General features: G+C 39.7%; 2 long non-coding RNA genes across 2 annotated transcripts; one reads left to right on the plus strand and one right to left on the minus strand.

Moving 5' to 3' along the window:
- Window positions 1-38704: 38704 nt before the first annotated feature.
- Window positions 38705-81905, minus strand: LOC124158866. The gene is made up of 3 exons (XR_006864880.1): window positions 81126-81905; window positions 62754-63164; window positions 38705-38889 (listed from the first exon to the last, which is right to left on the minus strand). It is a non-coding gene; the product is annotated as an uncharacterized LOC124158866 (long non-coding RNA).
- A 54421-nt stretch (window positions 81906-136326) lies between these two features.
- On the plus strand, window positions 136327-137233 carry LOC124174137. Its single transcript, XR_006868878.1, has 3 exons — window positions 136327-136518; window positions 136638-136744; window positions 136847-137233. It is a non-coding gene; the product is annotated as an uncharacterized LOC124174137 (long non-coding RNA).
- The last annotated feature ends 6946 nt before the right edge of the window (window positions 137234-144179 follow it).

Consider the following 144179-nt stretch of genomic DNA (forward strand, 5'->3'; position numbering starts at 1 on the left):
TTATTTTACACAATTATACTCTACAGAGTATACTAACATATTTTGAGTTTCGTAAATTGCGCCGTGGAAACGTCAGTGGGGAATTGGAGAAACTCAAAATATTATCTCATAAATAAATAAATCAACCCATGAAAATCTTCAGTGACTCGTTGAAATCTTCAGCGAATCCGAAGCTCTACAGCGCACACAAATACAAAGTTTTCGAAGCAATAGAAATCCAATGCGGCACAATCTCAAAGGTTCTCAACTCCGAGATACTAATGCATTTAAGTGCACATAGTGTTCACTCAGGACTGAAGTAACAAATGATATCCACCGCCCGTAAAAAGTATCTAAAGGACAGAACAACACGATCTTATTTAAGCAGATTTTCAGGGTCTAATTACTGCTCATTTTTCAGAGACTGCGAAAATATCATCACCTACTACCGGGCACAATCAAGGTCATTTTCAACGCATCGTCAGATAGCGGAGAAATAAGTGCCGTTAGCGGAGAGCTTACAAAATAACCAATTAGATAAAGAGATAACTGACTGCTGCGTTTAAATGGAAAAGTAGAACGCAATAATTATCACCACTTTTGACAACCTTGAAAAGATTCAATTTGACGCAACATGGGCGGGAAATCTTTGGAAAGGGACTGCTTTTCATCGCCGTCGCGATATCGGAGCGCAACCGTCAATTTGAGACCCGCCCACTCGCCTCACTCCCAACCGAGCATGACCTCATAATGACGGATCAATTAACCCTCGGAGAGAAAACCTTGGAATGGTTACTAAAATCTCCTAACCTACCCTCAGCCAATATTGCTGCTGACGGCCTATGCCAGGGGTCTTCAATCATTTTTTTAATGCAAGGACCAAAAATCTATTTCACATCGTCCGGAGGGCCACAATGTTCCACGCCACTTCACCACCACATCAATAAAATAAAAGAAACATGCAATTTCAAGGTGCAATAATCTGGTTAAAAAGTTCAATCGATCATTGAGATTTTTGACGCTTTATTTTTGACGAGAGTGTCGATATTTGGTTTTATTTTTGTAGCTGCAAATGTTTTCTTTATCCTCTTGGGGCCGCAAGAAATTAGCCGGCGGGCCGCGGCTTGAAGACCCTTGGCCTGAGCAAAAGATCATAATAACTTCGTCTCCATCAAAAGGTATTAGTGGGGGTAAAATAATGAAGGCATTGTTTGGAGGAATTAGAATTCTTCGTTTATCCTTCGGAATTGGATATAAGATTTTTGAAATCTCCCCCAGACCCTAAGATTGATTAAAATAGGTGACGGTTGAGCTCAGACCGGACTAAGCCACAGGCGTGTGAAGATAATTCATTCAGGGTAGGCCAACTCCTTTATTTTATTCCTGTCACGACAAGGATTTCGTTTAGAGAGTCCCTAAATATGAACCGAGGACTCTTCCATCCGTTGCCCAACACCTCATCCACTGGGTTATAGGTGTTAAATTCCAACAATGAAGTATACTTCTGACAAATTTAACTGAAAAAAAGAAGGGCACCCCCGTGCACCGAGATAAACACCCTTCACCTTCTACCACGCTCTCTGATTGAAAGGATGATTTGCCCCTCACCACCTTTTCATTACGACCACAACTACGTAATTACCCATTAATATATCCATAATTAGTGATAATGAACCCGCTATCCTCCGAGTAATCAGAAAACACCTCACTGAAAGGACGCGAATTGTTTGAAGAATTAACTTAGCTGCGACAAAAAATTTAAGGCTATCAACCGCAGATGCATACACCATGGATTCCTACTAACCATGAATCACGGATGCTTGGTTACTATTTAAGAGTAACCTGCACTATGACATTGCAATTTGGTGCACCGCAAAATTACCGTGGCATGTATAAACAGGATAGGTTTTATTCTCTGGTGACATAAGTTTCTTCTTGTGACGATTCATTAAAATTCATGACACCGACACGCCGTGACTGGGCAAGATTGCCGACGACCTCAATTAATATGAGCCACACGACATCCCACCCTTTCGAACGAGATAGTTCCGCCCAAAAACGTTCTCCCACCGAGAAAAAAACCGTGAGAATCATTGAGTGGGAACATGGAGACTTGAAATTCAAAGTTTACATTAAGTCTGTAATTTTTGCACGGATCCTGTAAGGAGTTGAAACCTCGCAAGAAAATTATTTTTCAGGACTCTGAAGTAAACATACAGTTGACAGAGTACAAAGCATTATGACACGTTTAAGAAAAAAACTAGTAGGAGGGATTGGAAACAGGCAGGGTTGCATAATCCCTTCCAACATCCTTTTTACAAATAGACCTATCTCAGTATGTTAACTTCTTGTAATAACTTCAGACTGGCGCGAAAACGGCAGCCACATTAATTACCTAGGAAAGTATTATCTTCGACTGGGAATCTGACACGGACCTTTGGCTTGGAACAAGAAGCTAATTTCCGAGCACAACGGTAACCATAATACCTAAAATCCCCAAGGCATCGGAAATTCAAAGGTTCGCGGTTCTATTCCTGATCCAAAATTTTTTCCCCTGGTAATCAACGATGGCTTGTGATAACAATAGATCCTTTACTCAAAATAGTACCTTCGGAACAGACAAGACCGAATATAGTCGCTCGCTCGCTCAGAGATCCACACTGAAGATGGTTGGGGCCGAGCTCTCCCAGACTGACATGTGATGCTGGCTTGTAATTTTGAGCATTCTAGGAAGGTCGATCTCTTTTCCTGAGCCACCTCGCACTTCGAGGATTATTGTTTGAGGGTATCTGAGGGACCATTGATGACTGCCTTCGGAGTCTCCAGCCGCATTTGTCGTATTCGATTGACTACAGTTCCAAAAGCCATTCTGCTTTCGTCATGAGGTCGAAGGATCACCTCATTCACCTTCGACCTGAAGACTAAAACAGGATGGCTTTTGAAACCGTAGTCAATCAAACACAGCAAATGCGGCTGGAGAGCCCGGAATTTGGCAGTCATCGTGAACATCGCCGCGAAAACCATGCACGAGACTCAACAATGATGTGAACCTGGGGCACTGGGGACCAGTAACCAAAACACTGCATGCAACTAGGAGATTCCGAAGTTCTCCCTGAGAAAATGGCTCTTGGTGGTGTGACTGGCTAACACACCTGACCGGCAATTGGGAGATCCGGATTCGAATCCCGGCTAAGTCAAATATTTTTCGTGGCGAACTTCATCCTTTGGTGCGGTAACCAAAAGCCCTTCTGGGACTGGGGCTTTACGCTCCCCAAAAGGTTGAGGGTACATTCATATTGCAGACAAGGCTTTGGCAACGCCCTTCGCCCCGGCGACACCTCACAACCTTTCGCGGGGATCTCGAAGGAAATCCGCCCAACCTCTCGACGACACGAAGGGACGGGATGAGCGCAGCAGCGGCCAACACGAAACTTTCTAAACTTTCGCTCCGTAGGGAAGAGCGATGACTTCGCGAGAATAAAGAAAAACAAGGGCCGCTTGCGGAAACAAAATGCGAGGAAGGGTAGGGATGATGATGACTGGGAGAAATAAGCAAGCTGCCAAAGACTCGCTTCCTTTATATATCCATAAAGCCGCCTTCCGATTCATCATGGGGACACAATGGGAGAGGAGAGGGCTCTTGATGAGTTTGGTTACACTCATGATAATAGCTTTCACTCTCCGTTCGATATGGCGAGAAATGGCGATTCATTCGGGAAAGAAAACGGATTCGAAGACAAGCAAAAAAAAATTCACAATATAAACCGTTCGCCATTTGCGACTGTGCGAAACGCACTTTCCTTTCTATGATCCGTTCTATCGTTTCGTGTGTATCCCTTCGCTTTTTTTATCTTTTCCTAATTTGAGAAGAATTTTCGAGGTTTCACCGGGAACTATCTTTTAAGACAGATTGAATTCACGGACAGGAGGACGAAAGTATCACTTTTCCGACCCATATAATTGAAACGAGACAAAATGGAAACTTGAAAAGAAATTGAAACGAGAGACTTGCGGTTGGGATGAAAACTTTGTAACCCCGCGCACAATTTATGAGAATCACTACGGCAAAAGACCAACTTAGGAATGACGATGATCTGTTGAACCACATATTTTCTTAGGGCCAACTCGGAAGCCAATGACTCATTAGAGACATCATGAAAAACCTCATGTATAAGAGGAAAATAATGCACATCTTTTTCAGAATTAATTGATATTTATTCATCTATTCAGCAAATAACTGATTTAGGTTGTATCATAATCTTAGACCCGCTAAAAATATAACATTATCAGTTACCCGATCAAAACTCTCATAAAATTAACAGTCAAAGAAGGTAAGATGGCAGGTTAAATGAGAAATGTTATAGCACGTTCTAAATGCTAACGTATGCACCACAATTTTTCATTGAAAGATCGAAGGAATCCATTTATTTAAGCAGCATTTTATAAATACTCAGTAAAAAGATGCAAAAATTTTGTTTTGCAGTATCAAAAAATGTCTCCCATTAAAGCAGTATTTTTAATGCAATAATATGGGACAAAAACATTTTATTCCCCCCCCCCCTTTTAATCGCGGAAGAACGTTAACAACTGGATATTATTAAAATGCTAACTAACACGCATATTGCAGAAAACTCCTTGGAGGTAGTCACAATAGTAACACGCGAAAATATATAAATAATAAATTCATTTATTGTTCTAAGAGTCCGAACTCCTTTATAACATAGTATTTATATTACAAGGTTTTCATGGACAATGGACATAGGAGTAACAGAAGAATCTTAAAGCAACAAAGAAACTGAATTTCTTCTCCTAAAACTAAATAAACATTAACGTATCCATAAAAATAAATAAATTGACTAGGTTGACAATAAAATTAAAGGTAAAAAATATTCACACAACAAAATGAATAAATAAATTTCCTCTTTTGACACTTAATGAACATAAGACGTAACAATAAACAAATCAATCCACTCCACATAAGAGAGAGGGTGGAGGGGGAAGCGATGATTACGGAGGATGTTCACGATACGATCCACTGGCTGCTGATGTGCAATGATTCACTCGCCGTATACGCCCACCCGCGGCCACGTGGTGGAGGCGGGGGACGCGTCGGTCTACACCGGAGGGGACGTCATCGAGCGGGCGGAGGAGGAAGAGGTGGAAGGGGGTCCCATTAGATAAGAGCACGCGACAGATTGGAACACGGAACTATTTGCGCCCGGGCTCTGCCACAGATAAGGCGAGACGTGTATGTAAGGGACACCAACACGCTGAAGCCATAAAGCCAGGCAGCAGCGGAGAGAAGAGCCCTTGCGGGTGTGTGGACAAGGGGGAACAGATTTTCAAAGCGAGAAAAACATAACACACTCGTAAGAGTTGGACGATACATAATCGCACTCACCTCACTCATGTTAACAGAACATCCTAAGTGTGCTCTACGGATATAATGCGTAAAAATATAGGAAAAAAAGGATTGCACGATGTATCATCGCACTCGCCACTCTCATTTAAACAGCACGTCACCGGTGCGCTCTAAGGATATGATGCGTAAACATTTACCAAGGAGCGGTGAAGTATATTCACAGAATATAGCTCCAACGTCGATACAGTAATCGCTGCTCAGGATCGGCTAGATCAAATGGATGCATGGGTTGATTGGTTAAGGATGTCAAGGATAAGAAAAAAGTTCTCATGGAAAGATAAGATGGCGAAGAATAAGTCGGGAGCAGCGTCGAACCAATCCTCAGATTTCTGACGGTTGCTGACGATAACAGAAAGGGTGAAGGATCCCTCGGGTTTCACACCAGCTTGGGTTCTCCACTCTTTCTTTCAACGTTTCGATGAACGACTCGCCCATCGATTCAGAGATCCAAGAATCTGAATGTTGGAAAGAAAATTGGAGGATCTAACGCGGTGTGAAAACAAAGATACTTCACCCATATTGTTTGCCGGGGAAACATCAGAATTTTAATGATAAAAGTAAGTTCATACGGCAATCGAGTACAATTAAGGGAATCTTTCTACGACCCATGGAAGCAAGAGCTTTCGATCGATATGCACGCAATAGACGCTTATCAATAATACGGGAAAATGTGACCAGGAGCCCACGAATAGGTAATTACTATTTCTTGAGTGACCCATTGGAGAAGAATTTGTCATTCAGTAGCCAGAAACAAGCGCTCAGCCAACGAGCGAAAAAAATACGAGGAAATAGCGCGACGCGATAGAGTATAAAATACAGAACAACAAAATACGACACCGAAGGAGCTGCTTGTGTGATGCTGAATCTGGTGCAGAGACTATGCCGCAACATAATGGAAAAGGGAATACTAAGCTAATGAAAATTTCATGGGTATTCGCTTCTTAAAAAATCCATTACCATTGTATTTTATCCCCTTGATTGAACGAAGGGTAGATTTCTGCTCTCCTTGACTTCCCAAAATAACCGAAAAGAGAAATCACGGTTTAATATCGACGGGATCCGGTGATTATCTCGATTAGCCACTAACCCTAGGTCACATAATGGGAGGGAGAATTGGATATGCGAAATGTTTGAGTTCTGAGACGAATAAAAAACTGAAAGAAAATAAATTATCTCAAAATAATTTAAGAAACACGTGCAGCGGGCACGTTCAATTAGTCAAATTTAGCTATATAATACATACTGTGGGAAATTCCTCAAAATGAAGTAGAGAAAAAGTAGAGCCAAGAAACTTTTTAAACAAATATAAACGAGCGATATAATTTGTGGACAATCGGGTAAGGAGACAATAGATTCGGTTCGTTAAGCACACTATTTTCGGCGCGCTCAAAAAATTCAAAAACAAACGAGAAGAAATGAGTCCAAGGCGCAATGCTCTATGAAGTGGAACCGGCCAAATCGCTGGGTAGCAAGGACAACTTTTTAAAAATCAGCCCTCCCACAACGGAGAGAGAACAAAAAATAGCAAGTAGCAATATGACTAGTGGTGTAGCGAAGGTAATAAAATTGATGCTCCAGTATAGCACCGATGCATTAAAATAAGAATTCATGAATACGTTCCTCCCCGAAATGTAGAGGAAACATTTGAATTAATAGCGTCATGTACTAATTGCAATCAGCAGGAAATGAATGAAAACATTTCTTCCAATAAACTTCTAAATTGCCAAATTTACAAACTAAAAATACAATTAAAACAACGATATTTGCGTGTTAACAGGTATCTAAATATACATATTTAATAAAGAACCAGCTTCAATATTTTATCTCCAAATATCTATCTTGATTCTAGCTTTCTGCTCAAATCACCATCGGTATTGTTTCCGCTGTTTTTATTTCATTTGATATTGAGTGCAGAGTGTCATTTGTTCTGATTTTATCCTGGATGCATTCGGGTTGGCCAACAAAACGCGCATAATTCGATGGCTTGATCCATTTAGCTGGGAGACACCGATATAAGACCCATCGGCCAGCGCATGGGAATGTGTCTCCGCCCTTCCCCTTTAATGGTCTCCAGCTTTAAGAGGCGGCGAACCACGCGCCCACGATCCTCCTTTAAACTCTCTACCAATTCCCCGCCTCCCTCACTTCGGGCACGTCCGTTCGTTACGCAATGCAAGCCAGCTCAACTCCACGTATATTGCAGAGTGAGCCCCTCAACCCCAAATTATATAAGGCGAGGTTAGTGCCTCATTGATTCTTATTACCCTGGCGATCGTCAACCCGTTCGATTTACCACTGCGCCGACGAAAAATGCCACACAAGCAAGCGAACGGATGGCACAGCATAGGGGAATCAAACAGTTAGCAACTTATCAGGGTTCAGAAATTTCGAGCGAAAAGAGTTTAAAGCCAAACCACGCTTCCCTTCGAAATATAATTTTAGGTACTTCGATCAATATGGTAAACTCTCTCATGATCTGCACCCGAATGAAATATAATTTTTCCACTTTTTTATAACTATTCAGTTCTCACTCCGCATCTTATCGACCTAATATCTTCCTGCATTTGACCGTAGGAATAAATTTAAGACGGAAACCTTTCATTAAATGTTTTTAAATCATAAATTATTTAACGCTAACAGTAAATTCCAATGGCCTATGACAAATAGCACACATCATCAAATGCACCTATTTGGTGACTCTGATTGACTTAAGTTCCCACTTCCTAGCATAAAATACTCATTGGAGGTTTTTGCCATTTTTTCTGCCCACAGTGCGCCTAATAGGCCATATATAGAACCCCACCGAATCCCCATGAGCTTACAGACATTCGTGACCCCGAGTGATCACGTAACATCCCTCATCAATGCAAAGGCCCTGGTTATTGGCGGCTGTGGGCTCTCGGGAAACTTGACTCAGAGAAAAGAAGAAACGCCTTAACAAAAAACGCAGGTGGTCAAGTAATAGTTTTGATACAGAAAAGGGCCAGGGGTATCGCCAGCCATTTACGTCTAATTAAATAGAGGAGCCTCCAAAATATTTTAAATGACCACGGTTACAATGAGGAAAATCAGTTCAAAAATGGCGTTAGGTTATTTTAAAGCAACGATAACCGTAATAATCCCTTAGTAAATAAAGTATATTAGGCAAATTGAAAATTTCTCAACACTTTTCCCGGTTACCCTATGATTCACATACTGGACAAGTGCAGCATGGGGTCTTATAAAAATTAGGCAGCAAGAGCGATGCACTAGAAACAGCAATAGGGACGTGAAAGGTGTTCATCACAGGATATAGACGCGAGCGATTAGGGAAGTTGGGACGACCGAGCATGATCGGGTACCGGACGATCGCAGGATGCTTAAAAAAGAAAAAAAAACGATCACAGTGCACATCGAGTCGTCGCGGAAATTGCCACGCAGACGTGCCGCTTGGCAGCCGTGACACAAATATCCCGCTGAATTGCACGCGACACTTACCCGAGGGGAAAGAGCCTTTATGGGAACGCTTTTCAAGGCTATATGAATCGCCCACACTCGGCGACTGAGCGAGCGAATCTATACGCGCCGAACGTAACACAGGTCGTACTTCAAAAACATGCGATCCCTACATTAAGAGAGAAATATAGCGTTCTGTGGAAACATAAAAGTATTAGAAATTACGCTTAAAAGTCAGCAAAAGACAGTAGCCCAAAATAACTTATACAAAATTACAAGCAACTCAAAAATATAAATATGGTAGGATCCGATATCCAAGTTATATATATATATACAATTCCTGCAAGTATGGACCGACGTAAAGGCGAGAATAAACTCGGAAGAGAGTTAAAATCTAGATCTCTGTTATTCTTGATAATGACGGTATAAACGTCGGAACTAGTTGACAGTTAAAATAAAATTTTGTGGTATAAAACTGCTTTTTTCACCATGAACATTTCATCGTTCCACCAAGTAACGCCCAAATCAGTTAATTTTATTTAAAATCTAGAGTTGAATGCACTCTTAATCTGCATCAGGGTACCGCAAGCACTGCGAGCACCACTGTCGCGTGGGGTCTCTCAGCAAGACCCTTACGAGATCCACCCTCTCTCCTCGGCCAGCGTGCGATTGATTTAAAACCCACTCCAGAGGCACTTAGCGACGCTTCTTGTCGATCACTCACAATCGAATTACGCTGCCGTGAAAAGGGTTTCGCAAGAGCGGGCGCGCAAGAGGGAAGAGAGGAAACTTCCGGAGAGCTGCCGCTACACCCGGGATTAAGATATTGGGGAATACTTTTTCAACACCGGCGTTGCTTAAGTAACAAAAGACAAAATACAAACTTTCGTTTAAAATTATTACTACCCAGGCTTTTAACATTAAAAAATAAATAAGCTTTTACGAAACTTGAGAAATTAGGACTGAAGAGTCTTTTCTTACTGATGAAAAGTTTAAGAATCACAAACACTTGTGCCCTAGATGGTGAATATTACCAAGGTAAGACTCAATCCGCCGCCTCGGGTTTAGCAAGCGAGGAGGTTACCCCGATGCCGCCGAGGTCAGCACTATTTCAATTGATATAAATTTAATTATTTTTATTTATGTACGCTTGGAGTTTGAGCGGTCTAGTATTATGGGAGATAACCGTAGGAGAATGGAAATGACTTCGAGTACAGAACGCCATACTGCATATTTGATGAATTGTACAATACATCTGTTGTTTGGTAATTACTGAATGCATGGTATTCAAAATAATCCACTTATAAAACGTCCGCTAAAATATTAAAAATTGAAAGCCCACACAACTATTTGTGTAAACTAGAGAAAACTGCTGATACTAATCATTATGTACTTCGCAGCCATAAGCCTTCCCCAACGACGTAAGATGAGCCTCATCTTACCGGCATTCCTCAAGTACCACAGCTGAGAGTCGTTACATAAAGCCACCATATGGTCATAAACACTACGCTACGCACATAAAAACATACATAAAGTCACCATCAAGAGTCAAAAAAATCCGTGCGATCCATGAAAATGGAGGACATTTAAATATTTACATCAAACTTTGAAAAAGGGCATTGGATAAAACATGGCTGGGAGGATAACAGTACTAAGAGCACAGAGATAAGTATGTACTCATTTAGAGGGGCTGAGCAAGAAAAAAATACACAGAATGCTTTACTTCATCCAACCCCAATTCTCCACAACGGATATAAATTTCTCGTTCCCGATGTTTAACACCTACTTTACGAAAATGATTCATTTCACGCAACATGAAATTACTTAAGTTCTCCATTCTCATTGAAATAGAGCAACTTGGGAAACTCTTATAAGCATGTTTCATTAAAAAATCCACCTCGATGAGGGTATACAAATGTTTCTGAGTAAGTAGCTGAAAGAGCTCGTTCAAAGAAAATACTATTTTGATTGCCTTTTCACCTCCAACAAATGATTATCCTCTTTTGTTTTCCCCAAAGGAGAGGTTTGAATTCGAAAGCAAAGTATCAGTTAATTTACTGACATTCATGCTGCTTTATAAAATTAATCACAATGACACACATACAAACATACATAAAATTACCAACGCCAACAAACTCTAAAATCAATGAGGATATAAGCAAAGGATAGTATTGGAATAAAGAACACCAGCACTTGTCTTTATCAATAGTTATTAATGACAGATTCTATTACGAGCTGTCCAAAAAGTTGGAATTCAAGGCACAATTCCGGGTTTCTAAGGCTTATGCTACACAACATTCCAGCTTATATCGGCGTTTTATACACGAATCTATACGACCTTTTAAAATGTTACACCGATTATGCTTTGCTACCGACATAAAAATACATGCATACAGTCATTTCATCATTACCTATAAATGTAATAGAAATATGCAGCGAAGCAGAGAAATAGAATATGTAGTTTCATTAAAGTTTTACGCAGGAGCTTTAATAAGTCTAAACAATATTAAGGTTTAGGCATTCACACTATGTGATGCTCAAATCATATATTCCTAGAGAAGAAATGGGAAGCCCCCCTCCCCCCAAAAAAAAACATGTAGGACATTCTTATGAATGATGAAAAATATTTCTACGGCTGTTCTTCGCCTGACAATTTTTATGACCTTCCATGAAGTTCAGTGAACTGACCCACTGCATTTCACGAGAACTACTATAGCATCACTTGTTTCTGTAGCGATTGGGTCGTTTTTTCCTGGTAGGAACCGCGAATGCATTTCGACTTGTAGCGCTAGACCACAAGCAGGAATTTAAGCGGACACATAAAAGAGTTCCTCATTTCAGACGACTCACCACTTCACCCACCCAGGAGTGCACTCAAACAACAAATCACCGCGCAAGAGGTCTCGTGGGTAACTCTGAGCATGTCGCCGGGAGCATTGACTCGAGGTTTACATAACAGATGGAAGCTCCGGAGTCGGTTTACCAACCTCCCACCGCGATCAGCACTCCCTCAACCCTCTTCGGCCAAGACTGCGTTAACCCGTTACCTAAGGGGGAAGGACGGCCGGGGGACAGTCGAGGAAAAGGTCTTGTTACGGAGCGACAAGAACACGCGGGGCCCGTCATACAAAGCGTATCAAACGACCAGACATCTAGTCATTACACTTCACTTCGCCAGACGACTCGCACACGTTATGCAGGCAGTTCCTCTCGAGAAACCTGACCGTTGAATAACCATGGTTCGAGCGGTGGCCAAAAAATCCTTAAATACATGTCGCATGGCAACAGCAATCGAATTGAGTACCGTTTCCAAGTAATGTAGTAGCCGTAATAGAGTCCTAACCAAATGTTTTAGGGATTATAGAGGCATGTCTGAAATTTTTGTCAGTGATGTGAGGAGATAGCTGATCTTCATATGGCGTTCTGAGATTCATTTGGCGTGGCCTAATAGAAGCTGTTCCGGGCCATCCCGAAAAGTAGCCAGTCTCGCAAGTATTTAGCCCATCAGACAGTCCACAAGATAGCTGAAAAATTATAACCATCAAAATACCAAAGATTTTTCATATTCATCGATTTAACAAGAAAGTGGAGGAGAAAGTCTCCGGTATTTCTCCGTCACTAAGCAAAGAAGAATGCTGTTCATCGAGCACTGCAAACTTTAAGCGCTGATGAACGAGAGGTATTCATGGAAGAACCCATATAACATAGAAACATATGTTTCTCATGACTGAGGTGCGTCGGATACTGAAAAAATAATCAATATTTGCTATAGATTGCCAATTAATCCATGATATTTAGATGATGTTCCAAGAAAATTCTCAGACGAGTTTTTGTTTTCCTCTTAAATGCCTGAACTGACTGACGATTAATATTCCTCATATTGACCCCAATTGCCCACTCATTCGTTTATCTACCTCCTCCTGACTCAACTCGCACTTGAAATTGAAAATTCATTCTTGTTCATATTAACTTCCGTGAGAAAAATTAAGTCTCTTAAACTAGTATCTATCCAAGAAAATCGTAAGACTAAGCATGGATCTTTACAGAACACTGAGTTTTTCCATTCTTAGAGCAGATTCAACAAGAAGAGGCAATTCAAGTCAAAAGGCATCCTGGATAGCGCATCATCGTGATATGCAGAGCTTCGGAAAGTCGTAGGTCCGTCTAATCTTCGTGGTCCAGGATGATTATTCTCATAGGCACTCACCTATCATCTTCGCCGTTCATGTAGAAGGTTCACAATAAACAATGAATTCCGATTTCTCAAGAAGCATTGGATATCGAAGCATTCGTATTCACCCAAGCTTAACAACGATTACCAGGATAATAAAAGGCTATCTTCATGGTCGCCAACCGGCAAGCCACAACTAGTTTCTCGGTGAAAGGGGTTCTTTAAACCATAGAGATATGGATGAAATTAGATACTAAAAGATAAATAACTGCTGATTAGGAAGAGAAAGAAATGGTAGAGGCAGATTTGAAAGTGAGAAGTGAAAGTGGAGAGAGGTTTTATGATCCACCTGAAATCGGCTTTATATATCAGGTGCCTTATTATTTTGAAGAATTTTTATTGTTTCGATTTTCACACTCACTATCCCTAAGATTCAAAATTTCTAACCTCAAACCGTATTTTCTACCTTAATTACCCGCTGATTTTCTCACAACCTCAAGAAATTCAGAGATAATTACAGGCAGGTATTTTAAAATTTCTTCCATATTCTACAGTCTTTCAGTTTCTCATCTTCATGAGAGTTATGAATACGAAACTTTTTACTTTCACTTTTAACCCTGTAATCACAACCTACACGAAAATAAGCACGTGAAAGCGAACTTGCAGACATTCAGACTACGGATTATACGATTGGACGAAACGCATAGATTCGTATGATTTCGAACGAACTGAAATGGATCCAACTCATCGATTAATAATGGATTCCTCGTTAAGTTGCGTTGCAGGTTCTACCAAGCAATGGTTTAGCCATAAACAGGCGGCCTTGAGCTCTGGCCACCTTGCTTCCGAGCGAACTGCACTCATTAAGTGAGAGGATTAGTAGCGATGTAAATCGACACCAACAAACTCCGCTCATTCGCATCACTTCTTTCAGAGAATATTAATTCTACACGATAAAGGTAATGTTGAAACAGAAATATCGCAATGATTTGGGCAGGCGGAGGAAATTTAAACGGTAAGGAAGATGATAAGTCTTACCTACACAAATTATTTCACTACGGAAAGAAATACTAATTCACTACAGTAATAAATATGCACGGTGTTATGAAATCGCTTTCATAGCAGTGGAAAAACCATTCATTAACGTCAAGCATGAACTCGTCAAGGCATTCAACTATACTGACTAAGCGCTTTTCTTTTGCCAAGCGCATTTAGAATTGATAGAATACCAACGACGCTCTTTTAATTTTGTAGAATATCTACTTGTGCACATAGTAATTAATGCTGACTTGAATGATATCTTCAATCGTCTACTCGGATAAGTCATACTCTAATATTAAAGCTACAACCCATATTGCATAAATAAATTATGAGCAGAGCAAATCTTTTGGCTGCATAATTATCCGGTAACGCGAACAAACATCATCCACATTGCCAACAATAACTAATACTTTCTTCAGCCCTGAACTTAAACAAGAAAGTAGTAAAAGACTTACAAACAGGAAACTATGTCCAGCAAATGAAGAGTAATTGAAGAAACTGCGTTACTCACCTAAAATAAAAAAAAACAAAATGGAATTAGTATAAACATTTCATAGACGAACATGAAGCATTGCAATGTAAATCTAATACACATCAACACATTTATTACGCTTCACTTAGAGAAAAAAAGAGGAACTAAGCGAAAAACAGAGGCGGTTAAGCAACAATTAAGTATGTTCGATGTTATCTGGATGTTAACATTTTTGGAGAATTAATGCTAACACTTATGAATAGGACCATTCTCGCGTAAATTAAAACGAAATTATAATTTAGACGAGAGAAGATTGGAGGCATTCGAGATGTGGGTATGGAGAAGAATGGAGAAGGTGAAATGGACGGAGAGGAAGAGGAACGACGAAGTGCTGGATATGGTTGGCGAGGAGAGGAAGCTTTTAGATGAAGTACGGATGAGACAATGTATGGATGGAGCGAATACTTAGCGGGGAGGGGATGTTGAAAATGATGTTAGAGGGTAGAATGTTGGGTAAACGAGGGAGAGGAAGGAAAAGAATAGGATTTTTAGAAAGGATGAAACGGGATAGGCCTTACAGTGAAGTGAAGAAGGCAGCGCTGGAAGGAAAGGGAGGCTCCCAAATCACTTCTTTAGTACTCATGGAAACCTACCTTAATCGGTAGAATACTATAATAATATTGCTACAGACGAAGTATTCTAAAAAATTGCAATTGAAGATTTACTTATAAATTGATAGTGGATATGAAATATAACTATTATGACATTCATATACAATCAACCAGACAGTAAATAATGAATGGTTTGGTCCGTATACACGGATGTTATTTACCAGCTAAAAGACGTTAAATATAAACTTAATGTATTTTTGGCACTGCTTCTCTGCGCATAGAAATCGATCATGCGACATGTAAAAAAAGTGAATAAGTGTGGGATCTTAATAAAAAAGTTTTAATGCTTTTGATCACACACGCATACGTACATGCTCCTTAATTCGCTTTGCCGATCCCAACATCGGCTCAAGCCACTAACGTCACGCTCTTTATATTAGGAACTGAGGACCCATTCATGGCATCGTTTTCGTCCAGTTGATTTAACTTACGCAGCTCGATACAAGAGACTTGTGACGCTAGTGGTCCAGAGTAACCTCCTCACCCCACCACATGAAACACTTTTGACCATGGAACCAACGTTTATCCCAAGCAACGCATACCATGTTTACATCACGGGTGGCTAACCCACAGCCCACGCATGAATTTATTTAAGTTTTCATTTGTTTTAAGTTTTCATTTGAATTTCATAAACATTTTTCCGTCCCACGAGTTTAGTCAAATTTTGACGAAATGTATATATTGAATTCCTTATACTCGCTACGCTTCAATGTACCTCAAGTGCGCCTAAATCTATTCTACATCTACATACTACCCCATACTACCCCGCAAGCCGCCTGAAAAAGCGTGTGGCAGGAGATATTAGGACACCATGCGTTTAAATAAAAGCAAATTCTCAAACAAAATTATAACTAGCATTTATTCAAGTACTTAATGATTCGGGGGAAAAACGAATTCCCATACCCATCCACTCAATATTCTCCATATAGCTCTTACATGGGGAGGCATAATTTTACATGCGGCTCGTGTAATTACGATGCCATTCCCAAGTTGCCCGCAAGATCATTTTGGTTTACATGATCGAAGGCGGCCACACCTCGACCCTACCACCCCCTCACCTACCTACCTCCTGTTACGACCACCTCCCCTCTTAACGCCCCCGCTCCGCCCCATCAACAGAGCAGGGGGAGTGTCCGTCTGACTGAGACGCGGGTGGCCGCCAACCACTTTCACTCGGCGGCCGTGCCCCCCACCCGCGGGGTGAAAGTGGCCGAGGAAGCCCTCCCCACGCATTCCTCCTGAGAGGAGAGGCCTTTCTCTACCACTGGCCCGCCTCCGGCCGCGATTATACTGAGAAGGGGACGCGGGACGCAACACTGAGTCCATCGCATCGAAAAGGCGATCGGCCCGAAATCAACCCTCCCCAAAGTGTTGCTATCATTATTGACGCCCTTCAACTTGTCATCCTTCTTCAGTCCGAGAATAAACCGAGCCGTTGAATCGACCACATTATTTTTATAAAGAGTGAAAGGGGGAGCAATTTAAAAAGGAAGGCATATTCGGAGTTAACCGTGATTGGAACGACAAACTTTCTATAAAATGGTTATTTAAATTACTTCGCCGACTCTTAAATAAGATAATACTTTTAAACTTTTATTTACGAAAATTTTTGTATAATGACCAGCGGAGAGATGAAGAGTGTTGGGAAATATATAAAATTATCGTTTTTTTTGGACCGATCCAGGTTTTTCGAAGCTGTTACTACCATAGGGCAAGGCCTGCGAAGAAAGCGTCTGTTAAATTACACCATTACCTGCACATAGGTCGACTATCGTCAAAAAAATGATTGCTTTTTTTTCACCAAATAGAGAGTGACACATCAATTCAGAGCCACAATCATTAAATATCATACTTGAAAAGGCTAAACGCATTTTTAACCCTAGATATACGGATTACCCGCAACATTTAGCGAGAAGAAGAGAAGTCACAAAAACACGAAATGTATTCACAACAAGAAATCCGCCAACGAGGAGACAGGATTGTTCGCATCAGCAGTGGTTTCGCAAAGAAAACCCAAGACACCATTACGGAAAAATTTCGAGCGATTGCGAGGGGAAAAACTCCCTTCGCATCCATTTACCCTCGAGCCACAGCTTACGGTGAAGGGCACGAAACTGCTTCCCCAAGTTTAATTTTTTCTGCAAAAACTGCTGTGAAGGTCACATTCATAACCGATGCAAAAAACAGCTAACGACGCAAATAAGTAGAGCCATGCTTTCATACCCTCCACGCCATTTCATGCAACTTAGATTCTAACAATATGTCACTCAAATAGTTCACACAATTATTCAATTTACCATTTTTGGATCGTATCACGTTTTGATTACTATTCATTGACTACGGATTGCTAAAATACTTGACAAGGCGGCATAACTAATGAGATTAAAGAAAATCAAAATGAACCAAGATATAGGTTCTGCAGTATGAGAGGATAATATAACACACTTATCCACCTATCTGCGGATCCTAATATTTAAAATCTCTTATTTACATGCATTCAAAGGAAGTTTTAAGTCAAATTCAATTTCGTGCCTTCGTTGCTCCAGTGACAAAGCACGAATTTAGTCTCGAGATATCCTTCCTATAGAGTTTAGGATAATACGCCAGAGGAAGTATATCTCAATTACTTATTAAGTCATCGTATCTACTAACATTCCATTACGGATTTTCCATTTTATTAAACCAATAAAATGGTGAATGGTTTCCGTTTTCAATATTTTTTTCGGATAATTACACATCAATAAAATTCTAAAAAAAACGGAAAAAGTTTTAATAAACACATTTAAAAAATAAGCGAATCCAATACAAAAGACGCAAAAACATATCAATACCTACAAAAATTAAATTCTTATCTAAACTATACACCCTCATTTAAAGTGTAATCTACCTTCAATCCCATAAAAATAATAAAAAAACGAGGACTTCTCACCCACTCTTCCCCGCCGATTTTTGTAAAGTCTCCCTGACCATCCCGGAAATGAAAAAGAAAAATAATTGACAATTCTACGTTTTCCAGAGGGTCCGTGACGACCGCCGATACTACCACTGGTGATGATATTTGGGGCAGGGGTGGGAGGAGGCTGAGGGAAAACGGTGGAGAAGCTTTAAGGTTACGAAGACGGAAGCGATGAAGAAAAGAAATGAAAGCGACGGGAGGGACAGCTGTTTAGTGGATAGAAATGGGCAGCAATACGAGGAGAAAACTTTAACGGCTGGTGTTCATTCATCGTAAGAGGCAAAAACTTTAAAAGTATTGTTACGGGCGCGGTGGCCAGGGGAAGTAACCGAGTTACTATTAACGGTTATATTTAATGAAATATCACTCATAAACATTTACCTATTACTTGTCATCTAGTAATAATAGCCCGAGTGAAAACCATCAGCTTCCTCCTTCAAAAAAGCATGCTTACACCTATGATAATTACGAAATAATAACTTGGGAAAATCAAAAATGTATATTCTTCAATTAATGAAATTGAACAGGGCTTTCAAAGACCGTTATTTCTAAAAACCAGCACACTAATACTAATACCCAGCACAATAATACTATTACATATAAAATAGCAATCCATTACACCAAAGAAAATTAACGAACTAACTGATAGATAAATTAGTGATAAAAATGTATTAACATTTGAGGGGAAAGTAGATTGCTCATCAAAGGAGGATTCCAGCTTTTCCTAAAGTAAAATGAATAGAAATGGGAATAAATCGAAAATTTAAAAAAATATCCCTAATGAGGAACGACTCCGTATCGATAGTACATCTTGCTTGACGAACAGGAAGAGAGCCACGAAGAAGACTGACGAACACTCGGCCTGATTCACCCTAGATGATATGAATTATCATGCAACGAATAAGGAAAAGGAAGTACTGATAAGCAATAATAAAGAGAGCTCCTAAAAAATTATGACCTATCTTCTCCTCCAAAATAATTCACCAAGTTATCATCATCATCTATAAATTTTCTGATTATTTAGAGTGAATCCCTTTGAGGAAGTCTTAAACATGAAAATTTTACGTTTGACAAAATTTGGCCGAAAAGCGTTACATTTTATACACAGACAATTCATATTTTCTGCCTCCGCTATTTACTCTGAAGATTTCAAGATGATTGCTCAAGTTTTAAGCAACCAATACGGAGAGAAAAATGACTGGTCGAGCGATGAGTGATTCGTCTCTTTAAGCAAAAATATTCGGCGAATTGGCACCTCGCAGAATTTCCACTCTTCGACACGAGGCGAAGACATTAAACGCGACAGAATGGAAACATCAACGACAGCATTTTCGCAATCGGCCTCGACGAGGGTAAGACATAAGTGCCAAAGCAATTACAACGACCGTGAAATTTCTCTCGTGGAGAGGGTTTCACGGGCCATTGAGCAGTGACACAGCCACTTCCGGAAGCGAGCCATCTCATGAAGCGCCACCTCTGCGACTAAAACCGATTCGATAAAATTTTTGCACAGAGAGCTCGACAAGTATTGACTGCCAGAGACGAAAGAAAGCACACGATTGTTATGCGCAGAATTAACCCACAGCTAATAAGAAATGTCTTAAAAGATAATAATAACTACCAGTTATCCCATCGTCAAACAGAGGTGCCAAGGGATCGTACGGCCGGCTTGAGGGTAAAAGGAAAGGTAACTCAGCTTAATATACAAGGCCTTCGTTTGAGAAACCCTTTCATTCATTTTGCATACTTCCATTTGCACGTAAAGAAGATAATAAACTCTTTGCGGTACTAATTATTGTTACACTTCAATGAAGAAATATAACGTCTGTCAAAACGCACACCAATCTTTCAACATTACAGAGTTATCAAGATAATACCTAACAATCAGGGTTAGTATAATTTTTTTCCAAAAATATAATCCTCAAATTTGAAATGTGTATAATAACTCTCTTAAACGAATCACTTCCATATCCTCCTTCTAACTAATCAACCATTTTAGGCATTTTCACAACATGGACCCCGACGGCCAAATAATCTTTACGCCTCAACACCTCCCAACCCATTCTGATATCATCACTTCAGCTCGACTCAAAGCACATTTCCCTTCATTATTTCCAGTATCATGTTCTTAAAAAACACTTTTCGGTCTATCGAATATTATTCCACACATTACACTCCCTACTATCAGTGCCTAACGCTAACCTAAACGGTTAATAAGGGCAAATCAAAAATCGCACCAACATATGCTTTAATCATTTCAACTATTTTTTTAGCGCTGAGACGAAAAATTAAGATTATTTGCCTTGTTTGTCTCTCTAGAATGTAAGAAAATGAATAAATTCAATGATTTTTGCGCTCGCTTTAAACATATGGTTAAAATGTAAGCTTACGGTTGCAACATAAGCAATAAGTGAATGACAAGTGATGGAGCAAACGAGGAATCTCGACCGTTGGCGAAAGCGGAGACAGGTGGCAGCTGACACCAAAGTAATTATCCATTAAGACTCGCCTGTTCAGTAAACATCGCCAGTGATTCAGATATTTTAGAATCAAACCAGCGAAACTGAGCAGCTTACCAAAGCGAAACGATTTCGGTGTAATCATCATTTTGTTTTCCTTACTTCCGTTCAAGGATAATCTTACGCTCGCTATCACTTTTTAATTTTAGAGCAAAAACATCAGTTTAGCAAGCAAAACTTTCTCCCAATTTTTCACATTTTCCTTGCGACACCAAACACTTACGATGAAAGTCGGATCAGTTTCCCCAGAATAGGATTTAGTCGGCTCTTTGCGTTGCCAAATAAAAAAAGAGAAAACCGGGGCTCAGTTTCATTTAAACACCATCATAGTCGTTATACGAATAAATCATTTTTCCCATTGCCCATTTAGAAAAGAAGTCAGCCAAAAACTAGGATTGCTTCTATTGAGAATAAATATGAGGGAAGGAGCCTGAAGAAGGCCGCTTAGGACGACAAATAAAAAAAACGCATTTGTTACAGGCAAAATCAGTATCGCTGATTACTCTTCTACATTCTATTCGATATCATTCGCTGAAACACCTCAGGGAGATTCGGATTGGGTGGATTCAAAAACTTTTCCAAGATCAAGAAAGCTTATTAGTTTTTCACATGGATAATAAACAAAAACAAAGAAAAGAGTTAGGAGGTTAAGAGTTACGAGGTAAGTTACAAAGTTAAGAGGTAAGTCAAAATTTTTTGTGTATTCTATTCTGCTCTAATACATATGTGTATATATATATGTGTATACTTTAAATTATATTATTGTATAAAAAACGCGATCGTAACATTTTTATGTAAAAATATTGTATATCGTTGTAATCTTTGCATTTTATATTGTTCTTGATTTTTCTTTCATAGCCCTGAGGATGATTGAAAATAAATCGAAACGTTGGCTATAACTTGTTTTACATAGATCTAAACTCAAAGAAATATTATAAAATGGATAATAAACTAAATTATGGAAAATAAGCCGTAAGAAAATTCTAAGAAGAGGAGAAGGGAATCTTGGATTCCAGAGTCCCTGAAGACGATGGGCGAGTTGCTTTTCGAAACGTTGCGTTGGACTGAACCGGGGCAAAACCCAAGAATTCTTCACTGCTATTGTTCGCCAGTATAGAACCCAACATTAAATCAATCTATTTATATTTTTTTTTAATCACGAGATGTGGGTCAAATGTAAATATTGTTTATTTTGTCAAACTTTGCCTACGTTTCGGACATTATATTTGTCCATCCTCAGGGCTATAAAAATGATAATGTATGATACAAAATTAGTTAAATACAGGCAATTTTACAGTACTGAGGATGGACAAATATAATGTCCGAAACGTAGGCAAAGTTTGACAAAATAAACAATATTTACATTTGACCCACATCTCGTGATTTAAAAAAAAATATAAATATATATAATAAGGGGTCGTGAAGTATAAAGTTTGAATTAAATCAATCTTTAGATTGAAATCGGTTGATGATGATGAAAGAGATTCAATTTCAAGATGGCAATTCCCCATTCTCAATTCATTGGAGCAAGCCTCGTTGAGCTTGTCCCAGGCGAACATAGGCAACCGCGACGGGGCACGTGCCCAACTCCTAACCTAACAACCCATTCCCTCCTTCCATTCACAGAAGCATCCCACATCTTCCACGCGACCTTCCCGCGCAACGGGCTCTCCCGTCCACATCCGGGCTTTCGCTTCCGGTCGTCCGCTCTTGCTGTCCCCGTTTTCCTCTTTGGTCCTCCTCGAAGACGATCACGCGTGCCCGATGGATGTGCCGGCCGCCTTTCGACACCAACGTCACGCCGAGACACGAGAACAATCGGACTGCGGAGGACAGTCTACGCGAACTAGAGTCATTACACTACTTTAAATTCATGAAATAATAGCAACGATAACATCATGCAATTAGTTATCCTAATGATTCGAATGACCAGCGGCAGATCGGCTATACCCCCCCCCCACCTTTTTGTATCCTATTTACAGTAAATAAAATGGTAATTTTATTCGGACCCCCACTACTACCGGAAGATTACCCCCTAGATCCCCGCCTAGCCCCCACTCACCCTTGTCCCAATATTGAATCCGGCGCTGCAACTGACCATACTTGTCTAGCTTCTCGAAAAATGCTCTGATGCCCGTTTTTCAAAAAACCGGCGAAAACCTCAACACTAACAAATGGCAAGGGTGTCGAGTTTTCCTGCCATCGGGTAAGATAATTAAGTCATCAGACTTATGATTCCGACAAAAACAATGCATACTACACTTAAGGAACTATGCATTCGCTGAAACTAAGGATAATGCTATTTTAGTCATCGATTACTGACGTTATTATTTTCTTCAATTTACAGTTATACTGCAAGAGTTGTATTACATTTCCAGCCAATCCAGATCACCCTCCAATAGACCAGCATTCAAAAGAAACAAATCTGCCTCCTTCCCTTCCCAGCAAGAGCGCAAAATGTCGGAATCTCAGTTACGTGCGGCTAGGACTGGGGCGCGCGCGAAGGAATGACAAAGTCCCCCCTCTCCTATCAACGCTCCTTCCTCTTCTTTCACCCCCCCTCACTCTTTCACCACCTTACTCCCATCTCCCTCCCTCCTTCCTTCCCACTGACACGGACGGTCTTCGGTTGTGCAAATAGCGAAGTGGCCCGTGAAGTAGTTTCTCCCACGACCTGAAAGCCGGAGAAAGGTGTTGGGCGAAGGAAAGAAGGCGCGGGCTCGCATGATGTCGCGAGCGACAGTCGCGTTGCGCAACGCTCCCGGAAACCCCGGAGCGAGTCGCGGGCGACAAAAAAGCGTCGAGGGCTACACGACAACGGGGGACGATCGGGGCATTGCACGCCCACCCCCAGATAAGGCAGCAGCAGCAGCGACGCCGGGCGAGATGAAATGCACCGCGAATGCATGAACGAGGAAACGATATCTCTCCTGACTGACTCAGGCTCAAGGGAATTCCAAGGGGCTTCAGACTTTGTGTATCTGTACCTCAGAGGTAAAGGACACTATGCCTGTTTTCCTAATTTTTTTAGGAGAGCAGTTTTTAAATCATTTAAAAATTTAACCAGTAATTACTAGAAGGTTAGATAACAAGTTTACAACATATTTATATCACAATGTTATTCGTATAGTAACCTAACCTTCTTACTGCTTAGAAGGAGAACTGCCTTACATTTGTTCTTTGTGATCGGCACTTCATCTTGAACTGATGATGATATATATGGAGCGGCTCGAAAAATGTGGATTGGTTGCAGACACTTTCCTTGGAATAAAAGGAGAGGAAATTTAATCCGCGAAATACGGCTCGGCTCCCCAGCTGCATGGTTCATAAAACCCTAGACAAAACCTGCAGCCAGGCCAACGTGCCCACGTCACACCGCAACTACGAACCCTGCCGAAGGATGAGGGAAAACTTAAGTCTCGAAATAATTCCTATGGCGTCGGCGGAGGGCAGGGGTAAGATTGATGGGGAGGCATGGCATTTACGCGTTCCCAGAGACCTCAAGCGGGGGAGGAGGAAGATGGCCCCAAATGACGATTCCCGAAAAGGACGGGCAAGAATAAACACGCCGCAAAGGCAATAACTCACGAACTTAATTGTTTTGTAACGCGTTTCAGTCCAGCCGAAGCCGAGACGAGCTCCAACCCCGACCAGCGCCCGTTCCCAGCGGAAATACATGCCACCAAGGGTGGCACACCTAACGGTGGCACGAGGACAACCATCCGCACAGCTTTAGTTTAAGCCCTATAAATAACTTATCTCTTTCGATATTAAGTGAAATTTCTTCGCTCACTTTATTATGGAAGAAAAACCTACAACCGACGCTTAATTAATAACATAGGGCACTTCATAAGATAGGTACTGTAATAATGGCACTAAGGACCGAAATCCGAGACGAATTTAAAAAAAAAGGGTGAAATAGAATATAATTTCATTTGATTTATGCAGACGTCAGAGGGATTAAAGATTAAAGAATTAACGAACTGACAAGGACTGCTTAGTAATTCCTTTTCAAGTTTACGGAACACAGCTTACAATCATTTGCTTGGCCAGTGCCCTACATTTCAGAAAAGAAGATTCAAAAGGAAGAATTACACATCATAAATACTTATTTCAAAATACAAAAATTAAAAAAGCCAGTATATTAAATTGGTGATTCAATATAACACCTGCCTGGCATATTTTGGCGGATGAAAATAACTGACACCGAACAGAAATCTCCGACAGAATCATACGAAAATCTTTACGTTAACTTGGAGAAATGCATGTGAATTTGCATTAGGAAATGCAATTAACAACAGTAAATCCAATTTCGGATAAAATTAAAACATAAGCAATTATTTAACCGAACATAAAGGCCCTTAATTATGAAGGTAATTAATAGTGAAGTTAAAAAAAATCTCTACAAACATTTCTAATATTCTTATTGGTGGGTATTGTATATTTTAATTCACTTTGCAAATCTTTGTAAGTATTAAATATTAGTTTGAATAGGGGTTGGATAGAAGAAGCAACTTCATAGTTTCAAAATCGCCCTAATGAAGGCGTTTTATTATTATTATTGATTGCGTCACATTCTATGTTTATTGTCTGTTTACATTTTCCTGAGCCGCGTTACATGTTAAAATTTTCCATTTTTTTCAAGCAATATGGAATTTCTCTCAGCCAGCTCCGTCATATGTATTTAACCTGATGGATCTTAGATATTCGATTACTTGAAAGTAGGAAAATAAATTGTTACTATTACTTTGAGAGCATGGGGGTCTTTTTAGCAAATCATAATGTAGCTAACGTTCCTCATGCCTTGTAATGACCAATAATCTCCAATTCAGCGTGGAAAAAATACATTGCAAAGAATTGCAAAAATTCACATACCAAGATAAAAAATTATTACTATTTAAACAAGTGATTACCATTTTAAGCTTATTGAGGAGAAATTATGTTCAACAAGGAGAGGGCTCGAAAAATCCAAACGCTGAGCAAGGATCGCTCAGAAGTTTTGATATGAGAACAATGGTCATCATTGTTTCCCTCGTACTAGATTCGCCATTTGAAAACACGATTATGTGACCGATGGCTTGAAAAATTCCTCGAATTCAACAGTAGTTAAGTCATCACAAAGGATTCCCGTTATCATTTTTCCGGTAAAAATTGACTCATCAACTATAAGAAAAGAAAGATAGGCATCGCACAACTCGCGCGAAAGATTCTATCAGATAAAACGGAAATATTGATTTAGAAGTAGCTGACTAACATCGCCATGCAATCTAGTTTCCGGAACACAGGCGAGTACGTACACCGTTTTCGAAATGTGCACCAATTTCTTTTTTCTCCATTTGTGTTCAGTTTCTACACTATATCAGTGACAACGTCAAAAATAATATCTCACTTGGAAGATTTCCCGCTTCTTGAGAACGCACGATAACAGACACCTACCTTCAGCACGAGAAATGTGGGAGCTACACCACTGGAAACAATATCGCTGCGTTATAAGGGAGATAATCAAATGTAGAAAGCATTCGGAGAACGACAAGGAAATACAGTTGGAAACAAACTATCAGGTCCCTTGTTTTACACGTTCACAACACGTCTGTGAATTACTTAATTACAAGGCAAAGAACGTTTATTCGAGCGATTCATAGCTACATTCACCCTCAATTATGTGAATTGTCGCAACTCTTAATGAAAATAATGAACTAACTCTGAGTTCAAACAAAGAAAATTGTAATTATGGTCCGTGGTTTGACTAATTGTCAAGGTAAAATATTTTCCACATTTCGCGTACCCCTTTTTTCTCTCCTTCAATTTGAGTTTATACCAGCTTTGCGCCTAAGCCGACCAAATGTGATAGAAATATACATATGTATATTTTATTACAAAGTGGCTCTCATTTCTAATATGTACGTCCAAAATGAGGTACGCCACAATATTTGAGGGTATGAGAAGCCAAGGGGTGACAGTGATTTCTGTCTTAACGGAGTTAGGAACAGAAATTGATAAAAGAAATATACAAATACTTCGAAGTCAAGGAATACGAGTGATTCCCTGTTCTGTGCTGACATCGAGTGAAAAATCAAAATGCACAGCTAAATATCCAGTTGATCTCGTTTGTATTCTTTACCAAATTTCAATTCCTAACCCTGTTTAGGAATAGAAAGTCGGCCAAGAATACAATTCCTAACCCTTTTTAGGAATAGAAATTTGGTAAAGAAACTCAAACTCTGTTTAGGAAAAAGAATCACTTTTACCCCTTAGCTCCTAACCCCCCATTTGACACAGCCCTTCGATTGTCGTCTCGAAAGCGACTGAAGACTCCCGTTTTTGTTTCCGTAAACAAATGCACGTGAAGATGCGAGAGAGAGCGTGGGTGTGGAGGCTGGGGAGATCCAATTCTGGAAAGACGGGTAGGGGGAGGGAGGGGGGAGAAGAAGGGAATCCGTTTGAGTGGTGGGGCAAGGAAGGGAGGCAGAGAGAACGGAGACGGAAATAGCATATGTGCCATCTCTCCACACCCCCTGCCTCTCCCCGCCGTATTTTTGCTGCACGAAACACTTTATCGGACACTATAGCGAGTGGGACGGAGAGCCTCTAGCGGGCACATATCGCCCCGCTCCCATACGACTAAGCGCCCTCCATCGGCTACATCTCCAAGCACGGGAGTATCGTCGCGTGCAGCAATGGGCTCAGTCGTAAGCTCAGGAATGCGAGCCTTTCTTCCGCGGAGAGTTGTGAAACGAGATCCGACGAAGATCTTAGAATAGTTAAAAAAAAATGAACGCCGAATCCGTCTGCTTGGTGATCGTAATTTGAGATCAACACTGAAACCACGTGACAATGAATAACTCGAAGAAATGATCATCACGAAAAAGTGATCATCCCTGCCGCGGGAAAGTCGGGGATAGAGGGTGGAAGATCACATGACTTTGGAAATTATTTTCTTCGTCAATATTGGTCTCAGAGTTCCTTCTCACATTTAGATTGAGACAAATACGGATGAATATAATAATTGAGTATCCCTTAAGTACCTATTAAGTGCGAAGAAGCACTATGAAGTCAGTTTGGTAGGATTTTTCACAATAAATATACCTATTCAGCCCCACAGAGCATTTAAGAACGTGGTATTCCAGTAGTGATGATCGATGGAGGAAAACATCGAAGTACCTACAAACATCCCTCATCAGGAAAAGCACAAGGAATGTGGACACGAATTCCTTTAATTGAAATACAAGTTTTTACATGAGAAAATAGAGAAGAAAAGGAAAAAAATACAATGGTATGAAAGTAATAAGAGCCATTTTTTTAACTGCCACGAGTTTTTTTTTAGAGCCGTTTCCATCAATTGTTTTTGGCAATGGTTCTAATGCAATGTCATACCGTTTCACGTAAGAATGCATTGGCCCGAAGCGTAGGTTGTACGAATACGTCGATAACGAATCTTAAATTCGAGAAACAGGCATTAATAGATTTTAAATTTGATTTCAAATCGGAATACTTTCACTGAGGAGGATTGATTCAAATCTCCATCATACATTACCGAATTAAAACAAACGGTTTCGCTCTTTGATAAACGAAATTATAAGTAACAATGACCAATTCCGTAAAATTACCCTTCTCTGACAACTCAATCAGCTTCTGAGAAATAATTTCGGAGCAGCAAACTTAACGTAAGTATCATCACATTTTAGATTAAAATTTCAAAACACCTTTCGCATGAATTGGATTCGTTTAAATAATCATGCGATGAGTGAGATAATGACGAGTGTCGCTTCGATTTGCCATTCTTTAAGGGAAATTGCTTTCTTCACAATACTCAGCTTTCCGTATCGTACACAGTACCACTTTCACATTGAAATATTGATCCCGGGACACTAAATCGACATTTTTGCATTGGATTTACTCTGATTAGCGAGATGCGGACTGGACAGGCCTGTATCGCATCCGAGAGGGAAAAGGGTTCGAGGCGTGTGGGGGAAAGAGGAGGAGGTGGAGGCGCCTCTCAAAAAGACGCCACACCCATTTTTAGCCTGGATACAAAAATGCATCGCTCAACAGCTCGCCACGGAAGAAGAGGAAACAAAAGAGTTGAGAGGAAGGAGCTCGGAGAGAAAGAGAAGTGCTTCGGTAGAAAAGTCTGCCTTGAGAGAAAAAAAATGAAACCATGAAGAGAGTTGGAGAGGAACCACGGATCATGCGCCAGTCAAAAAGGCCTACGTGATCAGGAGTGCATCGGCGCTTCCTACTAGACGATGGCCTGCAGGTAGACCGACCACTCTCAAACCCAAAAAAAAAGAAGAAGATAAAAAGACTGGAGCCACCTTCAGCATCTCAATGGAGCGACCGCTCTCACCTTTCTGTTCCCGCCCGAGTGTCCGGGGCATTCATCCGGAGGGCTTCGTTACATAACGGCGAACAATGCACCACTTGTGGGTGACGCGTCAACGGGGGAATTCACGGCGGACTCAATTGAGAATCGATTTGCTCTCGAAAGGGAAAGAAGGGCTGGTTGAAAATCGCTCAGGAAGCACTGTTTCCGCTGAGTAGGCCTCGGCTATTGATCACCGATACAGCCTCTTGAACCCTCCTCCACCGCGGACGAGACGGCGAATCCATCGTCCGAGCGATTCTAGAAATACGTGCTCAATTGGGCGGCGGCATCCTCGCGAGACGAGCAGGAACCTCCGGGATCGATGGAGAAATAGAACCGTGTGCATATAGTAACATTGAAATCTTAGAGCTGCGTAAGAAAGGAGTTTCTAAACGTTCTTCGAAAAGCCGTTCACATAAAAGTTCAACTAAAAGAATAGGTTTAAATGTGAGGTTTGTTCCTGACAGGATGAATGATAAAATACGGCCATTGCTGTATTTAACATCTATTAATAATTGAACTGCACATGTATTCGGTATGCATTACGTATAAATAAACTAAACAATTTTTGGCCTAGCCGTTGATTTTCTGGTTCGCGTATTTCCGCCGAGATTGGCACTCGTGTGCACAAGCACGTTATAGTTTCATCTCAACGAATACACTGATTCTAACCTTATAGAATGATAACCTCTCAATTCAACACTAAGCAATAATCGTCATTTTATTTTTATTATAAAATCAAATAATTTCATTTCTCCCTAGGTTAATCGCTACTTGCCGTAGTTGCTTTTATAGTTTAACATTTTTATGCTGTTTTAAAGGTTTTCAAAATATCGGCACAAAGTTAACTGAGATTTAAAGCAAGTGAATATTACGAATGAAAAATATCTATTACCTTCAGTAATATTGAAATTATTCATCTTAATAATAAAAATGAATTAATGCCGGGAATATTTTATTAAGATGAGTTTTCACATTAGCGGCTCTTAACTGTAAATGAAATAAACTCACACCGAGAGACAGCCCACAAATACGTTTTTTAACGCAAAGGGAGCACATTTATGACAGTGTTCCCTCACAGCCAATGAGAGAAAACATTCTGTTTCCAGTGCAATATTGTAAATCCTTTGCCGAATATTCAAACTGTCTTCCTAGCAACGAAAAAGTTTTTCTTCGTGCGATATTGAACTGAACCCACAAAGTATCAACTTACTTTTGGGGAATAAATTCCTAGTTTCTCCCAATTCACTCCTCGGACTAAGTATTACGCTTCAAAATTTTTTAGATACTTTTGGCAATACCGACATCTCTGGCATTAGATACTCCGCTTAACTCATTTACGTAAAATCAGAAAATGTGACTGGGAGTCCCTCAATCACTAAGATAAACGCCACAAGACTACCAAATCACAACGTAGCCGATTGGAATAATACGACACGCGACAAAAATTTTATCAATATAACCAATTTTTTCTGATATCTTGCCCAATAAGCAAACTCATTTTACAGGCCGATCTATCGATCGCGCATCACGGCAGCAATTCAAAATTTCCGGAACGACAATCCGAAATGTACGCTCCCGGTTATAATTTGTAATTGAGGACGAAACTGGACACGCGAGGGTGCCTTTCAAACTCTTAATGCCCCCGCTATCAATAAACTGTCACGCGAAGGGCCGTCGGAAAGACCACAGACGGCCGGGGCGGGGGAAGAATTGCGGGACCCGTCGGCGCCGATCCTCGCCAGCCATCAAAATTTCACATCTACGGCAATCCATTATGAGAACTTTCCACGCTAAATGGCCAAGGTTCATGTTACTCACGGTCTCTACGTCCTTCCGAAAGTGGCGAGTCAACAAATAATGAATTGTTTCCCTCAGGATATAAATACAGAGTTACGCAGGAAATAACGAATTATCCGGACACAATAGCTTTCATGTGAAATAGATGGCACGCCGAAATAAAAATACAAACATTTAACAATGGGCAAGTTGTAATTGCTGCATGGCAAATACCTACATATATATAGTGAAAATCACATAGATAACTGAGTGGGTCCTTGAATTTAGAGAATATACCATAACCAGAACATTTCACAATGACTTTCGTCATTTTATTCATTACATTTGAAAATTTGAGCATCGAAATGTTGCGAAAATTCATAGAAATCCAAAAGATTTATTACTCGATTGCCGATACAAATTACTCACTTAGAGTAAAAAGTACAAGAAAATTAAAGAAGGATTCATACATATCGGCTTAAAATTTTCGAAACATACCATTTCCTCAAAAAAATCATCACCTTGCTCTAGAGAAATAGACAATCAATTAAAGTTACACCTTCAATGACAGCTTGAAGGGGTGTATTGTGCATGCGTCGTGAAAATCCAAGAAGAAAATGTACGATTCAATTATCCAAACACGAAAGCAGATTGTGTGAAAGAGTAAGAGAGGATCAAATGGAAAATTCAAGAGAGTCGAAAGTTAGCACACCTCGGTAGAAAAGGAATGAGCTCGACTCTGGGCCGGTTTGGGATACTCAAATTCTCCGCATCCCTCGAGCCAAAATGGGTTATTGCAAAACGATTTTTTCAAACGAGATAAATATTGATGTCATTTACTATAAATAATACAAAAATCCATCTCATCATTATCGATTATCCATTTAATAATAAAAACTCTGTTTGGAGCGCTGAGATGATATAAAGAAAACACTTCCAACCCATGAGGTACTCTTGCTACGCTAATGTGTCAATGCTGGAACGTTGACGTAAGGGACAGAATATTACAGACTGCTGAGTGGAGGGAGATAGACTTTCAGCAGCGAATGGATAGGGTTGAAGTTCTGCAGAAATTAATGCCCCTTGAACCCGGACGAATCGACCAGTGCGAGGCGCCAAGCGAACGAGATTAGAGGGAGGGGGGCGTCGATAGCGCCAGAACCTACTTCCACGAATATGTTTCGACACGATGAACGGCTCGAACAGACCGCGGGAGCTTTGGCAAATAAAAAAATACTGAACACTATTTTTTGGGGCGAAGAATGCTTGCATAAAATAAGGTAGCGCATAGAAGTAATTATGAAAGACGAGTAATAATTAATCAAACGCAAAAAGGACATCCATTTTTGTCAAATTATGGGTTGCGCATAATTCACTTTTTCATTCACTAATGATTTTAAAGACTTAATGTCTAAGCTTAGGATAAAATACGAATAAGGCTAAAATAGTTTAAAAAAATGTTTTTATCCGAACAGTGTAAATACAAGATATTCATGATAAAGAAAATTAAAGATTTGCTAGTTTAGTGATGCTCCTTCACAGACAATTAATGAGAACTTCTTTCAAACGGAAATTACTCCTCTTTACCAATTCATGCACATTTTTACAGCCTGAGCTTACAAAAAAAAAACAAATCAAATCATACCAACAGCATGGAAAAAATAAAAAGCAAAATATGGAGGCTACATGCTACGCTAGTTATCTTTGAGAGCGATATGGAGAATATCATCTTCGAACCTCACTACATTTCTATGTCCAATAGAAAAGATAATTTAATAAATATACTGCGCCGAACGGATAGCAGTTGGAGTTTATTTTCTCCCAAACAATAAAGTACTTTAATGAAAGATAGGTGAAACTCAGTTCCGGCATTTCAGTTAATTTTTTTTGTTAACAGCTGGTGACCTAACACACCCTGCCACACGCCTAATGAGGCGGCTACTCGGAGAGTATGTAGATGTACTCAATCCAATATTCATTCGTCTTAGCCACCGCAAGGCGCCATAGAGGGACGTGAGGGAACGCGGTCAGTAGCGGCGGCTGCAAGCCACCAAAAATGCGACTCCCAAGCACTCCCCCAGAACCGCTACACCACACTCCGCCCCTCGCTAATTCGCCCCCGCCAGGGGGGTGGCCGCGGAATCTCCCCTCTTCCCTACCTCCCTGCCCCTCCCGCCCTTGGGACTGCTCAATGGAATACTTGGACGCAACGGTTCCTCCGTCTCTCCACCTTCTCCTCTAGCTTCCTTCCTTCCTCTCCACTCGCTGCGAGCTGCGCGGGGGACCGCGAAGGATACGTGTGTCCGGCGTTCCCACTCGTGCTTTTGCTCCACAAACAGGCGTTGGAACAGTAAGAGGATTAAGGGATGAAGGAAAAGGAGTAGAGAGACGTCCCTAAAATAGCGTTATTTGATGGAGCTATTTTCGACTTTTACGATTTTGTACCAATCGTTTCCGTTCTGCAATGCTGTCAAAACAAAAACTTTGCCATCTCAAGAATAAGGTGTGTGTACATGATAAAAAAAATGCACTGAAAGTTATTGAAGAATTATAATTTTGCAATTATTTCATTGATAGTTAACACTTTTTCTGTACTAGTTTCATTATTATTATTTTTGTACGCAGAGTCGGGTTTACAAATTTTTGTGAAAATATTTTCAAGGGACCGTATGGTTTGAATTCCAGCCTCCTTCAACATCAAATTAGCGTTAATAATACCAGATGGCTTCATAATGATATTAATAAGGTAGGTGATTCAACAAAGGACTTCGACTTCCACTTCTCAAGACCATTGACCGGCACACTTCCACTGGCTATCTTCACATTACGTCATTTATGCGCTCACCCTTGCAAGAAACAATGGAGTTGTGGGGTCATTACCGGAGGAATTAAAGGCCACTAAAGTAAGCTCGCTAAGAGGAGGCACATACAAGTAAAAAAAAGGAGAGAAAGGAAAAGAATTCACGCATGATTGGGAACTAATTCCTCGTTCTTCATGGTAGCTTTCCTAAAAATGGTGACTCACACACAACGAAAATAAGGTTGTTCTGACGATCCGCAACACTAATTATGATTGAAAACTCTAGGGTGGTTGAGTTACGCATGCTAGTATTCATCTTGGCTACTTATTGTCATCGAAACAAATTTGGTAAACAATCCTAGCCAGATTTAAAAAAATTGAAGAATGTTTGAATCGGCTGCATGCGAACTATTGCACTTAGTGATATTCGTTCATCAGGAGCAAAATAATGCAAAAAATAATTTTGACAAAAGGTCACAATGCAGTACGAATTACTCTCAGACATCTTATAATCTGATGGCTGCTTCTACTGATAATGCTTTATTTAGACAAAAGGTTACAAAGGTAGGGGGTGAAGAGCAATAATTAGCTATTCCTTTGCAACAAATTAAATTCATTCCTGCTCGAGGAGAAGAATGCCGTATACGACAACATAATACTTCCTGTCCACTATTTTGAGCCGTTTCCTAAACAAAAAACGTTTAATTTGCCATACTGACTTTATTGGATTTTCCTATGCTCAACTCCTGATCAATTACTAAACACCACGGCACCAAAAAGGCATGGTCAATGACTTGGAAAATTGAAATGAATAACTGATAATCAAAAAAAAAAGACAACTGAGCCAAAAATCTATTCATTCAACTATTGCAACACAGCACAATTATTTTTCAGTTTGGCCTTAACGTTTTCCGGCTGGTTTCACTGGCTGACCGAGCAAAAAAGTAAATACTGGAAAACAAGCCCGATACCGAAAGTCAAACGGCAAATGTCGGCAAACTAGGCCTATTTTACTCGCGGAAGAAACAAGAAAAACGCAAGTTCACAGGTCTCGCCGACAAAATTCCACAGAAACCTTGAATATATTTGGTTCCGTGGAGTTCTTTTCCTCGCCAAATGGCGGTGACAAGATTCCACGCCTCGTGGTGGATACACTCCTCACTTCCGCAAAGATAGGAGAATCGCTTGAATCCACAACCGTAGTGGTGGAATCGAGTCACTAATTGATCTGGAAAACCTCACTCCGCGGACTCCGGTTATGAACCCGATACATGCAGAGAATCATGTCCCTTCATGAAATGATACTCAAGTAACATCATACATATTGTAGCATCTGAAATTCCGCCAAAACGAGTGAATTGAATGAGGGTGCACCCAAAAATCCCTGGACTTGTTCCGATGAGGAAAGACTGTAGCCAAATTGCTTCGGTTGTTCCCCAAACAATATTCTCCTTTGCTCAGCTTCTTCCTTAGACACAGAATTTATTTACTGGGAAAATTTTACCAATATAGTACTTATCCATGAAAAGATACCTAAACCGTGGGACTTTAACCGTTAGTACGGGCACTTTAGGCCATACCTAGAGTTTATTTTTATTCCTCATAAGGTGAATTCAAGATGACGGAATTGAAACCTATTAGACCGCCTCTATCTAACATTCTATTATAATCTCGAAAAAAAAAATATCGCAACCCTAGAAAATAATATTAGAAACGAAAATCGAATATCAATGAAAAACGTGAACAGAGGTAAAAAAAACTACAGCTCACGCGACCAATTCTCTAAAAAAGCGGCAAGGAAAGGATAGCCAGACAACTAGGTGTCATGTACGAGATTTCATCCATGCTAGCATCAAAATTAGCATTCCGTAAACAAGAAATGAAAAAAAAAACGTTTGCCAGACTTGAATCACAATGCCGTCGTAGCATTTAATCTTGTAAATATCTTGCATGTAACCTTTCAAGCTGACAGAGAGTTGTAAAACTAGTGAATGTTGTGACGATACTGATTAAACTTATCAGTGCCGAGTAAAATGAAGGCCTGACTTCGGTTGATAAGTGAATATTGTCCTCTCTTGGATCGCCAGCGCCCTCGGCAAATATTTCGTCAAGGTCGGCGACTTAAAACACCGAGGAAAAAAAAGGTGCGGGGCGAGCGAAGGAAAATATTGCAGCAGCAAAACAAAGGGAGGAATCTAAAACAGCCATTGGCCACACTGTGGTTCACGGAGAATTGGGAGGCCGCGACAAGAATCCAAACATCCGCAATAATTACATTAAAGAAAACTTATCACATGGTCGATAGTGGCAATGAAAATAAATATGTATTATCATAATAATTAGAGGCCTTCGGGTACTAAAAAATCATTCGATTACGTACAGCACTCTTAAAATTGCATATTATCATTAAACTAACTCATTTAATTAAAAAACTTCAGAATTATTGCAGCCTAAGTTTGGTGAATGAAAAATCTCGCGAAAACAGCTTTGGAAATCTTCAAGATTGCAATGACGCTATTTTTCTTATCCCTTTACCAGGAACTTGCACTCCGGAACGAATCGTGTGGTGGGAATCTGGGGAAAATACAAAAGGCTACGAACGGAATGCAGGCGTGGGAAACAAACAAATAAATAAATAAAGTATCTTTATCTGTTCCAGCTACGTCCGCTATTTATGGATCGTGGAGTTATTATTCATCCTATCCAATTTTTTCTTATCCCTTTACCAGGAACTAACCTGAAACAGACCATATGAGTCCATTGCAACGCTGAGATTTCAATTTTATACGATTTCACATCGGGTCAAGTATTCTAACGGTACATCACTATTATACATATTGTTAATTAATATTCACGAGGTGTCTAGGGTGACTTGCCGCATGCTTTGCGGGTCTAGAAAACGAAAAGTTACGGAAACAGTTCAAAAAGGAAAAAAAAAATGAAAAGGGGAAAATCTTCAAGGGAGGATCTCAATTTATATATAATTCGCAGCAGCGTGATGAGCGGAGGGGAAGGGGTTGTGGGGGCAGACGAAGGGGAGAAAGAGCATAACGGAGAAGACGTGAGGAACAGGTGGAGGAACGGGAAGGAGAAGAGAACCAGTCTAGCCAGAAGAGGAGGATATATACCGTTAAAATAAGCCATCACACACACACTCTTCCCTCGCCTCTCTTCCTTCGCTGATAATTAGGTCGTCGGTCTCCCGCTCAATCCGTCCGATTCGGTCAATAAGCGAGGAATCTCGTCTCAAGTCAGTTGCTGCCGACCAGCCGCGGAGTCGTGCACACCGCTGTTCGCCACAATGCAACAGTATCTCCGAACGGTATGCCCAAGGCTCAAAGGTCATGCCTCCACCGGCATTTACACTCCGCGCGCTTTTCACCCAAAGCCGTCTTCCTCTCTCCCATTCTTCCAATGCAAGATTTCACCCCTCGACTGAGCGTAAATTTTAAACACCCGCATCCTGAAACGCCGAACTACTGCCTCTCATGGTGCGACGATCGAAGCTATATTCTTCCATACAATCATAGCAAAATATTACTTCCAAATGTTAAAAAAAAATATTTTTCGCGATAACGTATTTCCTCAAACGCGTGAGTAACAGGATGTTCCATAAAATTAAATAAATATTTCTCAAACATGATAGCAAAATAAAATTGAGTGACGTATTCCGCGACGAAAAATTGGTGTATTTCTCTTTTATTGACCCTTCCGTATTTTTTTTAAATTCTGCACTGTACTTGGCGCAACTACTGCAAGTGGAAAGTGTTTGAAATTAATAAAATTCTAGAGAAACCCACTAAAAGCTGTTTTCGGAACTGTCTAAAATTCCCCATCAATCAGAATACATCATATCATAGGCATAAACTAATCAATCAGACAAATTCTTCAGGCACAAAGAAATCTTTTGTCCAACCAGTAAGATTCATAAATTTATTAGAGAAAAAAGATTGTTACTCGCTTGCTTGCTCCCACTGTGACATAAAGTCGGATAAAGGCCCAGTCAACTTAGGCAAGGGGTGGGGTGCATTGTAAAGGGGGGCGGGACCCTCCCCCTCCTTTCTTTGACGGAATTCCCGCAGTGCTTCAAACACGCCCTCCCTCCTCCCCGACCTTGACCTGCCTTCCTCTCCGTATTTTTTTCCTCTGCGGGGCCGTCTGACCTCCCCTCCAGAAATCTGCCAACACGGCTACCCATGAATTATCTCCTTTCATGCAAGGGAAATAAGGGATCTCGAAATGAAAGCGCCGTGACGGCTAACTTTTCATTCATGGCTCTCTCTCCCCGACACTCGAGAAATATCTCGTGAGACATCCTCCACTCGCTCAACGAGCACCATTGAACGAGCAATGAGGAGGAATTTCGGGAACGATACGTGGTCAGCTGTTCATCATTAACGCCTTTATAAGTCTTTACAAAGGGGTATGAACCCCCAGTATTTGAGAGCATGATGAGGAGTGACGAACTAGAACAAAGATCAGCAACAAATACCTGTTTGCAACATCCAAATTTTATCTACAGAACTAATAAGAAGAAACAAAACGGAGAGCATTTATTTAGTATCCACGTCTATTAAGGGAATATGAATACCATGAGTTATGATTGAGAAGGCTAATTGAGAGGGAAAATAAATTCATCGGAAAGCAAAAGACCACGTATGTCACAAATTCATTCCTAATTACTAAAATGGATATTAATGGAAAATAAAAATGAACAGTCTTAAATGATGAAGATACGACGATGCGAAAATTAAAATCCTGTCTTGAAATTCCTAAATACGACGACGCGATATTGAAAGCAATCAGAATTGTATCCATGAATAATCAGACAAAGGCGCTAAAGAGTGTATTTTCTCGATATTTACAGAAAATGTCGATTTATGAGCACGTAAGTTATTTATTTTAAGTTATTTCATTTCCAATGACAACGTATTCTATATTAAGATGAAAGAAATTTTACATAGGAACCTCTGCCAAGTAGACAGAGGAACTGACATCCACACGTCACTCAAACACATTCGAACGACGACGGATTTGATGACAAACTTTTAAGTATATACGACCCCAAAATCAGTTCCCAATACTCACCTCGTAGAAGAGCCACAGACTGAACACGGTTTGGACGGCGTTGTAAACAATGAGCACGTTGCGCAGGTCAAAAGGTTTCCTGTTCTCCATTAACCTGGGCCCGAGCACCTTGGCGCAGTACGCGTATCCGAGGCAGATGAAGAGAGTTGGGAATGGGGAGCTCATCATGGACCACCCGTTGACACGAGGATCTGCAAAGAAGGGAAGGGGAAGATGATTAACACACAATCCAATCGACGGAAAAAAATCAGAGAGCATACAAATAATCTATACCTATATAAATAAATAAAATGTACATTTAACATGCCTGATTGTAGCACCACTTCAATAAGGTTAATTTGGGAAATGTCTCCTTTCTAACTCCTTTTCTTATACTCGCTCACAATTGTTGCTTTTAGGATCAAGACCTAATACCGGACCTGAATAGAGTAACCCCTGTCACGATGACATACCACCACGTAATTCATCACCCGATGTCCAAGGTAAAGAGGGCTATGCTAGAAGTTTCAGTGGACCAATGAACACACTGATTGATCAGAGATTAATAGTAACTTGCTTAATTGGGACACGGTTACGACTTATAGATTCTTTCTTCCACATAACCTTCAACAGGAAAAAATAATGAGTTTATACGCTCTATTTAGGTTTCTGGGATTCTTGCAAAACTTAAATGCCAGGAGATGCAGGCTTACACAAACTGACAGCTTAATATCCAGCCTTATGATGCTGTGTCGCCGTAGTGTGCGATAGCTGCCGTCGTAAGATTCTTTTAATGCGAAAGTGAATGCCGCTAACTCTTCGTGCAAGGGTGACTGTGACCCTGATTCTGATGCGAAGAAGCATGGAGTGTCAATAGAAAACAATTGAAAATCTTGCAAGGAGGATAATGCTAGGAGATATAAGCTGATAGAAGGGTTTCTTCACTGAAGTTATCCGGGAGCAACTTAAAGCAACGTCATATTTATCCCCATTATCCGACATCAATGTCCTTGATGTGTCATTCTTAAGCAAATAACTGTGATGATGAATTAATTGGTGAATTTTTCCCGAAGAAAACAAACAGAAAGACTTACTTTACCGCAGATATGATTACGAAAGATAATAATACCGTCGAACTGAAACTTAACGGAAGATATGCTCAATATCCTATCTCCATACACCTTCACACTAGAAAAATCTACGCGTCAATACAATTCAATCCGACAAACTAGCAACGAACAAGTGAAAATTGCGTTAAGAAATTAATTCACATTAAAAGTTTTCGTAAGAAAGCTTCACAATCAGCGAAAGAAGGGCCTATGCATTGCCATGGCACAAAAAAGCCATGCACACCAGAATATATGAACGTAAGTGCCACAGCAATTAATTGCTCTCTTTCAATGACGCACGCGACAATATTACGATTTTATCTTCGGATCTAAATCAAATATTCATTGCCATAAATCATATTCATAATTAATGCTTGAGGTGTTTTATATCACTATCTATTACCGCTAATTAATAGTTTTTTATCGACGTTAAACTATACAATTGGTTACTTTCCCCCATAATGAGAACAGCATAGACAACAGGCCTTTCAAGCAAAGGCGCACTAAGTAGCATAGTAAGTAAACTATCTAGGTTTTTCCATCATTTCTTTTGGAAATATGAACTTAAAATGATAAGACTAACTATTATGATGAATTAATCCAATAGTAAGAAGAAATAGGTCAAACAAGCAAGCGCAGTATCTACTCTAAATAGAGATTTCTACAAATAACCTACACTTCTATTCCGTATTGATTGAAGGGAAGTGCATTGTCGAAAGTTAATTTATCTTTTTAAGTAATGGAATTCTACGATAGGAATCTGTTTACATGTTAAATTACGTAGTAAGCAGTGGTTAGGAAGCACTACAGACTAAAAGATTATGAGACTGGTCGCTGTATAGGGTTGGCAATGTTCTAACAGGCACTTAGGTCGATGATAGCGTGAAGTGGCAAAACTTTTATTTGAAACCTACTTATGTAACTAACATACTATTGCATGTAAGTTACTTCTGTAACTGTCAAGCTGGATTTCCCTGAATTTTCGGAGGAAAAAAATGAACGAGTAATCTAATATTACCAAATTTTGCTCATGGGTTTGATAAAACAAAGGCATCCGGTCAAACGAACATTTCTTTAACTAACGTGGTTTCTGTCAGAAACTCATAATAACAATGCAGCATACTAGCATGACATTTTGTTAATACTATAATTTACCTATTGTTTATCTCCTTAAAATAGCCTAATATGAACAACGCCATCTGTAAAGGCAGTATAGTATACGCGTCCACGTTCTCACACGAAGTGGAGAACTACAGAGTCCGAGAAAGAAACCCACCAAATAGCACGGTTAGTCCAACAAACCACCGAAAAACCCCAATACAAAAAATTAAACCATGGAAATCCTCTTTCTGAGCCCATAGAGCTCCCCCCTGTCTGTCCGGCTGGTCGCATTCCTCTGGACACGAGCACCGTCCGTCCCTAACCCCACGCTCCGAAAATACTACAACACACACACGCAACAGCGGCGGTGGAAACCGAGACGAAAGGCTCGGCGTGGACGAGAAGTCGAAATGGAGAAAGGGAAGCCGGACGCAGAGATTCGAGTCCGGACACGAAGGCCCCTGAACGTCCAAAATGAAATTCATGGCCACATGCGTAGCCATCCTCATGAGGTTATCCAGCTTCTGGCATGAATTTGGTTCAATAGTATGTTATAGTCGCATTTCGGCTACGATGAATCAACTACTTCCACTAGCCTACACCTACATACTGCACGTTATATCTGCCTACTTTACGCAACAAGCGAAACGAGGGTGTGAAAATGGCCGGGGGCGGTGGGGTAAAGTCCTCGCCTGCCAAACCGTAGGTCGTGGGTTCGAATCCCGCCTGGGTAGGTGATCCCTATCCAGGGCATGGATGTTTGTGCTGTACTTTGTTAATATTGGGAACCCTCGTTGTAAAAGGCCGTCATGTGCTGTTTACGGGGAATGTGATTAAAAATAAAATAAATAAATTATATAATAGAAGAGCCTACAGCAAAGATATATCTCCGATAGAGATACTGAAAACACATTCTTTGGCCATATTTTCTACGAATAAACGCTACTAGAGGAAGAAAACCTTCCTTCAACTCGAGGAAAACTGTTATCAAAAGTCACACACTCATACATATATAGAAAAATGGGCATTTAATTCATCGCGGAATATTTCTAAGTGGTGGAGACACCAAAAAAATGAACTGGTACCTATTTCAGGGACGTGGAATTCACGCAGTGCTCATGGGACAGTTCATTGATACTTCGGTAGAGAACCGACCCTAGTTCACGGCCGATTTGAGAGGCGAAGGCAAGGGGACTGCATACCTAGAGGGGGCCCAATTCCATCCCATAGAAGGCTGATTTCTTTTGCCACTTCGGTCCCTTTTTAAACTATTTTCAAAACTGCCCACGGTGCAGTGATGAGTGCAATGCGATCCACCTTTTCCAATACCAATACTTTGCAGTATAGTGTCTGTAATTGCGAGGAATAGCATTGAAAAGTTATGAATTTGATAGATTCCAACAGAATTTATATAAATTTCGGTTAATGCCCCTAATTGTTATACCTTACTTCCCCGTGAAACTCGGATCAATTTGTCCGTTAGCGACACGAGTAGCGACTTTTTTTTACATCCATTTAAATACGCGGTGCGTGACAACACATTTAGAGGCCGACTTGAGGATCCCTTTTTATGATGTTCGTGGGCTTGAGTCACAAAATGAGTGTGACACCGTCTAGTCTTGGTCCGCGCTCGATTATCGCATCCCCCAAGGCGGCGGACGCGCGCGGCGCGTGTCTCTTGCCGCCGTCCGCAGCTCGGCGCAGACGGCCCAATATGCTCGACGAGGAGCCAAGTAGCGTGGGCGAGCCGAGAAAGACGCGGGGGTTGAGGCGGGGAGATCGGTTAATGCTGCGGCCGAGATGATGCGGACAAAAAAAATGAGTGCAGGGGCGAGGATTGCCGGGAACGGGGTGACAAGAGTCTCTTAAAGGGTGCACAATTAAAGCAAATGCCTCGGTTTATTTTTTTCTACAAGTTAACGGGATGAGAAATCCTTTAGACGGGCCAGTTTCACAAGTAAGACAATCAAGAGGGGTCTATATTACGTGAGATGCGGTAATAAGGGCGTGGTGCAATAACAGCAGAGTTCCATCAAGACTCGAGGAGAACATCATATCGCAACCCCACTATTTCCAGGACCGATAGAAATTATTAAGTACGTGAGATATTTTTTTCCGAACGGATAGGCGTAGGAATCGCTTTTCCCCCCAATAAGGGATTTTAATAAATTCTAGGCGGAACTTCGTCAGAGCATTTCCTTTTTATTTGTTAACGTTTGGTGTCTTAAAAAAGGACATTTCAGGAAGGGGCAAAGACTGTTGAAGGACCACCCGTCGACTGGAGGGTGAGTGGCATTTTCTTAATCGTTTGATCTGAGGTTTCCGCGGCGTTTCTTCATAAGAGTCTTCGGCTTCTGGGCGTCCCTCCGCGTTGAGTAGTCCATCGGAGACGACAGTTTGTCCAGCCATCCTGCTGGCGTTTTCAAGTCAGAAGATTAAAATTTGGCCGTCTTATATAGGTACTTTGGGGATCAGAGGTCGGTTCTGATTGGTTGGATCTCAGGTGGGCTCTGATTGGTCATTAATTTTGAAAACCCTTTTCCATGTGTTGGCTAATGTGTAGCCGTCTTCCCTGTTGCAGTTCTCAGGATGCTTAGTTATCTCTATAGCTTCTCGGATTAGCCTAGGATAGTAACGGCTTTCATTACACAGGTCTTAAGGCTTATCGAAATCCACAGTGTGGCCAGGTTTCGACCACAGGTGCTCCGAGACGGCCGAAAGGCGGAACTGATTCTTCTCCGTGGCCCGCTCATGTTCCCATATCCTGGTTTTGATAGATTTTCCGGTCTGTCCAATGTAACAATTACCATAGGAGCATTGCACTTGATACACTCCCTCGGATAGTAAGCGTGAGATCTTGTCCCACCTGAGATCCAACCAATCAGAACCGACCTCTGATCCCCAAAGTACCTATATTAGACGGCAAAATGTTTGCATCGCTACTTCAGACCTGAAGATGCCAGCAGGGTGGCTGGAGAAACTGTGGTCACCGATGGACTACTCATCGCGGAGGAACGCCCAGATTCATTTTCTTAGCCATTAATTAGCCATCGTTACAATGTTAACATTGAAGGTGAAGGAGAAAACAAATTGCAAGGGTTGAATACAGTAAAGATGTTATCAGCCAATCACCTGAATTGAATACGTGCACGTAAGAGGAGGCAATCGACGGAGGTGGGGAGGAAAAAAAAAGCCACGGAAGGCTATCACGGCGAGGTGACAGTAAGAGGCAGCGACTCCCCGCACAGTGACCTCCGGCCCACTGATGCACACACGTTGCTCTTTACGGGTTTTATTCCGGACGAAGTTTAGCTTGAGCAGAACTAAAAGAAGAGGAGCCCGATTGCGAGGGAGTCATCGTCCAAAAAATGGAGGACAATTATTACACATTATTTCGTCAAGGATTTGTCTATGTCAAACAGGACGGTCATAATCGGAAATATAATGGAGAACGATCAAAAACCTTCCTGGATTCAAAAATAAATGTAGTGAGAAGAGCCTTTGAAGAGAGATAAGGTAGAGACATTGTGCGTGTTTCGAAAAAATACACAATATGGGGCAGGAGGTTTATGAAACTTAAAGTTGCAAAGGAGTTATGACTCAATGGAATCGGAAAAGAACTTCTATTTCTAAAAAGGGACTACACAGTAAAACAGGACGCGGAATGTTAGGAAGAATGGTAAGGTTAAAAATGAAATGAACAAGAATTTCATCTTAACGATATTAGAACGAACGCAAATCCTAAATCAACTGAAGACACCTCTAGGAATACCTTTATTCCTTCTTTATCTCCAAGAAAACTCTGAGGAAATAACATACATTTGTATTTGGGACCTTGAGCTAAGGTGGATTTCCTTAGAAATTCCATCTTATCGAGAGGGAAAACATTAGCCAAAATCTCTTTTTCACGCCATCAAGAAAGGAAATATCATGAAATTGCCACAATGAGCGGCAAAAATGAACTTCCAAGAACTAGTTCCGCGGAGAGAACAGAGACTTGCAAGACGCAGGAAATGCGTTGGAAGGCTCGCTGATAACGATAGCGGGAGATAGCAAAATGTATGGTGGTCACTCACAACCACGCCTCAAACGCTTGGATTGAGCAGAACGTGCAAGAAATCATGCCTAACGAAGAGCAAATATCAAGCAATTTGCAAAGTATAGGTTAACGTACTTAGGTCACCGCAGTGGAATTGTTCCATCTTCTATTAGTGAATAAAATAAAATATCAACTTTTCGGAAAAATTTTGCAGCTTCAAAGCGTTAACGTGATCGTTGTGTAGAGTGGTATGATTGAAGTAGAAAACTGCATAAAATTTACCACTGCATGAATAATTCCCAAAGACTAACGATCGAAAATGGCACATAAAGTATCGAGCATAAATTTCAGGAGTTTTAGAGACTGGAAGGTTGAAATGCACACCAATGTTAGTAGTTTCACAACAAGCATCTCCAATAACAAGTTAAGAATATAGTGTCGAGAGCATTTACTGAGAGTAATATTTTCAAAAATTGCTCGTGAATTACTTCAAAAATAAAGATTGATTGAGGTTGATTTAGGTACCAAAACTCTTATTGATTGACGGAAGTCATTTTCATACAGACGCAATTAGCATATAAATTATGACCCTTATTTATCAGTATTTTAGCAAGCTTTCGCATCATTATCCATTCATTTCTCATCTCAGAAAATTTTTCTGAAATAAATGATAAGGTTTACACAGTAAAATTTTTTTCTCAGTCTTAGTACCTCTTAGTAGTCTTTCGATTAACACGCATCACGGGCAAGCGCCACATATTTTTACATTTTTATGCAATTTCATTTTATTAAGACAATTTATTCTATAATTCTTTCGCATCACCGCATCTATATTATGAGCTTATTCCTACCACCACAAACTAACCGAGCAGGTAGCTGTTTCCCATTATGGCCTTTTGACGATGCTAGAAATAATCCAAAATGTAGCATAATTGCCAGTAATTTACGTGCAATAAACATTTTTTTAAATTGGATCTTTTTCATTTACATGATCGCCGTCCCATTTCCAGCACAGCATTTAGAGGACAATGCATTATCTAAAATTTGCAATGTGATCATATCTACGCGCATTATCTTCATTATAATTACTGTTTCAATGCCTCACACGATGCGCTGGTCACTGCATTTCTGGGTCGTGTCCTTCCGTATAATGTCTGCCTCGTTGCTCCGGTCGCCACGGAAAGGACAGCGACGATAATTTCCAAATCATTTTGGTCACGCTCCGAGCTCAAAAACTCTATTAGAAGAAAAAAATTCTCGAGACAAAAAAGACGAAGGCATTTGGTTCCGCCAAATTATCGCTTCTGAGCCGAAAAATTGTCTTCCCAAACTAAGCATCACCTATCAAAGGCACCAAATGTTAACGAGTCACAGGCAGTCGACCGCGAGGATTTAGCCACTAATCCAATCCACCTGCTCTGTTCACCTGAAAGCGCTGTACAAGCTAAAAATATGATTTTCGTAGCACGATAACCGGGCCAAAAGGCTGAAAGAAAATACGTCTTTATACTTACGCCCCAGATTCATTCTTCAAAGGGCAAGGGGCAAAGGTGCTTGTTAGAAAACATACGAACGGTTCGCGGAAGAAATCCACTTCAGTACTAGCTACACGATTCCTTTTTCAGAAAACATGCGTTGCATGAAAGAAAACGGTAATTTGCATCATATTGAAATGATAAAGCAAAAAAATTATTTTCAATGAAGAATAAGATATCTTGCAGCAACACTTCGATATCCTGAAAGGATAATAAAGGTAAGAATAGGATTTTTTAATATCTAGTATAGTTGCCAATGAAACAGCCCCGCCAGGGAAATGAATGTGTTTTTCTCCATTTACGACTATACCAACGAATGTATGAATATTAAAAAGAAATTCTCTTGCAGGCACTTGTATACCGAGTATAGGAGTGATTCTTCGCATATTGGTGTGGCACACGAATTAAAAACTCAAAGAATCTTGGTATCAGGGATGAATTAAATCCACCCCTGATTTTCAAGTTCACTCTATTTATTCTCTTCAGTACATTTAAAAAAATTTTGCTCCACAGTTGAAATGAAAATCTTTTGAAGTTACTAATATATTGAATATTTAGTCTTGACACTTAATATTTTCTTGTTCACTCTCCAATATCTCCAATTCTCCGCCATTATTACGGAATAAATATTCACCTCATACCAATATTTTTGTTTTGCGAGAAACCCTGAAATGTTCTTTTAACGTACGAAATTCCAGACTTCAAGAGAGTTAGTGTGACCGCGATTCATATACATATATAGCCAACTTCCAGCATAAATCTTCTGACGCAGAAAAATAATAACTATAATAACCTGAAGTGCTACAACCAAGTTACATTCATTAATATAAAACCGACCAGCTTTTTTATCTGAATACAGTGATAATCATTTTCCTTCGAACCCCACAATGATTTTGAAAAGTCCCAACACACAAGCCACGGAACCCCCCCATCTCGAAGGAATATCATGAAAGTTTCGCCTTGACGCCGTGAATGGGACAGAGGGGTCCACGATTGAAACAAGCTAACGAGGAATACGACCACTTAGGCCCACCTCAATCCCAATTGATAGCTTGTTTCCACGACTCATTTTCAGACCCGTCGTAAACTGAGAATCACGTTTGCTTAGCCTACTTTAGGTTTCCTTTCGGGGACAAAAGAGGCAGTTTACGCGATAAACATTACTGTCGGAAGAGGAAATAGATTACGGCTCCGAGGTTTCACGAACAGCCATACGACGGTTAAGTTCCAACTGAGTTGGAACAGGGAAGGGTGGATATATCTTTGGTTAAGATTTTTCTGGGGTGATACGTCGCGACTAGAATCCTACATAAACACCAGACGACAATATTCCTAATACACCCCAATCACTAACGGCATTTTGTCCACAAACGACGAAACGGAAAGCTCTCTCTGCCGACATAAATTCGAAATTTGCAGCAAATGATTATTTCAGCAAATAGGTATTTACAGTATTTTCTCTTGAATACGGGACGTGATTTTTTTCAGAAAAAAGTTCTTCCGTGGAAATTACGGAACCACATACTCTTACCAATTGGAAATTGAAATAGGGGATAACTTCAAAATATATTTTGAAGACAATTTAAGAAATTTAATTGATTTTCCCCAGATTATCTATTTGAGGCAAGGTTTATCCCGTCTCCGTGCCAAAATTCTCAGTTACTCCGACGGAACTTGATTACGCCGAGGCGCAATCCACCCTTCTCTATCACGCACCCTCGCAGGGCCATATATGCTTTCCCGAGATTGGAAAGTGATCAAGTTTAATATTTGATTGATATAAATGTAAGCCACGTATAAAATATTCTTTAGACAGAAGCACAGATTTACCTTTTGCAAATATTCTATCAAAAATTGGCTGTATAGTCTATTTTTCAGTTTGGACTAATGTAAGACAATAACAGATAGTGTCTGCATCGGTGTCTTCTGGCGGCGCGTCCAACACCCTTAAGTGCCCACCGCTTTCCACTTCCAGAATTATAGAGAGCTGGGGAGGGTTTCCGATCATCCTACAGTTTCAAGCATCCCGAGACGATACTCGGGCATGGCCGAGGGGAGTAAAGACGCCGACTAAAACCGCAATGCGAAAAAAATGACAACGGATAGAGTGGCCAGCTGAGTGCGGCCAGAAGCCAAGGGAAACAGTCTGCTCACCATTCCAAAGGCACGACTAATGAACGCCCCCCTCCGCGCGCCCATGGGAGTCGCGCGGCCTAACGGCATTCTGACGGCCGGCCGATGCCTCAGTGACGGTGGAGGGCACGGCAATTAGCCGTGAGTCAGAAGATTCACTCAGCGAACAGTCTCGAGTTGAGGAAACGACGAAAATGTGAGAACCTTGGCGGAGGGAGGGGGGAAGCCAGGGTGCTAGACGTCTTCAGTTACTAGTAACTTACTAGGCCAAGACTGAGGCTTACCCGAGTTCCCTCCAAGATCACCTCGTTCGCGAGCGACAATAGCAAATATATCAATCTGCAGAATTCGACGCAATAAAAACGGTAATACAATTTCAACTTCAATGAAATGCAACAGAGATTTAAAATGAAAAGACGATATTTACAAGCAAGGACGCACAATTTTTTGCATTTGGCATAAAGAATGGTCAAATCAACTGAAAATTTAGTCTAGCAATCAGAAAACTCCTCAACTTTTCAAATTACGGACTACGGAATTCAAAGAGTCACTGAAGAAATATCATTCCCAATTAATACTGCCTCTGAGTAGTCACATTTTCGATTGATTTGTGACAGGGCATCACATTCCCGCCAAAATATTTTTTACAGAGTTTTCTCTCCAACATAAGGTTAGCGTTTCCATACTTCCAGGTGATTCTTCAGAAAGCATAACGAAATATTTTGGGTAAATTCAAATATATCTATTGGCCAGGTTTTCTGACAAGAGAAATTACTTATCACGGTAGTAGAGAGATATTTTAGGATGATATCGTTTGAAAGAGTTCACTTATGCAGTGTAAATTTCCGCGAGAGATATTATTCCCTACACTCCTGCCGGTAGTGGCTTTGTCAAGTGGTGTCAATTCAATTTCAAACAGAAAACAGTAACAATATTTGTGATTTAGGGAAGCTAACGGGCTTCGAGAGAGTATAGGTGTCTCCTACTGAGAATGTAACAATTTTAATCGCATACCTACATTTGATAGTGTCGGAGTATCCATATATGTACCTCGACAGGAACTCGAGGGTCCACTGATGTGCTTGGAGCACTAGGCAAGGTACTTGAATGCTCTTCATATAAACTATTTAGGTAATGATATCAATAAAAAGAATAATTGTATTGTCCTTGGAATTTTACATCCATTGTTAACCATTCGCATAAATGTTTCAATAAATCGCAGGGTACTCAATTTTCCACACGAATACCTTGGACGCCATAAACCCGAGAAACCGTGCTCCATCCGTCGAGATTAAAGTTCACTAAGTCATACAAGATCAGTAATGGCACGTATCAGGAGTACTCATCTGGTTATTTATGCCGGCCTATTCGAGCAGCAAAACGGATTCATAAGTATTCGATTTCATGGCTGGGTGCTATAAGTACCATCACTGAACTGAATATCTGTACCCTAGTGAATACATTTAGATCATTCATGGATCGTAGTCTCCCAGCATTCGAATCGTATCCAGAGTGACGACGTTACGGCGAGCACGGCCCATCGTCCCCCCCACCTCCTTTAGGGGAACCCAACCATTTGGGTCACCATTACCGCCTTTGGCCCGCCCACCTGGGACATCAGGTTGGACGATTAAATGAGAGGGATTTGGGTGAAGGCTGCCCACGAGAGGGGAGGCTGCTCGAAAAAAATTTTTTGCGAATCAAAAAAAATTACTTGACGGCTATTAGATCATCGAGAGCCTCCCGGCGGATCACGGTCGAGGATACCGACTCGAGGGATTCTCGTTTATCTGCATACAGTCTGGCCAACCTTCTGGAAAACAGATTTTTTTCCATTTTCGCTATGCTAAAAGAGAAAATCTTTGGAATTACACAGTCCATAGATTATGATGCAACATGATGCCGTGAGCAACCTGAGAACTTCCGTAGATGCATAATCATCGAGGCACTTCTGTATCGAGATAAATTCAAACCCGAAAGACAGCACCAGCCCTGCCTACTTCCACAACATTAATGGGACTAATAAAATAGTTATTTATCACTACCATGGTTACAGAAAGACTAGTAAATGAGGATTTTAAACATTTTTGAGGGAATAATTTTTCTCCATGGCAATGTGTCAAGTAGAACATGGGTAGATCGCACATAATGGGAAAGTGTTCCACCCGAAAATTGAAGGAACGAGAATAAGAGGTAAGGTATACGTTTAACAGAGCTAAAAATAAAAGCTAATTTGATCATTGTTGCAGAAAAATTGAGTCCTTAACGTAATTAGTTCCATCGTTCACGCTTGTCTGAGGATTTACGAATGGAAACGGCACTTCAGTAACAGCCGAGCTTCAAGCGAAATTCTTACGGACCTCAGTGTCAGATCTTTACTTCCCCAAATTTCCACTGTCATTTCATACTGCGCACGATAATGGAACAAGTGTGTGCGAATGCCTTATTAGATACGATTCAGAACAAACAACTAGGCGACTATAGAATGGTAAATATCGATAAGGTCCACTTTATTGGCGAAATTTGATATTTGACGTATTTATACTCCCGCATTGAACATGCAGCAAGGGGATTCTATCTCACTTCTGATTATTGACGCAGGCGTTCATTGGAAAGAAATTAATAAATTTTGAATAAGCTGAGATGAATGAGAGAAAAGCACGACATACATTAGAAATATTAAAGTACACAATAAATATTCTTTCAAGATACTTGAAAACAAGAAGCATTAATCCTTATCCAATTAAATTCTATTCGTTGTATTACGAACACACAACAAAAAAGGGCAATTAAGGGGTACGTGTTACCCCCCCGAAGAGTGAGATGATGGTAAAAACTGAATTAAAAATTAATTAGGCAGACCGAAAGAACAAAGACGAACGTAAGAGAGTAAGGGCTGATGAATATACTTACAAAATTTTATTATTTCATTGATTTAAACAATTTTTACATTCGAAACATCTCACATGATGAAACACGAGAATGAAAATTTTCCAAAAAATATACTTTATTATGACGAGGCTTTCAAGCACATCATCACCATCATGCTACTAATTTTTTTCTCTCTACTAATTTTTGGAGGGAAGTAGCCATTTCTGCACTTAATTTACCCGAAGTTCCATTCCATCACGCTCAATTAATAAAAATAGTAAATTTATCATTCCAAATGTCTAAAATTTACAAATTTGGATACAAAAAATTCCGGAGCCGGAAAAAAGTACCTCCTTTAAGTGGTTAACACCACTATGGAATTCACCACCACACATATGTATGGAATAACACCAATTCTTTTCTTCTCGTGCTTAATACGAGTCAATGGGAAATCTCAGGCGCAAATCCCTGGCCACCGACCGGAAGAAGCGGTGGATGAACGCCGAAAGAGGCACCGGTCCTCCTACCTCACTGACCGCGACGAAGGGAACGGTATTGTGCCTACGTGCTGCCCCCCAAAAGAAGGCCCCCCGCCAAACGCAACCCTCCCGCTATCGCCTAATCACGAGGTGCCCCCTTCGATAGCGATGTGCTCACCATGACGCCCGCGGAGGAATCTGCGAAGCGCCAGAAATCGCCAGCCGACGGGTGACCCACACACTGACGCAGAGAGAACACCGCATTCCTGCACACGCTTGATCCCGGCACACGGAAAAAACTCACCAAGAATCCGCTATGAATTTCAATTGTTCGAAGGAGGATTATTTTAAATCCACACACTCAGCGTTTAAAACTGAGGGTTGATTCGGGTAGGTGAGAGTAGAACTTCGTTCCAGACTAAGCGACAGGCGAGTAAATAACGCACATTCATGAAAGGGGGGGGCTCTCATTAGACATTACAGATTTATTCGAATTGACACGACCGCTTTTAAGTCTAATCGCTACGAGAAGAACCATCGGTATAGTCGAGTGTTAAGATCTTCAATCACACTCAGTAATTCATAACGAAGGTTGATATGAATAGGCGACACGTGATCTCATCCCTAATTGAACCACGGACGTGAATATATCAAACATTCAGGTCGGGGAGGTTAGTTTCTTTGCTGAGGACACCACGTGTTGCGAGGATTTTTGTTTAAAAGGAATCGCCCGGATTATAACCCAGGACTCTTCGACCAATATCCCTGCGTCCTACCCTCTGGGACTCTTGACTCTCTCCTGCAAGTTGATTTAATGCCGTTGATATATTTTATAAGTACCGGTACGGGTGGCGGCCACGGTTAGGGGTAGACCTTATTTATTATAATTATAGGGTCACAGGCTCGAAACCCGTCTGAGTCGGTTTTGTCCCATTTATGGTACTTACTGGCATATTTTAAATTCTGTAGCATAAGAGGTTGAAAAAGGGTACGGGTATACGTTCCAAAAATATAGTAGAAATGACAAGTTTAAAAAATCAACCACTAATATCGCCTGCTGATTACTTGAAAACAATCTGATAAGCACATCTCCAAAATTCTGTCCCAATGTATCGATCCATAAAAAAATAATATTATATATCTCACATCAAAGAACTAACAGGATAAGATGATTCAAAGAAATAGACCTCAATTCACTACCTGCACTTGCACAGTACAAACCAAGAAACCTTTACTCGTATTTTCAGGGTACCGAGTGATTTTCAGCTAGCGAGGTCGTTAATCAGCTAATAAAAAAAAACTTCCCTTGATAAGAAAAAATAAAATACGAAAGTCAAACGACCAGCATGAACCAGAGATTATGTTACGTAGAGACAAAAAAACTTGTTTAACTAATACAGATTTTTCTCGAAGGCATTGCTATGAATCATTTCTCTTCGTAAATATATGCACATCAATTTTTTATTTCAAAGATAGGTTGTGCCCAAATGAAAATGCGACACGCGTAAAAAACCAACGTCAGCAGCAAAATAAGCTTGATAACTTCTGCAGTAACTAAGAAATCATTTGAATAGCAAATGTGTAAACAGCGAAGTCAATGCTAAGTGTTGCATTAAAATGTGATCAATTTTCTGATGGCTCAGTTGTTTTGCTTGAAAGGGAATTCTTCAAATACTTACCAAGTCAACTCCATTTAAGACTTTGATTACAACTGCTAGTTAATGAGTGTTTTCACGTTCGAGCTTAAAAAATATCAGGACAAAATCATCATAATTACATACGTTATATGCAACTAATTCTAGTCTTGAAGATGATATGGAAATATAATTTACGCATAAAAATTGAACGCTAACACTTTTTAATTAAAGACGACTGAACGACTTCAGTTTTACAACTTGAGACAATACAAAGAGAATAAGGAATGGAGGGGATGGAGCCTGTAAACACTACTGGAAAAAATAGCTTGGCCAACTACAACTCAAAATCAACTTTTATATAGTTTTATAGAACATGCCATTTTGCCTCCTTCTTTCGATGGCATGTGATACAGATTTTCCACTATCCTCAGTATGAAGGAAATTATAAAAGCAGGAATCCAGGAAGGATACACGTACGTGCTGCAGAATACAAAATCCTTGAAATACTTGCAAGAGCCTTGATTTTATATGCGCAGAATTAATTAATGCTATTTGATAGGTTTTTCAAATTGACAATTTACATAAAAGAGCAATGGAAAAATATACATATAATTTACTCTAAGCCTTCTCACCACTAACTGCTGAATTCGATTCCTTGACTAAAAAACACCTATTTCCCTCAACTCCGCTGTAATTAAATCTAAATCTTAACTTGACCGACATCCAAACAGGAAACTAAAGTTACTCAGGAAAAGCAAGTCGGTAAGTCAACCAGAAATCAAACAGGTGTACAACCACTTTTAAGAAGGCCATTGAATACTGGAAATAAAATAGGAATAAGGAATGCCTACCTCCACAATCGGAGGTTAACTTCTACCGCCACCCTCAAAGAATTAGTGACGAACGAACTTTAATAGACACTCACTAATAAAAATACGATCAATCTTCTCCTCTGGAGGATATTTTAGATTAGCTCAAGGTATCTCAGGCGGCTTTGGTAGACTTTACTTTCCAAATGATTTCTTTTGAAGCGCGCCTTCCCGTTTTTCCCATACCAATAAAAACGATTTCTACGCGAATTAAAGCTACAGAAATTCAGGCCTCCCATAGACACCGTACAAATATTACTACATGACTTCCGTAAGACAGAGTCATTCATAGAAGCCCGACATTTTTCGTCAGCTTAAACTGCTACTGTCTTCAGGAAGAAATATGGGTGAAGTTAAATGGACTTATCATCTATTTTGTGAACACCATGTTGATAGTTGAAAACCAAAACAAAATAATTTATCACTGGTTTCGGTAAACTCAAAACCATTTCTAACACTGATGTGCTATTTTCACGTCATACCAGACCAACGCGAAGATAGCACTTCAGCTTTGCCATTATGCCAAGGTCTTCAGGTAACCAACCAGCTGATAGGTTTCAACAAAAACACCGGCCGTACAAAATAAAATCAGAGACAAATAATTAGCCTGAACCTTCAAATATCATCATGAAGAGATTTCTTAATCTCTGAGTAGTGTAAAATGAGCTATAACTCTCAAAAATAATAATAAAACTCAATACTAAAAAAATCAATAAACAATAATAAAACTAATTCACCACCGAACAAATTAGGTGGACGTGTGAGACTTTCCCAAAGAGCAGCTAGGCAAAATGCGAGCCGCGGAGGAAAAATTAAATATCCCACGGAAAATTCCTTTGTGAATTCAAACGAGGTGACACTCAGATTACACATTGTACCGCATTCATGTCTCCAGTCTCTATTGGCATATCGTACTCCAAAACCATCACAAAACGCAAATACTCCTCTCCGCATTTGAGCTCCTCTAAAATTAGCATCCTTTGTGGAGCATGCTATCCCATACAGATCATGTGGAAATATATGTACATACATTTTCTTTTACGCCCTTAGCATTCATCAGTAGCTCCATTTAAACGATCGGGCTTCAAATATCGGACAGCAAAAATGATATCATCACAGACAGCAGAATTATGGCCACCTAAAAAAACCTTGCGCCCTTAACACTACAAAAAAATTGATACTTTCCAAGAAGTAAGAGAATAATGGAACCACGAATATAATTTTAAGGGTAATGTAGCATGACACGGTAGAAAAAAAACAGCCCATTGCAAGATACGTTTTTTCCACGCAACGATCCATGAGTTCCTCATAGGATTTTATCTCGATAGAATCGAGATTGAAAAAATAGTTTGCTCAGTAACAAAAGGTTCCCCTCATGATGGTCATTTCCAGAGAAGCTATTTTGCAGCGCCAAGGACGACTACTATGAAACTTGTTTCACATTTCTGCGGCTTCCCAGCCAAGAGGTGTAACCGTAAAGGTAGTTTATTCAAGCGAACGAGAGACGGAAATTGTGACTTCCATTAAAGCACATTTCTAAAAAAAATTTGGGTTAAAATGCGTTTCGTGGGGCCATGGATCAGGTACTTCCAGGATGAGCGTGGTGCACCCTACGAAGGGTCGCTAATCCGGAACCCTTTCCCAGAAGAGCTCACCCTCGCTGGCCCGTCTCTTCGACCCTCCGAGCAGGGGGCCTCCCTCCCGAAGTGACCGCTCTGACTACAATTTGAAAATCAACCAATCAATCCGATCATCAAAAAATGATTGTTTGCATCGCACTCCTGCCGATCAAGAAATCAAGTACGTCTTTGAACCGCGTTTCTGCGATGAAAAGTTACGATTTTGTTAACTTTGCTAAAAACGTGGCCGCGGACCACTGGAAAATGGCCATTTTAGCAAAGTTAACAAAATCGTTACTTCTCATCGCAGAAGCCCCAGAAGACCCTTCGGAGGGTGTACCACGCTCATCCTGGAAGTACCCGATCCGTGGCCCTAAATCGAAACGCATCCTAACCCAATTTTGGGATGTATTTTTTCATAAAAATACCTCTATTTAGCATGGAAATTTCCTTTCAGGAGTTCACTTCATACCTCAAAACGATGCAGCAACAGGAAGGCAAAAAGATGTGAGTCACGCACCGTTATAAAAACAATTAAAATCGCACGATTGATAGCAGGCAACTAGCTGTCGCACCACATCACTCTTAGATGTCATCTTGATATGACTACAATTCCGGATAGCACGGAAAATTCATTAAGGGATATAAAACGGTGAGCCATACCACTGTCGAAGTATTTGCATAAAACTGATAAGGCTCTAAAGCAATAAAAAGGTGGTGGGGAAGTGAGCGGTTAGAGCTAGCTTAGTATGAAATACCAGAGATGTGGTATCAAGAAATTTAATGATTATCAATGTCCTTTATAGGAGCATATACGCGAAAATTATTACGCAACATAAAATTAAATGATACATTAATACCACCGATTTAAATTTATCATTAAAAAACAACTCACCATTATTTAACAATATAAGATCCACTTTGACTATGAGGGCTCATCAAAAGCGAAAACTACGGTAACAGCCAACTTTTAGGACTGCTCAAACTTTGACCACGGTAAAAAAATAAGAGTTGAAGTATATTATGAACACGCTCTTTACTCTCCCATGATAGCCTAAAAAAGGCTCGATCAGTCGCCACTACATTTCGAATAATCTCCAAAGACACAAAAAGAAATAGCCATTGATGGGTACTAAATTCAATTGCTTACATGGCATTCAATCGTGTCCGCACAGGAGGAGCCGTAAATTCTGACAAAAAGTGCAAAAAAGTAAAATCATAGACGAAAATAAATTTATCACAATCGTCCACTCGTAACACATCAGCGACAGAATATTTCCAATTACGAGCAAAGCCACATCCCGCGCACCATTTGATAAAGAAAGCTTACTGCATTTCAAAATCGACACTTCCGCCACAGCACCACGACAACCATTTTAGCCCGTCATGATTCCATGAATAACATCATATTTTGTCTACACCGGCCGATTACATCACATATACGAATGAATACAAGACTCTGCAGATAAAGACGCCAGCAAACTTATAGGCATGGCGATCTCCGTCATATCTGATAGGCGAGGAAAGAGGACAACGTTCTTGGCATGCTCACGGGGGGGCCCATGTGTAAGGGGCAAAGTGAAGGTAGGTCACACAGCTTCCTTTCGCAATACTGTTCCCATTCTCCCAAAGAAGGCTCATATGAATAGGTTAAAACTATTTGAACTCGAATTCAACCATAAACCTACTAACTGCACCAACACGAAGAGGAAGCTTGCAACTCATTTCACCCCAACTTGAATTGAACACACTACGATTATCCAAACGGAAAAGAACCTCATAATAGGGTGAGGTGATCAGAATCGCCCCTTCATCGCCCTAGTCTAATGACTCCTTAATCACCTGACAAGACTTATTTTCCGATTCCTTTCCAAGATAGCACTTTCGTCGAGCGGAGACAATGACCGAAGGAAGGCGTGGAAGGGGAGAGAGACGCACGCGGTTTTCGATCGCACGAAAGTAGGCGACAAAAGAATAGGCTTGTGTAAATGGAAGTTGGAACACCTACTGACGAGTGTCTTCAAATTCCTCGACAAATTGCTGCGTAGTCATAACCGGCCACATAGGCTTTGCTTCCATCAGGTATATAACATTGCGAATCGAAACAAATAGGCTTGGAGGCGAATCAAATTAAACTGCTAATATTGCAAAGCGGGAAAATTCCACTTAGGAAAAAAAATTACCAGATCTCCCCTCTACCTGCATTCATAATCTGCTCAAGGCAAACGACTTCCTCTACGGATTTTTCGCACGTCAAGTGAACTAGCACATGATTATAAACAGGTGGCTGCATAGTCCGCTGTTATTCCTTGAATAATGCTAATATTGCGTTTAGAGGGAAATTCAGTTGGAGAATAATTTCTTGCCAGGATTGAAGTTAAAAATAACAAATTAAAAACAGTTCAGGGTGAGACAGTTGACACGATTTCCAGATTCTTCGCGGTAGCCCTATGGCCGAGGTGATACAGTGAACCACGTCATCATAAAAGAGCCTGTCTAACTATTTACCCTCAAATTTATGGTGCGTCGTGACGTTAACGAGTGAAAAAAAAACATTTAGCACTTATCAAATTCCCACTAGGGAAAAAAGAGATAATATGAAGGGTATAAATTTCAATTGATACTCATTGACAGAAACAAACGCTTAAAACTAATGCCACTGCCAATGCCGTCTGATACGCAAATGACACAGAGGGCGACAGCAATAATGCCGCTGCAGCACGGCGATAGAGAGATTCGATGGATGGGGGAATAAACTAGGTTTCGGCGAGCCGGCTTTCCGATCTAGCACGGAAAAAAATGCACTTCCTGCAGTCTTAGCGCACGACACCCGCAATTGCCACCACTTCCTGAAGACGTCAGCGGCAATGACCCCGGGCAGCGAGGGGCGGAAATCGCCAACGGCCGCACCACCTCTCACTTCCTTCCTGCCTCGCACACCTTAGCCCCGCGAAGGCTTGTCATACAACGTAACGAACAAGGCCCACGAGCACCTCGCGATCCGCGCTCAACCCCCCACGGGACATTTGCTCGACCTTCCCACCTCAAACGCCGCGAGTTTCAACTGGGTATTTCTTGCAGTCCACTCCATTCTGACCTGTTTACATTGAACACATGAGCACGATGTTTCACATGATTTTCTTATAATGGCACAACCTTGCTTAGGTTACGGAAAAACTAAGGAAATCATTTCAAATGGCTAATAAATGTTTAGAACCCCATCAGCATAAATCGAAAAAAAATACATTAAACCTGGGAAAGCTCGGGTAGATAACTTGGAATTTATCGAAAATTGATGGATATTTATACGCATTAGATGCTATTCTGTATGACTGCATGATTTTTTTCAAGGAAAAGACCTATGAGAGGAAAGTCTCGAGACACTAGCAAAAGTAAAGCCTTGACAGAGGGAGAAAGAGTGCCATCTTAAGGGAGGACATAGCTTGGGAAAGAGGAAAAATTGATACTAAAAATATTTACACTTTAAGCGAATAATTTAACAATTACTTGCGAATTTATGACGGAGAATCTATTTTTCAACCCTTTCTTCCATTTCATTTATAGGCAGAAATGATCAAAATAATCATTTGAGGAGGAACAGTGAATATGGGTAATTCATCACGAGGCAATAAATATTACTTGACTCACGGGAAAGCTAACACGGATCCTTGGAAATATTTTCCGCTTTTGAAAGGTTTTCCTGCAATTAAAGAGGGAAGGTAAGAAAACCTGAGCAATTATTGGAGGGAAAATGAAGGCTGGTTTAGGCTAACCAATGAAGTCAACGTCGGTAAAACAACATTCTTAATTAATTCCTACTACCTCTGCGGAAAAAGCTCAAATGCCAATTCAGGGAGGAAAGGTTGGAAGGCGATATTTGGTGGAACTTGTTGACAGGAAACATAATGAAGATACACTTTTGTATGTTCCACAAGAGTTTTTAATACCGACCCAGGTTTCGGCAGTACACACTGTCATTATCACCTTGATAATGACAGTGTGTACTCTCGTGGAACATACAAAAGTGTATCTTCATTATGTTTCAGGGAGGAAAGATGAAAAAAGGAAAACGCATTTATTCAATAATTAAGTTAATGCTCACTTCATCGAGTAAATTTTCAGAAATAAAAAAGGACTTAAGTCGTAAAAGAATCCCTGGAACTACGCTTATCGAATACCAGGTTCTATTTTCCCTGAGACATCACACATTTCCCACGACTACCCCAACAAGAAGATAACCGCACCGCAGAGATTTTTTACCCTAAGAGGCTTCAACCGGATATTAACCAGAGACTCTTCGCCAGAAAGCCCACTAGCCGACCCACAGGGCTACCAAGCAGCTCCAAATTGTGTAAAGCTATTTCATCATGTCCTCAAATTGATTAGAGCACCGCCAACACACACTACTTCACGTTACAGTAAATGTTTGCTTTCAATACCTACGCTCCTAAGGGAATGCGTTAAAATAATTGATCTGCGATTGATCAATGTGAGCCAAGATTTTTTTTACTATCCTCAGGAACTATTTTTATAATATGTAGTGCAAAACAGGACCTATATCGAAGCGAATCAGCGCATACAATAAATTAATTTACCATTAAAATATCAAAATTGCTCAGCTTCCCAAAATTAAGACTATCCCGTACTCCAAGAAAAAAAACGGTAAAATGCTGATGAGTACATGAACTGCTTTTTTTCGCGTTAATTACATTGGGCATATTCTGGAAAGCAAGGTTTAAGGTAAGTACCTAAATAATTTCCAGATTTCTTAAGTCGCCGTCAATAGTCGTCTATGCTTTCCCTTTTGCATATTCTAGCAGCAAAAAAATGCAAGTAATACATTTCCTTTGGCAAATAGACCATATTACCAAGTAGGTACCATTAACCCTTTTTGCGGTGTTTCCCCATCCCGTGAAGAATAGACGGCAAAGGCTCGCGCCTGATGCGACAACCCAGGCCGACGGACGAATACGCCCCTCGGCGTTGCAGAGTGCCACTTAAGTGGAACGAAATAAAAAGAGCTGAGACCCCCATCCATCCAATGCTGTGACGGACGAAAGTAAGTTGGCACCGACCCCTCTCTGATCTTTTTATCCTCGCTTTACGCGGGCCCGACATACACGATGACGTCACGCAGATTTTTGACCTTTGCTCCCAAACGATGTGACACACAGAATGGGAGGGATCGATCAATATATCCATGCTGCTTATTTTCCAGCCGCTACACACACATACAATGAGAGGTACTACCAGGATAAGTATCACTGGATTGACGATGCGAAATCCTGGACGAAACTAAATACGTGAGGAAATACTACTAAAATGGGAGAAAGTTTGATTCACTGAAACTCAAATGCATTGCCTTTTCAAAATAATTTAACACAACCAAACGCAACCAACTCCCTGTTCCGTGCTGAAACCTATAGCATAGTCTGGCTAAATGATGGCAGACCTACCAGCGGGTAAAGCTTTAGAGATGTGAACTTCACAGATTCGAGGGGTGGGGTACAGTTACTTTTTCTAAGATATCATGCACCCTAAGGATTTTTATTCCGGAAAGTTTCACCCATCATTGAACTTGAAACCCTTCGATCAGTATCCCTAATCACTAATCACAATATCACCACTATCCCGAAAATAAGTCATCCACGAACGAAATACAGAGACTTCACCACATAACAATAATCGGCCAGTAGTTAATAAAAAAAAACTAGGAAGTTACTAGATAGGAGTCAATTTTTTAACGGCAAAACACACTTCTCGAACTTTCGGCCAAAATCGAAAGGCGATCGAAGTAAAGCAACATATCTTCGATCACCCAAGTACTCAATCGTACCACTCCTTATGACGCCAAGCGAATGAGCGAATATTCGCTGATTCAATGAGGAGAATTACGCTAGACCGACTGCGGAGAACTCCAAGGAAATCGTATACTTTTTCATATTTTTAAAGGCCTCCTTGGTCCCGAAAAAACGTGAATTGATGCCATTTCCATGCCAAAAACAAAGTTAACCTTGCGTCATTGCGAACTATTAAAGCGCGGAAGGCCAAGGTCCTGGGAACCCCTAATTGATGTATCACCACGTCCTTGTCACCCATCATGAGTAAAACATGAGTCCTCGGGTTGAACTCGATCAAGAGAATTGTTTCTAATCGAAAACAGTTCAGATAAGCGATATCACCGTATAACTAAATGAAGTTAATAAATAAAGCACGGTAAGTAGATTATGCATAACACCTTTAAATCCAGAAATGATATTAATTACAATATGTGGATGTGCGCAAGTTCATATACCTGGCGACTTCTCCATTACTATAGGATCTAAAACTATTTTGCACAAATATTCAAGTACTGACTAATCCTTACCCCTGCCTTTTCTTAGCTGTGCAACAACCATTTCTGGCACGAAGAGGGCTGGCATTAAATTGAGTTTAATGTTTTCTTTCAAGTTCTATTTTATTATTGATAGATTTGGCTTCTTTCAGTCATTATCAAAACTGAATAACTCTCGATCCTCCAATGACAACATTTCAGGATTTCAAAGAAATTTTCTCGTTCAGTTTTGAAGTACTTCGTTGCAAGAGAATAAAGAACTAACGCGAAAGTTCTCGAGTTTTCAATCGGCAATTCACGGCAGGCCACCGAGAATGTTTCTCGTGGATGTAGAAATAAGTAAGACTCACCACTTCGGTTGTCCATGAGGTCACGGTATCCGTGGATAATGTCCGCCACTAATCCGGCCATATTTGCGTTTGTGTGTTGCTTCAGCACAGGAAAGAAGAATGGACGCCGAGAGACGCGTGACGGGAAAAAGGACTTGGAATCAGGGAATCCTCGTCTCCAGTTCAGAGATCAGGGCACCGCCACTCTTGCTCCGCCGGGGTGCGGGAATGAATGAGACCGCTCCGCGCCGATACGGATGCCGTCAGGAGAGAATGCTTCCGCTGACCTCGTCCGCTCTCCACCCTTGGGGCTCCCCCCTTGCTGCTCGAGACCTCGGGGCTGGACAGTTCCGCTCGCAGCGAGCAATGCGGCTCCCACGGGAAAAGGTCGACTGGGGGCAATCCACGATCCCAACACACCACGGATGACACCTGTAACGACAAGAAAATACAGGTCTTTTGAGCCACTGATATCCGCGAGAGACGTCCTTCTTCAACCTCCAGGATGATGACATTAACATAACACCACCAAGCAACCACCTCCCATCCTTCACGCAAGATCCGTCCCATTCATGACACAATACATTGCGCGAGGATACGAGAGGATCAGATTTTATAATATCGGGTGGAAATCGATACCGATAAACCCTTTATAGCAGGTAAACCGAGGTTTTTGGGCTATTCCACAGCTTAAACTATGAGACGAAGACATGAGAGGATTTTATCAGCAGGCATAAAGTAAAAAAAACACATCACAGGGAAGAATAAAAGATAGGTTAGGACTTTTCCACAATATCTCAAGAAAAAAATATAGTCCATTTTAAAGTAGTGATTCTACAAAAAGTGTTTCCCGACGAAGCAAAGAAAGATCTACTTACGTTTTGGCGCACGGAATATTTCAAACATTAGTCTCAAGTTCGTCAATGCTATACGACAAGCAGCATTAGAAAATAATAATACAATTGAAATAGAAATATTTCAGAGTTATTGCATAATATTTAAGTCATTAATGGTAATATCATAAAAGTAAACAGTCAGTGGCGACATGCACGCAGACGTGAGAGTTAAAAGATTCAATCTGACAGGACGAAATACACGAGATTATCTTCATGCTCAATTAATACGGGATTCGTAAGGAAATTTTTAACAATCGACGAAACATGATTTATAGCAACCGAATATGTACCCAAAATAAATCAGGTAATGGATCTCCATTAATTGTATTTGTAAAATAAAATCTTGTAGCAGTTAATGCAATTGCGCATTGCTATGTCATGTTGTTTCATCCAGGTATGTTTTTATGACGTAGCGTAAAACCTGAAGTTCATACGTCCGAGTGGCACAAATAAAATTTCAAAATGCTGGCGGAAAAGGTCCATCGCTTTATTAATACAACAGCTTATCTCTCGACACTGAACTACATTTCTAATGCACATTCATATTATAATGAAAAAATACTACATCCAAGTTTAACTTGCGCAATACCTACACAAGGTAACATCTTTGCTTTTTAACCACCGGAAATGCTTTCATCACGCTATGGACTCCAAATCATAAACGTATTTTATAAAAGTAGGCCCCTATAACTTGAAGCAATCAGTAAGTGAAGATAAAAAAATTCCATGATAAACTTTTTCCGATAAAATTGTAGGTGAAAAATAACCAGGTAGCGCGCGAGAAAACCAAGGAAATACTTGAAACTACGAAGTACACTGTGAAGGATGTTGAATGTTTCTCATGCCTCTAACGTGATGTCTGACATGCGTATACTCACCATTAAATTAAATATCACGGTAAAACGTGCTGATATTGACCGAGGATCTACAAAATCTTATACAACAGGCTGGAGGACGGTAATGTTCAGTTTGCCAACACAACTCAAAAGACATGAATTCAGCTGAAATCGCTGAAGTAGTTCAAGTCTTGATATCTAGTTAATGTTGAAGGTTCTATCCAATGACAGAGAAAAATTTTCAAAAAATCTAGAATTCCCCCCTCACACAAATGATGACTTACCCCGGCAAAAAATATCCATTAAAGAAATGAAGTATGACTGACAGAAGCGGAAGTAGCTCGCTCTTTCTAATTCTGCTGTAATGTCAACTAAATCATTGCAATACCGCGAACGTCACCTGAGAAATTAGATGCAAATATTAAAAGTGAATCTTATAAGAAATATTAAAACGATGAAAAAAAAAAAATTGTATATAAGCTTACAGTTGCTTAGGGAAAATTCTACCCAGAGGACTCACGGAAGTTTTTACATTTTCATAAAAATAATAACATATTACCGATTTCCCCAAAATTTCATTTTAAACGTCTCTAAAATGAAGCATAACGTGACGTTATCGAATCAGAGTCGACACCGATCCCACTTGGACCCCACTGACCTACCTTTCAATTTACCATGCAAATTCACCCCCATATGAAATTATTTTTTTTTACTTTACGAAACGATTTGCTCTCAATAAAATATTTTTTCACATCATCTTCTTGATGCATGAAACGGAATGTATATATACATATACATACATTCCGTTCACCTTCGGCGCCGAAGATAGCGGGTCATCCCGCTGAAACGTCTGCTAGTTTTTGTTTCTCTTTTTTATATGTTTCTGTGTTTTTTAATCGTCAATTTTTGTCCGTTCTCTTCGATCGGCCATATACATACATTATCGCTTAGAATATTTCCAAACAGTAAACGTAATTCATTCGCAATTCATGGATGGTTGATCAGAAAAAACATCTAATACCATTTCCCATCGTTCCACTTTTTATTACAACAGGACTATAGAAGTAACACGAATGAAAAAGTAACAAGAAGTATATATATTAGAGATAGGAATTGGCCCTTCTATATAATATCAATCAATGCTTCATAACATACTTTTAGCATCAGCAAATTTGTATATATTTTGGTTTTACTTTATTAACATTTTTGCAACTTGGATGCCATACACAAGAGCCTACATTCTCACCTGAATGGAGGTCTATTGTACATACCTGCACGAAATATATATATATAACGAAGACGAACCTATAGAAGACAATTAGTTAAGCATAGACTAAAACATTTTAGTCATATATATGAATAACGTTGGAGAAGGGTTTATTGATCACTGAAATGTACTTTATAAAAAGAAAACGAATAGTCTAGGGGTCAAGAACAACCTCAACATGCGTAGAGGTTTCGCTGCTAAGGTGTTTATTGCACCAACACAGATCGAAAGATTTTGCAAATTGGAGAATAAATTCTTCATAGGGATGCATACCTTATAACACTGAGTTTATTAGCCCATTCGCATATCTACCAAAAATGATTCTTGCATTAGAAACAAGTGGGGATCGCTAGCAGGAACTAGCCAACATGGAATAAGAGTGGAATCGACTCCGAATGCATCTGATATGCGTGAATCCGACTGCTCTGGGTAATTACGAATGCTCGAAGCTCCAGATCCGTTAACTCCCCGAATGAAAACTAAGGCGCTCATGAAAACATATAATACCCTACATTTGCATTGCTTCCGTCTTAAGGACGGATAATTACCGATGAATAGATAATATACAACTGGTGGCACGTAGATGTTCCATTTCTCTTAATCGCTTCAAATTCAATTAATATTTTTGAATATCGTGCTCCTATCCTCTATTTTTTCAGTGGTTCTTTTTGAATAGAAAGGTAGGTAATGAATTATATTTTTTATTTTGTATTGAACGTGTGCAATTTGTAATGGAAGTGATTATCATTTCATATTGTAAAGTATCTAGAAAAAATACATCGAGAACATAGTTTCGTTACTCGTATAAAATCATTTTATTACTTCCAATGCATTATATTTCAGGAAAAATGATTTCTTTATGAACATTACGGATGTTTTGAGTTGCGGTCAAAATATAAAGCGACCCATCTCGGGATGAACTTCTCCCTTCACTTCTGAGCTGGTTTGAGAGTCAAAGAGTTCTGCATCTCCACCGGTTTGCATCGAGTTATTCCCGAAAGAATCGTCGACGTGCCTGAAGGTGGGGTTGCAGCGGGTTGGGGGGAGTGTATGATGTCTGGGGGGAAGGGCGGAAGTCCTCAAATCCAATGAAACCTGTTTACAAGAATTTCGGGAGTGGATCAGCGGGCGAACCCATCCCGAACAATTTTTCAATCGCTCGCAGCATAACGGGTCTCCGCCCGGTCCGAAGGGAAAAGGAGAGTAGTCGAGAGCAGGATGTGGTAAGAAGAAAGCATGTGCACATTGAAGGGCTACCCAAAGCGAAAAGAATGGGCTAACAGCAAGATGATATTATGAAAGTAATCACTGGATTTATACCACGCATCCAGGCTTTATTCAACAACAAGATACTGGATCTGACGTTTCCGCGGCGTTTCTCCACATTAGAAACGGCGTTCGGGCGTTCTTCCGCGTATTGTTGTCTAAAAGCGACAACGACGGCTGGAGAAACTACGCGGATTAACGCCTGACAACCGTTATTAATATGAACAACAAGATACGCAGGTACGAGCGATTGTAAGTTAACCACGACATTTTTATGTTTAAACTGCTACCAAAATAACTTCGTCGATAGATCTGGAATAAAATTCTGAGGATCTCGTACATAATATTGATAACAATCGCGGCCATCGCAGGATGCATAGCCTATCGGAGACCCTAAGGCCTCCTCCATGGTATTTGAAGAAGTAGAATTTTCTTTAACCAGCGGGATGCTAAATGCAAAATGTTATCAGAAGAATTTTTGAACATAAAGTATTTTCCTCATATAAACCCACATATACGCACAAAAGTTAAATGATCCATGTCAATAGTATTAATATGTATTCCGACCGAACGTGTTTTTCATACTTAAATTGATATTTATTATCATAATAATTCTGACTTAGCCGGAACTTCCTTGCACTCCAGCTTTTCAAGGTCTACCGTGTATGATTATAAAATAAAACAACACCTCAAAGAGAAATCAATCCATGCGCGACGACTCGATACGTCAAGATTCGTTTTCGGAAGGAGATTAAAATTTTCTTTACAACTCAAAGATGAATACTCATTCACCGAAAACACGCGTAACTCACTATTCGCGAAGAATTACCATAAAATGTGAGAAAATATTTGAAGATATCAATCGAAGAGAATGACATCCTAGTAGGTAAAATTGCCTTCCTTCAGTTAGCAGACATAGGGCTGGTTCATTGAAACTCGCCATTCTTCCCTGTTCTACGCCATCCACGTCAGCTGGCTATGTGATGCTCTGTCCATACGTCACAAGATCTGATTGATGTATGCAAGTGTTCTTCCTCTTGTGTTCCTACCTTCTGTGGTCCCTTCAACCACTCTTTGCAGCAGGCTGTTACCTCCGAGAGAATGTACTACCGCATTTGCAATTTTTCTTAGGCTATTTATACAGATTTTCCTCTCACCAGCTCTTCTGAACACTTCCTCATTTGTTACACGATCAACGCATTCTCCTCCAGCATCAAGCCTCAAAAGTCATCAACCTCTCCTCTTCCACCTTTACCATTGTCTATGCTTCACTTCCATATGAAGCCACGCTCCAAATATATGTCTTTTCTAATCTTTTCCTTATGTTAAGGTCTATATATCTAGAAGTGAACATTTTTCTTTCAGTAACAAGCACTGTTTCCCTAAATAATTCTACTACGTATTTCTCCTTTACTTTTTCCGTCGTCCAGGCTTGACCCTTGAGACAAGGCAAATAATATTTCCTGCGGAATTTTGCATTTTTCATTAATGCCGAGAAAATTATTGAGTTTATAATTTTCTTAATATTTTTCACCGAACGACCACAGGTACATATCCATAGGACATACCAGCTGTCTTCGTAGGAAAGATAAGCGAGTATAAATGACGTAAAAGGTCTATGAAATATGCAGGTGACAGATAGGTAAGCATAGCGGTAACAAAAACCGATTTATCGGGGCGAAAGGATTCGTTTACCTCTAATGAAGGCAGTAGCATATATTTGAATCATCTTCAATTTCCAATCCATCCGATTGGGGAAACAAGTCGAATTCAGAATATTCTCGGTTCGGCTCGGAATCGGTTTTCCTTTGGACGCATAAAAAAAAGAAGTCGTTAATAGAAGACAGCCGTGTTGATTTGAATCACGCCTTTCTGAATATTTTTGTAGAAAAGATTCAGTGGTGAGAATTACGAGATGTGCACCGCGTGACTTCTACGAAAATGAAAACACGCGTCGCATATCCCGTAAACCCATCTACCGAATCTTTACCCAACTACGAAAACCCAGAAAAGGATGTTCGTTATAATACAAAAAAAAAGTAATTGGAATACGTTCAACGCGTTAACACGGTAATTTGTCATTTATTACTATATTTAACGAAGAGATAGGCTCCAATTCGGACAAAAAAATCAGCAAAAAGCCACACACCATTCAAACAAATATCCAACCCCCGACTAAAGGGAACTTTATCTTTAAGTCTTCGAGCATATGGATTGAGCCTGTTCGACCCAGTGGGAGCTGAGTGGAATCGTCCCCAAAGGGGTGTTGGCGCGACACGCGAACGATAGAAGACGATTTCTGCGTTTTTAATAAGAGGATGATGATAGCAGGAGATAATAGCACCCGTCTACCCTACGATTACGGATGGAATGGGAAAGGAAGGAGGAGACGAAGGGGAGGCGGTTCGGGGTCCCCGAACGAAATACGGCTTTTGTTAGCCTCACATTTCCGGATCGAACTTGGTGGTGACGTCATCGCGGTGGGCGTGGACCGCATTCAGAAGCAGCCGAACTCGGTCGAGGCAGCCAGTGCCACGGAGCATCGACGCCAGAGCAAAACCGCCCTTTACGTTCGGTCTACTCATCTCTCCTCGCCCTATTGATGTAGTGATCACACAGCGACCCTGGAACCATTCACGTGGCAAGGGAGCTTCATCATTCCCCACCATTTATTAATATATATCATAAAAGTAATTATATATTCCTCCACATTTAACTTTTCTCCTATAAATATTTTTATATGATTCATAGGTGGACGCACTGATATCAACCTGAATTTCCTCGACTCTTTAAAATCCATATCTTAATATTTTCCAGGCAATTTTTAACACTCATTTTACGGAATATTCATCTTTACGCCAGATTAGAAGGAGTTACAGTAAAGTAAAGATTGTCAACAACTATAGTACATTCACGATATAAACATTAACATTTTTAAAAATCAAGGTAAAAAAATGAAATAATAGACCAATGACGACATGTAATTCCTGAATCACCATAAAAATGACGACTACCGCATAGATTATCTCCCACGTGTTCAATAGAATCACATACCAATATGAGGCTGAAGATAAACACGGGTAGAAAGTGAATGTTGAATAAAAATAGATGACTTTGTAAATACAGCTTCTTCAAATGCATGCAATAAAATGTTCACCGTAACTGTAAATCCTACAAGACTAGTTTGAATTTTTTTACAATGCTAGCTAGCTTCCGCAGCTATATGAACATGTTAATAGGTAGTACTATTGATAACTAAAAGAATAATAAATACAGTAAAATTTTCAAAGTACTCGAACATACTGTTCCATGTTAATTATATGAGCCATGAAGGGTCACGTTACCAAGATGACAAAAAAAAACTTCGTCATGAGATCACAAAGGAAAAGAGGGATCACCCCAAGCTATTCAAACTTCTAATCACCACCAGAATTGAGCGAGACTCCTAAATATGTCCAGGCAATGGAGGAATATTACATATGTTCTGATAATTCAACGTCAATCGCGTATGCATGTCAGAGAGGACGAGAAGCACATCCCCTTGCAACTTTCGACGGTCTATGTCGTCAATTCAATCACCGTTATGCACTTCGAAGATAAAAAGGGAATATAATAACCCTTCGAGGGAGAGGTGACTGCCATTACATTTGACGTCAAGACGATTAACGGCACTACAATGAAACCTGGGTGATAACTTTGGCCCAGTAAGCGCCTACCTCAACTCAAGAGCAGCGCATTCAATGACTCGCGAATGATTCATCCAACTATTTTATTCTCATCGATTCCGATTTTAAGTTCTCAAGCGATAATGTATGGAAATGCATGGTAATCGTAATAATAAAAACATAAAATTGATTTACACTTTTTTCAACCGACCATGGTTTCAACAAAATAAAACCATGTTAAAGCCTAGATCACATAATCATTTTCTACGTTCCTCAGCGATAGCTTTTCAGGGACCAAAAAAGTGATCGCTCGACCCATCATTTTCTGAATCACGCCGTCATTCCGCCGTCGCTTTTTCCGTCATTTCTAGAGTCGCTATTCGCGATCACAACTTCGTTCCAACAAATACGAAACTTGATGCTACCATCGTTGTCATGAGTCGTGTGTTCTGATTGGCTGAAATACAAAACCAGCGAAGGTTTCGTCGACGGGAAAAATATAACTACGCACTACGCAAGAGTAATGGAAAAAGGGACGAGATTCCCATCCCTGGAGCCATCGGGGAAAATGATCGCGTGAAACGATCATTTTTTCCCCCTATCACTCTAAAGGGACGGAAAAAATTGAACGTGTGATACAGATTCAATGGCCAATAATTTGCGATAAAGGGAGTCGATTGAATACAATTTCGTTGGAATATAAGCTGAATCTGTGATTATGATCACCTCGACACACAGCAATCGATGATAAAGGACATGGAAAATGTAAATTGAGATTAATGTTGTAACTGAGATGGACCAAAATGCAGTAATCCTAGCGAAACGAAGAGGAAATATCACCACCTGCTTGCTTGAGGAAGACAAAAATCTCAAACTGAATGACAAGGTATCATTGCATTCGAAATTTTTAAAATAGAAGTAATAGGAATGGGCAATAAGTCACACACATATCCAAATGGATATCAAAGAACCAAATCCAAAGTTCATTCAAAGCGATGGAGCTTACGCGGCGGAAGATTCCAGGACGAACGGGAGCCTTATCCAATCTGATTCTGAGGAAATTCTGGAATGGACACAAGCCAGATTGCGCTTATTTCAGAGATGGAGAGCTTTTCCAAGAATTGTACCCCGATATTAACAGAACATCTGATCGACGGAATTTCTTAGGCATAGAGAAACGTCACCACAGCTAAGTCACGATCACTGAATCCAATATTATGTATATCTATGACTATAAAAATGGAGGATCATGAAGAATCCACAATTTTCTGCAACTCAAAGCCAAAATATCGAAAAAAGCATTGAAGTAGTCAGAAAGAGAGCAACCAATGTTTGAAAAAAAAAGTAAAAAAATATTACTACTATATAATTCGAAGTGATATCACAAAACAAAATCAATAGAATACTTCGTACTCTTCGTGAAGAAAAAAATCACAGACCAGGTCTGCGAGTAGCCATTTACGAAGCATGTAGTAGTGTAGTGAATTGATATTCTACTGTAAAAAGACGACAAAACTTTAACGTTACTATTGTAATATCTTCACAATTTAACATGAGGATATAAGGTAAATATGAAGGCGTCAAATTATTCGAATAAAAATAAAGACCAATAACGGCATAGAATGTTTTACTCCTTTCCCCTTCGAGTGATTATGTAAGGAAATGCATTTGGATTCAATGATATGCAGTCGTTATTTACAGTTCCATAAAATATAATTACTACTACAAATCTTAAAGACACATGATGAATACAGGTGGTACATAAACAACTGAAACGGAGGATAACAATTCAATTAACCATGGAATTGTGTTGCCATCGTTTCACGTCCCCTACAGCTACAATTACGATTAAACTAGGTAAAGACGTTTCGTAACGCAGGGTAGCTCAACCTAAGGGAAGCCCGATGACAAATAGCTCAAACGTAATAGCCATGTCCGGATCATATCGAGCATGCGAGTGCTTGCCGCGCAAGTAGTCAAGACAATTGCATTAACAAGCTATAGCGTGGGAAAACAAGCTGCCGTTCATAGTTCTCATCCATGATCACTGATGACGTGTTTGGTAGTGAAAAAAGTGATGTGGGACCTTGATTTGGTATTAATTCGTTTGAGTACCTACGCGAAATAATGATATACCTTCCTTCCGTTTCATGGACCATCTGTCAAGTTTCTATAGTACTTACTCAAGTACCGAAAAATCAGCAACGTTTCAAGAGGTTACTGAAACACCGAATGAATACAACTCGTGCCGTACAATAATATTCAAAGTTGTAAAACGGGTATCAAAGCCTTAAAATTTCAACCAATACGAGTACCAGCGCTGATACGAGGCTAAACATTGTTCAATCTCCAATTGAGACCGAGTGTTTATTACAGCCCTCCAAAATTACGCCAAAGATATGGGATAGCCGAAAGAGATAATAAATAATTAATCTAGGAACTGATTATCTCTATTTAATCGAGAATTCTTAATTCTTGCTAAAACCCTAAAAATTTCAGAAACATAAAAAGGTATTACTAAAAAAATAATGAACATAAACTATAAGGCATACAAGTATTAACAAATAACAAAAAGTCTTTTCTCCAAGAGCACGAAATCATAGCTAATTAATAAAAATTCATGAATGAATTGAAAGTAACAGGCTCAATGGTATGCACAAAGAGAATGACGCACATACAAGCAAATGTGTTAGCGATCCATCGCAAAAATGCACAAAAAAACATCCACCTCATCGGAAAGGGAACTATCATCGCATAAAAAACGAATATCAGCATAATTAAAAGTCACGAAATTAAATCATAGCAATATTACCTCCCAGAATCAATTCATTACTTTCAAGTCAGAAAAAACTCCCAAAATATTAATCAGATTTTTTGCCCAGCAAATAAAGATGTATCTCTCATTTAAGTCACAACAAAGATAGCGCTAAAATGTTAGTCAGAATTACAATGGAATTTTTTCCATACCGAAAAAAACTGAGGCAGAACACGTATAAGGTAAATGGAAAGAAAATTCACTAACTCTTGGTTAACTATGTGGTATTCCATTATTTCCTGGATATAGACAGTTACTTATACCAACTATATACAGATATTCAGATACTTTATAGTTTTGGTATAAGTAACTGTCTATATCCAGGAAATAAATGGAAAGAAATTCAATTATGGAAGCCTCTCCTTTGTCAGGAATACTGGGCTCATTATGCGGGTTGATTTTCATACACAGATAGCTGAAAAACGTCCTAACGCTGGTAATATACCTGCGGAGGAATTCGTAAAAAATACTTAACATTGATTCAAGAGCAAACTTTCAGTAAGTCCAAAGGAAATGAATAATGGAGACGCAATGGTTCGACCCTTTGGCAGCAAAATGAAACACACACGGATGCCGCACACAGCATAGGTGCTATTATTCCTCGGACATAGTGAGATGAAAGGCAAAAAAATAACAAGAAGCGGACTGAACGGGGAACACACCCACCAACATTTTCGATGACGGCCCTCACCTACTGAGATCCAAGCACGCAAACAGAACAAGCTCTGAACAAAAAAAAAGAACGAGTGACGAAGCCTGATTCTGGAGAGGAGTTGATTGGTGCGAAAGATGAGGATTGGTAGACGTGGCTAGTCCACTCAGCTTGAATGTTTGGATAGCGTCGCAGAGAGGTTTTTTTCTGTTTATGTTTTCGTAATCCCGATAATTACGTTACGCTCTCATCCGCAGAGTTACTTTCCGTTTTCTTTATACCTTCCAGTTGTCTATCTACCTTCTAGTCACCATGAGCAATAAATCGCCATAAACGCAGCCTTGAATAGCGTAATGAATGCTTCGAATCTTCACGGGGTTCTTCGAATTATCTGTGGCGTTCACTTTGAAAGAAAAATTTACAAATTATTTTTCGAGGGGGCTAACTTCTACGATACTCGTTAAAAAAAATTGTCCACATTTGCAAGAAAATAGTTAAAAATATATCCTACACCAACAGAACTTCCTATCGTGAGTTCTGTCATAATAGAAAAATATGCAACCATATGAAAATTACAAGTCTAAACGTTGATGAGAACTTGATAACGACCGTTCGGTAAATTTTAGTATCATTAATGCACAATACTAAAATTTCGGCAACTCAACCTCCATCTTCAGCTGTCGTTCCTCATGCACGCACTTTGCTCATTAAATACCGCTATAGAAGAGGTGGACCAGATCGGCACAATAACAGCGAACAACATACTATTCCGTGAGATGGGGATCTTCTCTAACGGCGCAAACCTTATGACACAAATAGCCGCAAAGTACACGCATGCAAAGGTTGTTCCAGGTGGTGCACAGAAACCAAAATCTAGAGGTCAACATTGGAACCCTCAAGTTTGGCATCAGTATGGGACATGGAAAAACTACTGTGCAAATGAAATGCTTGGCGACAGATTCTTTTATAATTCTTATACTTATCCATCTTTTTGAGTGATTCATATATTTAATGAAAATAATATAATAATCAATTAAATAAAACAACATGGAGAGAAGCATTTTCTTCATTGCTTACCATAAAACCTATTACGTAAGTCAGATTTTGCCATTCAAGTCTTCAATAAAGACCGTATAACATTTCCGATGCCATGTAACTTCTCCTGCATAGCAGTTATTAAATGGTCTACGCAAATAAAATTTTGTGGAAACAAAATTTCCAATGGAAATACACAACACAAGTGCAAACACCACCGTCAGAAAAAGCCAATCAGACCCATCACGCGATCTCCAATCTCGGTCGCATGCGCAGAAGCCGATTTTCAACCTAGTCCAAATTTACTCTCAGCAAGCAGACCTTGCGTAACGGTACACATCACGACTGCCGAATCCGAAAAACCCCGAAATTACGTTTTTCGCGTCCCCCGAGAGGCTCCAAATGGTTGTAAGGTGAGGAAGGGGGGTGGTCAATGGGGGGAACATAACTTCGCGCCGCCACAGAATCACACTCATTCCATATTGCATATACCGGTCTGGGGAAGCACATGCGCGGAAAGTGGGGCGGGCAGCATAAGGGGACACAGGTCCCAGCTGAAAATGTAGGTCTTCCGCGGAGCGTCACTAATAAAGCGGCGGTGGCATTGGTCGCAACGGAACAGACTCTGATTGACTGTGCCCTTCTTCCCGTTCTGCGAAAAAGCAGCAGCCGCAGAAAACTATTCTGGCCCTCGGGAGTAAATACTAGGGATGAGTCGTTTTCAAATTCTAGCGTCGATCGCCTAAATTCGATTCCAGGAAGATAAATGCGTATTTTGAAAATAGAGTATAAGCTTGGGGCATAAGGGCCGCTACACACCTCAGCCATTGTGTACTGTAAATTATTAGGTTAATAAATACATGTCTGAAGCTGTTAAAGTGTTTCGCTATTTTTAATAAACATACTTTTTGGGCCACTTAAATTGTCTTGGTCACTTAATTCCATTTAATCCCTAAACGTTAACGACGGCTATGCTACTGGCAAATCAATATCCCACATGCTAGCATTGATAAGAATCTATGGAAATGAAATCGAGAATCGGGATCGATGTGAAAGAATCAGTTTTGGAATTGAAAAAAAATTGAAGCGACTCATCACTAGCAAATACATACGGAAACGCAAGGGATGTCTGCGAATTCCACAATCTTCCGAAGTCCCCAAAAAAATGTAAATCCCGACTCACCATGGCAAACATGGCAATACAAGTACAAATAAATAACGTTAATACATGGAAATCCCTTCAGACGCCCCTAAAATAAAATCCTCGAAGTAAGAGGTGGACTGGCTCCCCAACTACGAGTGATATCACACGCCTGTGCATAAGTCTGGGGTGTTATTTACCCTCACCCATGCAAACCAACCATCCGGTTGGAGAGAGTGGTAGAAATGCGGTGCCAGCTTCGCTTTTTCATGAGAACACCAATGTTTTTTTTTTTCGAAAATTCGTAGTGTTCCTTTTCACCGTGGAAAAACCCATTCATGAGGAAGTTATATTATTCTAGATAATAAAATATGTAGCGACAATCATTTGTGCAACTGACCAATGTCTAATTCACTTGTCGTATTCTTTTTTTTTATTACTACGGTGTGGTTTAAATGGATGTCGAATACGTGTTTGGAGCTCGCTTCAGATGCACATATCTATGTGTTTGAGAATATTTAGTCCCAAAAAAGGATGAAGAACGTAGCACGGCATTAACACCTTTCACTTCTATTTATTTCCTAAATATCGTGCTCCTATCCCCTATATATTTATTCTGTGGTTCTTTTAAAATGGAATGGCAGGTGATAAAATTATATTTTGTATTTTGTAATCAACGTAGAACAGTGAAATAAAAAGTGATTATTATTTCATATAGTTCACCAACGAGCCCTCTTACCATAAGAACATCGAGAACACAGCTAGATAGCGATATCGCTACTCGTATAAAATTATTCTATTACTTCCTATGCATAATATTTCGTGAAATTTGAGTTCTTTTTGTACACAATGGATTTTTTTAACATTGCAATACTTTCAAAATATTAATATTGTTACCCTAAATGGTGTTAAAATTATTATTACTGAGCCACACTCGTCATTGACATTTTAACGATTTGGCATCGGAAGTTCATTTTAGCTCAAGGGGTTAATTATGTGACTATGATATTTTTCTAGATACTAAAATACCTATGACCTATTCCTTTGTTTAGAAATACGATGTGGTTTACTGAGATGACTAAGTGCTCGAGTTCGCTTCAGATGCTCGTATAATAGCCCCCCTGCCATACGCCATCGACATGGCTGGCAAGGCGTTACGCAGCCATGAGCGGGCAGTAGATGGGGGCACGAACGCGGGACGCTAAGATCCGCGGAACCGTCACGGGCGCTGGCCTTCGCCGATAAGAATCCAAAGGCGAGGAGAAAGCCGTTGTTTGCAGAGAGAGGGACCGAGGGAGACCCTTCCTCGCCCGCGGAGAGAAAATAGACTGGGGAAAGGAAATTTCTCCGGCCACTCTCCAGGGTTCTTCACGCGGGAGATTTGGGGGCAAGCTGGTTTGTTCTCGGGGCAATAATAGCCATCGACTGTTAAATTTCATCGGTCCCCCTGGTGACAGTCAGCATCAAACGATAATGATCGATAGTCAAAAAAGATAATATAGCCGCTGATGGTAAATAATGGTGTAAGCAATTGAAAAGGGAGGGTACGCATCCGAACAGGATCTCCCCATATTACGTGACGTAACTTATTCCATCTCTATAACAATCAAAGAAAAAGGTGAAAAAATATACGCAAGAAGTTTAACATAAAAGTTCACAAATATATTCAGATAAAAGTCAAAAATAAAGAGATTGAAAAAGCAAATATTAAAAGGTAAGCTGACACGACAAAGGACTGGGCTGTGCCAATCTTCGGATTGATAACTTATAATGATGAAATTATCATAATAACTTTGCTAAAAATTAAGGGCTACAATTAAGTATGTATTGGCATTGAAAAAATCGTACTCTGCCATTGTTTACGAATACCAATATCAAGCAGACATAATAACTGCATCCATTACAATCTATATAAATACGGATATGATTCCTTCGTCGCTAGCAAGGGTTGGCAATCGAGTGACCACCGACAACCAAATGAAAAACAACAGCTGTCAATCAGACGGACGATCGGTAGTTGGAAAAAACCTGTTGAAGCCTTAAGGCCTGTTTACACGATACATTAACACGTACGAGTTGATGTACGTTTGCGTGAATGCTTTTTGTGGACCGGAACGGGACATGTACGAATGCATGCACCAAATTAGAACTGGTTCTATTTTCCGTGCATGCATTCGCACAAGTTGGGTGGTTACACGGTGCATTTTGGCGTTCATTCTCGCGTTCATACATGTAGACATTAACCGGTGCGTGTTAATGTACCGTGAAAACAGGCCTTGAGACAGATATTGATTTCAACGACTAAAACTATACCAATGATTTCAATGAATCACATAACGTAGGACAACCTAGGCCGCCAAAGATTTTATTCCAAACAAATATTACATACACGTTGACTTTGAGTCTTGTAACCATGAATCGTTAAAAAAAATCTTTCCCCCAAGTTGCATTTTCGTGTCTTGTCTCCATTATAGCTAATTCCCAAATAGGTACCTTCAGGGTTAAATCTTTCACGTCAAGTTCTTAAGAATTGCACAGTACATCCTCAACAGCAAAGCAAACTCTATCCCCGATCACCGAAGAAGACACATGAAAAAAATATCGGAAATGATCATCGTAGAAGGCTATCCATTGGTGTCTCATACGAGTGATGGAAACGGAATCCTAAACACTGCAATGAAGTTACAGAAGTAAAATTATTTCATTCTCTTTCGTAAGTAAGCACATATTTATCAGGAGTGTATGCGTAATAGCTCAACGACATTCCCAAAATAGAGAAAACAGAGAAGCAAATTTCAGGGGTGTACTACAGCTGATGTCTGCAAATTTAGAAACGAAAAATTTCAAATATCACACGCGTGAGATTTGGGGGTAGGTTGAGATAAATATTACAGGAAGTATTCAAGACATACTTCACAATGATATTAAATCAGTTTTTTCAACTACGGGATAAAGCAATGCCGTGGAGTCGTAATCTCACAGCATACCCGATACAGGTTGTATATTAAATTCGTCGTAGCGGCAAGGAACGGTGGAGATAAATATTACGGCTATTGCCCACACAATAATACAGAGACTTAAAAAGATAACTATACTGTTATTTTTAAAGAATATGGTAGTAATCGTAAAAACATGGAAACTTATCTATTCCGAACAGATAAAGCAAGCCATGTGAAATAGGCGGTATACTGTTTGCATTAAAATAAGTATCAACTTAAAGACAAGAGGCAGAGAAGTGGACAACTTTGGACTTGATAGGACAAACAGTCGAAGTATCGAGGGCAGCATGACATTTCGTACAATCCGACAAGAAAACAATAACAGCATGATATGAAAATTCCATAACAACAGACAAAAACCAGTTAAACGGGGTATCATGAGTTCCGGGTGCCTATAAGCATTGAGTGGTAACGGAATAAAGTACAGCCATTTACGATTTCAACATACAGTTTCCCTTTACATCACTCCAAATAGATAATGCACATAGCTCTTAAGACGACGAGTATCTCAATTGGTAATTCGCTTAATATTTGAATATTGATATTATATGAGTTCAGCATTCTTTCGGGTCCCGAAAGAATGCTGAACTCAAGTAATCACCGCGGAAACCTGCGTACGAACATTGATATTATATGCTACCCCATAAAGACGGAATCTCGTGACATACCAAAGACACAAAAGAATAATTCGTCCTTGAAGGAGACTAAGAACGCATGTAATATTTTAAGACTTCTCAAGGCCAATAACCAATTTAAGCGTAGCATACCAGTCCCAACTCATCTTCTTGGAAAAAATAACAAACATATGCATAAAAACTTTAAACTTATAAAAACAATCTTTATTTCTGCAATTATTCTATCGCCATAAGCCACCATAATATTGACTTGGCCAAATGAATATTTTCCTCAATATATTATCCATATAAAATGTGAAATGGTGGCATCTTTAGGGGATGCTTATCATAGTCATATTTCTCGATACGTTAATCAATAAACTAAAAGGCGTATTTATGGTCTGATACCTTAATTCTTACTTGAGTCAATACTCATCAAAAACCTACGCAGACAGGAATTCCTCAACTCCTACGAATGGGGACGAATATTTCAAGAGTTGCGGAGGAACAAACTTCATTTTGAATTTCCGCGCAACAAATGACGAACGAAATACGCTGCCACCACGCGTTCCGTGGTCAATAAAGAATACGTATGATTTTTACCCTTAACTGCGATATTTGAGAGGTTGTGGCGTTAATTACAAACTATATTTGAGCTACGAAGAGTTTTCCGTCGAATTAGAGACAAAATATCTCATCAAAATTCAAGATGAAGCAGCAATATTCAATGGACGGCGACTGCCGGCATCTGAGCAACGGTTAGTCACTCACAAAAATGTACCATGAATCTCACACAGTGCCGTCAGGAGGATATGAGTAAGTTATGGGATAATCCTCGGCGTTTAATCATGGAGTCAAACCAAATATGACGAAAGATTTAGATTCATTAGTGACTATACGGAAGCGTTACAGATATGGTAACAGCATCGATACCCACACCCAGCAAACCAACGTATACCTGGCCGTCATACCCACAATGCAGAAGGAAAGGGAGCAACAAGCAGCCGGCGAACAGGTCGCCGAACCAGAAATGGAGAGGAAATAATACGTTCAAGCGGCGTCTATGGACACGGTTGCAATATTCCCGCCAAAAACTGAAGAAAACCCATCCCAAGCATGAGCTGAGGTGTTTTTCCCAAGGGATGGCTAGTTCTTCACACAGGTGTGAACGTGTTGAATGCAAAATATAATTAAATAAGAAACTCACCTTAATTCAGATAATAGTAATCCCTCGATGCCGACGCCGGTAACAGATGAAAGGGCAGAAGATTCACCTGGAAATTCCTTATTCTTCCCTCAAAAACTCACACCTTAAGATTCCCTCGGATGATATAACACGACTTTCATTCACCTCGAAGTACGGAATGCCGAAGAACTTCTATAACCTGATATCTTTTACACGTGAAGCCAACTCCAGTGGGATAACTGTCCTCTCTCTCAGCAATGAAGTAAACCCTTTCACTGCTAACCTTACTATTCTCCTCTCAAGAGTCCAGGGAGTACTACTACTACCAAAAAGAAAATCTCACCGACCCAACCACTAGGCACGCTCACACGTTTTCCAAGAAAAATCCCAAACCAAACACGTTGGATGGTAAAAAACACTTTCTTTCCCAGGAACGAACCAGAATGCTCGAAATGCTATATGCAGCAGTAGCTATGTGTGCTTGCCTCTTCCCTCGCGAGAGAACTGTCCCGGTTTCTCGCTGGCTGCGGGTTTTACGGCGCCGAAAGAGCGTGTACACCAGAACTCGCCAGAACGACCTCACCCGGCAGCGGAGAGCCACCAACTGACGGATCGCGATCGGTGTCCGAGGGAAGAAAACGAGCGGCCGACCACTTGCACAGAAACTACATTCGTGAGAGAGCTTGGTAAAAGAGGGAGGATGGGAGAGTATTGGCGCAGGGGAGGGGAGGGTGGTGACGTGGAGGGGTGGTAGAAAATAAAGAGGGGGTAAATCTTACCCCATACACACCTCCCTTTCCCCTCACGATTATTTCACCCCTTCCTCGCCTCAGACTGCCCGCAAGGAGGTAGAAAGGGAGAGAAAAAAGTTTATAATAAATAATATTTTCAGAAAAAAAAATCAAGTCCTCTTCCACCACCTTCCCTGCTAATCTCCCTCCGCTATTTCCTCCCCTATCTTCCCGCTTCCCTCATACCAGCGTGCCGTCGTAACCGCACGGACCTCTTCAACCACGGCTCTCTCACACTGGTTTGGAGGGGCAGACAGCCAAACCCCTATCCATCCCGTCACCCCCCTCCGCTTCCCCTCCCACCCCTTCCCTGAAAGGTCCTTCCCCTACACATCCGAAGGGGAAACTCTCGCCTCCCCCTCTTGTTTCCCCTGCCGTCCCTCGAGATATCCTACGCTCCCCTCAAGCACAAGTTTTCTTCCTTCCTCCCATCCTACCTCAGCCTTCCACACACACCTACCTCCGCAACTGCCTTCGTCCACACATTTACGAGGCCGTATCCCCACCTCCTCCTCCTCTCCATCGCCGTCTCCATCAGACTTCATACCTGCTGGCCACCCACGACACCACAAGTCGTGGGTCGGGTATCCGAATATCGGTCATCAGAAAGATTCGGCGAACATCAAGCAGGCATCCCGGCAAATATTACGCAATTGCAGAGGGCTGCACAAATCTATGCAATGAGAATCGATTGAAATAACGAGTGTAAATATATGTGAATTGGGAATGGCTACATACTACTGTCTTCATGCACCTCTTATATCGATGAAAATAAATCATACACGTGGATACAAAAATGTGTAATATTCTCGCTTTTTCTGAAGCTGTGAATTTATTAATTTATTTATTCTATATAATAGGGTATCCAAAAATCCGGTCCATCATCACTAAATTTAAACAACCACGTAATACAGAGAATAGTGATTGGGTATACACATTCACCACCTGACACACACCTTACGCAGTCAGATGCTGATTCATAGTCCACCTCCCCAATTATTTCGTGTAATCAAAGGTCTATTGTACTTCCCACCCACTGTCACGTAACTTATTTTCCCCTCATTCAGGTACTCTCCTTCCCCAGTTGGCATTTTTTCTCGAACAGGTGCTTCCTTTTCCTCTTATTAGCCCACTTAACCAAGTAAGAACACCAAGCGACGTAAGAGTACGCAAAGCGAAGAGGGGCTTTGTAGAAAGACGCCTCACACCCCAACTTGCCTTCACGATAGGCGCTCCTACGATCCCCCCCTCCACTCCCCACCTCCCGTTTCTTTCACACGGGGAGGTAAGAAACTTACTTCCTCTTCCACATAACTAACTTCCCCTCCCGCGCGACGTCCTCAGACCCCCCCTACCTCTACCTTCCCCCCCTCCGTCCAGTTTCCCGGTAAATTTACCCCCTCTCTCTTTCTCCTATACCTAAAAACTTCCCCTCCCGTGTTCCCTTTCCACTCCTTCTCTCTTGCATCGGCCCGACCTCACGTCATCGGGTTTATCCTCCCACTCCTCTCCCTCCCCTCCCGCCCCTGCGTTTTCCTTCCTCCGTCATCTCTTCCGCTCCCCTCACTTCCCGCAGAAATTTTTTTCCCTCCACACTACTCCCCACCCTCCTCGAATTTTTCGCGTCGCGGGGTGGGGTAGCGTAGTGTGGTGTTATTTCGCGTAAAGCGAAGCGCTAACCGCGTAAAGCCTCTCTCTCTCATCCCCTTTGACTCCACACTTGTGCACCTGGGGAGTTAGTTCCCATCCTCACATAATTCTGCAACGTTTTTTTTCATTTCTTTCGCTGGGTCCCCCCTGCCGCGGAGGGAAAACTGTTGCCGGATTTGGATGGGCTGGACCCATAGATCCTCTAAGCGACTTCTTCTCGAGGGTTTAAGGGGTCCCAAGCTGTACCCTGAGGGCCATTTCAGAAGTGCGAGGCCAGGAGAGAATCTTTGTTAAAGCCTGCGCTGTAGCTCCCATAAAATGATAAGCACAATCCTCACAGAAAAATACTTGGAGAAATATTATTTTCATCATAATTAAATACTATTTCAAAATTTTCCATGGCAAATCTAATTCTTGCATTAAACATTTCCCCGGTATTAAGAAAAAACATTAGCATTAACATGGTCTAGAATTAATATCTCTCGATTTCGTACCAAGCACCCTAACCACTTAGGCAATAGACATTAGTCCTCGAGGCTTCCCCATGAGAATATTTATTTACAATTCCATGAGAATATTTATTCCGTGTTCAATCCATTAACACCATGGGGGAGGTATGAGCGTCCGCGAATACTGAATATGCCAGTAAAAAAATTGTGAATATTAATCTGCGAAAAAAATGCGTATACGCCATAGGTTCCCATAAGCTCACTTTTAGATACTTTTTCAGAGCAGCAAATGCACAAACGTACGCTGACTAATGAATGGTCTTTTCATTTCACGAAAAATAATTTTTGTTAGCACTATCATAACATATATCTCATGTTAACAAAGGAAAAAGAGCGAGGTCTGGTACTAAATCTGCACGCCAGAAGTATTTAAAATTAAGTTTAAGAGAGATAAGTAATCCAGTTGTTACTCCTAACTTAATGTTATAACGACCACCTTGAAATTCCTGACTAGTAGCCGTTACTATCGGATTAGCCCATTATGCATCCCTAGAAAAGCGGGCAATCCCTCAAGATGGTGTTTATTCCCCAGCTCCGTAAAATACTTGGCATGATATAAGAAAGCGGGATGTCTATGAAACGCTCCTCCAGATTGGAGCTCTCCGCGGGTTGATGGGCGGGGTTTCCCCCAACAAATCGTATTCCAAATGCGCGTCGGTGAGTCATCGCCCACAGCTGAATGCTGCTCGTGTGACGCAAGGAAGGGAGACCGCAAAATTTACTCCTGGAACTCGGCGGAAATTTCTTTTTAATGCGTGAAAAAGCAAAGATGCTGTAGGAAGGAGTGACGATTATTCCACGCGCAGTAGCTGTATTCACTATTATTCGAATACCTCTAACGAGTGGCTTGAAAGCGGAGCTCTATTGCCAGGTTCAGCCTGAAAGTATGTCAGTACAAATAATTTCCTGCGAGCACCTTTCCAATGTATGTTGGCTAGGGTGAGTTTGGAGAACAGTTTCTTGGTACGTATTAAGAACTGCTTTAGACTTATATTTGCCCTGAGAATCGTGTCACAGAGAGTTCAGTGGATTTTACTAGAGGAATACAATTTTACTCCAATAAGTATTAGTAGTTATTACTTAAACTTGTAAGTGAGTGCCCATGAATACCCCCATATGAGTAAAAGTATACCTTCGAACCTGAAGCGAATCCTGGAATGTCCCTGAAAGCATAAATTTACCGCATAGGAGGTATTTTTTCAATCGACCGTACATTCGTTTCAAAATTTCTAGTTGAATACGTAACTTTGAAATGAGTGATATGTATGGTATAGTATGGTATTTGGACGAGGCGACCGACAGTTGAGGTCATTTGCGACATGAGTGAGGAAAATGTAGTCTTAGAAGGAAGGTAGGAGAGACACCTGGCGTCGGCATTAGCACACTATCAGGGAAAGGTGTCAAGAGGATCACGATGTAACTTCCCATCAAACTTGAAGTACCTTGTTGTAGTTCTGTCAGTAGTCATGTACTGTATTATAGACTGATGTGCTGTGTACTGCTGTGTACTACTGTACTTGAAGTACTCTCCACGAAGCATTCAAGCTGGAAGCGCCTGAAAATTTTCCGCCACCGCCGGGATTTGAAGCAGTGTCCACGGGGTGGGGAGGATGGAAGTAAACTTTAATCCCCATGGATGGTGTTGAGCATGGTGGATGTTGGTAATGGTTCACCCCCTGCCAAAAACCTCTGTAGGTGGCTTGAAGCGTAATATGTAGATGCAGAAGTTTATCTTTTCCGATAGCCTAAACTTTGCATGGATTCACCACTCGGATTACGAATCGTTGGTAGGTTTTGGTTTCTATTTGACCGAATTTGTGCTATGCTGTCGAGTTGCACGGAGTGTTGCACGCTAGGTGGGAGCTAGCACCACTTCCATGAATGCGCGCGTATAATTTTCTAGTAATTATTAGTATTTTAGTATTCTACCATATAGGTAGGTTTTCATGAAGCACTTAATAATCATTCTGGGATAATCCCCTTTCTTCAAGCACCTCCCTCTTCAATTCAGAATAAGGTCTACCCCCTTTCATCCTATCTAAAAATCCTATTCTTTTCCTTCCTCTCCCTCGTTTACCCAACATTCTACCCTCTAACACTGTTTTCAACATACCATCCCCGCTAAGTACTCGCTCCATCCATACCTTCTGTCTCCACCGTATCTCATCTAAAAGCTGCCTCTCCTCACCCACCATCTCCAGCACTCCTTCGTTCCTCTTCCTCTCCGTCCACTTCACCTTCTCAATTCTTCTCCATGCCCACATCTCGAATGCCTCCAGTCTTGTCTCGTCCTTCTTCCTTAGTCTCCTCTCCTTCCTTACCTCTTAGATTCACGTCGTAATCGATTATTTAATTGTGCGAGAAATCCACAGGGAAAAAATCATTCGCCTTGACCGGGATTCGAACCCTTTCGAACCACCGCGGGTGACTCCCGTAAAGATATCACCGTGGCTAGTCCCGGTTTACTTAAATTCGATTACTTAGTTCCCTATACATTCTTTTTCCCTGCTCTGAGTCCACGTTCTTCCACTTTCTCCTCTCCTCCAATTCTTTCACCATTGCCTACGTAACCCAAGGCTTCTTTATTCTTCTGCTGTCAACGTAGCCAATTGACTTCTCCGCCGCTTCGACCATTCCCGTTTTGATATTATCCCACCCTTCCTCTACTTGTGTACTTCCAATCTCCCGTGTACTGATGTCAACTAGTTCCTGATATTCTCTCCTCGTCCCATTCAGCGCCTCTACATTCCATTTCCTCGCCTTTCTCACTTTCATAAGTCTTTTGAATCTTACGTTGCATTAAGTGTTGAACACTAAGTTGTAGACTGAATCCACATCCGCTGCAGGGAAGCTGCGCGAGTTTTTCACATTATTCCCAAACCTCTGTCTTACCATAATACAGTCTATCTGATATATACCCACATCCCCTGGACTTCTCAAGAGGTGGCTCGTAGGGCAGGGATGTAGACAGAGGTATATCCAGGATAGGGACAAGGGGGGGCTAAGTGGGCGTCAACCTACCAGCGTTAGTGGGGGTCCGAACAAAATTACAATTCTATCTAGTGTAAATTGAATGTCCAATATTTGCCACTGGATGTAGATGCCATTGCTCTCAAAAAGGTTGGAGAAAAGAGTATCAGGCAAGCAACGACAGTTTTCCCCTTCCCTCTATTACATGTTCAATTTTACGTGTGCTAAGAATAGTTTAAAATATGTTTTTGAACCTTTTCTTTTTCAAAAAGAAATCGGAACACGACAAAAATTAATACTATTGTCATATATATTCATAGTCAACGCCATGCGTTCGAATCCCTCATCAGTGATTCATTGGACGGCATTTCTATTTGAAAACACTCCCAAGTCATAGATTCCAACTTCAGAGGGGAGTTTGGAGACAGACTATGAGATCAAAGTTGATTTTAGGAAATAACATTTCTTATATGAGGGATCCATTGATCACCACTAGTTGGAAAAAACTTTTTATGCTCCCTTATTTTCCCATTCCGCTTTCTGCAGCCAATAGTGAGCACAGGTCTTACGAAAGTGGGGGCACAGGTTGCTGATGACGACCCTGACTTGCGACACATGGCGAAAATAAATGTAAATTAGAAAAGTTCAAGGGTTTGCGTTTCGCAACTCACCAATGTGTCATTTTTTCAGGCAAAGAGTAAACATCGCGGATTCAGGTAATTTTATTCATATTTGAAATTCTCCTTCCCAGTGAAAGGAAGAAGAACAAACATGTATAATTTAACAACCATGTTTAATTTTTCAAAATAATTTGCATGCACATGCACATTTCCAACGTCACTTTGTAAGAAAACTAAGTACCAAAATGTGTCATTCAAAGTCATTTTCTCCAACAAATATTGCAATCATTTTTCTCACTCGATTGATGGGAAAGGTCAACTATATACACCATGGCTGCCTATTTTTCCTCGCGGGAATGAGAAAAAATAAAATTCTGAGATTCTATTACCGTATCCTATTGATAGGTGTTTTTGTATTTGGAGTATGCGAACGGCAGTTAATGTTATTCGTGCCTTCAGGAAAGTAAAGGCTAATAAAAAAAAGTGGTGTCATTGGTCTGCTCCAGGGAGGTGTGCCAAGTACCAAGCAGTCTAACGTCCCATCCTACGGAAGAAGAATATGAAATAAATCACCTCCCAACATCACCTATGGGATCGATGAACCTCCCCAGCGAAAAATGACCACCACCGCTGGTATTCGAAGTTGGACCCAAGGACAACGCACAAGCTCATATTAACCTTTGCCCATGCTTCCCTAAAGCTAACTTACAATACACTCTCTCTGTCGTCATTTCAATAATTTGACAGAAACATGGTGTGCGATAAAATTTTAACAAGTAATTTAAAAAAAATTCTTCCGAGTGAATTGGCACTTTTGAAAATGATCTTAAATTCAATTGACACTTGAGAGTACAATTTACGCCCCTCCTCCAACTACCCCTTAAAGATTATTACTACGAGATTCGTACTCGGATGCAAAGCACAACCTATGATTTTTGGATTCGCAACCGAAAAGTTACACAAGGATCCGCATGAAAGGAGAGTTTGGCGGGAAGAGGGAGTCACAAAAGGAGGAAAAAAGTTTTTGCCTGACGGGTGCACGGCATTTCGACACCACCTGGTGAGTGAGTTGACCGTCGTGTTCAGCAAACAACCCCTCGGAATTCTTATGCCTACTAGTGAAAAGGCACGTACACTGAAATTTGCTTCAGGCGTGCTTGGATTGTACAGGAGTAACCTATACTGGTACTTACTATGAATTTGCACGCATCGGAGGACCATAAATTTCATTGATTAAGCTATTTATTTCGCTCAAAGGATGCTGAAATTAATATCTATTCATGGTTTTTATTGAGGGACAGTCTGAAATCATTTTACATGCCCGGAAGCCAGAGATTCTGTCTCCCGCTTCTTTTCTTCGCCTCAAAAATAAAGGTGTTAGTATTAAGCGATTCCTCAGTTTCAAGGTCTGAATCTATACGTATCAGTATCACCAATTTTTTTTCTGTTGCGAAGGAGATTGTTACTTTTTTCCACCGCGTAAATCGATGGCAGACATTATGGAATGTAACTACATATTACATAGAAAAATGGAGGGTCAGAGGAGAGGTGCATCTGGGCTGGCGATCTCATCAGCGGGTGTATTGCGAGTGAGGAAGTGTTACTCCTTCACATAAAACTATTAAGTTACAATTTTTTTGCACGGCAACCAATACGATTGGGCAACAGTTTGAAATTGCGAATAGATTCGCCAGTCTGTCAATGACCCCGCTCCTCTTCCGACCAACCGCATCACCTGCCTTTAACCTTTTCCTAACCTCACGCGCACGTTTGCGTCACACCTGCCATGTAACCGACTTATCCCCGGCCCCGAGGTTGGAGAGCGTTCACCAAGTTCCCTCATTGCAGGTCGACTTCACAAAAGGGGTTGAAATTGGGGTAAAGCGCCCCCTCTTATTTCCGCCTCCGTCGACGAAAGGCCCAAAAGTTTTGCTCTTTTCACTCTCTCATCCTTTCATCAACATTATACTCATCCCTTTCCCCCGTTCCCGCGACTCTGAGTGACGGCAAAACAAAAGAAATCCACGGAGGCCCCCTAATGAGCAGGGTGGTACCCTTCGCTTGTTTATTCATCTATCTATTTCGAATTACGGAGTAATGACCATTGAACGGGAATACTAATAGAGGGTGCCTCGCAAAAAAAATTCAAAGGAGATATAATAGGACAAGAAACCCTGAAAGATAACACATTTCAGGTCTTGCATTGGATGAGAATTTATCACCTTCACCACCTAAAGTAGACCGTAAAGTTTAATTATTTCAAATGTGAACTAAATTATTATATATTGCATGCATTTGCTATAGGAATTAATAACCATTGGCAAGTTTTGTCTTCGCATGAATATGCGCGTATATTTTAGCCATTATACGTAATATATCTATGACCGTGCGGTGTGTAAGCGGAGGTCCTCTTGCAGGCCGCATGTAGGTTATTGATCACCTGCTGCGAAACACACTAGAGGTAACTCACAGGATATTGCGAAGATGTACTCTCTGTCCTCACTCAAGGTAGTGCCGATAATATACTTCCATCTATTGTTATAACGGAAAAGAGCAAGCTTCCGTTAATTGCCTATGTGGACCTAGGGAAGGTGTTTGTAACATGAATTGAAATTCATTGCATGGAATCCTGAAAAGAATAGGAGTGTTTTACAAAGACAGGAGAGTATTCTACAGTATGTATAAGGAACAGATAGCGGTGATCAAATAAGGGCCCAACCGTGAAGAAGAAAGAATTAGTACAAGGAGAGAGACGAGGTGCGTAGTCACCTGTTATTTTCACTGTGTACATCGAGGAAACCATTGAGGAAGTCAAAGAAAAAACCTCTCGAGTGATGAATATTTACGGAGAAAAAAATTATAAAGCTACTCTGTTAAATATGAGTACGATAATGAGGAGCATCGTCACAGGTTCAAAAAATTATCAAGAGAATTCATTCAATGCCACCCCTGGGGCTTTTATGTTGCCAGGTGCGGCGATTAAGCTTTTGTTTAAACAGTAAAAAATAGCTAGCGTTCGAAATGTGGTTTTACAGAAGAATGACAAAAATAAAATGTATCAACAGAGTGAGGATTGAAGAAGTCCTTAAAAGAACAGGAGGAAAGAGAAGCCTTTTGAAACCTCGACAAGAAGGCGGATCAACTTAATCCGCCAGATTTTGAGGCATGATGGCCTGATGAAGACAATAGTCGAGTAATGACTGAATGGCAAGAATGGAATAGAATATGGATCAGCTGAGGAAGGATGTGAATGAGAAGAAATACGTTGGCGTAAAAATATAAGCTGACAGGAGCAATGAGTGGGGAGCTCTTTCTCCATCACCACTTTTCCTCTCCTGCCCTCGATATGACACTTCACTCAATTCAAACACGCAATTTTTTGCCGCACAAGATTTCATACATGCTCTTCTTCATGTTGCTGACATCCTAATAGCAGCTTTAAATCCATCACTTCCATTTCTTATTGTGCCCCATCTCGTATTTGGTTTACTAGAATATTTCTCCCGAATTTTTTTTTTTCGTTTCTTAGATCTCCTTCTTTTGTTTGTGGGATACTCAGTTTCAACCACAAGTCATGGCCGCATCGTCTCCGGTCTATTACTTTCGAGGCGCTCCATTGCAACTTCCGAAATCGTAGTTTTTTAGAGCACTCAGTTTTTTCCGCTCTGGTGTCCTTTTTACCTCTCACTTTTTCGTAGATTTCTGAGAACTGATTTTTTTTTCATCTGAGAATCACACGCATTACATTTGAGGTCATTCGTTCATGAACTTGGCTTTGACTTGATCCGGTAAATCTTTTTGCACCTTTGTCTACCAACTATGACGGCTGGGTACATTATGGGACGGCGGGGGACCCTTAAATCTGCGATATTTCTTCATCGTGCTTCGGTCAACCCTCTCAGAGAGATGACAAAGGCAACGTGAAGTAATAATAAAATTGAGAATGATGAATTATCGTGAAGAGGGTCATTATGAAAATATTCATCGACGGAGACAAACAGTCAAACACAACGCAAGGGCTCTAGAAATATATTATTTTTATACATTTATGTTATTAATTTCTATTATATATATATGTACGATTCGTGGTAGCTCTATCTATCCACATTTGTCTACGTGCACGAATTAGCTAAATGTTCTTCTCATCACTGTAGTGTTTAGCGGACCATGGGTTGGTGACCAATAGGGTGCCTCGTTTTGCCACTTTTTTAGGAGTGGATCGTAATACCCGGCAAAATTTGCGTACCCGGGTGGGTATTACAGATATGATTTATTTTTCAAAATTGATTAATACCTTCTGTTCGCCATTTTATCTTGAAATTTTTTACGAAAAACGTTAAAAATGTAAATAATTTAAATTTGGTTTTAGCAAGCACTCATTTTTTCAAGTGGAGTATAAAATTGATCTTTCTTTGATATTTTAGACCAAATACATCAGCTGTATTGCTGTTATTTATCGAGAAAATGACCTTTTATCGTACCACCGAAAGCAGTTTTTCGGGGTAGGCAACCCGCAACACGCCACTTCGTTTTACGCTATACATGCGATAAATGACGTGAAATACAGATTTTTTCAGTCCAAAACGTGTAAATGATGTCAGGATGATAGTATGCTCTTTCATTTCATCGCCGACTATTATGAACATATTTTCGTATAGAAGGCATCACTGAAGTTTCCGTCAATGTATGTTCCATTTGGGAAAAACTTCTATTCCACCAGTTACGCAAACCAGAGTACTTCAACTCATCTTACGCTACATGATGAAAACAATAGGGTAAATTAAATCCTATTGAGGAAAATGGTAGTTCAGAAAACATAGGATGACTTGTTGAGGTCTTTTACTAAGGAGGCGACGAAACTATTTGATACAGCCTTCTGCAAATGTGCCAACTTTCCCAAATGTGTCTGCCATAAGGAAAAAATGTTTCTATCCTAGAGTACTAGTTTCTTGTGGATCAGCGAGGTCCAATAATATTCCGAATTGGAGCTATTGACATTCCTATGTCAAAAAATTCGAGAAAAGGCTGAACGTAATCATATAAATAAGAGGCTTACACTCAAATCATCTGAATCAACAGTTGTCGTTCTTGAATGATAGTGAATACTTCGAGGATAATTAAGTTGATGAGGAAAACCATGACGAGTAGTGCTCTAACGATTGATATTCACCAAACAAAGGGAAAGAAAGTCCAAAGTCAAATAAGACTTGACTGAGACTGCCATAATTTCTCAGAGATAATATAGCGTGAGTGAGAAGGATCCAGCACACATTACATCCACTGTACCTCACGCAGCTTTAAAAGCTGGGATTATGTCTCAAAAGCAATATAGTGACATAACGTCTGCATTGTTAAAAGACAAGAGCAAAATTCGGCGTGCTAAATTAAAAAGTTCTCTATGTCTGAAGCGCTGCTTTAGGGATGATGATCCCATCAAAACCCTGTGCTTTGATGGACTGGACATGGCAAAAACACCCTCAGGTACAGTCAGGGAACAGCATATATCACTTGTGGCAGAACCTAATGCGCAATTGGTATGTCACATCGCATCATCTTCCGGTTTAGCACATAATGAGGGTACAGATCTTTTCGTGTTCATGATCAGTCAACTCTCAATGGTTGATTCGATGCGATTGGTGTTCTTGGTTATAATGGGACGGAACACCAATGCGGGTTGGAAGGGCGGATTCCTGCAAAAAATAGAAGAAATGCCGGGAAAACCTATGCAATGGGCTACTTGCCTTCTCCATTTCATTGTGTTGCCGTTTCGAGTTTTCTCCGCTCATACTGACCGCGGTTTTTCCAGCCCGTATTAATACACAGGGAACATAGTTTCAGAACCGCCAGCATGTGAAAAGCTTCCAGTGGTGTCATTTCATCTCATAAGTTGTGACTTGCCAAACGACAGCCCAGACGAAATCTGAAATCTTAATAAGGAACTGAGATACTTAGTCAAGATATCCCAAATTATTGCGTCTGGAATATGTCCAGAAGGGATAGTCGCTATATTGCATATGAAACTAAATAATAGCACAGAGCTAACAGAGTTCTTCGATTATTTATTTCGACTAAGAAACCCACCAAGAAATTCATCGAAATAGTGAAATTTATATTGAAAGTCTGTATACTGATGCAAATCAGGATCAGGACTCAGTCTTCCATCGCCGATAGTGATCGTCACGTCTTTGAGACCATTCAAAGATATAGGTACTTGCCAAGAAAGCAGATCATTAATTGGCCGCGCCTAAGGCGCGTTCACTTTGCTGTACCGGTGAGAACAAACTCCAAGCAGTAGTTTATTCATACATCCAGACAAAAGTGTTTCCCGCACTCCCAGAAAATATTCTTCTCGCAGTGATAAGTGATCACCAACTGACTGTCCGACAGGAGACACTAATTCTTAGAGCTATAGAACGCGAAGCAGATAATTTAAATCATTGCATCAGATGAAAAGTTATATAAACTTTTTTCGGGATACCGAGCGGGTTAGATTTTGTAAGACGCTCTTACAAAATCCTACCCGCGCGGAATCCCAAGAAAAGTTTATATATTCTGTTTGCCGGGAAATTGTTAAATCATAGATGAAAAATTGATCCCCAATTGAATTTTAATGCCATAGATTATGGAGACATGATTAATTGGGAAAGCACTGATGTTTCTATTACCATGCCACCGGTTGTGAGAAATATATCAAATGAATGATAAAAAAAACTGTATCTTCCTGAAAATATTTCGCCATAATAGACATTCGCAGTATATATCTGTCACACAGTGGTATGGAACGGACAGTAAAGCTAGTCTCCGAAGCGGCTACCAATGTATGCGGCGATAACGCCAGGGATGGCGTCATCAGATCTACTTTGACTTCATTGCAAATTCTGCCAAAATTAATAGAAATCTCAATTGTTCACGACATATCCGGACGGTGACGATTCAGAACAAATAAACTGATCTGCAATACGTTGGTTGGTTGGTTGCGTAGAGGAGGCGACTTTTTTCTGATCGCAGGGGAGGCGAATTTGATCCTTGAGGGACATAAAACCATCATAGTGAATCCCGAATGATAATTTCCATCTTCAGTGATATCTTCTCACACGAAAATATGGTCAATATAGTCGGCGATGAAATAAAAGAGCATACTATCATCCTCACATGATTTACACGTTTTGGACTGAAAACAATCTCTATTTCACGTAATTTATCGCATGCATAGCGTAAAATGAAGTGGCCTGTTGCGGGTTGCATATCCCGAAAAACTTCTTTCGGCGGTACGATAAAAGGTCAATTTCTCGATAATTAAAAACAATACAGCTGATGTATTTGGTCTAAAATATCAAAGAAAGATCAATTATATACCCCACTGGAAAAAATGAGTGCTTGCTAAAACCAAATTAAAATTATTTAGATTTTTAACGAATTTCAAAATTTCAAGACAAAATGGTGAACATAAGATATTAACCGATTTTGAAAAAAAAATCATATCTGTAATACCCACCCGGTTACGCAACTTTTTCCGGGTATTACGATTCGCTTCTAAAAAAAGTGGCAAAATTACTGACAGCCACTAGCCAGCCAATGTCGAGGTAAGATACAACACAGAACACGATGCATACATTTATTCAACCAAAATAAGCATGCACTAAAAAAACAGGCTAAAAACAGAAGCAGTTAAAAAACAATTCTTAAATCGTGGTAGCGTGAACAGCGATTCATTGAAGCGCGGTGTTCATAGTCTGTATCGTTTTGTGGCCCAGAAGAGGGCGCAACAGCATCACCCCCTCCTTAGGGTCTCCTTCTACGCTAGGGAGTAGGTGCAGGAATGTATTATTTAAGTATTCTATCCGTCACAGTGGGTTTACATGGAGAATTTTTCCGATCGGCCAGCTCCATCTCCCCTCCCAACTTGGAGCTCCCTCTTCAATTTACAATGAGGCATACTCCCAACACTGTTTTCAACATCCCTTCCCCGCTCCGTACTCGCTCCATCCAAACCTTGTCTCCTACATATATCATCTAAAAGCTGCCTCTCCTCACCCACCAGATGCAGCACTTCGTCGTCCCTTTATTTACTTATCTATTTATCTCCATTGCCCCCGAAAACAGCACAATGTGGCCTTTACATCGGGAGTTAAAACAATCAACAATAGACGATTACACACACCCATGTCCTGGAAGGAGAAACCTATCCAGGCAGGACTCGAACCCGCAGCCTTCGGTATGGTAGGTGAGGACTTATGCCCGCCGCCACCGAGGCCGACCTTCATCGTCACCTTAAACATTCTTCTCCATACCCTATCCTCGCACGCCTTCAGCCGTTTCTCGTACTCTTGCCTCAGCATACTCGTCTCCTCAGCGTACAGCGCTACACTCCAGATCAGACTTCTGACAAGCGTATTCTTTACAATCTTTCTCCTCTGATCAGCTCATCCCTATTCATAAACGTCTGCATCACATCTCGAAGGTCTTAACACTTTTCTCGTCTACCTTCCTTATTGTCCAAGTTTCCGCACCGTAAAGCGCTACACTCCAGATCAGACTCAGACTCTTCACTGGCCTTTTCTTTACTCTGACGTAATGATCTTCTGAATAGCTCTTTCGTATTCATTATGTCTTACTTTGCCCAAGCAATTTTCTTCCAGATGCCCGTATTGCTGTATCCGTTTTCCTCTTGTGTGCTGCCCAAATATTTGAATTTTTCTACCTGCTCAAGTTTTTGATCACTTAATTCTTTTGCCCACTTAATATCTTGAGCCACACATCGCTCGCAATGCATAAAAATTGAAATTCATTTTCTCTAAGCAATAAAGGGAATTTTGAACATTACTCCACCATCAATTGTTTTAAAGAGCACACAGAAAGCTCCCTTTTACGTTAACGGCTGGTGCCTTCACACCCCAGATCACACGGATATGGCGGCGGGTTGAGGAGTAGTATGTAGATGCAGAGATGATACAAAAGATAGTCTATCAGTTAAGATACGTTGTATGGAGCGTTTTGCGAATCACTTCGCCTATCCCCCATACCAAATTTAACCTCCCTTTTCAATTCCCAGTAACGCCCAATCCCCTTCATTCAATAAACAAATCCTATCATCTACCTCCCTTCCCCGCTTACAATTAGTACTCACTCCATATGAAACCTCTATCTGCTCCGTTCCCAGAGAAATACGTTTTTGGCAACTCAAAAATAAAATCAAATACATTTTACTTGGGTGTATTAATTAATTTAAAAAAATCAACCACTATCATTTATTTCAAACAAATTCCAAATTCCCTTGGCCATCTAGCATCTTTGAGCAGCATGACTTCCTCTGACAAGTTTCAGGAAACACTATCTGCCACTCCGATCTCACCAAGGATGCAGTGACCAAATAAGACTTCATATTGTCTCATACAGTGGCGTAACTACAGAGGGGATGAAGGGGATAGGTCCCCCCCCCCCAAAGCCTCACAGAAACAAAAAAAATACTTAAAGATAGTCTTATTTCGACATATAATAACTGCATCTGCTTAGAGTTTTAAAAGTTAGATTTTAAGTGACAAAATGATGCGAAATGTATTTCCAGGCAAGTCGTTTTTCAAAAATATTCCCGGAAATTGTGTTGCTTTGGGGCGGGGTCGCCACCTCAGGCCATCTCATCCACCCAAAGCATATTCCTAGTTACGCCACTGGTCTCATGGATGATTCACATAGTTAAAAACGGATGAAACGAAATGCTGCTCTGACAACAGAGGCAAAGAGATTGTCATATATATTTCTCAGGAAAATATGTCATCTTTTGTGGCTCCCTGGATTTCCGTTAGAGTATGGCATCGGCAATCTGGAATTATAAAATAAATTTTACTCTCAAAGTACCGAAAATAATGCAATTTTATCGCATCGCCTTATACTTTTTAATAGAGATAAGATAACTTGTACATACCTACCCGGAAGTTCATTGAAACAAAAGGCCGTATTACAAATGACTGACAGAAAATAAGTTACAATTTCTAATGTTACGCCAACAGCATATATTCGTTTGTTATAATTATGAATTTTATTAGAAGGGACTAATTTTTTGCAGTTGTGAGCATATTTGAGTTTAAGGAAATTTATAAATAAACATATAACAAAACTCTCATTATCCAAGAATCAAGAGTTATGAATTAGTAAACCTCTTCCCGAATGCAACGACTGCCAAGATAAATATTATTTTAGAGAATACTAATTGTAAGAATTGATGTAGATCCGATAATTGATGTGACCTTCCGCTTTCCCAGAGTGTTATTATATGGAAAATTGAGAAGTTCCAGTAGAGCAGTGCAAGTTTTCCCTCGAAAGCTTCACAAAAAGTGAGCAACCTTTTTGTCTGATTTTACACAGTGGCTTGACATCAATTACGATTCTAGTCTGAGGGAGAAATGAGCATAACTCGTGTAAAAAGTTATCATTCTATTAATTAATAGTACCTCTAATTTTCCAAGAGAACCATAAAGAACTGCAGGGCAGACGCACTGTCATCATAATCGTTCAAAAATCTTAAAATTTTCTTGAAACAGCTCTCTACTCAAGCCTCTTATCAGCTCGCCTACTGCGTAGGTTTTATCTTTATGTTCTACATCACTTGTCCTATTCATGCATGCCGTTCATCCTCTTCAGCTACCCTTGTACGACTGCTTACATCAGACCTTCGAGAGCCACGTTGTTACGCTACCATTCAGAAAGCTGAAATACTCAAATTCTACTCCGTAAAAGAACCTGAGGAATCCAATCGTGCGTATTTCACTCATTCAGCGTTGTATATTTTTCTGCTCACGGTGGGCTTGAATTTGCATTCGGAACCCGAGCGTGTGTCCTCAGCTGTCGTTCTTCTCCAGACAGCATCAGAGACCCCAATCAACAACAAGGCACATTCTTGCGCACTCATTGTTTTCAAGCAAGACCGCATCCAGGTGAGACATTATTACCCGTCGCTGCCGCGCTCTTGGCCAATTGGAAGGCTAAGCGGCGGCGGCCGCCGAGTGCCTTTTGGCGTTGTAAATGAGCGCAGCCAATGTCACCAGAAGCCACACCACGCGCCGCCGCCGCGCCGCTGTGGCGAAGGCCTGCCCGGGAAGGCGATCGACCTGCCATCGGCCACTTGGGAGCACCTGCGGGAAGCGATGGAATTCCCCCCTGCTGAACGCGCCAAAAGGCCACTGGGGGGTGGGATGATTATGAAAGACAAGCCAATCATCTCGGGTGATAGAATAGAGGGGAAAAAATCCCAGATCCCGTGGAAAAATACATTTACTTGGCAAAGCTCACGGTGCAAAATTTCCCATCCCGTTGAGACTGGAAAAAAATATTATGAAACTATTTCTTGGAAGAGCCAGTTTTATTCAACTGTAAAGATGTATCGGAGGTGGAGCGATTATTCTGCCCGATCTTTAAAATGCAGTATCGATTTTTATCTCGCTAGTGGAGGCACAAAGATGTGTAATGACCATGATAACACTTCATAGTCGTAATGTTAGTTAGTTAAGGGCTCCTCGCCGTAGCATTGAAAAAAGAAATCATCTATTAAAATAGTCTTCAACAAAAGTCACCAAAAAGGTATTTCAATTGCAGTTGCATCAGTGCATTTTCATAATCCTTTCTGCACGTCTAGGAAGAAAGCGATATTTAATTTCTACTCCCCATAAAGCTAATGTTTAATTTCTCATATTTTTTACGGGTCCAGGTGATATAGCAACATCTGTAATTGCTTGATCTTGTGAAAACTTGGCAGTTAAAATATTACATAATTTGAAGAAATTTCCCATTGCGAGAATTTTGCTCAAAATTCATCTGACCTAATGGATGGGTTCAGAGTGAGGGCATCACTTACAACAAAATTTCGTGTAAAGTTTCACATGCTTCGAGAAACGGGTTAGTTTTTTTCCCCCGACATTCAAGCATAAACTTGATTAAGTTCGAACGCAGAGAAAATGACGTCACTATTCCATGAGATGTCTAGAATACTATGCTCCTGAATTCGAACCTGGGATCTTCGGGTCTTTTGTCCATCGCTCTAATCGCAATAAGATCCCGCAGTTCCTCACTCGCTCCACTGGCCATTTATACTTATTTCCCATGCTTACACAAGCGACAACTACGCGAAAATATTCCTGTTTTTTGTTTAAGTGGCTTTGTTCCTGCTATTACAGACACGTTTAGTGAAATTACTTCGAAGAATCAGTGAAAGAGTATTTAGCAATAATTTTCCTGTTATGCACGTTTCGTTCACGCTGCTGCATATCGGCCATTGTTACCTCAAGGAGACCCGCTCCCCCCCCTGCCCCACGATATGAGATGACCTTTGGTGCATAGGTAATTGCATCCATGTGCTCTGGTCCTTACTAAGGCTTATTGAAATAGTGGTTCGAGTCCAAAACGTGTTTATCCACAATCTCTGGTGGTAACGATAATAAGTTACTGCTTCGTTCAATGTCAAAATAATTGTTTCATGGTTACGCACTAAGGTGAGCATAGATGGCCTTGTAACAGCTCCGTATGCTTAACTTATCAGAGAGAGAACTAATAAAAACGAAGCAGAGCACACCTTTAGTGTAAATTTCCTCTAATAAAAAATTGGGAATGAAAACAGCCACATCGATTAAATAACAACGAAAAATTTTATTGTGAAATTAATCGATTACAAAGAGCGTGTCGAACATAACGTATTGGAAGCCTGCACTCGTACAATGTACGGACTCCCTAATAATGTATTACGGCTGGAAATTACCAATTTGGGCCGAATTTAGGACAAATTCATTTAAAAATTTCATGAAAAAAGCGACTTTTTAGTAGGCCAAAAGATTTTTTCATGGCAAATTACCACTCTTGGTACGAGTAGCAAAGTCATTTTGTTTAGAATTTTCAGTCAAATATATAATTCCATAATGTCAAAACCTGATAATGATAAAGCTAAGCCTCATAATATGTACTCCACTAACAATTTTTTACGACGAAGACCGATTTTCCTTGAATATTTTTTCCCGAAAAAATTAATATGTTTTAAAAAATTTCACCACAGACATAATCTTTGGTGGCCCACCAATGACCGAAGAGGCTCATTTCCTTGAATCGACCACATGAACTCATTCTCTTACGGACTAACCTCACGAACAAGATTGAGGGCTGGCTTTTTGAGTGATTCCCTTCATCCTTTTTTCAATCGACCGGAAATGAAAGCGCGTGGTTTCTGAACGGCTCTCCAAGAAGGATGCACAAGTGACTGCGGTGGGTAGGCAACAACGAGATCACATTAATTGGTGCTTTGGAGAGAGCAGGACACGTGAACGGGTGCGAGACCTTATGTCGTAACGCATTACAGGAAATCTCTCTCGGGGATGGTTAATCTCTAATGGAAAGTAGAACCGATATTATGGGAATGAAGGAGCGGTACAAAATACACTAATATTAGGAGGTGGAGTAAAAATAAATGGAAAGACAGGACGCATCACTTCTTCATTTCCTTTCCCGTATAGCATAATTGAGAGAGAAAGAAAAAAAGTATTTTGTAATCCTAATACACAACATTGAACACAAATTTGTCACATACTCGGAGGCCACTCAACCTCATATGAGAATTCCCTAAATTTACCAGCGAATAATCGCCCGTATCGTATTTAGCGAACAGTTTTTTTAAGTAACACAACCAAAACAAGAAAAGATAAAGTAATACAAGCAAATCAACAAGACAATTTATCACAATGTACAAAAATTGTTTACAGTTTATGATAATCTTGAAATTTTTCGCGATGTGAAGGACAGACCTTATCAGCAACTACCTTGTATTTATCTCTAATTTGAAACTATCATTTCAGTATTTTCTAGGAAGTAAAATTTTCAATTTAGTGAGACATGCAAATATTGACAAGAGTCGTCAACTCCACATAACCTTAGAGATGATTGATATACATATTGCGATATGTATATAAAAATTATACATATCGCAAAAAAGCAAAACACAACCTGTCAAGAGGAAAGGATGGAGGCACATTGTTTTTACCACGTATTGCCAAGGAATAAAATGAGATGGATGTCACAAACTTTGAGGGAATGTTCCCAAAAAAAAGATCAAAGATGGATGCTTTGAATTATTTATATAGGTACAGGTACCATTTTTATTCGAAAAAACAGCTGAACATCATAAAGGTTTAACAATGACCGAATTGTTGATGACCGAATTGATGAGCAAAACTGGTGTACTTATATCCCTAGATAGATTAAAAAGGGAACTTTGTTGTATTCCACACATTATTTATTAAAAGAATCAACCAGTTTCAACCTTTTGAGGTCATTATCAAGAGGTGAACCCATCAAACGGTAAAAAAGTTTACTTTTTAAATCTATCATGTCACGATTCCACTGAGTAACCTCGTAAGCCATTGATTGCTTATATTCCTACTCAAATGCCATTAAAAGGATCGTGAGAGAGATGCATATGAAAATGGAATAAAATGGGTTATGAGGCATTTTATCTCCAGGAAAATATTAAAGAAGCATAAACTCAATGCGAAATAATTTTAAACAACGAATATTCTTCATATACCGAGACTTGTATATCATCTAACCATCGGTATTATCCGGTTGGAGCAAAATTAACAGTGTTAATAATTTTTGTCACTCAATCTTACCACTATCCAATGCAAATTATAAATTAATAATCGGAGTAGAAAGTGACTTTATGTTTTAGGAGTCTCAAGCATAACAAAGCTATCAAATTAACTATACCAGCAAAGGAAAAAAAACGCAAACAATCGCAAATACGAAAAAAATCGCACTAGGAATATATTACGCACAGATGAAATTATACTTTTCAAATATTGCGTTACGTTCCGTTAAATTGATTGAATAACTAAAAAATTCCATTTATACCCTAAAACGGTGCAGTGGCCGTGTGTCCAATCAGAAGAAATGTTTTGAATGTGTTCTTCTCGGGTTTCCAACCGACAAAGGTCCATACCACGATGCTCCCTCGATGCCATAAAGAGACATGGTCCGTGCGTAGCAACCTGAATCAAATAAAGAGCGAGTGCTTTGGGCATTGAAACATGTATGTATTATATAGGGTGAGGGTTAGCCCACGGAACAGACCCATCCCTCTACACTGCACGTGTGAAATTTATAAACCTACGTTAAATCTTAGGTGACCTCTGCCCTCGTGTAATCAAATCAGTCTTCGAGCATAATTGCCAAGTGAATGATGATACATTTATTTCATAAGATATGTGAATGTTGCACACAAAATTCTTCGTGCTAGCCATAAGACGCCATTCAGTTCTGAAATTCCGTAAATGACTGGCTAAATATAATTTCCGAGGAAAAAATATTATTCCATATTGACCTATTAAATCGTTAACAGGATACGAAATCTGCTGGAGACTAAAAAAAATGTTACTTCAACAGAAATCTGTTTCATACCAGATACTGAATAACAGGGCATAAAGGAAGCCACCTCAAGCCCACCTCAAGCGATAGTACAGGAGTGGCGATTGACGAAACTCTGATGACTCTTCCTGAGAAAGAACGAAGAACGTTTGCTCTTTCTCAGAAAAGAAGAAAGTTTCACTGCCAATTACTCGAAAGGAAAGACCAAAAAATGGAAAAATATTTTTGTGTTCATAATCCAAAGTGTAACATGATTGATAGTTTAAGATATTTTAAAATTTCCCGTGAGTATTTTCCGTTACTGAAAAATCATGAAAATAACTCACTGGTTGCGACATTTATAGTTTAATCAAATTTTAGAAATATGCATAACCCTAAAGTAGAAACTTTACAGCTATCTGTTGCACCAATTATCAAACTACTCATCCATTTTTTACTTCATGTTTAAGCTATTTTTGAGCATGTATTTACTGTCTGTTTCTATGTCAATTTTTCAATACGTTTTCATTTTATTTTTATTTGGTAACTGCTCAAAACGTCATGTACGTTATGTATTTGTTACTTTTAGGGGTTCGTATCCAGAGCATTCAATAAAATTCTTTTATCTATGTTCTTCTTTTATCTGTATAAACACATGCCCGGAGAAAAATATGCATAATATTTCCTTGAGATCGCCAGAGAGTGATATATAAGTCAGCCGATTTATTTCATGGTAAACTATATTCTTACCGATTATTATTCGATCTAACGCTGTGAGATCAACCTGAATATTTATTTATATATTTCGCATCATATGGAGCGTGCGAGGGGCACCTACCCATCATTGAATGCTGTATGCGGGCACATAGTCACCCCTGCCAAACACCATAGAGGTGGCTATAATGCAGATATAAGTTGATTCCTAATTTGTTCCTCATGCCAACACAGGTCATTAGTACTGCGACATACTGATAGCATTAAACATTTTAATTGTGAGTTTTGAATTTCTAAACCGGATGCGAAAGATAAAAAATTCATCCAATATAACAAATATTTTGAAGCGAGTAATCTATTAGCTTCTAGTTTCTATACGACGCTTATTTTTTTACGCACGTTGGCTCTCTCGCATTCTTGGCATTCTATTTTTTCCAGCATGAAACATTCGTCACCACTCGAAACAGCGCACGCATGACACATTGCGATCATTCATGAACATGGATATCCTTTTCCGTCATATTGCGCGGTAATTTCCGTTTGATCACCTGAATTACGAAGCGTTGCCCCGGGATATATCCGTGATAGATGCAACGTCCGTTCGACCAATCAGATGAAAGGATTTCGGTGTGCGTTGGGTGCGATGCTAATCCCATTCCCAGAGTGGAGGAGCGACCTTGCCTCCATCTCTGCCCACAGCCTCAGCTTTTATGCGTAGCTTGTAACTCCTTTAAGCGCCATTTACTCTCGGTTTTGAGTTTGCAAACACGCGTGAGATTAACATGCAGACGTGAAATTAGAAGCGCTCGCCCGCGAGCCGCGACGCGCCCAAGGCATTTGGTGCACGGAGAATGTCTAATAAGATAAGCAAACGCTTCGGTTTGGACATGCTTGGTGCATTGCGTCAAGAATTCTTATCGTTCCGGTGTGGTGTCAAGCCTTCCTTCCGTCCAGGAGAATGCCATGCAAGAATTCTCCTTGACGGGATATGGAATTTTTTTCAGTGATTGAATGTACTACGGAATCACTGCCGTCTTTTCCGCTTGCATCAAAGACAATAATAATAATTGGTAAATCGGTATTGCTTTTTTGCACTTAGGTATGCAAGGAATTTTATTCTAGTGAATTTCGAGGTAAATATTTTGTCGGAAGCTAAGGTGACGAATCATTCTTCTCCGAAAGGCCGCGTTTGGCCGTATTTTCATGGGGCACCACTTGCTCAAAACCGAGTTAATAATTTTGAAATTTTCAGGGTACATTGTTTTGGCCCTTTGCCACATTTATTTGTAGCCCTTGCTCAAAAATCTTCTTTGCAAAGGTGACGAAGAAAAAATGTTTCATGTTTGAGACTGAGGCAAATTTTGACTTTAGTCTACCCAATACGTTCTTAAAATTTCAGGATACCGACTTAACTCTTAACGAAGGATTTCGTGTCGAAAAAAGACTGGACGAGCAACGCGACCACATAAAATAGCCGAACCAAATTCGAACCCGCTTACCAAAGATTTTAAGAAACTTCTTGCTTACTTTATTTTAACAGGAAGGAATAAATACCGGAGAACAATTCTTTGCTTTATTCCTCAACCTGTCCAACGTTTTGGAACACCGTTCCATTTTCAAGGTTTTTTTTCAGTGAGCTGTAGAAACTGTGTGTGTCCTCTATTTAGCGTAAGTGTGAAGAACTTGCAACGTTTTGCCATGAACTGTACCATTCATTCAAACTTACCTTGAAGACGCAGAGAGGTTACGCATGTTTTCCATTCTTGTCTCAAATCTCTCGTTGAACCAAACCGATCTGGCCGTCAAAATAGTCCTATGATCTATGAAGTTATCCACCGTGCCGATATGCGCTTATTGCGGTATAATTCATGCCAACATTACATTGTATTTTTCATTGTTACTGATATTGCATCGTGCATTATATTCTTACCATACATTGTTCGTTTTCAAATCGTGAATAAAACCTACTTATTGTTTCTAACTTATCCATTGTTCTAATTTTGGTCGTTACCACGACATTGCTATTAAAGTTAAATATTTATTTGTATAAAAAAGGAAAATGTAAACTTATTGAAATTGTACGTATTGTTGCCTAGCTTATCCATTGTTCTATTTTTGGCCATTACCACGTCCTTACAGGTTGATATAAAAGTTAAATGTTTGGTTGTGTAAAAATGAACAGTTCAAGCTTAAGCCATTGATTTCAATTTGGCCTACTATAATGTTCATACGCCAGAGACCACTCGAGAAGAAAAAAGTCAGGTGTGAGATGCTTATGTTTACTGAAAAATATTTATTTTTTTTAATTGCACGCGTTGCAACTGGGTTCGCGGATGGCGTTGAGAAAAGGTCGCGCGGAAAAAGAAGGGAGGGAGGTTCAAATCGGAAATCCCCTTAAGCGCACACCGAGCGCAGCTGTCGAACGGCTGACAGCAACAGGTGCGGTAGTAAGCACTACGGCAGCCGACGACGACCTTATTCCTCTCATCCACGCTAATTCACACACCTTCCTCCCCACCCGACATCCTTGCCTACTTTATACTTCCATTCTTGCATTCTTTCTCTCGACTTCTGCTTACCTTTTTCCGCAGGTAGGTAAGGTTACCGAGGAGTCAAGTCGCGACCTCCACCAGGCGTACAGTGCTCCGAGCGATATTACGATATGTCCCATTTATCGATAGGGTCTTCATTTCAATAGGGAGCCTGGCAAAGTGGAACATTTTGAATGAGAAACTAGCCACAACAATAGGATGAAAATATGAAAAATCCGGACAAGTCTTTGTTTTATTTAAACAAATGGATAAGCAAAATACGTTTACGCCAAAAATTCGCCATTAAACAGTATGTGTGAGAATTATAATAAATTTTGTGGTTAAATTGAACTGTCTCAAGAGAGAAACACATTTTGTTAAGCTCTGATGTTAATGATGAATTATAATGACGAAATCCGACGTCATTGATGCATTATAATGGCTGGGACTGTATAACTACGTGAACGTCTCTATACTCTAAACGCACAGATTGAGTTTTCCCTGTAATCATATAGTTGGGAAAACAATAAAATCAATTAGTAAAAAAAAAATGGCTGAGAAAGATATATTCGGACGAAAAAAATATTCCGTACTCAGCCATTCCCTCTTAAAGCTTATTCATTGTTATTTTTAATTTTAAAACTTTAAATATGAAAGCGCGAATGTTGCCGCCCACTTTTCGTTATTTGGTGAAGTCACTTAAAGTTATGGTTCATTTACTCCTGCAGGGAGAAAACACCATCGAGGAAAGAAATCGCTCACAAGAGTGAGGAACTACAATGAACAACGCGAAAGCTGCGAGTGGCTGAGGTTCGGTGACCCGCTCGGCATGAGCTCGTGGCGTCACAAACTGCGAAAGGGTGCAGGTAGTCGATTTTTTTCTGGATAAGAAGGCGACGATCGAAAAAAACGTCTTATTATATTTTAAACGCCAACAAAAAATCATATCTCTCTATATTTAAACCCATCAAAAATAGTGAACGAGCCCGTTTTAACAATTCCTTGAATGGTAATATATTTTTTTAAAGGAGGGTAATTTAATTTCAGCTCACAATTTCATGGACCAATACATATATCATCATCATCACTGGTCAACAATCCTAGGATTGGTTTGACGCAGCTCTCCACTCAGTTCTCCTATCAGCTAATCTTGTCACACCTACGTATTTCTTCTCTTTCACATCTCTCTTTACTTGTTCCATATATTTTGTTCGGGGTCTTCCTTTTCCATTCTTGCCTTCCACTTGTCCTTCGACGATTGTCTTCATCAGGCCATCATGTCTCAAGATGTGGCCTATGAGGTTGTTCCGTCTTCTTATTAAGGTTTTCATGAGGCTTCTCTTCTCTCCTACCCTTCTTAGGACTTCCTCGTTACTAACTCGGTCGATCCATTTGATTTTCATCATTCTTCTGTAGCACCACATTTCAAAGGCCTCTATCCTTGCTTTATCCGCTGCGGTCATTGTCCATGCCTCACTTCCGTATAGGAGCATACTCCAGATGTAGGTTCTTATAAATTGTTTCTTTACTTCCATATTTAAGTTTCCCGCTGTAAGAAGGTCTCTCTTTTGGTGGAATGCTCTCTTCGCCTGGGCTATTCTGCTGATAATTTCTTTCTTGCTTCTCCCGTCACTAGTTATCTTGCTTCCCAAATAACAGAATTCATCCACCTCTATCAGTTTTTGCCTCCCTGTTTTAATGTTGGTCTTGACTTCTTCTCTTCTATTGCCTAAGAATTTCCTCCCATTGGAGTGATTTCGGTATTGATATTTACAATTCATATTGATTGTTTGGAGCCAAATGGTTGACAGCGGTGAGAACTTAAAATTATCTAAAATAATTTTTATAGATATAGCAGTCAGGTCGTATAATTAGTGATAATAAGTGGACACATGCTGCTTATTTTGCCATCTATAGAAGGAGAACGGGAGAGAATGATCACAAGATATTTGAAAAGTGCCTAATTATACGTTTTCAATGAGAATTGATAACAATAATTCTACCTTTCAAAGATGCGCCTACTATTTAAGGAAATGGTAATTTTTCACTTTCTCACGTTCTGATTTTCGGCTGAAATAAAGGAAGAGGAAAATACTATTTCATTTCCCAGAGGACAATCGAAAAACTCCTCAATCAGCCGATACACTTTGAGCATAATCAAGCATGTATGTGGGTACTTGAATTTCGTAATAAAACGGAAGTAGAGTGGATGACGCTAAGCAGAGTTGATCAATTCCATAGTGTACGAGAATAAATATAGATAGCCAACCTGGCCACCAAAATGACCTCAAAGTAACAGTACGAGTTTCAAAATATAGTATTTGTCAAGATGTCTATGTTATAGCATCAAAATAATCTTCGTAGTGTAAAAGAAAATAGTGAAGGGACACAATATTCTAGATGTAACCAATACAGAGCGTGGTAGAGGCCACGGAATGTGGGATAAAATCAAAGAAAATGACCATAATAAGTAACGTAGTTGGCTGGAAAAGAGTGGATAGAGAAATAAACAAATAATAGATGGGAGTATGCACCTAAATAAGGCTATTACGATGATAATTTCACCCTATAGTAGTGATTCAAAACTACTATCGTCAATAACGGAATGGCCTTCCACTGGCTGTACAAACAAGCCTCAGGCAGCAGATATTCCACAGGCTAAGGGGCACAGTTATGATAACCCTAATTCATGAGAGCTAAACAGTGTAAAATACTTAATTTAGGGATCTAAATATTATCATGAACCTCCCTTTATTGAAATGCTTCTAAGAGGTGAAACTTTGCGCAATTCACTCATTAATTGTTGACTGCGTCAAAGGAAGGAAAAAACAAAGAATTGTGAGTCCTTGGTGAGCTGGGATAATTGAGATTGAAGGAAATGGAAATACCTAGCGCGTATTACGAAATAAGTTAAGATGTGAAAGTCAACGGTAACGCGGAAAAGTAGAGGCCATTGTTTTGTACTGCCGTCTAATGAGAGAAGATACCTTAATCGATTTAATTTAAAACATGACGTTACTATTGTCAGGGAGTTTTACTCGCCTTCAAGATTGACATATTCACTTACAGCAGAAGGTGGAATGAACAACGCGTTCCGACAATACTCAACGTTCATTAAATCACACGCAAATGGTATCCCCAAGGACTCTCTCATTCAATTCACTTTATCTCTACTATTATGGTTTTTAAATTCCACCATCATACATAATTTTGACTGTATCAATATAATATATACCTCAGTTATTCATGATAAATGTTTTAGGCAGAGTGGTGTATTAGGGATAATTTATGACATGATCGCGTCTGGAATCCAAGCTTTTGTGGTATGACCACATCACATCTATACAGTGGGATTTGATGAATCACAAACTGCAGGAAGACATCATACCCAAGTCGAACGATTTATATTTTTATCTTCTTTAAGTTGTTGCTAGGTGCAAGACTCCTCGTTTCCTACTAAAATGACATGGCCGCTCGGAGTTATACGCATGAAATATTTCCTCTTAGTAGTGATCAGCAATAAATTAAAGAAAAAAAGAATAATCGTCCAACTTGGACATGATGCCCGTCTACAGTTAGCGATTCAGATCACACACGAGCATCAGCAGCAATTGCTGTACCTACAGGAATAAAAAATTTCGGTCAAATTCGTCAATTGACTGATTTGAAAAACAAAATGCCAAAAAGGTGTGAAAGTGGGTATTGAAATATTTCTTCGTGCCTGCCGACGATTGATATCATACTGTCAACATACCATTGAGGTGGCTTGCAATAATGCAAGGCATTACTCGAGTGAATGCTAAATGCTTTTGCGGTGAGGGATTTGAGAGGATTAGAAGCAGGCGAAGGAGGTCGCTACATGATAAGGTGAAAGTTAGAGGTTATGGTAGAGAGTTAATTGGGATGTGAATGGAGGTAAAGTCCCATATCTGACGCTGGGTTCTTTCTCTCCGCACCGAAATTTGCTAACTGATGCATAAGGTCGATAGTATTTTACGTTGAAAATTATGCATTGTAGGAGAAAAATTCAGCTAAATCCAATCACTCACCCGTAAATTGTCGACAGGAAAAGTCACCATCTCCTCAAAATGCGCTTGAGGTCATCAGTATTCCTGCGGAGGTCGCATTCTGAAGAGCGACGGAGGGAAACCGCTGGGTTTTCTCCGCGACCCAATAAGCTGGCGAAAAGTAAAAAAATAATCCTATTGAATGCATTTTAAATGTTATTTCTGGGTCAGTAAAATGTAAATTCTTTCCGAACATAGCAATTTAAATGCATGAATTACTTTCAATGCAGCCAGAACTGTCCAAACCTTGCATAATGGATAAAATAGGTTAACTTTTCGAACCGATATTTTTTCATTAATCTGTTTTAACCAATGTACGTCCTCCATCGTCGTGATATTTGGCATTTCACTTTTTGTAGAAATGCTTTAAAATATAATATGTATATATAATGGTTTGAGACATTTATTACAGATATTTGAGCATGAATAGTTGAATCTTTACTGCAAAATCCTTAGTGTTATGATTTGACATTGAGTTTTCAAAGTGATTAGAGCGAACTTGATATTTGGCATTTCACTTGTTATAGAAATGCTTTAAAATACATGATATTAAGATAAAGGCTTGAAACATTTATCACAGATATTTGAGAATCAACAGTTGAAACTTTATTACAAAATGTTTAGTATTATGATATGACGTAGAGTTTCAAAGTGATTAGAATGAATTCGGGCGAAAATATAAACTTATTCTATGGAGATAAACTCTTATTTTTTCAATGAATCAGAGAAATGTTGCTTCTTTTTGCCCCTTCAGTAAAAAGATAAGAATATAGAAACCGGATAGTGAAATATTTAAAAAATATTGAATGCGAGTTGAATCTATGTGCCGAAATTTGAAGTAGCTCTTAATAATTCCAATACGCAGGAACTTCCCTCAAGTTCTAATATTGACAAAAATCAGAAAATCTATAAATTAACTTTCTTTAACTGATAAAGCAAATCTTTTAAAATATCCGCTTTTTTGTAAGTCGATGATTCCATCTAGGAATTTTCGTAGTTCTAGCCGACAGAATTTTATTCCATTTTAACGAAGAAAAGCGTTGCTTTTTTTACGGACGCTTTCTATCTCGCGCTCGACGAAGCATAAAGGGCAAACAAAAACTTCCAATTCTCTCCATCTCGGGGAGAATATTTTTGTAGCCAAAAAATAAATATTTTCTCTTCATATCAGGGTCGGCGGGTTGAGACAAAAAAATTAACGGAGGGATCGGCGCTGACCCTGAAAACCACGAACCCGCAAGAGTAGAGTTTCCTTAGTGTGAGTAAAGAAGAACTATCTCGGATGAGGAGGGGAAGGGCAATGGGTGCTTTCCCATGGAGACATTTCCACGAATATTGCAAAGGAGAATCCTCAAGTCGGCCTATCTGAAAAGAGATTTCTGCAAGAGACAAGGATAATGTGTTGTCAGTCACCGCGTATTTTAAATGGGTTTACAGAAGTCGCCACTCGCGTCGCTGACGCACAAAGTGATCCGAGTTTCACAAGGAAATAAGACAATTAAGGATATAAACCGAAATTTATGTACATGATGACGTGATCTATCAAATTTATAACTTTTCAATGCTATTCGTTGCAATTACGAACAAAACAAATACCAATATATTGGAAAAAAAGTGGATCGCATAGTACTCATCACCGCGCCGCGGGAAATTTTGAAAGCCGATTAAAATGCGATCGAAAAGGAACAGAAATCAGCCTTCTATAGATTGGAATTGAGAAATGGGTTTATAAAATTCGCCACTCGTCGCGTGGCCGCTGACGGACTAAGTGATCAGAGTTTCACGGGGGAATTAGGTACAACTAGGTAACCCATGCGAGAAATTCGCACTTCCACACTATCAGGGATTAAGTATATTTAGGAAAGGGTATGATTGAGTTTAAAAAGAGAAGGCGTTGCATCATAAAGTACTTTCTTTATAATTGTTTTCTTGAAAAATTATACGAAACATATGAATACAATAGAGCCAAGAGAGTTTGGTACCAGTGGGAACAATAATGGCGTCTGTTACTAAATAATGGTAGGCAAAATACAAAAGTGCTTTAAAGACAATATTAGGAGTAGAAATGTTGTCGTCAATAACTTTTCTGTTATTAGATACATCATGATGAGTTTGGAAACTTTTTTTTGAAGTTAAGATTTAAAAAAAAATGTGTGGAGTCGAGACGATACTGGAGCGGGTAATCGACATGGAAAAATCGAAACTTTTAAGTCAAATTAATGGGTAAATAGTGACATTTGAGAATGATATTATATTTTTCCTCCGAATCCGGTGATTCAACGTTTAAAATGATACCTCATTAATCACTGTAGGTGCAGTATCAACGGAGAATGTACGGAGTGACAAAAAATACCTTTGTGTAATAATATATATTAGTAGAGGAGTTTACAGAAATTTATAATCATGATGATGTGATCTATCAAATTCATTCCTTTTCAAAGCTATTCCTCGAAATGACAAACATTTTACAAAAACTTTGAAAAATAAAACTGAATCGTGGGGATCGGGTTGGTGTGGTTGCTAGAGTGTTGGCTTCCCACCCGGTGGGCCCGGGTTCAAATCCCGGCAGCGGCATGGAATTTTCAGAGACTGCCCGATCCGTGCTTGAATGATGTGTGGGGGACATTTCAAGCGCAACACTCCGTCTGTCGGATGGGATGTTAAACCGTGGTCCCCTTGGCGCCTTTCGTAAAGAGGAGGCTAAAGCCGATGCCGGGTTTCTTTCCACCCCTCCTTACCTACCCTTCCCTCATGGCGCAAATGACCTCGGCTGTCGGTCGCCTCCTCCAAATATCATACCAAAACTGAATAGCATTGCAATAATCACCGGGCCGCGGGCATTTATGAAAACCGATTAAAAAGCGACCTTAAGTGGCAACTAAAATCAGCCTTCTACGGGATGGAATTGGGCCTCTTCTATGCAGTCCCCTAGGATATTTCCTTCCAGGAGTCGAGGATTTCCATTCGATAAATCGCGATGTGCTCTCGCGGCCAGTGGAAAGGAAAGAGAAAGGTTTCCCTCGGCTCTTGATCTCTTTGGCTCTTTGACGTAGTCTGGAGAGCGTAAACATAAAACGGCTGCCTTGTGAGACAAGAGTTGCTTTCCCGTCGAAAGCGCTTTTGTTTCCCCGACACACTTGGGAAAATATTGGGACGAGATAAACTTTTGCGTGTTTACAGAGACTTAAAAAAGCGCCATTGACAGTGATCTCCTCTCAAAAAAAAACCGGCGAAGGGGAGATAACATCTTACCTCACTCACTCAGGTAACCCATCCGCTCTTTCCTTTCACTGAGATCTGAATACCCGGATCCGTAGGAGAAACTAAGCTATTGCGTACTACTATTCATTCAGAATTTCACCTCACTTCGTCTTGTTCATTGATTTTACTCAAATAGGCCGATGCGCAGCTCACTCTGAAACTAATATCAGCTAATCGGATGAAATGGATAGTTGCATATAAAAGTATATTTTATCGGCCTAAATATGCAAAGTCTTCTGACTTTCACCATTTGGAAATAGCACTATTCACACAGTAATATCATTTTATTCACTCTTCGTCCGATTTCTGAATGTACAACCCCTTTAGTGACGAATGTAATAAACTGATTTTGGCGTGACTTGGCGGAAAGAGGAGATGTTCATGGTAGAACAAAAAACACATTACATCTCCACAAACTTTATGGCGCCGGCGATATTAGTTACGATGGCTATGGCGTCATTCTCAAGGCAAACAGAAATATCCAGTACAAAATCTTTATGGACCCTAAAAATGTCATTATGATTAAAAACTTTTGGGCTATGTCGCCGCGTCAATTCTTTGGGTGGCCCCAACGTTTCCCGACCGATGTTGGTCGCTTTTTCAAGGGATTAAAAAAATGTCCCTAAAAACGTTATAGAGGAAGAGTTATTACTTTGTAACTCCACATCATGTATTCGACTGACCATTTTTTCGACATAGAACGTCATCAGTAGGGACTAACACAGGCGAAAACGCACACTTTTGCACAGGAAAAGGAAAAATGATTTACAACTTAAGTTTGCTAGTGAGGGGGGCGCGTGACGAAGGGTGGTTGAGCGGGAAAGGAGTTGACTTAGGTACTTGAGGTGCGGGAGAGGTAAGTAACTATTGTAGAAACCTTGAGCTAGGTTAAGGAAGGCTATTCGGACTCCCAGCCGGGTGGTCTCCCTCAATTCTGCCGAGGCTTCGGAGCTCGAGTCGTGTTCCATCCTCAGGGCTGAGGATGCCCTGATCATCCCATCAGCTCCATCAGCCCTGAGGATTGAACACGACTCGAGCTCCGAAATGTGGGCAGAATGGAGAGAGACCACCCGGCTGAAAGCCCGAATAGCCTTCTTTGACTAAATTCGCCGAGAAAGCATCAGATCTAACTTCTTGAAGTAACTGATAACTTCAACCTTGGCTATGTGAAACCTCTCCATGTTGGAAATAAAATAATAAAACTTTGTAAGGTTCACTTGTGTATTTAAATAGGCACGACCCCGGTTTCGTAACGTAGTTACATCTTCAGGTGACTGATATAAATATAGGAATCATCAATCAACATCATAAATATAAGATGCATATGATATCAGTCACCTGAACATGTTACTACGTTACGAAACCCGGGTCGTGCCTAATACACAAGTGAACCTCAAAAAGTTTTATTCTTTTATTTCCAATATTTCTTGAATTAGGTCAACCCCTTTTCGCCCAAAATACTTCTGCTCAAGATTGTGAAGATATTTAGGTGCGTTACTCCTGCGGCCGTCTTTATAAAACCTGTGAAATATTTTGGTGGTACATCAACTCGTTCCTTCATGGTGAATCGTAACCACGTAGCTTCACCGAGTGGTAACTGGGTCGGAACGTAATGTCGTTCGATTTCTAAGAGTGGCCTTGAAAGAAAGGATGAATCTTCATAGGAAACATATTTTTGGATGGAGGAAAGTTAAAATAATCTATGCAATGCCATTTCGTGTTTACTTCTATGAAAATTACGTGTAATTTACCGGCAATAGGTGTCCATGCTGAATTTCCGCGTTTCGCACATCTCTCTTTCTGTCAGTAGGCTTATTTCTACCACCTTTAAAAATAAATGAATCAGTGCATTGGGCCATTGCAAGCTTTTACAACAAACTTGTGACAATTCGACATCAAAAAGGAGTTTAGGTTTCCTTCAATAGCATCACATTCTCGGAATGGCAGGATGTAGCCATATGGTTACGGTGGGTGGATTTGTGTTACATACTGAAATAAAATATATAGTACTATACCAGCAGTCAATTCTAAATTATATACACGGTTATCGCTACAAATAAAATCAGCAATACTAAACCTAAATCTCTCTGTCCAGGCTAAATCCCAACTAATACTACGAACTAATAAGAGACAACCTTTCGACTGCTGGCTCGAAATGACATCCTTGAAATCGGTCACCATCCATTTCAACAACCTATTAAAATTTTCTGTTGACACAATCGGTCTATTACATGTTATCCTAAATAAAAAAAAAACACATTTTCTCAAACAAACAGCAACAATTCGTTGAGATTACCGCACATTCGATAAGTTAGTGACATTATCCTCAATTTGAAGGCACCAGTTGTGATCGGACAGGAGCAGCGCATGACGTCAGGAACTTCTGAATTACGCAAAGAGTAAATAGCACCCATGTTCGAGTGATGGGTAATTATAGAACGTGGAATACCATTTTTTAAACCGATAAATACTAGTAATTACAGTGGCAGAGCTATAATCAAATCAATAGAAAACAAAATTGTGTAAACAAGTCCGTTTCAACATCAGTAATCGCACTGCCCATTTTAAAACTCTTTACATCGAACATACACTTGGAATAATATAATAGAGAAAAAATAATTCGCCTTGACCAGGATTCGAACCCGGATCCCCCCGATTTCCGGTCGAGTGCTTTAGCCAGTTAAGCTACCGAAATTTGCGGGTGCGGCATTGACGGGTGACTCACGTAAAAGTTACCACGTGGCTAGTCCCGGTAAACTTAAAAGATATCAGTCCTGAAGATTTAGACTTGAATTATTTACGCCGACCATGCGGTTTTACTCCAAAAAACTCGAACTTTCTGTCTAAAAAATATATATTTATTACGTACAAGATATTTTCCGTCGATCAGGATATAAAAACAGGAGCATTCTAGCACCTTGTGAGAGAGGAAGGTGATTCAAATACTGAAATACTGAGTTACTTACTCATTATTCACTCCCAACTCCGAATGCACATTTTTTTACATATTAAAGGTGCTTAGAAAACTAGCTGGGAAAAAAACCACTTAAACCTACTGAGATATGAACTACTGCAATAGTCTCTGCAAGGTTAAAGCATCAATTCAAAGTCAACAAAACAAAATGAACGGATTTAAGTGAGCGTAGCTCGTAGAGGGAGCGAATTCTTATGCTACTCCTTGTTTATTCATCTTTGGCAGAAGGTGTGTTTGTTTGGAAAATATCAATAGGAGACATACATTCTACAGCTCCATTTAATGAATTGAATTGATGCATTGATAGAAGTGATAACACCCTTTCACAAAACGGAAGGCTGTTGAATCCATGATTCAGTGAAAAGCAAAACTTAAAATCATCAACAACGTCAATGATTGCGCACGCAAGAAGGACACAGCAAGTCTAAATTAACGCAAATATTGTTACTCAAGACCAAAGACTGAATTCCGAATCGAAAGCCCGCTTAACCTTGATTTTTACGAAAACAAATTTGACTTTATACCTGGAAATCGACAAGGGAAAACATTTTTTTGTAGGATAGAACTACAAAAGTTCTCTGAGACTTGATCAACAAATTTGAATTGATAATTCTCACACCTATTATGCCTCCTAAGCCAATGAACAAACTAACTAATGCCAAAGTTAAAATAATTACAGTGGTAAATACAAATTAATAGGGTTAATTGCATGATAAGTTTCCTACTAATGGTGCTAGGGTATCAAAAAAGGCTTACGCAAATATTCGATTAAAATTTACTTTCACACGTGCGGCTTTCTTACGTAAAGAAGTGAATATTCTGTGACGCATCCGCCAGGACAATGGCGATGAAATTGGGGATAGCATAAGAAGAAGCCACAACCTTGAAATTAGCAGTCAACTTGAATATTAGCAATCACCATACATCATCACAAAGCACTCTTCCGGGGTTTAAAAAAATTGTCATAATCAATACCGTCGCCGCCAAGAGTTATGCATTCCCGCGGAGACGTGAAAATCACGTATACAATTCGGTGAAGAAGAAAACCTCAGTCGGTAGCACAACGGGGAAAAAAGTCAAGAATATTTGCGCAAGAATGTTGAAACTTGTTTTGGAATTTCAACTGAGGGTATTCGTTTTCGGGCATCTGCGCAGAAAAGGGTTTTTGGGTTCCCCACAGCACTGAGAAAGGCCTATTCTTAATATCTTTGCAGTTTTTACGACGGAACAATTATATTTATGAGTAAACACTCGGAGGGGGGGGGGGGAGGATATTTTTTGGAGCAAGGCAAGGCTATTAAAATTAATTTAAACCGTATTATAGAGGATTTGAAGCTTTCGCGGTGAACTAATGCGATGAATCTTTCTCGGGCTTCCTACCGGATCAGGCTCTTCATTTCTGCCGATTTTTCATTGGGATACTTTTTCATTTTCCTCAGGTTTGATTATTCAATAGTCCTCCAAATGATACTTTTGAAACTGCGCTTACTTTTAATTTGTTCCAAAATGAGAACAATTACGTAAATAACTAACCATAAAGATTTTTCCATGATTTACAATGCCAAATAGCCCAAGGCATAGATTGGGAAAGAAATATTTTCAGATAAGACTACTAACGAAATGGGTGATTGCTTTAGAATACGTATAATAATAAAGCACGGAACTAAAGAAATAGCCAAAAAACGGAACATAATTCCTTAAAGCATTAAATTTATTTTACTCGAATCCAAGAGCAGTAAAATAATTCCTAGTATCAAATCAGTAACTGGAAAATAAACACGTTAATATAAGATTTTTACACAAAAAAACAAAGGATTTTTGCATTCAAAAAGTTCCTAACGAGCAGATAAAATTCTTATATGAAAACAGTTTCCCTCCTAGCAGTGGCGGATCTATGGGGGGCTAAGGGGTCTATACCCCCCCCCCCCCGCTTAGGTATCTAAGTTACTCTAGGTAGAATGGTAATTTTTTCCGACTCCCACTACAGCTGCAATTTTAGCCCCCTTGTACCTAAACTGGCTCCTCGCAATTTAGATGTTATTAGTATAGTGATCGAAAAATTTGTTTGCATTGACGCTATCGAGGGGTTAGGTGGAAGAGGCGACTTCTTAGTCTCAACCTCGCCCGAATAAAGACATCTACTTATTATTATTACTATTATTGTTATTAAAAATACCGGTCAAAATCGAATTTTCGAAATAGAACTAAATGTTCCGGATCGAAATTGAAAAATTGCGTTTGATCGAAACTCGAAGATCATGGCTCGATCTCGATTTTCACGATCTTTGACCATCGAAACTCTATTTGCGATTTTAATCAAAATCGATTTTACCATCACAATATGAGTAGGAAAAGTATCACTAAGATATATATTCCAATAAAAAAAGAAAGTTTTATTTTATTGGATTCACAGCAGTAGCACCGAAAAGCACCACATTTCACCAATAGATGAACCTAAAAATATGGCAACTTAGATTGCCTACTTCAAGCGGGACGCAAGATAGAATTTTAGGTTTTGCGGACTTTACTCACCCAAGAATTTTTGGATGATTTCAGGTTTTTGATTTCCATCACACCAGAGGTGCTGGGCGCAAATTCAAACGAAGGAGGAACGAAAAGGTTATTACACTCTGGTAAATGTTTGCGTGCCTCGACCGCGGGAGTTCGTGGAACTATTCCGATACACGTGGACATAAAGGGAAGCGACTCATGTAATGGTCGTGAGAGGACGGAAGGAATGTCAACCTCCGCGGTATTACCTAGTAGGCATCAAAAGACCGCGAAACGAGCAAGGAAGAGATATATGGTAAATGTTGCACGTTCCCTGACGTCATTCCCGCAAAACCAAATACACAAAGACGATTAAGGGCGCAAATGAAAAAGGTTAGGGATTACGTTGGGAACACGCAAAAAATAGCTAAGTTAAACTATTCTTTTCGCGATGGAGAAAAGACCTATTCTGAATCTGTAGAATTAGAATTTCTCGCCTTAAGGCACTATTTGCGAAACACCATTTTATGAGGAAATCCAATACGAAGAAATTTCGAGGATACACAACGCTGGGATCACCGATTCCTGGAAGTGAGACGCAGGCGGCTTACCTCATCGTGACAACCGCAAAAAAAATAATGACGTAGATTGAAACCAGACATGTAGCTCAGCATAACCAAGAAGAGAAATGCGTTAGTAGCTTGAGTAAATTAAACAAGTTTAGTCTTTATAAAAGCCTAGGATCGTAGTAGCAAGAAACCCATTCGAAACTTCGGTCTGAGTCTAAACCAGAATATCCTTTACTCACTTGTCAGCGAATATACGCGCAGGTTGGTTGGGATAGGTGAGGGTGGAGCTCTCATCGGACTAAGCCACAGGCAAATGAATTCCACAACTTTAGAGAAGGTGGTGCCAAAATTTAAATTTTCTTTAAAGAAATCCAAAAGATGAAGATACGTGATAAATAATTCATAAATGTATTTATTTAGAATCTCGCAAAGAATTAGAATGAAGAAAATTGTTTACGCCAACAAGATCATCATGCATGCAAGGTCAGCAAAAGCTATACAAACAAATACATCATTTCAAATTCATTTGTTTTCAACCAAGTAAATACGGAAACAGGCTATATTAATGTGATTCGGTAGATGTACCTACGCTTTGATAAATATCAGAAAATATTAAAACCTTACCGAAAGGGTCAAAAAGGTCCTGGAAACACATAATCATCATTAGTTAACAATCCTAAGATTGATTTGACGCAGCTCTCCATTCCTCTCTCCTATCCGCTAGCATATTCATAAGGCCGTATTCATTCTCTTTTGCATATTTTATAACCTGTCTTATGTAACTCATTCGGAGCCGTCCCTTTCCCTACTTCCCTTCAACTTATCCTTCTAAGACTGTTTTCATCAGGCCATAATGCTTCATAATGTGGAGAAGTAAGTTGTCCCGTCTTCTGCTTAAGGTTTTTAGAAGACTCTCAACTCCCACTCTTCTTAGCACTTCCTCATTACTCACACGATCGATCCCTTCTATCTTCATCATTCTTTGGTAGCACCACATTTCGAATGCTTCCACTCTTGACTTCTCTGCTGCTGTCAACGTCCAAGCCTCACTTCCGTATGTGTCCCATATGTAGCATCCGAATGACATGATGTATTTAGCATGAATGTTTAAATGAATTGTTTCCTTCCGTCCATCCTTGTATTCTCAGCTGTAAGAAGATTCTTCTTCTTGCAGAAAGCCCTCTTCGCCTCAGCTATTCCACTGACTATTTCTTTCTTGTTTCGTCCGTCGCTGGAAATTCGGCTTACAAGAAAAGAAAACTCTTTCACCTCTTCAAGCTTATACTTCCCCAGGTTAATTTTTGTCTTAGCCTCTGTTTTGCTGCATACCAATATCTTAGTCTTTTTTTCGTTGATTTTCAGCCGGTATCAGACCATTGTCTCTTCCATATTTGTCAAGTCTTCTTCAAATCATTCTGTCTCGGCTATGACTGCTATCTCGTCAGTAGATCGCAAAATACTATTTTTTATCCATGGATATTGATACCCAAAACCTTCTTCTTGATTTCATTGATGGCTTTCTCGATATAAACATTAAAAATTGCGGGGGACAGTGCACACCCTTCCCTTACTCCTTTTCCTATTCCTACTTCTGCACAGTTGGGTCCACACTTTATCGCAGCTACTTGGTTTTTATACAAACTACTAACAATTCTACGATCACTGTACAGCACTCAAATTTCTTTCAGGTTCACATTTATGAGAACCAAAATTGCTACTCTTGTGCCCTTGCTTTTCCTAAATCCGAATTGGTCCTCATCCAGGAATTCTTCTGCTCTTCGTTCTATTCTCCTGTGGATGATTCTCGTCTGTACCTTCGACGCATGTGCCGTCAGGCGTATTGTCCGAATATCTTTGCACTTCTCCACTCTCTTCTTTATGGGTATAGGAATGATGATGTTCTTTTCGAAGTCAATAGGTAAATCTCCTATTGAGTAAATATTACAGTTATTTTTGTACAGTTGAGTTAAAGCCTTCTCTCCTGCACATTCGATAAGCTCTGCTGTAATATCATTTATTCCCGGGGCCTCATTCTTTCGTACGTCACTTGTTAAGGCATCAAATTCCGATGAGATTTATGAGTTAAGATGCTAGCTCCCATGTTATCCTTGTCTTGGCTCTCATCTTCGACAATTTTGGAGCTGAGTTTGCTATCCTTTGCATCAGGTATTCTTTCCATCTCTATGTTTTGCCTTCGTTTTCAATCAAAATGTTCCCTTACTTGTCTCTTATTGTATACAACTTATACTCCGTTCCTTGAAATGGTTCATCACCATTCTATAAGCCGCTTCCACATTCCCTTATACGAGGTTATTTTGCATGTCCTCGCATATTTCATCATGCAGGCTTCTCTAGCTTTCCTCACTTTGCGGCAAATCTCGATCCTTATTCTCTAGTATCAAGTCTGCCCTTCCTCAGTTTTCGCACTCTCATAATTTCTCCGTTCTTCAATGAGGATATAGGACTTCAACTATGATCCATTAGTTTTTCTTGACAAAATATCTTCTCCCTAAAATATCTCTAGCGCCCTTCTGATGCCCACTTTTGATGTTTTCCAGCCATTCTCCACTGATTTATCAGTCTATTCTAATTCTATCCAGCTCTCCACTATTTCTTTAAAGGCGTGTTGGTATTTTTGCTCCTTTAGTTTCTCTGATTGCTATGAGTTTTTCGCTGATTTCTTTCATTTCTTGAATTTCAGATGGCATTTTATCATCACTAGATTATGATCATCGTTAATATATGCCCCGGGTAGTTTTTGCAGTCCTTTTTATAGTTCCTGAATCTCTGTATCAGAAAAATATATTCTAGTTGAAATCTTCTTTTGTCTCCTGGCATTTTCCATGTATATCTCATGTAAAATCATCTCATCATATAATCCTCGTCTGTGATTCTTAAACAGCGTGTTGGCTACCTACCACTATTTTGGGTTCTATGCGGAAATCCAGAAGCCTTTCTCCTCTCTAATTTCTGTTTCCTAATCCATATGAAAAAGAGAAGAGGTAACACATGAGATTAAAAATAAGAACTCTCCCAAAAAAGAACTTGAATATCTGATATGAAATCTATTGAAAACTCTTTTATTAAGTTATTAACGCAAAAATGAAGCAGAAAGAAGTTCAATCCACAGATTTAAACACAATTTACACGGAAATATGAGAGGATTTGAATCAAAAGTGAACATAGACACGGATTTAATTTCTTGCGAAATCGACAAAACAAAAGGCGCGTGCAGTAAGCAATGGTTAAAATAAAAAACTTAAAAAAAATGCGGAATCATCGTCACTTACGACTTAGCTACTAAAATGAAAACGCACGAAAAAAACATTTGCGATACAGGTTCAACGTGATAAAGGTCATCGGATGAAAAAACGAAAGAGAGACGCTTATTAGCCGTGATTAGGCCATACATCAAATACGATGCGAGCATTAGGGACACGGGAGAAAAATTTTTTATCCGAGGAACGATTTTTAAAAGACAAAGGAAAGCCGTGGGCTTCGTAAAAAAACTGCTGCTTGCAAACAGAGGCATATAAAGACGCTTTGAAGCTTCTAGTAGGCTTTAATGGAATCTCCTGGATAACAATGTGAAGAATCATCGGAATAAAACTCTTCCGATCTCGCGGTATTAATCTGTTAAGGCCGCGCCTACAAGTTTATGATTTCTTTACCTTGCGTTCCACTATGGGTTGAGAATTTTGGAATGATTTAAGGAAAGCGGTTCTCGCTGTTATATGCACGACGAAATCGAAAGGGTTAGCATAGGAATTCCATCTGCATCAATAGGTCTGCATATCTGGACAAAGAAATAACTATACGATTTAAATGATGGATAATAAGGGCTGCGGGGGATATATAGGGAAAATGAAATAAAATGTAAGCCGAGGAGCTCGCTTTGGTTTGGTGGATAGTGTGCTGAACTCTCATCCCGAGAGCCCGGGTTCTAAGTCCGGAGGTGGCAGAGATTTCTCAGACACTGCCCGATTCCTGGCTTGGATACTCTGTGGAGGGCAGCACACCATTCGTCACATTGTTCGGATGGGACGTGAAGCCTTAGTACCCTTGATGTTGAAGTTGTTTCGGGTTTCCCACCGGAGGAGGTTCTCCATCTCTGCCGACGTTTCGATGGTCGTGTCGTCCATCGTCATCAGGGCTTGCCTTCAATGACGATGGACGACACGACCATCGACACGTCGGCAGAGATAGAGAACCTCATCCGGTGGGAAACCCGAAACAATTTCAACATCATCATACGCTGGGAAAACCTCAGATCTATCCTTAGTACCCTTAATCTCGGCGACTGGTGTCTCCAGTGGCGTAGCGAGGGGGGAGGTCCGGGAGGTCCCAACGCCCCCCCCGAAATGTAAAAACATAATTTCTTTCCTTCGTAAATGCAAACAAAATATTGATAATCATAAATTACAAAAGATTTCTTTTAAAAATGAAATATTTTCGATTATGAAAAGTTTAAAAATTAGTTAAAACCCTCTACTCAAACCCTGTTTTTTTATTTTCCACCCTGTTTTAGGACCCCACAGAAAGAAATTCCTGGCTACGCTACTTGGTGTCTCTCTACCTTTCCTTCCCAAAGACGCGAATGAGTGAATGGTATATTTATATGGTGAACGGCGGAGTTGCGGCCTTGTCTCATAACCTTCAAGTCAGAGTGATTGCAAATTGTACGACAGGTCTCGAAAAATATTAAAAAGATTGAATTTTCTCCATCAGCAACACTGATTAGGTAACTTGAAGAAATTTGCTCACTATATATTCTCAAAGTTAGCCACACCAAGCGTGTAGCCACGCCAATATTCTAATACAATATTAACTGCAACTATCTGTTTTCAGAGTCCACTTTCCTCACCGAGTATACCTAGTTATAGAAAAAATAATATAACAATCTCTCACGCCAAGAAAAATTATGCAAATTACCTACCCTTAAGGAAAACGGGCTCAAGCTCTTCCTTCTGAATCGTCTGAGCTTTTATCCCGAAATTAAGTTAATCAGCGGATATACATTATTGTTAACAGTATTGCAATGCATTAGTTCTAATTAAATTTAAAAATAATAAATGACAGGACTGATTACACTGCCCTATTAAAAATCAAGTCGCAACATATTATATCATCTTGAAAATGCACATTTATTCGTGAACAGAAGTTGGACATCAAATAAACCCATCATTAGTGATTTTTTAAATGTCAAACCGTGTTTATAGCTTTGTACTTTTAATGAAATTAATTCGCAGTAGGTAATATTAAAAAAATGTATTTGGGCATTAATTCAACTTCATTTACGTTGAATATATAATTAATTTCAGTTTTTAAGATGTTCATCATTTCTAACTCACGAGATTAACACGAAAGATCGTGGACGTGAGTACAGATTTGAGAAGAAATTGAAATCAGGCACGTTATGGGTTATATGGTGGTTTTTAAGCCTTAATATTTATGTAATGAATGTGATCAATGAAAATGACTTATTCGTGTTCCCTTTAATTGTTGAGTAAATTTGTTTCAATTTCAAATTTTTCGAAATTGGGAGTGCCAGACTTTTGAGAAAGTTTACATTTTAACAATTTATGTGATATTTCATAGATTAAAGTAATTCACTGCTCAGTTAGACCATAATGTATAACGAAAAAACTAAAGCAAACTTTTAAAATAAAAAATTAACCAAGTGAAAATAATGAATGTTCTGGAAAATGGATTGGAACAATTGATTTTTCACGAACAACGATCATCTGCTCTAATTTCCTCAAAATTGCAGATGGTAAGGCAACTGTTCGTTTCCTGACATGAAATGAACGATACCCTAGTATTCAAATACATGATGCACACCTGCTAGCCGTAAAACCATCCGAGCCGGTAGCTTAGCATCTTGCAGACTCCCGCATAGCTTTTACTCGTTCAGGATTAACGACTTTCACACATGCAAGGAAAATAAACGTAAAAAGATAATGCGTAAATGACGACGGCTTTTTTTTCGTTCAAGAAGTTCCATTGACGTAATGATAGGATATGATATTGCATCAGAGAGTGAGAACAGGTAAGATGAGGTGCGCAGCAAAATGCGATTTCTTCTTACACAAACGGTATTGTTACTTGACGTGAAAATTCTTTGGCAAAATATCAACGCAAGCATACGATGGTGTTTTCTTATCTAGAATTACTTTAACTTTACCGTTCCAGATTCCTTATTATTGTTGCCGACTTATTGCCAGTGCATAAGTTTTTCCTACATTTATGGTGACGTTATCATTATAAATTACTCTTTTTTCAAATTGTTACATTTTGAAAGAATAATTTAATACTTGGAATTTGCAGTTATATATATATTAATTATTATTATTTACAGTGATATTTATTGCTAGAATTTTGTGTACATTTTTTTGCATCAACACAAAGCAATTTATTTCTTGAACTTCCTTCATAAAAAATTTATTTTTATTCAAAGTAAATTTTATTCAGTAAAACGCAACCTGATATTCTCGAGGAGAAGAGTAAATAATGTTCGCGGCGTGACTTAAAGCGGTACCGCCGTGGTAGTTTCTATTTGGAATGTTTTACCCTCGCCAAATACATATTCACGATACACTGAACAATACTGATCATTTGCTGTTATTTTTTTAAAGGACACTCGACAAGTCCTGTCAACAATCGTAAATTGAAGTCACAGGGATCGGGAGGTCACGAGGTTATTTTATGATTGTAAGTTATAAAATGCAAAGAAACGAGAACAATCGAGGAATTTTGAACAATACGAAACGACTTTAATTACTGTTTACAATACTCTTATGAGCCTGATAGTATTCAAAAGTTCTTCCTACCGCCTTGCATCCGTGAAAAATGCAGCGTTCGTCATCTGTTCGTCATCACGTCTGGGTCACCAGTGTGGGAGAGGGTACTTCAAATTACACACTCGCGCCGGGTAACGAAAAGACTTTATTGTTGCGGCACTGTCACGGTACAAAGCAAAACTCGCTCGTCGCTGGCTTCACGGGAACTGGGTTGGTGCTGGCGTCGACGTATATATATATCCCTCGGCCGAACATTCTGGACGGAGGTGCAGACTGTGCAGACCAGTGGCGTTAATCATCCCAGCATCACATTTAATGATCCCGGGTTAATCGAAGTCCACAAAAAATCTGTTGCTTGATGATTTTTTTTGGGATCTTCGTATGATGTGTTAAAATGTTGTGTAATATTTGCAATGTTTACTGGTTGCTTATTAATTTATTTTCTATACAATTCACTATTACTACAGCCGTATTCATCACAATAGGGTAGTTTCCTTCATCAAAGAAAACGAAAGGCATTGATTGCGATTCGTTACCCACCATTAGTGTATTCATAATACACAAATTATTTGGTTTTTGAAATACCGGTTTAGACGAATGGCAAGGGTCAAATTTTATCCTCATTTGAAAAAGGCCAGATTGGCGCCCATGCGATGCCACTCCACGTGACGTCACAGGGACCTAGTTTCTACACGAGAGGATAGGAGTTATACATCGTCTGAGGTTACCAATGCATGCATGAGGCACAGAGCTCAGGGAAACATGTCTTAATAATCACCTATTAAAACTGGCTAAGGTCGGGAAGTTTTCTTCGTTTGATAAGGTATTAATAAACCTTTTTTAAGCCAAGCGCTACCAGCCAGCAAGGTACTCAGCTACCCGCTAGCATCCTGCGTCCTATCAGCGCTCAGAGCCTCGATCAAGGTCACCTCACAAGGCGGGAGGGAGAACCAGAAATGCGTCGCACGGACTTTTTCCCATCATTCCCACTTACGCGTCGCGTTTTCGCGCGCTTGAAATTTTTCACTTTTCATTTAATCGCGAAAAATGGATATCGTCATTCAAAAATCTAAAAGCGTGAAATACGTACTCCAGAAGTAATAATCTTTCGATTTAGGCAATAAAAAATAATAGAAAACCACCCTATTGGTACGTGTTCTATATGTAGGAAAGTCGATTTTAAATGCATTATCTTAGCTTTTACTCAAATGTTTACTGTTATATTCGATGTGCAAGGGTGCCAAAAATGTTCTTGAGATTTCAATGCATGAAAATATCCTTATGTCCAATATTTGATGAGTACCACTGTGGGGCAGTCACTGCCTGTCAACGATCAGGAATATTATTCTTTCAACGTAAGGGGTAGAATGTTGGGTAAACGAGAGAGAGACTAGGATTTTATATAGAATGAAAAGTAGTAGGCCTTGCTGCGAATTGAGGAGAGAGGTCTATGGAGGGAGGGCATGATATTAAGAAATTGATAAATTTGTAACAACATTTTGTATAAAATTTAACAAATAATATATTTTTCGCGAATGACAATGGGATAATATGCGAGAATGCAACGGAAAATAAACCACTTATGATTATTCTCACAGTGAATCCGATATTAAGATGATACCAAGCACGCGTGCCATCTAAGAACCTAATGACCTGTATTTCGCCTCAAGAATACCTCAGCCGCGGTCGCAGTGAAACTGTACAGGCATCCTGTGCCGCGCTACATACAATATATCTCGCATGTCACAACTGTAGAGTTTGAGGCTGGGCTTTTTTAAATGCGTCACTAGCAGAAATAAAATACTCATGCGCATTCCAGGAAAAAAAACCGACGCGACGGCGGGTTATTCGTCGCGTTCAAATTTCAGTTCAGTGAACGCCGCTGAAACCAAGGTCGGTATTTATAAATGGCGCAAAAAATAAATCAATTGTTATCATAAGTACCATAAACAGAAACAATGGATTGGACAGCAGGAATAAATGTGAGTCAGAATAAATGCCATTTTACTAAGCTTAGGCTTATAACCATAGCTAGAAACTTACAATTTACTTGTCCACAGTATTTTCTCTTTGTATTTTCCTACAGTTTTTCCTTCTAATTCATACATCAAACACTGATGAGAGGATAGTAAAATAACAGCCTCTATAAAATGCTAGTGAGGAGTGTAACCTAGATAGTAGCGTTCTAATGTGGATACGAAACGCCGAGGAAAGAGTGAGGGTGGGGAGATGATGTTAAAATCAGTTTCAGAGGAAATAATCTATGATTAATGAGGGAGGGGAAGGTAGCGAAAAGGATTATAAGATTAAATGGAAGGGAGGTGATAGTGTTATTCTTCAGCGAGAAAGACGTCGTAGTGGATTTTCCAAAAGATATCTCTAAAGATATAAATAATAGACGATAATTTTCATTTAAGTCTATTATTTCTTAGACAGAGGCTCAAGTCAATTTCTTAAATGGATGCTCATATATGATGAAAGGCTTGAAACATCACTAAGCGACTTATGCTCATTACATTTATACCGCAAATTACAAGAATTTATTTCCAGCTATTCGGACGATGAGATGGGATTAAAAAGAAACTAAAACTGATATTACTGCACCCGCTAAGAACAAGTTTTTCAGGAGATACCACTCATGCTAAATTAGTTCCAGTTTGTCTCACGTGTCAATACAAGCTACATCGCCTGTCCCCACAACAAAAGGGTGAGAATTGAAAACCTGATAAGATGAAACGCGACATTGATGAGTTGAGCGGTTGGAAATAAAATAATATATCTTTACTCTTATTGGGAAACTTTTTGGCCGAGGTAAATGGGATATGCACATGGTAATTGATTGTGAAAGTAGAAGAGACTTCGATGATAATAACCGTGCGTTAGATACTCATGATCAAGAAAATAATCAATGGAAAATATCTGTATGAGCACATTACATGGGAATGCATTCACTCGATCTCCATTTAAAATCGAAATATGAATCTGACTGTACATGCAAAATACTAAAACTTAGGAAGAGCAATTTCGTTGTCTGTGACTTACGTTTGACTGAATTTTGGTCATTGTAAAAGAAAATTACGTCAGTTTCAACTACCACGTCAACTTTTTTAGTTACAGGACACCCACTGTTTGTCTGATATGCCATTCAAAATTTGCAGATGAAGGAATTTCAAGGGAAATCTCACCTCATATACCGTTCAAACAGAGTGATTTATTTATACAAAGGCACAGATGCGCGTGAATTGAAAAAAATAAATATATAAATTCGTGCAGGCAACCCGCGCAACACCAAAGCCGCCTTAGGCCGTTTTGCACAGGGCACGGAATAGCGTAGGTTAGAACTGCATTAATTTCTAAAATGGCGTGGAATTGCGCGAATGCATGAACGAATTGGAACAGGGGCTATTTTGCCATCTAAAGTCCACGCATTTTCGCACGTGTTCTAGCAATCCACCGCTTTACACCACGCAATTTTGACTGCGCCTTCGTACACATCATCAGATAGTGCAAGTACGTGCCCCGTGTAAAACGGCCTTTACAAAGCCAATATCGGAGTATATGCCTGAGTCTCACTGTAGTATCTCCAGCATAACTAGGCTGCTATGTACCTGTCGCTGGTCCCCAACGGCGCCAGACACCCGGCGCCTGTCGAATTAGGTTAATGTTTGCCAATTGGAGAGAAATGATGCCTCCTCTCATCTTAAACTATCAAGGAGTGGTCACAAATCACATAAGGTGCAGTGAATAAACTTGACGTGGAGAAGAAAACCAGCTACTTCAGCTACAGTCAACAGAAAGTAAGTTAAAAATTGCTCCCCATTGAAATCGATGATTTACAGCAATGGATATACTATCCCACACTTAGGAACACCTGCAACAAAAGTTTTTTATTCCTTGACTACAAGTTCAAAAAACGAAATATTTTTTACGTACTTGCGCTTGAATATATCTAGAATTTTAAAATAAAATCAAATATTATGATAGAAATTTTCCTTTCCATGTAGTGCGCGTGCTAGAAAAGTTATTCCGCAAAGAAGAGGACATGGATTGGCAAATCCGTCAATTACAGGGCAATGTTGTACCTCCAGTTCCTATTATCTCAATACGTAATTTGTCAGTCAAATTGCGAGTTGGAATATTAATTGGCCGGATATGCCGCATGTAATTGCTGCCCAGGGATGAATTGCAGTCATTATGAATATTTTTTGTTCGACAAGGTAATGAAAATTAAAAAGCCTATGCAATTACACATTGTTCTCTATTTACCTAGGAGCAGTTTCAACATCATTTTGCCACAGGCAAAGAAAGCACCATTTTGTCCTTGAATATAATATAATGACACAAATTAGACAAGACAAAAGGTTTACCGATTAAAATCAGCGGAAAATTTTCAGAATTTGAAATCCACCCAGAACGCGCTGTAAAATTGATTCAAAGAGTGATAGAAGGAAGAAATGCCTGGCAACAAATTATCATAGTAATATATATTTTAAAATGAATAGTCATTGCAAATAATTTAAATGTAACGAAGATTGAGCGGAGAAAATGGTGTAATCTCTGCAAAGATTAAGCCAAGTGACTTATCAGGTACTTACCGAGTAAATAATGACGCAAAAGTTTTATAAGAAGCACGAAAACTTTCGGGGACTCTCGAAAAGTAAACATAAATAATAAAAAAAAATCTTTCACCATTTTATCATATCGTATATTGTCTTAAAAAAGTGACTAAAATTTTAATTTTGGCGAAAAAACTACTGTTTTTTGTCATTATTTATTCAGACAACATGGAACGACAAAAGCAGATTCCAAAATTGCTTTACCCATTCTCGGCATTGATATCCTCAAATTAGACGACACAAAGAGAAATTTCATGGGAATATTTGTCCGATGATTGGATATCTCTCGGCAGTCGAATTAGAGCTGTATGTACCACAAAAAGCAGCCAGTATTTGAAACCTGTGGATTTTTGGCTCAATAAATGTTTTAGAATTAATTACCGTAATTAAAAGTGATTCGCACGGTTTTTCGCCACCGAATTCTCTGCGTAGACGAAAACATTTCTCCACTCCTTTACAGATCCAAAAAAAACTGAAAGTAAATTAATTTGTTTCTCCAGTTGATCGCCTCAATGACAAAAAAAACCTATTTAATTAATAGCGACGGCGATATTTTATGAAATTACCTGACAAAAAATAGAAAAGATGTCTAAAAAAGTTTTCCATTGTCTTTTGCTCTATGATTAGGAATTTGTGAGCCAAAACCTGGGTTGGAATAAAAAACTTTCGGAAGCACAAAGGCCACGAACGACAAAGCAGAGAAAAACGTTCTATGTAGGGAGAGAGTTTCTTAGGGAAAAAAATTAACGCCACTAAGTACCACGAGAAACCTGGGGTTACGGGAATTCTAAGAAAATTCAATACGCAAGGCTTATTCAGTAAACTGAGTTGAATGTCATTAACTTTTATTTGAATATAATCACAGTTGTGAGTCGTATTGAACACGGAATAAAGGAAGATCAATCCCACCTTACAACTCTCAACGGCAACAACTGAGGGCATATAAAATTATAGAAGGCATTTCACGTAATTCAAAGTCGGCGTCGAAAAGCGTTAACAATAGCCTGCAGGTAATACCTTCAAACTACAGCAATTCGTTAAAAACTGCTACGCGTGTACAGAAAGCGTTTAACACATGTTTAACGAATTCGGATGGGGATCTCTATAGACTCGGAGGCAGCTAGGCTTAGTTTGCTTGAGCAATAGCGAATAAATATCTTATAAAGCGGAAGGGAGAAGGTCATATTAGAATCTCACAATATTTCCAGGTAATACATTAGCGATAAATTAAGAGAGATATTTTTCCGAACGGATAGATATGGAATAAGTTTTCCCCGAACAATAAAGGATTTTAATAAATGCTACGCGTCATTCCATTTTAGCGTATCCTATTCATTTGTAAACGGCCGGTGTCCCAAAACCCCCAAAACCAACCAAAAAATCCAACCAAAAGTTGGATTACAGAGGATATATAAGCGACAGCGAAGCTTTTCCTTCAGTATACAAAACTTACAGATGCGATCGACGCAATAGGACTGGTGGCGGAGTTTTTCTACCAGGTATTCACATTTACACAGCACTGCCCATGAAATTACCGGCAATGAAATAGAAAGTGTATGGTCTACAATTAAGCAACAAAACAAATGGAGTATACATGTTTGCTCTTTTTATCGACTTCCAAAATTCGAAGTTGATATTATTTACCCATTAGAAAATCAAATATCCGCAATTACTTCGAGAGATAGCAAAGGTGTACTAATTATTAGGGGAAATTTTAATCTCCCATTTCCAAATTGGTATTCTTACACTGCAAACTGAACTCAAAGAGTACGGAAATTACCAAGATCTTACTTAACCCACTAGCAATTCACTCACACAAGTAGTTGACAAGTCTATGGGAGGAAATAAAACATAAGGCCTTTTAGCAGTAAGCCAAAATATGTTAATAAAACAAATCAATGTCATTGACAGTTTAAGTGATCGCAGAGTAATTTTTACAACATTAAAAATTGGAGTACACTCGTTTGTAAAACCAAAATTTATTTATTTGATACATGCAACTTCATTAAATTTGTTGAGAAGCCAAATAATTCGTACACGGACTTCGTAGCTAAAGCGGATAGTAAAAAAACTGACGTATCATGGATATACTTCTTAGAAATTCTACGCCAACAAATCAACTAATATATTCCTTATAAACCTTTATTCCTTATAAAGATTATTCCTTATGAAGTTTGATAGTAAAAAAACCTCGCTGGTACAACAACGATGTTGGGAGGGTCATTAAGAAACAGAGCAAAACTGTGCGCCTTACTCAAAAGGTCCTTTTTATTTATTATTACTAGACTAGACAAGACTTGTTCATTACTTACATATATTATCCATGGCGTTTCATTTCTTGCGGAGGTCGTCCAACTATCCCGATGTATGCACGGTGGATTTTTCCAACATAAAAGCGACAGGTAAAGTGAATACAGAGTTCTGAAGGAGTTAGAATTAGTCAAGCGCACTGTTAGAATATTGTCGGACGAGAAAGTAAAATATGGGTACTGTTTCGCACTCAAAAACTGCTCCGGGCGTACAGAAAGCCTTAGATAGATGTTAAACGACTTAGGTTGGGAGCCACAAAGGACTTGGAGGCTGCGCGTTAGGCTGACTTAGATTGCTTGAGCAATGGAGAATGTATATCTTTATGAGCGACGCGGGGATCATCACGGCCTCACTACGTTTATAGGTACCACACGATAAATGAGAGAGATATTTTGCCGAACGGATAGGAATTCGTATTTCATCCGCACAATAAAGGACCTTAATTAATGATAGGCGTAATTTCGTGAGAGTATTTCTTCTTGTGTATAAACGGCAGGTCTCCTAACACCCCCGCCAAACACCTACTGAGGCTGCTTGCAGGGTAGTATGTACATGTTGATGCATTAAAATGATGATGAAATAATATAAATAATTTTACACTTACGAACGCAATTGATATAACCCATATCTTCAAACTTATTAATGATGCTCACCCCGGAGTTAGCTGTGATATATTTAGGTGGGATGAATGAGCCGACTATGGTGTTTTTCTTAAGTTGCCAAAGGTAAAATAAGAAGAAACCAATTTATTTCCACCTGGTACTTATACTAATAGTGGTACCCACACTCACTGATTGGAAAGCGTGGGTGCTTTTAATCACGTTATTTACCACATTTTTTTGGGACGAAGAACTAAAAATTTAAAAACTATGATAGTCGATCGAATTACAATTATTTTTACTACAGTAGGGCCATCAAATTGATTTCAAATGCTATGATGTATTTGATAATTTTGTGACAATGTTAATGACTATGTGTAGGAATTACACTCAAAGGAAATTTGATAGTAATTAGCCGAAAAGACCAACTTCTCACCTCCCCTGATTATTTCTTAACCGTGAATAAATCTCTTTAGAAATGTGTTAGCGTAGATAAAGTCATCATTTTAATAACTTAAGTCGTTTAAAAAATTCAGTAGTAACTTTTTCTTGAGTCGTCTGTATAGATTATGTTGATGTTCAGGATTTCTCTTTTAAAAAGTGAAAAAAGTATAAAAATTCCGGATTCGAACCCTCCGAGGACTTTACCGGAACTACCGCGCACAGTATAGACCTACTCGGCTACAGAGCGACGTATTAGCAAGAGATAAACGGTGAGTCCAAATATGAATCTAAAGATAGGAAAACCCTGCCACGGAGCCCAAAATAAAACACTCTGGCGGCCCAACGTGAGTGTGGACGTGAGTTACCCCAGTACATTCCATCCGCTAATCTTAAATCTGATTGGGCTCATGCTCCTGCAGTTTGACTCCATCTTCGGTAGCTAGGTCGCGCACTCCTCCGTCCTCGTCGGCTCTTGGTGTCATACGAGTGAGGGATGCAGGTCGCATGTGCCAACCTCATACGTTTTCACGACCCGGCCCCATCAGTTAAGTGTGACTCTGGGGTGTCTACATACTTTTGAAAACGATAGCACATACGAAGGCGTATTCAAAATTGCGTCGTGTAAAGAGGTGAATTGCCAGAACACATGCAAGAATGCATGGATGCGAGACGGCAAAATAGCCCCTGCTCTGATTGAAAGCTCGCATTCTCGCAATTCAAACATGTTTTCAGTGCCAACCTGCGCAATGATGAGCCCCGTGTAAAACGGGCCTACTGCTTGTTCTGCGGGATGCATGCATTTAGGTGTTTTCCGTTACATTCCGTCGCTAATACCTCGAAAAGTATTGGGCGTTGGCGGATGAAGCCGTAACTAAAACTTATAGGTATCCATTTCCTATCACCCAGCGAAATTTGAACGAGATGTGGTGGTGACACTTGAGGGACTTCCCATGGGGCCGTTGCAACCAACCAACGCGTTGGTACTTTCGACGGGACACGCGTGATCGTGGAGCCGTGCGCGTGGTGCCCCATCGCAGTCGGGAGGGAAATGGCTCAAGGTCAATTTACTTTTCTGCGAAACGAGAAATTTCTCTCGCCCGCGAAGAGGAGCGTTTCCTCCCCCCCCCCACATTCACATATCGCCCCCTCTGTTCCCTCCCAAGGGGGCCTTTCCCCACACGCACAACCAGCAGGGCTATTCAGTAACTCTTTACGCGGTCGCGAAGACGAAAGATTCCGTTTACGTGGTTACGCCGCGTAAACATTCGAAGACGCGTAATTTGCTATTCAGTAGGCTTCACGAAAACATTTTCGTGCCTTCCCCTCCGCGGTAGTGGGGGAAGACGAAGATACCCGAAGTTTTCCTGCAATACGTCACTGCGAGCCAATCAGAGAAAATCGGCATGCAATTGTCCTCGACAAACAAAAATAGAGCGAGATTCGGCTGGTAAGTGCAATGTTATTGCGAATTATAACATTGATTAATGAAAAGTATGTTGTACACTTTTAAATGTAAGTGAGAGCTCAAGGTGTATATTAATGTTGAAGGTGAGTGCGTTGGAAATGTGTATGCGATTGAAACCAAAGATTACAGTGAGTAATTGGGATAAAAACTTGTAAATGAGAGGAATCTGGCGTTATTATGCCTTTGCTCATGCCAGATTTGCTTATGCCTTTGCTTTGATGGACCTATTTTAATGATAATACAAGTGTTTGAATTGATGTAGTCAGTTTCGTCATATCGTTTCTCGCAGAATTGGCCAGATAATTAGTTATAGGCAATGAAAATAGTAATGTAAACGGTCCTCGTGAGTGTGGTAAAATGTTTTGAAAATTATTATCAACAGCCAGCGATGTCCTAAGAATAGTTTGCTTAATTATTGGAAGACTGTAGATAAGAAAGGATAATTTACGGGATAAGAGCTGGTAACAGGGTGCTAAGAAGACGGAAAATAAGGTGAAGAACTAAACCCCTCAAAAAGATAAAAATAAGAATCTATTTACAACGGACTGCCTATCATTACGTTGCAGCCCTGACTTCAATGTTCACAATGACTATAGTGATGAGTCTTCTACTTTTACCCTGAAGTACCTCACAATCAAGAAGGTTAAGAGACCCAAACAGTAAGGGAAATTTCTACCAAGTGGAAGAAATTATATGTCTTATGCAAGTAACAGAAAAAGGCATAAAAAAATAATGGATGAAACATGACCTATTCGTAATATTTCTTTTCTCATTTTAGACCATTCTGATGAGGTTGGTGGCAAATACCGGGCATGCCTTCCATGAAGGATCCCATGATTAATTTTAAGGCGGAAAACCGTAGTTTGACCACCAACAAAAGCAATGGTAGTGTATCTATTTGTAATTTACCAATGCATTAGGTAACCTGTTAATAATCGCTTGTCTAATAGTTCTGGCCTTGTTTAATATGCCTCTTCCATTAATTAGGGACTCTGCAAGAGCTGGGATCTCCATAATAATCAGCCTCATCTGGGAAGGGAAAACCAGCCCCTACACACATATTATGAAGTACAACACAAGAATTAACTATCAATCCTGATTTTATTGGTGTACACTCCAGCACTCAATGTCTCAGCAATCATCTGAACCTAGAGTTAAGAACCCCCATGCACCTCTCAATAGACTTCATAACCCGCACATGGGCTTCAGTTTAATAAGTTTCAGGGGTACTTGGCCTGCCACATAGTATTCCAGTCAGGGGTCAGTGGTGGTGTGGGTTACCTAAGCCTCCTATCATTCATTACACTGTTTTTAATATATTCAGTGCATAAGCATACATATATGATATAAATATTCTTTCTTTTCGATGCAAGGAGCTTACCTTTAAAAAATGAAGGTCATTTCTTCCAATATATTATTAATATCATATAATGTATGCTAATTATGTACCAGATGATTATTTTCCCAAATTTATTCCAAACAAAAAACACTGATATCCAATCTCCCAAGAACCTTTCATTTCCCCATGCATGGCTGATTGATTCCATATATGTATCGACATAACTGATAATCTGGAAAAAATTATGCTTGCAAATTACTATTTAATAAAATAGGAATGACTTAGAAATGATACTCTCTTACTTAATTTCCTTTGAGCTCACCTGTAATTATTTAGTAACTATAAAGAATAACGAAATGCAACCATAGTTCTGGAGGTGGTATTAGTTACCAACACATTTCAAATTGATTAAGAGCTTGTGCTCACAAGCATGTTATTAATATGCTTCTGAGTGGGTTTACATAGCATATGGGATGAGAGTAGTTACAAGAGACTTGAGCTGTGGATGTAGAATGGGTTTCATGATATAGCGAATATGAATCATTTAATTACAGGGGGTGGGGAGCTGTAAATTGGTAAAAGTTTGTAATATGAATAGAAGAGTGGCATTATCACCAAATTTTTTGGAATGCTACGTTTCTGATCCCATGCTAATGGAAACAATCTAGGTAAAGTTCATGAACATCTGGAGCAACATCTCCATTAATCGGTTACTTACATCATGCCATATTATAATGCAGGAAATTTAATGAAAGGAACTGGATCCCTTATTGTGAATGCATTAATACCCATTATCTGTGTTAGGCCTATTTGTAGGAATACTTCAATTATCACCAATTAATTTGAAAAGGACTGGCATATAAAGCAATCATGATTTTAAAACACTCAAGTGAATAATTTTCAGAATCAAGGTCTAATCCATGACAAATTATTAAAATAAATTATAATGTTGGTTTGATTATTCTCCAACAGTATAAAGTTGTTGGAAAATGTTATGTAAACAGTAATGGGCTCATCACAACTTGTTACAAAAATTCATGGGCATCGACATCAGCTGCAATTCACGCTTAATTTTATATTACTCTACTCAGTTCTTTTTTTTTGGATGGGAATTATATATCTTTGGTCAATATGGGAGGAGCATCCTATGCTTCTGTAACCCCCTCAACTTCTCTGCTGACAGAGGGATGGCTAAGTCCCAAATTATTGTCACTACCAGTAGCTGCCATGCCCATAAAAATGCAGTGCACAAAATATCTAGATTTAGGTAGGTATTCCATGTACAATTTTCACTAACTTATTATAGGGATAGTGGTTGATGTGGTAGAGTACTATACCTTCAAATGAATTGCTACTACAAGAGCTCTTTGAGCTGGAATCATGTGGGGGACATAAAATATTTATTAGTCTCCAAGCTAAATCTTTATCCAATATTTTCCCTGAAATACCTCTTATGTTAATACAAAAGGGTCATATAATTTCATTAGTTCCCTCACACAAGACTGTCTCATCCATCTCTCTCCTCCCACTTAGTATTTCTAGGGCTCTCACACCATTAATTTTCAATCAGATTCCATCATTAAATAAATTAACGATACACATTCAAATGAAGATAGGTTAGCCTCACCTCACCTTATGAGAACATTAAAATTGTTATCTCAGAAACAATAAATGGTCTCAAAATGTTATATGGAAGAATATATCTATCTGTAGCACATTATGAAGTAATTGGCTGTCTTATTTCATAGGTTTACTATGAGTCATTTCACTTAAAAGCCAGAACCCTTATCTAGGGTTCTGAGTGGCTAGAATGTGGGAGTCAATTCCTTTATATACTGCATTCCATCATGATACTGCAGCAGGCACAAACGGGTATCTGTCTCTCAGACAATATCCTCTCACCACTATCCACAATCAATACAAATAAGATGATTGACTTGCCTCAATTCTTTAATAGGGACCATCACAATAATGGCCATTGAATAAATACTCTCGCTCTCTCTTCCATAATAATCATAGTCATGCCATGGACTCATAGGCATAATCGAAAGGAAACATCCTGTATGATGGATATCACAAAAACGACATATGTCCCCAAAGTATATACTAACCATTTTGAACATAACAAATCTCTTATGTCAAGAATTACTTACAGTCATCTTTTGTCGCAAGACAGATGACACTGAAAACAGTAGTATACTCAATAACGACTACTTGGTAAAATAATTTAAGTTGTACCCACTATGCTATGTTGTACATAAATAACATGCCTACAAACGTCTATCTGTCATACAAGCATCTACCTATCCACAGTTTAGACATGGTAACCTCCAGCCACAGCAGCTGCACATTTCATTTGCGAAAAGGACCTAATATAAACACACAAAATCGATTCACCTATCAGTTATATCCTTTCAGTGTCAATATCTTGTATTTGATTAGTTAAAACAATAGCCATCACAACGTAGAGAAAAAAATATACATCCACTATATCGCAATAATTGTGAATGTTTATACATCGCCAGCCTGAGTAAAAATATTGATCAGCAGAGGAGCTGTCTTTCTGCTAGTTATGTCCAGTTATGTCCCTCCAACTTCATCATCCAAAAATATCTTATACAGACTGTAGAGCGCAGCATTCATTCATGTTATTTTAGCATTGATGTTGAACATGGAGCCCTTAAAAACCAGAAGAAACAAAATAATCTTATGATCATACTACGAGTTGTTTACCTTCTTAGTGGATATTAAAAGTAGCATTTGTACTTTATCCTAAGTTCTTGAATCCCGCTACATACTCCTTTTGCATATACACTGGTATTCATATAGTAACACTGCATTCCGAAGTGGGAAAGCACTGACTAACGCCACAAAGATGACTCGCAGCAGCAAATTCATGAATGGAACACATACGTTTCCTCTTAACCAGCAAATATCTTCCTAACTTTGTAACCGTCCCGGGGAAAAGTAGAACAAAGCATTTAAAACATCTACGCTCATACATCATCTACACTCATAGTGAAACAGACGACGGGAAAATGTCTTGTAAACACGGCTTAAAAACAAGATGCGACGACACATTTTCAACTTAAGTATTCACTTTGATAAACGGTTGAAAATAAATAGAGTAATATTGAGATATGCAATTAAGCGGGCGATAACGATAAATATGAAAAATATAAAACATTTCCTCAATGACAGATAACAACACCTCCAACTCCAATAGGTATGTATTCCGAAAAGAGAATATGAGAAGCATATACAAGACAAGAATAATTTAAAATACATGAAATTAACAGTTAAATATGCAAAAATATTACTTGCACGAAATGAAGTTACGTCCACAACTACAATAAACACCACTGTTTACATGGCAAAGCAAATATATGTCATATATTAACAGTATGTGGCCCCGTCGTCTACCGCGGTCTGCTGTTTACGCGGCGAAAACTGAGTTTTCGTTGACAACTCTCGTCGCGTAAACTGAAGCACGAAACTTACGCGGCGGAATGTTCGAAATGGCTTACAGAATAGCAACAATGTGATTTTCGCGATCCCGTCACGAAATCTTTCGTCTTCGCGACCGCGTAAACAGTTACTGAATAGCCCTGCAGGTTAGTGAAAGGTATCGGCCGTGGCCTACTGCAACAACGCATCGGCGGCGGAAAGCGGTGACGAACACCATTTGCGTAACATTCCGATCACAGACTGTATAACAGGGGGACACTAAATCAACTAGCATCCACGGGATATTGGGGGATCGGGTTGGTGTTGTGACTAGAATGTTGGCTTCCCACCCGGAGGATTCGGGTTCAGATCCCGGTGGCGATGGAAGAGAACTTTCATGCAGTGCCCGTTCTCTGCTTGGATGTAATGTAATGAGAATTTCAAGCGCAACACTCCGTCCGTCCGATGGGACGTTTAGCCATGGTCGCATTGGGGCCTTTTGTTAAGAACACCCTCACGCCAACGCCTGGTTTAGCTCCTTCTTTCCTTCCACACCCTTCCCTCATAGCGCAAAATGATCAGTGTCGGATGATCGGCTGTCGGTCGCCTCTATCAAATACCATACCAGGGGTAATCTACTTGCACGCTTTTCATTATTTTCTCATGACTATTATTAATGAAAGCCACTTGTTTCTTCCACAAGTAAATACATGAAACTTGTGGGAGAAACAAAGTGTCTTTCATTATCAATACGGAGCCCTACCACCACGTACGTGCTTCAAGTTTCGATTTAATTCTCATGACTAAATTAGTTGATCATTTTGAGAATTTAAAAATCATATGGATTATTACTATGGATAACAAAGATGTAACATTTTTACAACACTCGCGTTCATACGCTCATAATATTCCACATAAAGTAATATTAAAATTGTTCATAGCAATACAGTTCACATCAATTCATTTAGTGCACATAATAAATGTCTGGCGAAACTAATACGGAAACAAATATGTACAAATTTCCTAAGGATGAAGCAAATCCCACTCTGAAGATGGGAAATGCCATGCTCTTCTAATGATTCCAGAAAATTCAATGGACGTTCGACGCTAGATAATGAAATCATTTTCTGAAATTTTCTCCAGGTTTAAGACTGGAACAGCGCAGATTTGTATATTTCCAAATTATTCAACTCGTAATAGAGAGACTCTGGGCATTTCAATCTTCACATTGCATCCAAATTAGACATTTTTAAACACTGAGACGGCAAAAGTTTGATTTTTGTAAATCCCTTTTCGCCGCAGCTTTTAATCAACTATTAAGACATTAGAAAATGAAAAATCCTCAAAATTTCACTCGTTTTTGGTTAATGGATATTTAAATGTGAAACAATGGAGTGAACTTGTGCTAACATTAATTTTCAACAACGTATTACCGGGAAAAATCAACATAATCTCTAAAATGCTCTTTAAACTCCCGATGAGTAGCAAATTTGGCCCATTAATTCACTTTTTCAACCCATCTACAGCTCAGCAAACTTCGAATAACCAGCATTAGTGAGTAATATTAGTTGGTAATATTAGTCCAGCCAAAGGTTACATGTGATGGCAAGACTCCTCGCGTGTCCCAATTAAAAGAAGCAGAATCATAATTGATTGTGATAATTTAGTTATAACACTAAATTTCACAGTACCAAAGTGAAGAGTTGGCTTTCATTTCAACGAAGTTTATGAAAATGCAATTACAAAATTCACAAAAATACAATTCTCCCCCGTAATTCTTTTTCAGAAATCTGAAATACAACTTTTAAGAGCAATTCATATTTTTTACGTAAAACACGATCTAATTGTATTATTAGATATGCTGCATACATAAAATTTGCTGCAGTGAATGACGGCGTACATTCAACCTTTGCCCCTCACCCTTGAAGTACCTTCAAGGTAAATAAATGAGGAAGGTTTATAAGTAAGGAAGAATAAATGAGAGCACGCTACCTCCTGATGGATTTACAGACATTCAGAGAGCAATAGAGTGCCTCGTCATTAGCATACTCGAATCCGGATATTCCTTCTCGAATCAAATTACTTATTCCGTCGATCGTTTTTATAATAATCTTATAGTCACGCCAGATAAATAAAATCCTTGGACTTTCATGGTCTCTCTCGAATATAGTTGGTTGATATTTTGGTAACAACAGGCAGAATATATTTCTCGTTACCATTGCGCAATCACACGTTACTTGGAAATAACATTGTTGGTGAAAATATGATAATTATGAAAAATGATACATATTGAAATGTCAAAATATTCAGTGTTTAACAAAGAATTGTTAAAACATTTGAAAATCACGCTTATATTTTGTTCATTTTTCCAATCTATTTCGGAAACAAAACTAATTAGGAAACAAATTCTAAACATAGAATTACAAATCACGTTCAGTACAATAATTTTTACGGTACTTTTCAATACTTTTCCACTTAGGATGGATATGGAGGGAAAAAACAATTAAAAGTTTTAATGAGCAGTTAAGGGTGGAATGTTCACATTTTTCGCCAAAAATTCCCAAATTAAAACTGCACAACAACTCGAAGCTATTTTGTGTTTATTATCTAGTCATCCTTCCTAGCTTATCTTATCAAATCGTTCATCTTCGGTATAAGTTGATGTTTTGGTTATCGAAACTCTTCCGTAAATTTCTATTTCCACATCAGAATAGGTTAATATAAATAATAACACATCAGTATCTAAACATTTATGGGCATAAACAATAATTTAACTCATAGCAATCAACCGTTATTTGAAACCTGTCATTCACTTGAAATGCATTTTAATGCTCAATTAATCAAACCCATATGCCACGAGTAAACCGCCGCGGCGCGCCGTAATGAAAGTTCCTCAACTGGAGAAATTAATTGTTAAAATAATAATCATAGACTTAGATACTTTTCCACAAGACGAATATGGCAGGAAAAAAATTTCAAAAGATTCAATGGGCTAAATTATAAAATCAAACCTTTTTTATCACATACAAAACTTAAACCAAAAAATAACACACGATAAGGAATGATTTCTCAGTCATACACCCTACCGGAATAAGTGCCAATCAATTACAACTCACTGAAAACATAACAATTAGATAAGCTTTTAACGGTATGATTAAAATATTGAAGGTGGATGAGCATCATACGCAATCGCAATTACCTTCAAAGAACGGAGCGAGATATTTTTTCTTTTAGCCAAGGGCAGAGTGTTCATATTTTTCACCACCTGTAGAAAGGATGACAATAAATAGCAATAATAACGAGAGAATATATCTCATTAAAATATTATCATCCACTTAGCCGCATATTAAATTGGAAAAGAAAGAGGTTAACACGTTATTAACAGCCTTGGCCTCACCAGCTTGCGCCTGTTTTCCATTGACTTGGTTGGTTATTCAATTCCACATAAGCCTTAGAAATAGTGTTATTATTTTTCTCTTTAATTACTTCTTCCCTATGCAGTCCTTTACAAGCATTTAACCTATCCTTTGAAGA

Source organism: Ischnura elegans, chromosome 1 (genome assembly GCF_921293095.1).
Source record: "Ischnura elegans chromosome 1, ioIscEleg1.1, whole genome shotgun sequence".
Lineage (NCBI taxonomy): Eukaryota > Metazoa > Arthropoda > Insecta > Odonata > Coenagrionidae > Ischnura > Ischnura elegans.